Source organism: Lissotriton helveticus, chromosome 12 (genome assembly GCF_964261635.1).
Source record: "Lissotriton helveticus chromosome 12, aLisHel1.1, whole genome shotgun sequence".
Lineage (NCBI taxonomy): Eukaryota > Metazoa > Chordata > Amphibia > Caudata > Salamandridae > Lissotriton > Lissotriton helveticus.
In genome coordinates this window covers 11,849,380-11,993,558 of record NC_136073.1, presented here as the reverse complement: position 1 = coordinate 11,993,558, position 144,179 = coordinate 11,849,380, and the positions used below count along the sequence as shown (strand labels likewise).

Below are 144,179 nucleotides of genomic sequence, written 5' to 3'. Positions count from 1 at the left end.
CTATTCTGGTTAACAAGTTAACTAGCAGCCATCCCATGATGCAGAAACCGTTATCTGATTACGCCAGACCACGGCACAGGAGCGCGTTATCTGATTAGGTCATAACGCTTGCCATCTAATTAGGCAAAAGCAATATTCCTCCAGCCCCTGATAAGGCATACGGAGTTATCAAACCTATGACAACCTGGGAAAAACCCTGCGGCCATTGTTTTGATTTCACCGAGAACTTCAGTAAAAGAATGTGCTAATGACCATCTCGTATGACATCCTTATTGACGTATCTATGTCCATCCTTACGTCAATCTCGGCACCTTACAGGTATAAATATTACCGACATTGCCTTAAGCAAACACACGCGGTGGTGATGAGATCGGAGCAGTGAGACTTGCCGAAGCCCAGCAGAGAGCGAAGCCCACTGGCGCTGCCCCGCCTTCCTGACGCGCTGAGAACGAGAAGCTGCCTTTCTCTTGCCGAGAAATCCAGCTCCGGCGCTTCCGAGCAGCCCTTGCAGGCAGCTTGGAATATCGAGACCACAGACGAGAGATACCATCCCTCAACCATCCTAGATCTCAGGTACAGAGCTGAATAACCCCTTGCAGAGAATTCTTGAGTCAGTCACTTGGCAAAACAAACTTAACTTAAACTGCTACTTTCTATCCCCGCCCACGTATTAGGCTTAGGTCAGGTACACTGGGGTAGGCGTAGTTAGAAGCACCAGTTGAGTACTATTAGTCAAATGTATATATTCTGTCCATTTTAAATAACGTATGGCTTAGAAACCATATCAATGTTTTTACAGTATTTCATAATTCTGCTTTTATTGTATGCACTTTACTTAACCATAAGTATTGCAATAATATCGATCCATTTCTCTTGTACGAGAAAAGAGACTGATCAATAAATAACATCTTTTATTGAACACGCCCGTCTCTTCCTTTTCTCTACAATCTGGTGAAACTAAGAATGCACGTACTGACTGAGTAAAATAAGTTGTCTTTTGTTTTCACACGACTCTAGAGATACACTCTTGATTAGGGGAGAGCAAAGTTGTCATGTTCTATGGTTGTCAGAAACTAAATCCCTTCTTGTCTATCCAGGGAGGTTCAACTTCTCCTTGTCTATTCGAGAAAGTTTCTAGTGAACTCTGAGCTAGCTGGCAAACCCAAAACTTTAAGTCTAATATCGACAGTAGAAGACCTAGTTAACGTCTGGTCTAGGTCTATACTATTGGAGGTATTATTCCAATTGTGGTATATAAATAAATAATACCGGATCTAGGTTTGACTGGACATAGCAATAACAGATAGCTCAATAAATAAGAGTCAAGATTCGAGGTAGTAGGAGTTTGCAGGTTTAATACAGCATAAGGACAGGAACAGGACAACCTGCACGGGAATAGGATGGCAGCGCTGCCTGGGACAGGATTGGACTGGCGTAACATTTAATAACAGTACACAAGCATATATACTAAAACAGTTGCATTGCAATACATATGATAGGCGGAGCAGTGGGTGTGGTCAATAACAGTCGCGAAAGATAAGGGTGAAAGTGGGTGTAACAAGAGGCGTATACATGGACATGTGATGTAAACGTAACAGAATATGTCATAAATGGGGCGGAAACATGGAGGGGGCTACCTAAGGAGCCGGGACCTCTAACCTAAATGGTGCGCGCAAACTGACAATGACGTGTTACTATGAGAAGCTGGGGGCTATGAACTCTGCGCTAGGAGCAGAGACTGAAGTCTGGAGAGTCAGGGCGACATGTACCTAAACCCTATCTAGTATCTAATGTTTAGAGGACATGTTGATATAAACTAAGAGTCAGGAGGGGAGAGGCTAACAGACTCTAAGACTGGAGCATGCATTATTCTACATGTAGTGCGTGATGAAGAATATTAAATGACCATTAAATGCAGTATTTCCCTTACATGGAGACGTAAAGGCTAGACAATGACGGAAACTATTGATGCGATTCAGTAGCTTTAGGAATGCAGAAAAGGAGGGCTGGACTGATAACTAGAATCATAACATACTCTTGGCAGACTCGTAGGCAGAGCCAGGCTGAGCCGGGCACTGCGAGGCAGGAAGTAAGTGAAGGGTCGAGGATACAGGTGGGGGCTGTATCGCTCCTCAGCGAGGGCTCAGGAGACAGGAGCTGAATCTGGTGTCCGGGCCCTTTTGAGGCCTAGAAACGGGGACTGTACAATGAAATAACGTGCACACTGAGAAACGTGGCAACGTAACTTTACATAGGCCTGATATTCGTAGTATTCACGAGAACTGGGAACTGGCATACTAGAGATGGACACAACTGTAATCGCGTCTTTAATCGAACATGGGGGATACATATGCATATTAATCATGCACACATAGCATAAGATGGGGGACACGTAGGGACACAGAACATGGCAAAATTTACTTTTCCACATTCCCTCCTTGTCACTACGTTTCCATCAGGAAACATCAATATTCATGATACCATCTATCATTTCATACACTATCATTTGCTCGTCTCGAATTTTTTTTGGAACGGGATTTAGGACGGGACTTAGGACTAGGAATACAAGAGGTAGCACAAATGCCACAAATCGCAGGGCCACATTGTAAACAGAGGCAGCAACTGAATATGATCGCTACTGCAATACCTAGAAAGGACAATACTTTCCATCCCCAGGCGGAAATTATATTCCAGAACCAACCGGACCATGTCCAGGTGCCTGGATTCTGGTGTAACATATGGGCAATTTTATGGAGTCTGGTTATAGCTGAATAAACAGACGGTGCGTTATTAGGAATGAAAATGCAGCAACTAGATCCGATGACTCTACAAGCCCCGCCCCTATCGGCCAGTATGACGTCAAGGACGAGACGATTCTGGAGCACGACAATTCTCATAAAGGATTGCTCTTCGGTCAAGTTACCTAGAGCAGAAGTAGTCTCAATCACTACTGCTTCAAGGGTTCTGGTTAATCTACGTATCAGTTTACTATTCACAACAGTACCTAAATAAGGAAATACACCTTTATTGATATCTATATATTGTTCTAGAGCAGTTTCAGTATAATCGACAATCGGGAGGTCTCTCTTGTGTCTGATATGTACTAGGTGGGAATTCCTATGATAGTCAGGTGGGGCTAGAAAAACTGGTGGCAGTAGGAAGGCAATGTAACAGGTTCCCTCCCAATCGAGGGGCAGACGAACATATGCGGTCTGACCACAAACAAAATAAGAATGACGTGAAGCTTTGAAAATAGATTTCCTACTGTCACTATACTTGACAATAGTAGTACAATCACTATGTCCTACATGTACGGAACCATTATTTCGGACACATAATTCACCTTTGACTGGTAATACTGACATAGAGGGTAAGTCTGGAGTAGTATCAGACTGAACATTCAGGACCATAAAATTCGAAGAATAATTACCCAAATTATAAACTTAATTTTCTAGATCTAACCCTGTTCTGTGGGGAAGACCTTGCTTGTCTGGGAAACATGTACTGTTAAGAAAAGACATATCTGTTGAGGATGACGTTAACGTGGACCATGCTCCACACGAACCGTTATGTGAAAATGGATAAGGAAAGAGTGGCAGAACTCCCTTCGGTGTCTGGAAAGGGGGGAGTCGACCACACACCCAACAATTAGTGGCATTGCTGGTCTGGTGTGAATAATGTAACATGCGGATAAAGGAATTATTACGCATAGCAAGACGATATGAGAGTTCATGAGGAGGTAGATCACTAAACGTATGCTCTACTGTAGCATTAGCAGACTCATTTACATTAGAAACTGGAAAACACAAATAAAATGCATAACTTGTGCAGGTAGTCATAAGGCTGAAAAACAATATGAAACTCAGAAAAACGATACATCGGATTGAGTTTTGACTAACTCTCTCACTATGGGGGTCTATTTTATACATGTCAGAAACCGGTCTAACCGTTTCACCTAGGGGAGGACTTAGACAATCAAACTGGCTGACTTATTTTACTAGACCTTAATTTTAGCTTATACTCCTGTTGCGGAGTTTTCTCTAACAGGGAGGAATCTGTATCATTGTCTTTTGCGGGACAGTCCTTGAGAATAGTACTTTGGCAATCCTTAAAATCCTCGGAAATGTTCTTTGAAACAGTCTTTAGTCCGTAAAATCTTTTCACATGAGACCGGTGGACCCAGCCCTTCCTGCCTTCCAGCTTGACGGCAGTACGGGTGGCCAGGAGGACCTGCTTGGGCTCCTTCCAGCGGGGCTCCAGCGGACTTGAACGATCAAAATTCCGGACAAGAACCATGCATCCGGGAACGATTTCATGCGGTGCCACCTCGGTATTGTCTGGAAATGCGGCGGCAACCTGTGAACGACAAGAGTGTAGGGCAGACATCAAGGAAGCTAGGTAATCTGTCAGCATATTACTTGAAACATCGGTAATACTTCGGGGTCTAGGTGTACCCCACATATTAGGGGGGCAGCCGAATACGACCTCATACGGGGACAGACCTGATCTGGAATGTGCGACCATGCGCATATAAAACAAAGCGACTGGCAGAGCTACTAGCCAGTCCACACCTTTCTCTTTACATATTTTAGCAATGTGGATTTTCAGGGTCTGATTATGTCTCTCTACGAGACCGGCTGCTTCTGGATGGTGTACACAATGGAACTTCCACTGGTACCCTAACAAAAGGGAAACATGTTTCATGAGTTCAGATGAGAATGGCTGGCCGTTATCAGAATATACGACTCTAGGGAGTCCGTAGCGGGGGAAGAATTCACGAACCAACTGCTTGGCAGTGGTCGCGGCTGTGTAATCTGGAACTGGATATGCCTCTGTCCACCTGGACAAAGCGCATAAAACTACAAGGACATACTTGAAACCTCGACATCGCTCCATCTGAATATAATCCATTTGGAGGACTTCAAAAGGGTGGTCAGGGGGCTGGAATCCACCTTGTTCCACCGGGACACTTTTACCTGGATTAAACTGGCAACATATCATACAGGTACGGACTTTCTGCTTGGCTGCAGCTCGTAAATGCTTGTTGAACCAAATGTTCTGGATACTGTCTAACATAGCTTTTTCTCCTAAAGTGCTGGACTATGTGCGGTATTGATAATGACTTGAACCATAGAGTCGGGGAGAAACCATGTGGCTTTTCCCTTCGTTACCCATCCCTGATCTGTCTGGACCGCTCCTTGTTCGGACCATTTCTTGATTTCATCGGGAGTAGCATGTAACTGGATATCTATGACATCTTGAGTAGGGTCCTTAACTGTCATACAAGTAGTCTGTTCTAGAGTGGATGTCGGTGTCTTGTTAACTGGTATGTCTGGTGTCTGTGCTGTAAGCTTGGCTGTGCGATCTGCTAGATCGTTACCTTGGGAAATAATGTCAGTAACTTTTGTATGTGCTTTGCATTTCATGATGGCAATAGATGTCGGTAAGTGTATGGCATCTAACAGAGCTTGAATAAGGAGACCATGCTGAATCTTGGTTCCATGAGAAGTCATGAAACCTCTCTCCTGCCAGAGCACTCCAAAGTCGTGTACAACTCCAAATGCGTAACGTGAATCTGTGTAAACATTAACTTTCAGGTTCTTGGCATGTATGCAGGCTTGTGTCAGAGCAACTAGCTCTGCTGCTTGAGCAGACAGGGTGTCAATACGGTGTGTTTCTATAACTTCAGTGTCAGTAGTCACTGCATACGCGGCTACTAGTTCTCCTGTACTTGTTCTCATACATGAACCATCCACATAAAGTGTCAGGTCGGGATCTGGTAATGGAATATCTGTCAGATCTTGTCTTGGCTTAGTCATAGTGTTAACTACTTCCACACAGTCGTGTGTGGCAGGATTCGAAACTGACGGTAACAGTGTAGCAGGATTTAGAACGTTGCAGCGTCTGATTTCTATGTGTGGCTGGAACAGTGTCAGTTCATAACCTGTTAAACGTGCAATTGTCAAGTGCTGAGTCTGTGTTCGGTTTAAAAGAACTTCCACGGAGTGTGGAACTTGTACTGTCAAGGAGTGTCCTAATACTATGGAATCACTTTGTCTGATAGCTAGTGCTGTGGCTGCAACTGACTTGAGGCACGCAGGCAGAGCCTGGGCTACAGAATCTAGTGTGCTCGAAAAATAAGCACATGGCTTGTATTGTCCTGCTTGATCTTGTGTGAGAACAGATAATGCTGTACCTTCACGTTCAGTGACGAAAAGTGTAAAAGGCTTACTGTAGTTCGGTGTAGCTAGAACTGGAGCTTGGCATAAAGCTTTCTTCAACTCATTGAAACTAAGTGTATGTTCAGATGTCCAAGGGAGGACAGTCGATACGGCTGCCTCCTGTGTCGTTAACTGTATCAGTGGTTTGGCTAGGAATGCATACTGAGGAATCCATTGTCTGCAGTAAGAAGTGAGGCCGATAAAAGCACGTACCTCCTTCTGGGTCTTGGGCTGAGGAAGACTCGCTATTAGCTGGATACGGTCTGGTGTCAACTGCCTACCCCTCTTGGACAGTAAGTGGCCTAAATAGATCACTTGCTGGACACAGAATTGAAGCTTCGAAGGGGACACCTTGTGCCCCATCTCGGCAAGGAAATACAGGACTGTAAGTGATGCTCGCTCGCAAGCACGTTCAGAACGGGCTGTGATCAGTAGATCATCGACATACTGGAGCAGGGCAGTGTCAGTTGGCATGTGAATATTGTCTAGTTGTCTCTTAAGTGCTTGACTGTAAATACTAGGACTTTCTGTGAAACCTTGAGGAGCTCGTGTAAATTGGTAGCTCCTTCCATTTAAACAAAATCCGAAAAGAAACTGGCTGTCTGGATGAATGGGGACACTGAAAAACGCGTTCTTGAGGTCTATGACTGTAAAAAATGAGGCTTCGGAATCAATGGCTGTCAATAGGGAAGAGATATCTGGGACAACTGGGTACTGGGGAATAATACATTTATTGAGTTCTCGAAGGTCAATCACTAATCGATATACTGGGGGTGCATTTGGATCAGTACGTTTCATGACTGGAATGATCGGAGAATTACATACATTGGAGTCAGTTTCTACAACTACTCCTTGAGCGAGGAGCTCGTCAATAATTTTGGATAAGGCTGCTACAGCCTCAGGTGGTAATCTGTACTGTCTGATTCGTGGTAACACTACACCTGGTTTGAGAGTCACACGATGGGGTGTGATTTGCATGAAGCCAACATCAGTTGGACCTTGCGCCCATAGATGCTGCGGAACATTAGACAATCTCGGATCAAAATCTCGTAATACATAGTGACCCTTGAAGTCACGTAGAAACAGTCGTATTCCCTCTGGGGAGCAGCAAATGACTGCACCTAATTCTTTCAGTGTCTTAATACCTAACAGATTTTCTGGACACGACTTCGTAAGTAACAGATCAGTAGTGCGGGACAATGGACCTACTTCTAGAGTAACTGGCTTAGATATCTCGTTTACAATAGGCTTTCCTGAAAATCCAAGGGAAACATTTCTAGAGCCTGAGAGCGGAGCCCCTGGAACTTCGGCGTGACTGATAGTCGTCCTACTTGCCCCTGTATCAATCAGAAACTTTCTGTCTTTCCCTAGTACTTGACTATGAACATAGGGACCTTCTTGATCCACAGGTATCTCGATGAGAGGCAAGCCTACCTCCCTCTCTAGGCTGTTTCATGAATATGGCTGATACTCTGGATACTCGGACTGTGCATACTGGTACATCTGCTGTGTAACATGCTGTGTTGCAGCAATAGGCTGCGGTGCTGGAACTGTCTGTTGTGCATTCTGTGGCTGAGAAGTCTGCGAAACTTGTTCTTGTCTAGGCGGACGTGGTCTTTCTTTAGTCTTACCAGTAGCTATATTGTGTTTCAGAACTGCACACTCGTTTATAAAATGACCTGGCTGTTTACAATAATTGCAGGTCCCTTTAACGGGAGCTGCCGGATGACTGGCTTGATTCGGACCCCTCTTCTGACTGTCTTGAGGAACAGATTGTGCAACTAGTACTTTCATTTTTGTGTCTTTCATACGTTTCCTTTCATGATCTTGCTCTTCTCTGATTCTATTCTGGTGATACTGGAGCATCTGTAACATTTGGGACGGGGTATTAGCTTGCCAGGTACTTTCGACTTTCAAAACTCGATTCTTAACTTGTGGACTTGAATTCTCGACTAATTTAGTAACAAAAAGATGAGGGTATGACTCGCTACTTGTCTTGAGGCCACTGTTAATACTAAAGCATTTCTCAAATCTAGAATAAAAATCACTAGTGTCTTCGTCTTGTTTCTGTTTACAGGCTGAGATTGCATCCCAGTCTTCCTTTTTAGTGGCTAATAATCTTGGCAAAACTTGTATCAATAATTCAGGTAATTCTTTACATTTCTCTCCAAGACCGGTACCTGGTACTCGTATCTTATCTTCAGCTTCTAGAACTGCCCAATCGATCTTTTTCTCTCCCACCTCCCATTCTTTTTCCTTGAGTTTTTCATATACCCCTGCGGGCAACAGGACTTTTAACATTTTAATTATATCTGGATACGTGTATTCTCCCATACGGAGCATGTCTTTTAATTCTCGGTGGAACCCTGCTGGATCTTTGTCATGACAGGGAATTAATTTCTTCATCTCTAAGAGTTCCATCTTTGTAATCGGAGTGTAAACAAACACTCGTTGCATTTCACCATCTGCTGTCCTAACTGGGTGTACTTCTCGTAACGGATTCTGTCTGTCTATATAAAACGGTTTACTTTCTGGAGGTGAGACATGAACAAAATGCGGGTTCAGGAACGTTCTATATTTATGGCGCTGTTCTAGAATGACACTAATTAAATCGGTACCTAGACCTTTCCATCTATACTGGAGTAACTCGTTCAGGACATCGTGTAACGGACCTGGATCAGAGTGTTGACCCTCATACAATGTAATGAGGTGCTGGATCATATACATACCCACCAGTCGCTGCTCGGCTGGGGGCAATTTCAGAAACATGTGTGCCACTATTTCATCTGGAAAAGTGGTAGAATCAGTAGTCCATCGGACTGCTGATCGGGCTAGTTCTTGTTCATGCATAGTACTTAATTCACTGTAACCGATTCGTGATTTCAGGATTTGATCGGTAGCTTGAAATACTTGTTCTAGAGAACCTTGTTCTGGTGCTGGAAGATGAACAGTTTTCTTGTAGTCTAGACGTGAATGTCGGTCGGAAAGTCTAGTTCTACCTACATACGCTATTCTGGCGGGATTCTCGTCCTCTACCTCTTCCGTAGGAGAGTCATTCTCTTTCTCGCTTACTTGTGCTGCTTTACGTTGTTCGTGTAACCTTATTATTTCTTTACGGATTTTCTTGTACATACTCTCTATACTACTGATAGTTCTGTGCTTACCCTCGGCTATATTATCACTCCACCTTGTCAGGATTCTCATTTCACTCGGATTTTTGGACGGGTAATCTTGTTCTCTTATTAAACAATTAATCAGAAACTTTAATAACATGAGCTGGATCTCAGCTTTCCTTTGAGACATGGCTTCGCCAATACTTTCTGGATCATCCCCTGTACGGATGAAACGATATATTCTGTCTAGATCTTCTTTCATATTCGGTAGGGTGTCCAAATACCCGGTCACCCGTCTTACACGGATGGAATATATAACTGTACTATCATCACCTGCAACTGGATCATAGCGGCATTCAGTAAGGGCTCGTCGGATATCTGCAACGGACTTCTATTTGGGCGTACGCTGTAACGCACATTCATGTAACTCGACTAACGTTAAACGTTGGTGTGGTGGCGGGGTACCAGGAGGACCTCCTCCTGCGGCCCCTATACTGGAATTGTCGACTGATACTCTTCGTGCTGGCGCGGCGGGAAATTGTAATGTAGGCTGGACCGGGGGTACCGTAGCAGGTACTGCAAAGGGTGCCCCGGTGTCTGGAGGAGCAGGAATTGCCTGATTTACAGGGACTGGCGGAACGGGATTTGCATATTCTGGGACTGTGTCGTCCAAATAGGACGAAATAAAAATATCAGCTGCGGTCGGTTTGTGACGTAGCTTGGTCGGAACTAATGGTGGCGGAAAATTACTGGATGCCTCCGGGGTCGCTTTTGGCAAGCCCTCGGCAAGAAGAGGATACATACCCTTAATGAGGGCATGCCTCTGTCTGTCTGACTGTTCGGTTTTAACTCGTTCACCTATCTCGATTAATTCCCTTTCGTGGGCTCTTTCTAAGGATTCTCTACTTAATTCTGACTTTCTGATTTCTTTTTCGGTTCTTTTATGAGATTCTTTGCGCCATAACTCGATGGCATCTTTCTGTGACTGTCTGGCTTTCTTTTTCCATAATGCTTCCTCTACTCGCATGATGCACTCGGCATCCCATGTACCCGATACGGGCCATCTATACTTTTCTTCTAACTGTTTGGTATACTCTACCCATAAATCTAGATATAATATGGCACTTATGCCATGCTTCTGATACATAAAGTGACCTGGACTGTCCCTAGGCGGGACAGGAACTGCTGCTTCTAGCAGACCTTTTCTGGTTTTTAACTGACGTAGTTTAGAAAATAAGGGCATGACTGAACTGTAATCTAGACACAATACGTAATTACAATACACAATGAACACGATAATTACTCCACATTCATACCACGACATTAAAAATACATAAAAAACATTTAAAATAACAGTTCGAACAGAACACTACCTGGAATACGGAAAACAGAATACATGAATCTTCTCGAGAACAGAACTGACTAGAACAGAAACTAGATGCACTGCTAAAACAGTACGAAACTTACCGGTCTCATAAAGAGACACGTCAGGACCCGCATCCACCGAAGTGGACACTTCGTTTTGGGATCTGTGTACCACCAAATCCCACGGACCAGAGACAATTAGATTGACCCTGTCTAGATACTACCCCAGCAACGGTACTCACCGGGCAGCAAGAACGGAAGGCCTCGGACTGGACTGGACTGCTTCGACGCCGGACGGACGAACTTCGGACTTCTGTTACGGGTGGGCCTCCGGATACCTCGGACTCTCGGCTTGGGCTCTGGTCGGGACTCGCCGCGTTCCTCCACCGCCTCGTCTGGATGCTGGACCGCAACCTCCGTCTCCTCCGTGGGCCTGAGGGATACTTGAAGCAGAAATATCTGCACGTGCACGGTATGGTTCCGTCACGGCTGCAGAGGATCAGGGGGCATACGTGGCTTCACCGGCGCGTGGGGAAAGGGCAAGTCCCTATACGGGCGCCATTATGTGGTATATAAATAAATAATACCGGATCTAGGTTTGACTGGACATAGCAATAACAGATAGCTCAATAAATAAGAGTCAAGATTCGAGGTAGTAGGAGTTTGCAGGTTTAATACAGCATAAGGACAGGAACAGGACAACCTGCACGGGAATAGGATGGCAGCGCTGCCTGGGACAGGATTGGACTGGCGTAACATTTAATAACAGTACACAAGCATATATACTAAAACAGTTGCATTGCAATACATATGATAGGCGGAGCAGTGGGTGTGGTCAATAACAGTCGCGAAAGATAAGGGTGAAAGTGGGTGTAACAAGAGGCGTATACATGGACATGTGATGTAAACGTAACAGAATATGTCATAAATGGGGCGGAAACATGGAGGGGGCTACCTAAGGAGCCGGGACCTCTAACCTAAATGGTGCGCGCAAACTGACAATGACGTGTTACTATGAGAAGCTGGGGGCTATGACCTCTGCGCTAGGAGCAGAGACTGAAGTCTGGAGAGTCAGGGCGACATGTACCTAAACCCTATCTAGTATCTAATGTTTAGAGGACATGTTGATATAAACTAAGAGTCAGGAGGGGAGAGGCTAACAGACTCTAAGACTGGAGCATGCATTATTCTACATGTAGTGCGTGATGAAGAATATTAAATGACCATTAAATGCAGTATTTCCCTTACATGGAGACGTAAAGGCTAGACAATGACGGAAACTATTGATGCGATTCAGTAGCTTTAGGAATGCAGAAAAGGAGGGCTGGACTGATAACTAGAATCATAACATACTCTTGGCAGACTCGTAGGCAGAGCCAGGCCGAGCCGGGCACTGCGAGGCAGGAAGTAAGTGAAGGGTCGAGGATACAGGTGGGGGCTGTATCGCTCCTCAGCGAGGGCTCAGGAGACAGGAGCTGAATCTGGTGTCCGGGCCCTTTTGAGGCCTAGAAACGGGGACTGTACAATGAAATAACGTGCACACTGAGAAACGTGGCAACGTAACTTTACATAGGCCTGATATTCGTAGTATTCACGAGAACTGGGAACTGGCATACTAGAGATGGACACAACTGTAATCGCGTCTTTAATCGAACATGGGGGATACATATGCATATTAATCATGCACACATAGCATAAGATGGGGGACACGTAGGGACACAGAACATGGCAAAATTTACTTTTCCACACAATGCGCAGAGCCTATTGGGATAATAGGAACTACACTACACTACCTCTCCAGCAGAGTCCAAATTGCACCGGATGTATGACATTACAACGCATGCTTTTACCACGCATGCTGTTACAACGCATAGCGCTTTGGGGTGCTGGATAGTGAATAGTTTAATTTACTATTCCAACTCCAGTCCCCGTGGATAGTAGGGAAGGTGTTGGATAGTAATTTAAAACTATTCCCTATCCTAGAGCGCCCCCCAGTGCAATGCGTTGTAATGGTTTTTGTTGTAAAACCTGCGTGGTAAAAGCACTGCGTTGTAAAAGTTTTGTTGTTAAGGATGTTTCCCATGTACACCCTTCTGCGCAGTTCAGTTCACAGGTAAGAGCGATGTCCTCCGGTGTCAGCACTTGCTCCTCTCCTATGGCACACTTGCCTATCGCCATTTTCTGGCATTATCCGCTCTTTCAATCTCAGCTAGTAGAACTGTGCTGAGGAGTCTTGGGTCATTTTAAAACTTATAAAACCCCTAGACCTTAAGATCATGTGCCCAGCACCGCACTGTTTGCAATAGAGGAATGAATCCGCTGCAGGACATAACCTGATTAAAAGCCCCTGTTGAGTGGTCATAGACTCTAACCCCTCACTCGCAACTTAAGTTAACAAAGTGACCAGAGATGGTTTGTACTCTGCCAGTTATCTCCCCTTATGTACAGGATTCATGCATCAAAAGATCTAGTGTGGTCCTAGCTGGACCATACCTAGGACGGTCAAAGAAAAATAACAGGCAAGATACAAGAATCCAACATGTACTGGCTAGACAGGTCCTAAGCTTGAGCAGGCGGGATCACACTACTGCTGCCCTCAAGGCCCTGCACACCTACAGAGCAATACCAAAGGGGATGATGGACGGAGTGTCGAACAATGCAAGCACTAACCCCAGTCAACTGATCCAGCCCTAACTGCCAAGCCAAGGCTTCCCTGGACCGGAAACAAGCATTCTAATGAGACGTCATCAGCCTGGCTAGCTTGAATCCAGTGGCAAAGTGAGCAAGGGACCCACGGCTGGTGAATGTTTTGACTTGTTCTGCATTCTGTCCATCAATTGTGTATCTGTTGCTTTCTCGCCCTAAGTGCGCCAGGCATGCCCAGATGTGGGTCCTGGGCTCACTGTGCCACTGGAAATCAATCTATCCTGGCTGAAGAAGGGTGAAACTGGCCCTAGAATGCTGGTTTCCGTTCCAGGGGGGACCTGGTTTGGCAGTTCTTGCTGGACTATTCCCATGAGACACAGGGGCAAGACTCATTTGCATATGGCTGGGTCTAAACTGGGGTGGCATGGTGAGCAAAAGAATGATGGATTTAACCCAGATCTCTTGACTGGGGGTGAATGTTTTGATTTTGTTCTGCATTCTGTCCATCATTTGTGTCCCTTTTGCTTCCTGCACACCTACAGAGCACGCTACATCCATGGACCAAAACCCATCTTCCTACTGTTGAAACCCAGTCAGTGCAGTCAAAGCGGAATCCTCCCATTGAGAATGGCCCCACCCGGATTGGCCACTCGATGGCAAGATTATACACTTAAGGAGAATCTGCCACAGATTTTAAAGTAGAAAGCGCACTGACATAGTAAAAAGGTTTCACAGCGAAACCTATTTGTTCTGTCAATGCTTTTTTTGCTGCCTGCTGCAAAGGCACAACCTTTAAATAAAAAAAAGGGCAGGAGAGAAAGGGAAGGCAACACAGAGAATGTTTGCATCCACTCCCATTTCTTTTTGCTAAGTACTCAAGACAATTCATATGCCTTCTTTTGATCAAGAACACTCTCTTTATGATCCCTGCCAGTCCATCTTTAGATCAAGGAGAAGCCTCTTTGTGTACCCAGCCGATCATCCTCCCATCTTTAGATCGAGAAGAGTAGTCTGTTTATGTACCCAACCAATCCTCCTCCCATCTTTAGATGGAGAAAAGGTCTCTTTATGTACTCGGCCAATCCTCCCATCTTTAGATCGAGAAAAAGCCTCTCTATGTATCCGGCCAATCCTCCTCCCATCTTTAGATCGAGAAAAAGCCTCTTTATGTACTCAGCCAATCCAACCTCCCATCTTTAGATCAAGAAGAAGCCTCTTTATGTACCCGGCCAATCCTCCCATCTTTAGATCGAGAAAAAGCCTCTCTATGTATCCGGCTAATCCTCCTCCCATCTTTAGATCGAGAAAAGGCCTCTTTATCTACTCGGCCAATCCTCCCATCTTTAGATCAAGAAGAAGCCTCTTTATGTACCCGGCCAATCCTCCCATCTTTAGATCGAGAAAAAGCCTCTCTATGTACCCGGCCAATCCTCCTCCCATCTTTAGATCGAGAAAAAGCCTGTTTATGTACTCAGCCAATCTTCCTCCCATCTTTAGAACAAGAACACTCACTTTATGTACCCAACCAACCACCCCCCCCCCCGCCTTGCACCAAGCTGCTTCTCTGGTATCTATACACAACAATAACACAGAACATACATTTAAGCATACCATCAGATGTTATAGGTTCATCTGACACAATTTCAACCACTCTATAAGCCATACCCATTAAACCTCTAAGAAACACGTTTGTTGGGCATAATGCAATGCAGCGGACCACGCTGCCAGAGAGCTCATTTGACAAACATGTGCCGGTCTCCTTCACATACCTTTCCATCCAAATGCTTCCATTCTAGGCATGAAATCAGCATCCAGGAATACATTACCGCTTTCTATTTCCTATACCCTATTTCTGTGGATCTGAAACTTCATGTTCTCCCTTGAAAAGAGAAACCCTTCCTAAGATCTTGACCTTTCCACCTCACTCTCCTCTTAAAGACTTACACAAGCTCCTGGGGTGTGACCCCACTAAAGTTGGCCAGGATAAATATTCACTTTTGTTGGTTTACCCCTGGATTTATCAATTTGGTCCTTGACCATAACGACGCGTTCTTCTGTCTTCTTAAATTGAACATTCGTCCAACACCATGGAGCTCTCAACCACAGTGGAAACAACCATGTAATAACTGGAAAGTGGGGCAACCTGTGAACGGGATATAATGTCGTTCAGTTTCGTATCAGCGCCTTCCTCCAGCGTGTCCCATTACTCCTTGTCAGTTTAACTGTATCCTTGAAACCTTGTTTATTCGCTCCACTTGTCCGATGGCTTCCGGATGGAAAGTCGACATCCTCTTGTGAACATCTAGATATTGAAGGTTCTGCTTCATATGGGATCTCACTGTCAAATCCTGGGCTCCCTGTTAACCCCTCAATAGAAAAAAACATTATCTAGGAGCTAAGATGGTATCAGAATTTACTTTGTCCAACATGCTGACCTCTGGTCATTTTGAAAATGAATAGATCTCCTCAACTCCATATCTCCCTCTGAGAAAGCATGGAAAATGACCAGATGGCCACTATTCTCAGCTGCCGCTGGGGGGCTTTCAGCACATCCACTGGTTTGGACTTTACCCTGCAGGATTTAGTTACTTTGGACTGTTCACACACACATCCGAGCGATTGTGTACCCATTCTTCAATAGCCAGCCACAGATGCATTTCTCTGGCACCACTTTTGTGGCAAACATGCTAAAATAGCCCTCATGGCATTTCTCAAAAATCCAGGTTCCAACTCAAATGGAGGATATTAAAGTCTGCCCGTGATACAATACTATTGGTAACACCCTGTTCATCCTGTGGTGTAAGATGTGCTTTCACTTGTCTTCTCACCTTCTGGTGTGATGTTATTCAACACCTTCTTAAGTCCTGCTTCCATCTCTTAATTTTGAATCTTTTCCAATTATGCATATTTTTGTTCTAAGGTCATTCATCTCCAAATCAGCTACAGGGAAAACTACCCATTCCACTCCTACCACCCCCCCCCCCCCGCCTGAGGTTCTGTGAAGTCACCAAGTGGTCTTCAGATGCAACCCATTCCAGTCCCCCTCCTGTGGTTCCATGAAGTCACCAAGAGGGCTTCAGATGCAACCCATTCCCCTCCCCCTCCTGAGGTTCTGCGTAGTCACCAAGAGGTCTTAAGATGCAACCCATTCCCCTCCACCTCCTGCAGTTCTGTGAAGTCACCAAGTGGTCTTCCGATGCAACCCATTCCACTCCCCCCCCCCCCCCCCATGAGGTTCCGTGAAGTCACCAATTGGTCTTCAGGTGCAACCAATTCCCCTCCCCAGGTTCTGTGAAGTCACCAAGTAGTCTTCAGATGAAACCCATTCCACTCCCCCTCATGAGGTTCTGGGATGTCACCAAGAGGTCTTCAGATGCAACCCGTTCCCCTCCTGAGGTTCTGTGAAGTCACCAAGTGGTGTTCAGACGCAACCCATTCCCCTCCCCCCCCAGAGGTTCTGTGAAGTCATCAAGAGGTCTTCAGATGCAATCTAGACCACTCCCCCCACCTGAGGTTCCGTGAAGTCACCAAGAGGTCTTCAGATGCAACCCGTTCCCCTCCTGAGGTTCTGTGAAGTCACCAAGTGGTGTTCAGACGCAACCCATTCCCCTCCCCCCCCGAGGTTCTGTGAAGTCATCAAGAGGTCTACAGATGCAATCCAAACCACTCCCCCTCCTGAGGTTCTGTGAAGTCACGAAGTGGTCTTCAGATGCAACCCATTCCCCTCCACCCCCCCCCCCCCTGAGGTTCTGTGAAGACACCGTGGTCTTCAGATGTAACCCGTTCCACTCCCCCTTCCCCTCCACCCTGAGGTTCCCTGAAGTCACCAAGTGGTCTTCAGATGCAACCCATTCCCCCCCCTGAGGTTCTGTGAAGTCACGAAGTGGTCTTCAGATGCAACCCATTCCACTCCCCCTCCCCCCACCCTGAGGTTACCTGAAGTCACCAAGTGGTCTTCAGATGCAACCCATTCCCCTCCCCCTCCCCCCCCCCACCCTGAGGTTCCCTGAAGTCACCAAGTGGTCTTCAGATGCAACCCATTCCCCCCCCTGAGGTTCTGTGAAGTCACGAAGTGGTCTTCGGATGCAACCCATTCCCCCCCCCCCGGTTCTGTGAAGTCACCAAGTGGTCTTCAAATGCAATCCATTCCACTCCCCCCCTGCCCCCCTGAGGTTCTGTGAAGTCACCAAGTGGTCTTCAGATGCAACCCCCCCCCCCCCCAGGTTCTGTGAAGTCACCAAGTGGTCTTCAAATGCAATCCATTCCACTCCCCTTCCTGAGGTTCTGTGAAGTCACCAAGAGGTCTTCAGATGCAACCCATTCCAGTCCCCCTTCTGAGGTTCTGTGAAGTCACCAAGTGGTCTTCAGATGCAACCCCCCCCCCCCCACCCTGAGGTTACGTGAAGTCACCAAGTGGTCTTCAGATGCAACCCATTCCCCCCCCCCCCGAGGTTCTGTGAAGTCACCAAGTGGTCTTCAGATGCAACCCATTCCACTCCCCTTCCTGAAGTTCTGTGTAGTCACCAAGAGGTCTTCAAATGCAACCCATTCCAGTCCCCCTCCTGAGGTTCTGTGAAGTCACCAAGTGGTCTTCAGATGCAACCCGTTCCACTCCCCCTTCCCCCCCCCCTGAGGTTCTCTGAAGTCACCAAGTGGTCTTCAGATGCAACCCATTCCCCCCCCCCCGAGGTTCTGTGAAGTCACCAAGTGGTCTTCAGATGCAACCCATTCCCCCCCCCCCGAGGTTCTGTGAAGTCACCAAGAGGTCTTGAGATGCAACCCATTCCCCCCCACCCTGAGGTTCTCTGAAGTTACCAAGTGGTCTTCAGATGCAACCCATTCACCCCCCCGAGGTTCTGTGAAGTCACCAAGAGGTCTTCAGATGCAACCCCCCCTCCCCCTGAGGTTCTGTGATGTCACCAAGTGGTCTTCAGATGCAACCCCCCCTCCTCCTGAGGTTCTGTGAAGTCACCAAGAGGTCTTCAGATGCAACCCCCCCTCCCCCTGAGGTTCTCTGAAGTCACCAAGTGGTCTTCAAATGCAACCCATTCCACTCCCCCTCCTGAGGTTCTGTGAAGTCACCAAGTGGTCTTTAGATGCACCCCCACCCTGAGGTTCTGTGAAGTCACCAAGTGGTCTTCAAATGCAACCCATTCCAGTCCCCCTCCTGAGGTTCTGTGAAGTCACCAAGTGGTCTTCAAATGCAACCCATTCCACTCCCCCCACCTGAGGTTCCGTGAAGTCACCAAGTGGTCTTCAGATGCAAACCATCCCCCCCCCTGAGGTTCTGTGAAGTCACCAAGTGGTCTTCAGATGCAACCCATCCCCCCCCCCTGAGGTTCTGTGAAGTCACCAAGTGGTCTTCAGATGCAGCCCATTCCACTCCCCCTCCCCCCCCACCCTGAGGTTCTGTGAAGTCACCAAGAGGTCTTCAGATGTAACCCATTCCCCCCCCCCCCGAGGTTCCGTGAAGTCACCAAGAGGTCTTCAGATGTAACCCATTCCCCTCCCCCCCCCGAGGTTCCGTGAAGTCACCAAGTGGTCTTCAGATGTAACCCATTCCACTCCCCTCCTGAGGTTCTGTGAAGTCACCAAGAGGTCTTCAGATGTAACCCATTCCCCTCCCCCCCCGAGGTTCCGTGAAGTCACCAAGAGGTCTTCAGATGTAACCCATTCCCCCCCCCCCCCCCCGAGGTTCCGTGAAGTCACCAAGTGGTCTTCAGATGTAACCCATTCCACTCCCCTCCTGAGGTTCTGTGAAGTCACCAAGTGGTCTTAAGATGCAACCCATTCCCCCCCCCACCCTGAGGTTCCGTGAAGTCACCGAGTGGTCTTCAGATGCAACCCATTCCACTCCCCCTCCTGAGGTTCTCTGAAGTCACCGAGTGGTCTTCAGATGCAACCCATTCCACTCCCCCTCCTGAGGTTCTGTGAAGTCACCGAGTGGTCTTCAGATGCAACCCATTCCCCCCCCCCCTGAGGTTCTGTGAAGTCACCAAGTGGTCTTCAGATGCAACCCATTCCCCTCTACCTCCTGCAGTTCTGTGAAGTCACCAAGTGGTCTTCAGATGCAACCCATTCCACTCCCCCTCATGAGGTTCTGTGAAGTCACCAAGTGGTCTTCAGATGCAGCCCATTCCCCCCCCCTGAGGTTCTGTGAAGTCACCAAGTGGTCTTCAGATGCAACCCATTCCCCCCCCCACCCTGAGGTTCTGTGAAGTCACCAAGAGGTCTTCAGATGTAACCCATTCCAGTCCCCCCCCGAGGTTCTGTGAAGTCACCAAGTGGTCTTCAGATGCAACCCATTCTCCCCCCCCCCCTGAGGTTCTGTGAAGTCACCAAGTGGTCTTCAGATGCAACCCATTCCCCCCCCCACCCTGAGGTTCCGTGAAGTCACCAAGAGGTCTTCAGATGTAACCCATTCCCCTCTACCTCCTGCAGTTCTGTGAAGTCACGAAGTGGTCTTCAGATGCAACCCATTCCCCCCCTGAGGTTCTGTGAAGTCACCAAGTGGTCTTCAGATGCAACCCCCCCCAGGTTCTGTGAAGTCACCAATTGGTCTTAAAATGCAATCCATTCCACTCACCCTTCCCCCCCACCCTGAGGTTCTCTGAAGTCACCAAGTGGTCTTCAGATGTAACCTGTTCCACTCCCCCTTCCCCTCCACCCTGAGGTTCCCTGAAGTCACCAAGTGGTCTTCAGATGCAACCCATTCCCCCCCCGAGGTTCTGTGAAGTCACCAAGTGGTCTTCAGATGCAACCCATTCCACTCCCCCTCCACCCTGAGGTTCCGTGAAGTCACCAAGTGGTCTTCAGATGCAACCTATTCCCCCCTCGAGGTTCTGTGAAGTCACCAAGTGGTCTTCAGATGCAACCCATTCCCCCCCGAGGTTCTGTGAAGTCACCAAGTGGTCTTCAGATGCAGCCCATTCCACTCCCCCTCCCACCCTGAGGTTCCGTGAAGTCACCAAGTGGTCTTCAGATGCAACCCATTCCCCCCCCCTGAGGTTCCATGAAGTCACCAAGTGGTCTTCAGATGGAACCCATTCCACCCCCCCCCGAGGTTCTGTGAAGTCACCAAGTGGTCTTCAGATGCAACCCATTCCACTCCCCCTCCCACCCTGAGGTTCCGTGAAGTCACCAAGTGGTCTTCAGATGTAACCCATTCCCCTCCTGAGGTTCTGTGAAGTCACCGAGTGGTCTTCAGATGCAACCCATTCCACTCCCCCTCCTGAGGTTCTCTGAAGTCACCGAGTGGTCTTCAGATGCAACCCATTCCACTCCCCCTCCTGAGGTTCTGTGAAGTCACTGAGTGGTCTTCAGGTGCAACCCATTCCACTCCCCCTCCTGAGGTTCTGTGAAGTCACCAAGTGGTCTTCAGATGCAACCCATTCCACTCCCCCTCCACCCTGAGGTTCCGTGAAGTCACCAAGTGGTCTTCAGATGCAACCCATTCCCCCCCCTGAGGTTCTGTGAAGTCACCAAGTGGTCTTCAGATGCAGCCCATTCCACTCCCCCTCCCACCCTGAGGTTCCGTGAAGTCACCAAGTGGTCTTCAGATGCAACCCATTCCCCCCCCCCCTCCCTGAGGTTCCGTGAAGTCACCAAGTGGTCTTCAGATGCAACCCATTCCACCCCCGAGGTTCTGTGAAGTCACCAAGTGGTCTTCAGATGCAACCCATTCCACTCCCCCTCCCACCCTGAGGTTCCGTGAAGTCACCAAGTGGTCTTCAGATGCAACCCATTCCCCCCCGAGGTTCTGTGAAGTCACCAAGTGGTCTTCAGATGCAACCCATTCCCCCCCCCCCGAGGTTCTGTGAAGTCACCAAGTGGTCTTCAGATGCAACCCATTCCCCCCCCCCCTGAGGTTCCGTGAAGTCACCAAGTGGTCTTCAGATGCAACCCATTCCCCCCCCCCCGAGGTTCTGTGAAGTCACCAAGTGGTCTTCAGATGCAACCCATTCTCCCCCCCCCCCTGAGGTTCCGTGAAGTCACCAAGTGGTCTTCAGATGCAACCCATTCCACCCCCCCCCCCGAGGTTCTGTGAAGTCACCAAGTGGTCTTCAGATGCAACCCATTCCACTCCCCCTCCCACCCTGAGGTTCCGTGAAGTCACCAAGTGGTCTTCAGATGTAACCCATTCCCCTCCTGAGGTTCTGTGAAGTCACCAAGTGGTCTTCAGATGTAACCTGTTCCACTCCCCCTTCCCCTCCACCCTGAGGTTCCCTGAAGTCACCAAGTGGTCTTCAGATGCAACCCATTCCCCCCCCCCCGAGGTTCTGTGAAGTCACCAAGTGGTCTTCAGATGCAACCCATTCCACTCCCCCTCCATCCTGAGGTTCCGTGAAGTCACCAAGTGGTCTTCAGATGCAACCCATTACCCCCTCGAGGTTCTGTGAAGTCACCAAGTGGTCTTCAGATGCAACCCATTCCCCCCCCGAGGTTCTGTGAAGTCACCAAGTGGTCTTCAGATGCAGCCCATTCCACTCCCCCTCCCACCCTGAGGTTCCGTGAAGTCACCAAGTGGTCTTCAGATGCAACCCATTCCCCCCCCCCCTGAGGTTCCATGAAGTCACCAAGTGGTCTTCAGATGGAACCCATTCCACCCCCCCCCGAGGTTCTGTGAAGTCACCAAGTGGTCTTCAGATGCAACCCATTCCACTCCCCTCCTGAGGTTCTGTGAAGTCAACGAGTGGTCTTCAGATGCAACCCATTCCACTCCCCCTTCTGAGGTTCTCTGAAGTCACCGAGTGGTCTTCAGATGCAACCCATTCCACTCCCCCTCCTGAGGTTCTGTGAAGTCACTGAGTGGTCTTCAGGTGCAACCCATCCCACTCCCCCTCCTGAGGTTCTGTGAAGTCACCAAGTGGTCTTCAGATGCAACCCATTCCACTCCCCCTCCACCCTGAGGTTCCGTGAAGTCACCAAGTGGTCTTCAGATGCAACCCATTCCCCCCCCCTGAGGTTCTGTGAAGTCACCAAGTGGTCTTCAGATGCAACCCATTCCCCTCTACCTCCTGCAGTTCTGTGAAGTCACCAAGTGGTCTTCAGATGCAACCCATTCCACTCCCCCTCCTGAGGTTCTGTGAAGTCACCGAGTGGTCTTCAGATGCAACCCATTCCCCCCCCCGAGGTTCTGTGAAGTCACCAAGTGGTCTTCAGATGCAACCCATTCCACTCCCCCTCCCACCCTGAGGTTCCGTGAAGTCACCAAGTGGTCTTCAGATGTAACCCATTCCCCCCCCCACCCTGAGGTTCCGTGAAGTCACCAAGAGGTCTTCAGATGTAACCCATTCCAGTCCCCCTCCTGAGGTTCTGTGAAGTCACCAAGAGGTCTTCAGATGTAACCCATTCCCCTCTACCTCCTGCAGTTCTGTGTAGTCACGAAGTGGTCTTCAGATGCAACCCATTCCCCCCTGAGGTTCTGTGAAGTCACCAAGTGGTCTTCAGATGCAACCCCCCCCCCAGGTTCTGTGAAGTCACCAAGTGGTCTTCAGATGCAACCCATTCCCCCCCCGAGGTTCTGTGAAGTCACCAAGTGGTCTTCAGATGCAACCCATTCCCCCCCCCCGAGGTTCTGTGAAGTCACCAAGTGGTCTTCAGATGCAACCCATTCCCCCCCCCCCCCTGAGGTTCCGTGAAGTCACCAAGTGGTCTTCAGATGCAACCCATTCCCCCCCCCCCCGAGGTTCTGTGAAGTCACCAAGTGGTCTTCAGATGCAACCCATTCCCCCCCCCCCCGAGGTTCTGTGAAGTCACCAAGTGGTCTTCAGATGCAGCCCATTCCACTCCCCCTCCCACCCTGAGGTTCCGTGAAGTCACCAAGTGGTCTTCAGATGCAACCCATTCCCCCCCCCCCCCCTGAGGTTCCGTGAAGTCACCAAGTGGTCTTCAGATGCAACCCATTCCACCCCCCCCCGAGGTTCTGTGAAGTCACCAAGTGGTCTTCAGATGCAACCCATTCCACTCCCCCTCCCACCCTGAGGTTCCGTGAAGTCACCAAGTGGTCTTCAGATGTAACCCATACCCCTCCTGAGGTTCTGTGAAGTCACCAAGTGGTGTTCAGACGCAACCCATTCCACTCCCCCCACCCCCCGCCCCCCCACCCCGAGGTTCCGTGAAGTCACCAAGAGGTCTTCAGATGTAACCCATTCTACTCCCCCCCCCCCCCCATCTGAGGTTCTGTGAAGTCACCAAGTGGTCTTCAGATGTAACCCATTCCACTCCCCCTCCTGAGGTTCCAAGAAGTCAACAAACGGGTCTTCAGATTTTTTTTTTTTAACAGATTTTTATTGAGTTTTGGTCAAACATCGTACAGCCATGCATCATAAACGGGTCTTCAGCACCGTAGCCCTTGCCAGGATAAAATCAACATTAGCCCGCATCCCCTGTACCTTAACAATTCTCCCTCAACAAATGGGTCTTCAGATACGGCCTGCACTCGCTGTTCCCAGACCGGAGCGGACCTTTTACACATGCTCTGGCACTGTCCTACCCTTCAACAGTATTGGGACGGGGTGACAATGCTACTGACGCAATGTACTGACGAACGAGTGCCGAGAACGTGGGAGGCCTGTATACTGGGACTGTACAAACGTACACGACTGAACAAAGTCCAGGCCCGATATTGGGATCTTGGGCTCATCACGGCCAAGCGACTGCTCACCAAACGGTGGAAAGCCGACACGCCTCCACACATCCGGCACTGGAGCCTATCGTTGGTAAACTGGGCCCGGGCGGAGAGCACAGCGCTACGACGTGAGGAAACGGCAGGCCTAAGAAAATTCCAGATTGCTCAACACTGGGACGCTATCCTCCAATTCTTTCAACGGAAATGTGTAGAGCAGGGGATCACATGACGAAAGGTAGACCATCCCTGCTCCCCCGCGCAGCGATGAGCGTCCCACACTGTGATCACATCTGGCGAGTCTTCTCCATGTCCCTTCCCCCCCCCCCTCCCTGGTCCTGCTGTGATATTGAAACGTGGCTGCTGCTGCACTGCCTGCTGCCTCCAGGTCCCCCGGGTCTTAGCCACTGTGTGCTGCGTACCCGACTGTTTGGTGTTGACGGTTATGCAGTCTTTCCCACACCCATGTCCCCACACACACTACCATAGCTAGGGGTCTTACTGCTGACTACGTCCGGAACAATACTATCCTGGTACAATTGCCATACTCCCACGCTGGGAGCCCCCCCTTATGAGCCTGACACGCATACAAACCCCCTCCTGCACACCCCGAGCTACCCCGCCCGCTACTTAGCTACCGACTTATGGATGACACATCCCCCCCACCACATGGCTACCTCCATCCCACTCCCCCCCTCTTCCTTTCATGTGCATTTCCCAAGTTGCTGTTATAAATGTTATTGACCTCTTGGTCCCCCACACCCCTGGACCACATTCTTCCCTGCTGCTTCTCATGCGCGCTGCGTCTTGGTGTCTTAGAGAATACCTGTCAGGGCTGAGGTAATTCTACCCAGCTACGACTATGGATGCCGGACATCCCCAACAAGTTGACCATGTTATATACACCCCAAGGACTGCCACACTTGCGGTACTATGCAACATCATCCCTCATTAATGCTATCCCGCGCCCTTCTAGGGAACGGGCTATCTTATTACCCTTTCTGTGCCTTACAAGTGTTATGGCGGGCCATGGCTTATAGACTGTCCCTGATGAGTACTACCATAGCACTAAGTTTTTCTTTGAGTTTGATTATGAGCGTATAAGAGAAAATGAAGACCTACAGACTTAGTCGTTCTTTTCACGTTGTATTATTGCATTGCTGAATGTTCACCAGATTACGAACTTCAGAGTCAATCATTTAAACGCCGCCGGACCCCCGGGTTGTCGGCCCTGTGGCTGTGTTCCTTCAATGCATGTGCTGCGATTTTACTGATGTGCGGCTGACCCGGATGGGTTGTCAGCAGAACGCTGTGTACTGTATACTTCCAACAATAAAGGTCTTTTAAAAAAACAAACAAACGGGTCTTCAGATGACACCTATTCCACTCATCCCCCAGCCCCTTTGAGGTTCCGTGAAGTCACCAAGAGGTCTTCAGATGCAGATGTCTTCAGATGAACCTGCAGGCCCTGCTCCTGGCATCTGCAAGCTAACAGGAAGCCTTCGTGTCGGCTAACGTCGCCATCTTGGCCCTCCTCTAGGCGACAAGATGTTAACCAGGGGTTTGTGTTCAGTTCTGATTGTGAACTTGAAACTCCACACAGACATCCGGGCAGCTCCAGTACCTACACGGGTTGCATCCACGGAAATGGTGCACTATTTATTGTCCAACCAACTAGAAGCAGGTCTGTGCTGCTGAGAGCTTCTGAGTTCAAGGCATTTGTGGCATTTGTGGCATCAGCAGCACCAGGGTTCCAGAACTGGGAGCAGGTCTGTGCTGCTGAGAGCTTCTGAGTTCAAGGCATTTGTGGCATCAGCAGCACCAGGGTTCCAGAACTGGGAGCAGGTCTGTGATGTCTGAGGTGCTGCTGAGACCCCCTGTGTTCTTGGACTTTGTGACATCAGCAGCACCGGGGCTATAGGACTGGGAGGAGGTCTCTCATGCCTGGAGTGCTGCTGGGACCCTCTTGTGTTCTAGGCCTCTCTGGAATCAGCAGCAGTTTCTAGAACTGGGAGGTCTGTGTTTTCTGAGGTGCTGCTGGGACCCCCCTGTGTTCTAGGCGCCTCTGGCATCAGCAGCATGAAGGTTCTGGAACTGGGAGGTCGTCTGTGATGTCTGCGGTGCTGCTGGGTCCCTCCCACTCCAGTGCTGCCGGCCGCCATGCCTCGCCCTCCAGCTCCCCTCTGCTGTGAGATCAGAAATGAAAGTCGCACCTCTGTGGTGAAGGCCCCTCCGCCTGCCCTGCACCCCTCGCCCCCGCCGCTGACGAGCCCGCCCTGCTGCCAGGAACCCAAGGCAGGCGCGGGGAGGGCCCCCCTCGAGCAGAAGACGAGGCGCTGCGTGCTGTGACCTGAGCAGAAGGCGCTTGATCCAGCGTGAAGACGAGCTGAACCCTGGGCTCCAACATGATGTGGCTGTGGCTGGCGCTGGCCCACCTCTGCGTCCATTGGCCTCCAGCAGGTGAGTCTGTGTGTGGCGTTGGGTGAGCCTGTGTGTGGTGTTGGGTGAGCCTGTGTGGGGCGTTGGGTGAGCCTGTGTGGGTGGCGTTGGGTGAGCCTGTGTGGGTGGCGTTGGGTGAGCCTGTGTGGGTGGCGTTGGGTGAGCCTGTGTGGGTGGCGTTGGGTGAGCCTGTGTGTGGCGTTGGATGAGCCTGTGTGTGGCGTTGGGTGAGCCTGTGTGTGGCGTTGGATGAGCCTGTGTGTGGCGTTGGGTGAGTCTGTGTGAGGCGTTGGCCTCCAGTGGGTGAGTCTGTGTGTGGCGTTGGCCTCCAGTGGGTGAGTGTAAAGTCAAGACACTGCTAATTTAAAAAGTAATAGGTTTATTACAGGAACACAGGAGCAAGGTAGGTCGCAGCCTACACAGGTCTTCTCCCACAGCAACTGCCCTCCAACATCCCACATAGAATGTTCAGAGCAAGAGCATAGAGACAGAAGCTTGAAAGGAAACAATTCTACTGAGCAACCAAACATGAGAACATAAGACAACACATCTTCCCCCTTTCAAAAATAAAAAAAAACAAATAGGTCTGATAGAGATCGCAGGTCACCCGACCAAGAATTTCACCATATAGTTTTCGGGCCCATAAAATTTCAGATCAACATATACATTAGTCAGATGACCTTACAATTCTACCATCAGTAACCCTGATTCCTTCCTATTGGTTCCAGTGTACCCGACTTACCATCCACCGGTACGGGTACCTATGACTACGATAGATCAGGGAGCTAGCTGTGAAGAAAGGCAGGCAAAATGCAAAATACCAACTCACTTTATATTTATTGAAATGACCACGGACAACTGAGAAGTTTTAAAAGTTTTATCTAGATTTCGTTTTCTGAGAGCATTAGGCTTACAGTTAAAAGGCAGTCAATAATCAGGATAACGAAAAGCATATAACCATAAAGAAACAAGGTAAGGGCAATCATTTAGACTTTCTAAAATAATAGTTAGACAGGGAACATACTATGTAGATTAATTTGAAAATGTAAGATTGGACATCTATAAATGGGCAAACCTATGCACATATAAGATTTACTCTATTTGGACGTACTTAATGAGTGAGAATCTAGAAAACCCTATACAACCTATGAAGGGGTAGAAAAGTGAATCACGCTATAGTTTTAGTATTATTACTTCAATTCAGGATTTAGAAAAATATAAACCACATCAATTAATTCATAAACAGTATGGAGAAATTATGTTCTAAAAGGTAGGGAAACATAGGAACATGCTATGGAAATAATGTAATGAGTTTTTCATATAGTAGATATGCGGAAAGCATGGAAATTTAACGTATGCAAAGGTACGTCTTTATTGAAGCAAAGACAGAAAATAGAAAGGTGCAGTTTAGGGTTTCGCTCTTATAATTACCTAGACTGGTGTGAAAACCAACCCTGGCCACGGGTCAGTCAAAAACAGGAAAACCCTCAAGGAAGGATAACCCTCGATGGGACAGCAGGTGCAGAATGGACACCCCAGGACAGGACAGGAAAACCAGATTTGGATCAGGACAGGACCACCAGGAGACAACCAGCACCCGCAGTTTGGAAGCAACGCCTGCGCTCCACCCTCTCTGCAGATATCAGTCGGAACCCCGATTGGGTTAGCGAATTCCCCAACAAAGTGCTCCGCCAGCACTTAAGGTTTAGTAAAACCTTTAAAAGTCTATGGTCAAATTCGGACCGAGTGCTTCGCAGCACCTCTGTATCAAGTCACCTATTGAGTGCGATGGGTCAGTGACAGGTCAGCTATTCGGACAAGTCGGACAATTTCTCTAGCTGAACCAAGGCTAGATATACTGTTTTCGGGTCAGTGTACCACCCCCCAATGTTGCAAAGTGTCAGAATCCCCAATTTCGATTGGTCCTAAAGTAGGATAGGTTAACACACCAATCAGAACAGACTTCTGTAAGCCTAAATTTACATTCTAGGGATCCGCCTAGCAAGTTTGGGGTTCCCACGGAAAAGTAGCACAGAATACAATAAAACATTACAAATGTTACAAATAGAGAACAACTTCTACTCCATCCTCCTGGGTCAGAGGTGGCTTTCGCAGGAGCATCTTGACTGTGGCTGCCAGCTGGCTGAGTTCCACTTCTCAAGGCTACATCTCTCCCTGGCTGCACGATTCTGCGCAGAAGGGACCTTCAAAATGGTTTTTGTCTCATTCAGACCCCCCAGTTATCGCGGTACATGAAAAGTAAGCGAAAACAAATTAAAACATAGAAATAAATGAATGTACTACATCTTATATGTGGGTACTTTATATTTTACCTTATAAAAATATACTATGCAAGTATTGATTAGTGCAATACACAATAACACGAGAGCATCTGCACGAGCTTCACCACATTAATACAAATGAGTAGCCATCTTAGCTGCATTACGCATGCGCACCCTTTCCCTCCAAGACTCCAACTACGTCACGTGAGTGTGACTAACTCATGCGCAGAAGCAAATTCAAAAGCAGCGGCCATTTTTAAAGACAAGAGTTAATGGGATTAGTAAAACACATAGGCAAGCGTCTCTAAGATACACGTATATCCAAAAATACATGAAATTAGTAAAACGAACAATTTGGGTTTACCTGGTTATAACAGTTTTGAGGTTCATGACTCGAGCAAGTCGCGTAATATGCACATTCTTGCTCTATCAATCCCCTCTTTGATGATATTTACTATCATCACAAACAAAATGGAACCAGATGCCAACTTCTCTCATACTTTGTACATCTCAATCTCTTCCAACAGGCGATTCATTTTCTCTTTCACTTCCTTATCAGGGTGAGAATTTTTCACCTTTTTGTAAATCTGATTATTCAAGTCCTCCAATTCGAGTTCATCCACACTTCGTTTCACACCTCTTCTATTCATAGTTTATTTCTTCGGGTGTTTGCGATATTTGCAACAAATGAATATTAGGAAAATGATGAAGCCTATCACTCCAATTGGCATCAGTACCTTGAACAATAAACCTTTACCTAAATTAGCAAACCAATGACCTACATTTGAGAGACCATCAACCAGCCTCTTCCAGGCACTATCAACCTCGAGTGGTTTGAGTTCCTTTTCCAAATTAGTAATGTTTTTCACATATCTTTTGATCTGTACACTTTTGTCCGGTATGTAAGTGCAACAATGTTGCGCCTTCAGCATAAGGCAGACTCCGCCCTCTTTTGCTAATAAGGTGTCAAGCGCAAGTCTGTTCTGCAAAACCATTGATCTGATCGCAACCATTTCGGTATTGACCAATAGAAATCCATGAGCTGTGTCAGTAGACAGCACATCCACTATTGTGGATAATTTGCAAATTCTGTGCGTGTTCAGAACCACTCCCACTCCAGGTATCAGTGCACTAAAAATACTACCCATTATTTCACCTACGCTTTCTCTTTTACTACGCACTATGCCATTAGTGTTTTCATTGCTTTCAGCAATTTTATTCACATGTTATATTTTCGGGAAGACAATGCCAAAGTAGCAGCTTCCATACCAGTGATCCGGCAATTTGAAATAAGCCTTGTTTCCACATATATAATAAATTCCAGGAAACACAGTTTCTGACCCATTTTTGAAACCCCAACCTCCAATTACCTTGTAATTGTGCTCACATTGACTGGAACCAATGAAAATGTTATTATAATAACTAGTCCGTTCGCGGTGAAGACAAAGTTTCCCTTTTCTTTCGAAATCCAGCAACAACGCAGGACCAGCCCCACCATTTGAGGTGCTTTCCATATTTTCAGCCCATTTAGGAGTTTTCTGTCTCTTGTCATTTGCCTTTCTTTGGAAACTCTCCCTTCTTTTCTCTGCCATGTTTAGAAATATTTTCTCTTGTTCATGTAAAGAACAGGTCAAGTTGTCTCTGTGTGCTTCATTTAAGTCTATGGTACCTATAGTCAGAAAGTATTCACCCATATAACGTGTAACGTCACTTTTAGTGTGTACAGGATTCCGATTTCCACGTATAGGGAGTTCAGAAAATATCACGTCTGCGTTAGAGTAGTAGTACTGTAACGGTCCTCTTTTGTAAAATAAGCTTGCTAAAATACTACAGGAAATTCCATAAGTCAGGGGAAGGTGATGATAAGTCACACCTTCAGCCACGGAAGTAGGTAGCTTCATGCAGACATAGCAGTCTTCTATCTCCATAGTTTCTACATAATGCACTAGCAGGTTTTCGAAAACATTTAAATTAGTTTGGTTCTTAACTCCGTGGTAATGTAGTCCTTCCTCATCTGATGCTTCTAAGTCTCTCTTTGTTTGTCTGAGTGCCTTTTCACGTCTTTCTACACTACGTGTTGTCAGTTCTTCAGTGTCAGTAGTCACAGTCTGTGTAGAGTTAATGTCAGTACTTTTGCTTATCATAAAAGGAATGAAAACTGTTAGTCCTATCCATTTTATTATCACTATGGCTATACTACAGATACATACTTTGCAGCATGTTTTGCAACAACTGCGTTTAGGCCTTCCATTCACTCTTGAATCAGACATTTTTCTCAGAAGAAATTTCTCAACCTCTCTTTGTAACTTTACACAGGTAGCTTACTCTGCGTAATTTCAGGTGAGTTCGTCTTCTTCGGCAGATAGATCAGCAATCTGTTCTTCGTCACTTTCCTCAGTTATATCAAGATCCTCAAACTCTTCCAAGATTAGGTATGTCCACTCAGGATCTTGGTACTTCTCGTTCAGTCTTTTTATTCGATCACTCCTTCTTTTGGAGCTTTCTCCAGCTTGCCCTGTAATTCGTGGACTTTTCCTTCTTTCTGCAAGTTTTTCTTCTACTGTTTTTATTCTCAGTCTCAGTTTCTTAATATATCCTGGTTCAATATTTTTCCTTTTCTTGAGTCTTTTAGCTGGCACTGTGATTTGGCTTTCTTCTAATGCTCTTTTGTTTTCATTTGTTTGTGGCACTTCTGCTTCTGTCTCTTCCCTTCCTGTCTGACTAGTCCCAGGTCTTGTATCTATTTCTTCTGCCTGGTTACTAAGCTGGCCTGGTTCAGGTGAATTTTGATTTTGGGTTTCAAATGTCTCTGTTTCTGTGTCCTGAACACGTTCTTCTAATTCTGTCTGATCCTGTTCAAGCACTTCGATCTCTTGATTTTCTTCTGCTCGAACTTTTGGACTAGCTCTAGTCTGTCCCTTTTCAGTTTCAGGAGTTTGTGGAGGTGTATCAATCACCTGCTCTGTCCCTGTCTGACCTTCCTCTTCGTCCTCAGATTTGACGTGAATCTCAATGATCTGAGGGTCTTCGCCTGTGCCTAACTCGTCCTCTCTATTCCACTCTCTATCTTCGTAGGTTTGCTCTCTTGTTCTGATTGGGTCTTCAGTAAGGTCGTTTATTGGTATCCAATCATCTTGACTGGTGCTCGGTTGTTAGTCATCAGCTACTTCAGGACCAACGTCTGCAGACCCCTCAGCTGGACAACCTTCAGCGCCCTTTTCCCCGTCTGGAGTCACCTTCTTTGTATGGCTGGCGTGGATCCACTTGGGAACGCCTGCACACTTCACCGCTGTCATGGTCACCAGTATGATTTGGCGTTTTTCTCCCCACCTCGGTGCAAGGCAACTTGAACGAGTATGTTTCTTGATTCTGACCCAGTCACCAGGGACCAATTTGTGAACTGGAGTCGTTGGATTGGCAACGGCGTCTTCCCCAATCTGGCGAGAGATAGAACGCACTTGGTCACCTAGTTGCTTGCAGTACTCAAGTACCAAATCATCAGAAATGCTTAACAGTTTGTATCCTGGTACCCATGCTTGTCTCATCACTCTTCCCATCAGGATCTCATGGGGGCTCAGGCCTGTTTTTCGGTCTGGAATACTTCTCAGTCCCATCAGAACAAGAGGCAAGGCATTTATCCAGTTCATGCCAGTAGAGTCACACATTTTTGCTAATCTTGTTTTGATCGTGCCATTTATTTGCTCTACCACTCCAGAAGCCTCTGGACGATATGCACAGTGCAGCTTTTGTGTGATTCTAAATGCTTTACAGAGCTGATCGATTACCTCATTATGAAAATGTTTGCCTCTATCTGATTCAATTGTGACTGGAACCCCGAACCTAGGTATCAATTCTGTAAGTAACAATTTGGCTACAGTAATGGCGTCACTCTGTCTGGCAGGGTAGTCTTCCACCCATTTTGAAAACAGACAGACAATGACAAGGACATTTCTTTTTCCCTCACAACGAGGCATGGTGATGAAATCAATCTGTACTCTCACAAAGGGACCCCCTGATTTTCCAATTTTCCCCAGTTCAACTACTGTTCTTTTCCCAGCGTTAAACTGCTGACATGTCAAGCACCTCTGGCAGAGTGATTCTGCCACCTTCCTTAATTTCGGATTGTACCATGTTTGTTGGAAAACCAGAACCATGGCGTCCCTACCAGTGTGTGAATTCCCATGTATCAATCTTGCCATAGAGGAGAGCAGGTGTCTAGGTAACACAGGCATACCATTTGGGCCCACAATGACACCATCCTCACTCCTTGGTCGACAACCAAGTTCCTTCCACTTCTCTTTCTCTTCCCAGGGCACAGCATGCTGCCATTCTCTCACTTCATCCCAGGTAGGCACTTCTTCAAACACCATAAGTTGGCAGCTGTTTCCAGTCCCTCCCAGTTTAATATTTATTGACATGCGGTCTCTAGCACATTGTTTTGCCACTTCATCAGCAAAATGATTTCCCAAAGATACAGCGTCAAGGCCCTTCTTATGGGCAACACATTTGACCACTGCTAATTCTTTTGGTAATTGGATTGCCTCTAATAGATCTTGTACAACCCTTCCATTCCAAATAGGGGTACCTGATGAAGTCAGGAATTCTCTTTCACAACTGGCCAAAGTCATGCACAACCCCATAACAGTACTGACTGTCAGTATACACTGTTATTCTTTTGTCCTTCCCCAATTTGCAAGCTCTTATTAATTCTACCAATTCGGCTACTTGTGCAGACTTTACTCCAAATAAACAGGATGCTTCTTTAATGCTATCCAAAGCGACTACAGCATAAGCAGCACTTAGGCCCACTAGTTCGTGTCTCATGCATGAGCCATCTACAAACCATTCCTCATCATGTACAGGCAAAGGTGTTTCTTTAATGTCTGGGCGGGGTTTTGTACTGCACTCTGTCAGGTCAATGCAGTCATGCTCGTTCTCTCCTTCATCTTCCATAATCATTGAGTCGGGGAGCAAAGTGGCTGGATTCAAGATATTACACCGAGTAATGTCTACATTTGCAGCACCCACGAGAATCCTCTCGTATTTAGTCAGCCGACTAGGGGTGAGATACTGGGTCTTAGTTCGGGTCAGTAAAATTACAACTGCATGTGGAACATACACAGTTACAGGATGTCCCATCACAATGGATTCACTCTGTTCTAAACTCGTGCAAGTTGCAGCTACTGCTTTCAGACATCCAGGTAATCCAGCAGCCACTGGATCCAAAGTGGCAGAGAAATGTGCCACTGGACGTCTAGTCAAACCATGCTCTTGAGTTAGAACTGACAATGCACAATTATCTCGTGTGTCACAGAATAGGGCAAACTCCTTGGAATAGTCGGGTATCCCTAAAGCAGGGGCTGTACACAGGCAATCTCGCAATTTAGTGAATGCTGTTAAGCTTTCATCATCCCATTCCACTGGGTCCTTTGCTCCTTTCTTTGTCATATTTATCAAAGGCTTTGCCAGGACTGCAAATCCCACAATCCATTGCCTGCAGTAACCTACCACCCCAAGGAACATTCTGATCTCTTTCTGAGTACGGGGCAACTGCATCTTTTGAATTATTCTGACTCTCTCTGAGGTGACTTTTCTGATGCCTTTTTCTATCTGGTGCCCCAGATATTTCACCGACTTTGAACAGAACTGCAATTTTTCAGGGGCCACTTTATGTCCCCTTTCACCTAGGTGATTCAGCAAGGCAATAGTGTCAATTACACAATCTCTATGACTTTTAGACGCCACCAAGAGGTCGTCTATATATTGCACCAACACAGACTTCCCAGGTAAGACTAAAGTTTCAAGGCACTTTTTTAAGATCTGATTAAAGATAGAGGGGCTTTCTGTGTACCCCTGGGGGACACGGTTCCAAACATACACGTGACTGTTGAAAGCAAATGAGAAAATAAACTTGCTGTCTGGATGCAATGGGATCGAAAAGAATGCGTGACATAGGTCTATCACAGTGAACCACTCGGCGTCCCAGGGAATCTGATACAGGATCACAGCTGGGTTCGGGACAATAGGACAGCAAGGAACAACTATTTTGTTTACCTTTCTCAGGTCCTGCACTACTCTGTACTTGCCACTAGGTTTCTTGATTCCAATTATGGGAGAGTTACATGGGCTACTCATTACTTCCTGTATGATGTTGGCTTCTAGCAACTTCTGTATTTCAATGGCAACTCCTGCTCTCACTTCTGCACTCATTCTGTATGGTTTAGTATTGGGGTAAACTGCATTTTCTTTCATCGTTATTTGTATGGGATCTACATTTGCCATTAATCCTACATCTTTTCCAGTAAAGTCCCATACCTCTGGTTTCACTGTCTGTTGGAGTTCTTTAGGTAAGTCTTGTATAGTCATTCGTTTAATTTCTGAGTCAGGTCTGATTAACATTAACTTATAGATGCCATCTTCGTCTGGAGTTTGAATTTCGACGCCCTTTGGTGAGCAAAAGATGGTGCAGTTCATTTTGCACAACAAATCGCGTCCCAGTAAGTTCACTGGACTGGTATCACAGACGGCAAATCTGTGCATTTCTTTGAAATTCCCTATTGTGATCTCCATGGGCTCGGTAACGGGGGTACTAATCAATTGATTAGATACGCCCACTACTTGGATTGCTTCTCCCGAGAGGGGTAGGTTTGGAACGTCCGCTGTTCTCACAGTAGAACGGGTAGCACCAGTGTCCAACAGAAAGGTGACATCATTTCCATCAACCTTTCCTTCAATGTATGGCCCTGACTGATCTACCGGCAAAGAGGCGCCAAGTACACACTCCTCGTCCTCCCCTTTCAGGCCCCGTCAGTACTGGTCATCACAGAAAAAAGTGTCATTTAACAAATACTGCGAAGTTGCTGCATTTCTGTTCTCATTGCCTCCCCAGATTTCTATGTCGTCACCCTGCGGTGATTTTCCCTTAATATTTGGTTTTGGCGCTCGGGGAACTTGAATTGTTTTTACCTGCTGCTGAGTCTTTCTTGGTTTTTCATTCTGCGTCTGTGGAATTAAATCAGGGGATTGGGTATTATCATGCTGTAAGTATGGACACTCGTCTCGCCAATGTCCAATTTCCCCGCACTGGTGACAGGGGAATTTCTTTTTAGCTTCTTCTCTGCTCATTTTTACTTTGGGCTTTCCCCCACCCCCAGAGCCTTGATTTTGGGTATTCTTACTTATTTTACTTAATTGCCTTTCCTGCTGTTCTGCGAGCTTTACTTGTGCCCACATGACTTTCTCCTTTAGAGCCTTTCGCTTTTCTGCCATCTCATCCTCACAGTACTTTGCGTACCGGAGGACCTCATCCATTTTCTTCGACTGCCAACAAATTTTATTATCTTATATCCACTGGCAAATTTCGGGTCTTAAACCGTTTACAAACCTGTAAATGAAGTGGGTCATGTCCTTCATCTCGATGTTATCTATACCACTGTAGGTCTTAAACACCTGTAATAGTCTTTCATAAAAAGAGTGTACAGTCTCATCCCTTTCCTGCGTGGTTCTATCTATTTTGGTCCAATCAGTTTCCTTTGCGGGCACCTTTTGCTTCAGATGTTGAATTACCTGATCATATTTCCTCATCACTTCATCAGAGGGTGCTCCTGTGTTAGGGTCCCTCGTGTATTCCTCAGTAGGCCAACTTATGGCAATCTTACACTCAGTCCATAAATCTACAGGGACCACAATATCGAAGAACCCATCCAAGTCTTTCCACAGGCATTTCTGTACCTTTACAAACCTTTCCACCTGCCTGTACCAATCCACAGGTTTCTCTCGTAATCTTGGAAAGTCATTTGTAAAGGACACAATATCCTGTCTGGACCATGGAACATGCACGTATTTTCCACCTGGCACTTCGCGCATAGGATATAACTGCTCTGGTTTGTCAGCTTCTTTTAAAACGAATTCGGGAGTCGCCTGTTTGGATCTAGCTTCCTCTTTCTTTTTGGCCCACCTGGCTTTCCATCTGTCCACATCTCCCCATTTCTGCAAAACTGTCAATAATTCTTTAACCTGTACCTTTTTCCCGCACACATTCAGGTTATCTAAATCTTTGTCCGAGAAATCTGCTCTATACGGTTTCTGCAAGGGTTTCGATTTTGAGATGTCTATTCCCATGCTAGCAGCAGTGTCTGTTAATTTTTCATGAAGTACTCAGACATTTCGGGTGAGACTTTTACAAATAAACAGCAGCTCCTCCTCAGAGTAGGTATTTAGTCTGTCTAATCCTACATTTCCGGCCAATAGTTCTTCTATTTCTACTCTTAGTTTGTAGAGGTCTAAAGGTTTCGACTGAGGAACTTGGTTTTCTAAGTCTCGACTCCATCTCTCAATTTCTTCCGGAGTCACTACTGTGACGCTCTTAGTACCTGATGCTGATTCCATTTGAATCTCTCTCGTATTGAAAGGATTATGTCTTTTCTGCATCCTTTTTCCTGTTTCCCTAATGGGCAGATCCATTAGCGAAACTTCAGACTCACATTCACTTGTTAAGTCATCTACAATTAAGGGCTCTGGTCTCGGCTGGGCTACAACTGGGGTAATAACTGGAGTTTTTGGACTTCCCTGTCGGTCCCCATACAATGGAACCACGGGTCCAATAGTAACCGGGATTGTTAAGGACTCAGGACTTGCATTTAACTGGGAGAGTTTCTGAATTACTTCAGCTCTCTGCTTGGCTAGAGCTTCTCGTTCCCTGTCCTCCAATATCCTTTCGACTGAATTGTCATGTAATACTTGTGGGGTCAAAATTGGAACACAACTCGGGGCAGTGGGATGTGTCTCTCTCGGTCCCTCACCATAATTAGGTTTTGGAAACAAACTTCCTGTGCATAGGGATCTTGGTTCTTCCTCATAAAGAGGGTTTAAGATCGGCATTCCTGAACTTGATGGTCTTGCCTCACTTTCATAGAGAGGTCTAGGGAAACAATCTCTTTCACGTGAGTATCTCGATACTCCACTAGCGGGTATTCTTGGATAAATATCTCTAGGATCTATGGGTCCTAGACTCTCAGTATAGGGAGGTATATGACAACTCCCTCCTACACTTGCGGATCTGGCCTCTTCCTGAGGCGGAGGTCTTCGAGAATTATCCCCTTCACTAGAAGGTCGGTGTCCTTCATTATAAGGAGGTGGACTTCTCATAAACATGTCATCTAACAACTCGTCATCCGATTCCCCAATGGGCACCCAATGTTTGCATTTCTCTGTTTTCTTTTCCCCCCCAGGAGGACCACCCGCTGGCATCATTGGAAACAGTCCCTCTACAATCATATTCTGTCTCCATTGTTTCATCTTTTTGTCTCGGGTTTCCTGTTTCAATTTCGGATAAAATTTAGTTAACCCTTTATCCATTCGGGGCTTGTCCCTTTCCAAAGCCTCGATTTCCCATTCCTCTAGTGCTTCGTACTGCGTTAATCTAGGTCTGGGATGTAAATCATTCATTCGGGTTCTCAAATTTAATAGAATCCTGCCATTAAATGTACCTTCTAACGGAAAGGCCAATATTCCGTCATCCTTTGTGTATTCCGCCCAGTTTTCCAACCATACACATGAGTGGTACCCTTTATCAAACATCATGAAAGATGCTGGAGTATTGGGTGGCGGAATGACAACACCTTCTCTCGTTCTAATCGGTTTGTCTTTTTTGAAATAATTCTTTACTTTATTTACAAGTGACAACTTTCTCTTATTTCCATACATAATGCTAGTGTTATGACCCTTCCACTGATCGTTTTCAAACCCCAAATGTCTTGGATCTGGTCTAGTATGCGGTCTGTACGTATGCCACATATAATTTCCCTCAAGCGACTTTTGTTTACAAAATCACTTCCAATCTAAATGCGTTTCTTATTTTCGTGCGACCAATGAAATGCACGAATTCAAAATAGTTTCGACCAATGGGTGCGCGGCCTTTTCGCGAGACAGTTCTCACGCTTCGGCACTCACCCCGCCTTTACAATTTCAGCTCCGCTACACACCCGCTGCGTCTACCAATCCCAGCGCGGCACAGAGTGACGTCAGAGCAGCTTCGCGACTGACTCCCTCCTTCACAAGGTAACGGAAACTTTCTTTCTTTCTAAAGTGCTAGTGCTTGGTTATTTCACAACGAATACACATTCGCCACTGTACTCAAGTGTCTAGACAGGAAAGAATTTGTTTCACTGCAAGTAAACTACTTCCATTTACTTTTCATACGCTACGGATAGATCTCTTCCGCCTACCCTTCACTCAAGCATTAGGGAACCTGTTACTTCCTTCAGACTCATCCACTTTCTGGGATATTTACTAAGTCCAAAAGTTTCACCCGCGAACCACTTTGCTATCACCCAAGCTCCGACGAACCTGCTTCTCCTTCGGATGTGACCCTTAATAGGTTGTATCACGCTAGACGTTTTGCCAGCGATCTCGTTGCTAACTTTTATTCAAACATGCATTCAGAAAGAACCCTAGTTAGTGCTTCCAGTTCTACCTAACCTGCACCAACTTTCCTTAGCCAGTGACCTCACAGCAAGTGGATTCTCTTCACCACTCGCTATTTCAATTCCCCGGGGATTCACAACAAAACATAAAAACGCTTAACTTACAAATGTGTTAATACATATATCAGTACAATAATAGAAAAACCAATTTAAAACATTTCATAATTTTCAAAGAAAACCTTTCACGCGAGTGATCAATTCGCATGAACTGTTTCACCTTTTTCTTAGCAGCATAAACACGAAAAAATAAACCCTTTTAGCAGCATCCAACTTATCTAGCTTAACTAGTCCTACCTGACTTTAACTAGTCCCTAACCATCCTCTGCTACCAGAAAATTACTGATAGAGATCGCAGGTCACCCGACCAAGAATTTCACCATATAGTTTTCGGACCCATAAAATTTCAGATCAACATATACATTAGTCAGATGACCTTACAATTCTACCATCAGTAACCCTGATTCCTTCCTATTGGTTCCAGTGTACCCGACTTACCATCCACTGGTACGGGTACCTATGACTACGATAGATCAGGGAGCTAGCTGTGAAGAAAGGCAGGCAAAATGCAAAATACCAACTCACTTTATATTTATTGAAATGACCACGGACAACTGAGAAGTTTTAAAAGTTTTATCTAGATTTCGTTTTCTGAGAGCATTAGGCTTACAGTTAAAAGGCAGTCAATAATCAGGATAACGAAAAGCATATAACCATAAAGAAACAAGGTAAGGGCAATCATTTAGACTTTCTAAAATAATAGTTAGACAGGGAACATACTAAGTAGATTAATTTGAAAATGTAAGATTGGACATCTATAAATGGGCAAACCTATGCACATATAAGATTTACTCTATTTGGACGTACTTAATGAGGGAGAATCTAGAAAACCCTATGCAACCTATGAAGGGGTAGAAAAGTGAATCACGCTATAGTTTTAGTATTATTACTTCAATTCAGGATTTAGAAAAATATAAACCACATCAATTAATTCATAAACAGTATGGAGAAATTATGTTCTAAAAGGTAGGGAAACATAGGAACATGCTATGGAAATAATGTAATGAGTTTTTCATATAGTAGATATGCGGAAAGCATGGAAATTTAACGTATGCAAAGGTACGTCTTTATTGAAGCAAAGACAGAAAATAGAAAGGTGCAGTTTAGGGTTTCGCTCTTATAATTACCTAGACTGGTGTGAAAACCAACCCTGGCCACGGGTCAGTCAAAGACAGGAAAACCCTCAAGGAAGGATAACCCTCAATGGGACAGCAGGTGCAGAATGGACACCCCAGGACAGGACAGGAAAACCAGATTTGGATCAGGACAGGACCACCAGGAGACGACCAGCACCCGTAGTTTGGAAGCAACGCCTGCGCTCCACCCTCTCTGCAGATATCAGTTGGAACCCCGATTGGGTTAGTGAATTCCCCAACAAAGTGCTCCGCCAGCACTTAAGGTTTAGTAAAACCTTTAAAAGTCTATGGTCAAATTCGGACAGAGTGCTTCGCAGCACCTCTGTATCAAGTCACCTATTGAGTGCGATGGGTCAGTGACAGGTCAGCTATTCGGACAAGTCGGACAATTTCTCTAGCTGAACCAAGGCTAGATATACTGTTTTCGGGTCAGTGTACCACCCCCCAATGTTGCAAAGTGTCAGAATCCCCAAATTCGATTGGTCCTAAAGTAGGATAGGTTAACACACCAATCAGAACAGACTTCTGTAAGCCTAAATTTACATTCTAGGGATCCGCCAAGCAAGTTTGGGGATCCCACGGAAAAGTAGCACAGAATACAATAAAACATTACAAATGTTACAAATAGAGAACAACTTCTACTCCATCCTCTTGGGTCAGAGGTGGCTTTCGCAGGAGCATCTTGACTGTGGCTGCCAGCTGGCTGAGTTCCACTTCTCAAGGCTACATCTCTCCCTGGCTGCACGATTCTGCGCAGAAGGGACCTTCAAAATGGTTTTTGTCTCATTCAGACCCCCCAGTTATCGCGGTACATGAAAAGTAGGCGAAAACAAATTAAAACATAGAAATAAATGAATGTACTACATCTTATATGTGGGTACTTTATATTTTACCTTATAAAAATATACTATGCAAGTATTGATTAGTGCAATACACAATAACACGAGAGCATCTGCACGAGCTTCACCACATTAATACAAATGAGTAGCCATCTTAGCTGCATTACGCATGCGCACCCTTTCCCTCCAAGACTCCAACTACGTCACGTCACGTGAGTGTGACTAACTCATGCGCAGAAGCAAATTCAAAAGCAGCGGCCATTTTTAAAGACAAGAGTTAATGGGATTAGTAAAACACATAGGCAAGCGTCTCTAAGATACACGTATATCCAAAAATACATGAAATTAGTAAAACAAACAATTTGGGTTTACCAGGTTATAACAGATTCGAGGTTCATGACTCGAGCAAGTCGCGTAATATGCAAATTCTTGCTCTATCAGGTCCAAGAAAATATAAATAACAAATCAACAAACAAAATCTGCCAACCATTTAGGTTTAGATACAACTAGTTTCTTAGACGCAGAATGCAAAACAGGCGTTGCAGAATCAACAACAGAATTATCTATATTGTTGGACGCTTCAGGTGAAATAAAAGTTTCATTAACACCCACATTTTCAGAAGTAACATTTTCAGATATATCAGAAGAAATTCCAGGTGTACTTTCAGAAGAAATTCCAGGTGTACTTTCGGAAGAACGAGATGTAATCACATCACCTTGTCCCTCCTCAACAAAATCATCAAATTTACCTGTATCCTCCCTACTTGAAGATACAGGAACAGTATTTTTACCTTTGTAAATAGCAATCCTTCTAATGTTCCACACCTTACCATCACTTAAAAGAACCGCATTGCGTAAAACGTTTTAAATTTTAAGTGGTTGAAAAAATTGAGATTCTACCTTACGAACCTTCCAAGGTTTTTTAACTTTTACCCACATTCCAGCTTTAACATCAACCAAACCTCCTCCAAACTTGTTATCAAAAGTACATTTATACTGTAAGTGTTTCTCAAGAACATTGTTTTTAACTGAATTCATACAAATGTCATGACATGCACTTTTATGCAACCAATCAGGATTACACTTAGTTCTAGCTGTACGTCCTCTCACGATATCAAAAGGAGACATTTTCAAAGCTTCATGAACATTAGTGCTGTACGTCCACACCGCCTTAAATACTTGAAGTTCCCAATTACCACTTTTAACTCCGGCAATCTGGATTGCACTTTTGAGAACCTTATTAAATCTCTCACACATGCCATTACCACTAGGGTGATATAAAGAAGTGGTTCTGTGTTTAACACCAATTCTCTCAAAGTACGACTTAGCCAATTTTGATACAAATTCTACCCCATTATCACTGATAACTTGTACATATACAGGAAGACCCTCCTCAATAAAAACACGATCCAAAAATTGTAAAACCGTGGCGGAATCAACCTTGTCAACAATGGTGATACATGGCCATCTAGAGAAAATATCAATAATTGATATAATAAACTTTGAATTGGGGCCAATAGGACCCATGGTGTCTATAGCAAGTGTGCCAAGGTCCATCCGGAATAATTGGTTCACACATATAAGGTCTCAAAGTTATAAGAGCCTTATCTGAATTTGCACATACCATACAATCTCTCACCATTCTTTCAGCATTGATGTGCATACCTGGCCACCAATACAATTTCTTTACATTCTGCTTAGTCTTGACTGCCACAATGATCCTCATGACACAATTCTATAATAGAATTTCTTAAGGATGAAGGAGGAACTGCCTTATCTCCCCTGAAAACAGTGTCCTCTACTACAGAAAGCTCATTTTTAACTTCCCAAAAGGCCTTAAGATCAGGGATTACTTTAGATTTTTCTGGCCAACCATTCCGAATAAAAGAAATAAGTGAAACTAAATTGTTTTACTTAAGATACTCTTCACACCATTTTTCTTTTTCAATACAAAATTGAATATCATCATGAATTAAAGCCACTTGTAACGAATCCCATTCATTAAACTCACAATCTTGTAATTCCAGTGGCATGTGAGATAAAAAGTCTGCTAAAACATTACTTTTCCCAGGAACATACTCAATTTTGTAAATGAATTCCTGTAATCGCATGGACATCCTAGCAATCCTAGCTGATGCTTTAAATAAACCTTCAGTAGTTAAAAGCTTTACCGATGGTTTATGCTCAGACCTAACTGTACCATTCCTTACCCCAAACAAAGCTTCTAAAATGTTCCAAAACCCAAACTACTGCTAAAGTTTCTTTCTCAATGACCGAAAACTTGCACTCTGAAGGAGTAAGGGCTCTAGATGCATAAGCAATCACGCATTCTCTACCACACTCATCAATCGGAGAGAGAACACCGCCGAAACCTTTATTACTAGCATCAACTGTAACAATAGATTTCCTATCCAAATCTAAAGGAAATAGGACAGGAGCATGGATAATGGCTTCTTTAATGGAGTTAAACTCATTTTCACACTCCTCAGACCATGAGAACCTAACATTGGACTTAAGAAGTTGTCTGATATTGAACACTTTACTTGAGAAACCCTGGACAAATTTAGAATAAAATTCCGCCATCCCTAGAAAAGATCTAATTTCATCTTTGTTAGATGGAGGAGGAGCATTCTTGATAGCCTCAACCAATTTAGGTTTGGTCGCTACACCATCAGCACACAAAACATGACCAAGATAAGTAACAGACTTAACAGCAAACCTACACATGGAATGTTCCACAGTCAAACCCTTCTCTTCCAAAGTGCTTAACACCTCATTTAAAACAGAATCATGCTCACACTATTCTTTACCAAAAATGAGGATATCATCTTGGAAAAATCTTACTTTAGGGTGCTTGCCAAAAAGTTGATGCATGATGCGCTGAAAAATGGCAGCGGCAGATGCCAACCCAAAAGGCATTCTTTGAAACTGAAAACACCCCATAGGTGTAATAAAAGCAGTAAGATGTTTGCTCTCATCCTCTAAAGAAATCTGATGATAAGCCAATGACAAATCAATTGTAGAAAAGAATTTGGCATCTTTAACTAGGGACAACATTTCAGCAATTTTCGGTAAGGGAAATTTATCAATAATATTTTCATTTAAGTGACGAAGGTCTATGCATAAGCGGATTTTACCATTAGAACGTCTTGCCACAACTACTGGTGAAATCCACTCGGATGACTCAATAAGTTCTATTATATCTTGTTTGACCAGTTTATCCAATTCATTTTCCACCTTCTTGCATAATATTATGGGAATATTTCTAACTCTGTGAACTTTAGGGTTAGCTTTTTCCTTTAACACAATGCGATGAGAAAAACCCTTGAAATTACCAATTTGTCCACTAAACACTTTGCTAAATTTGGAAAGCATGGAGTCCCCAATACCACTTCTGTCCTCAATAACCATGACAGGGTCAGGGCTATTGGGATTCAAAATGATGTCAAGATGTCCTCGGTCCTTCCATCCAAGGACAGAAGGTCCTTTTTTTAGGAACATACAACTTTCCTAAGGATTCTCTTCCTTTTAAACCTAAAGTTCAGAAGTCTAAAACCAATCATATTAAATTTTCTCCCCAAGATAACTTACAGGGGAAATATCAGGAGTATAAAGGGTATTCCCCCAAAATTTGGAAAATTTGGAATTCCACACCTCTTTGCTGATAATAGTGTACGGGGATCCCGAATCAGCATATATATCAATGGATATACCGCCAAATGACATATTACAAATAGGTTTCTTAATTAAACTTTTGTTTGTAGGGTCTCTAATGTTGAATAACAACTGGTTTCCTCCTGCAAATTTTCTTCATCTTCAATAGAACAATGTAAAATTTTCTTAACAATGAATTCATCCTCACTAGAGCTGGAATCACAAACTGTTTTAACTTTCTTATTCTTCTTCCTAAAGTAAAGTAAAGTCCACATTTGTAAAGCGCACAATCACCCGTAAGGGTCTCTAGGCGCTGGGGGGCCGTCGGGAAGATTAAGCGAGCTATTGCCCAGAGTCACATGGTGCTGAGCTGACCTGCTGCCGGAGCCGGGGATCGAACCGTGGTCCCCAGATTCCAGCGTCAGTCGCCCTGGCCGCGGCGCCACACCTCTTCCTAATACAAGCCTTAGTAAAATGTCCTATTAGACCACAATTTAAACATTTTTCCTTAACAGCTGGGCACAGTTTACTATTAGCCAAATGTGACGCACTACCACATCTGAAACATTTTAGAACTGAATCTTTTTTAACTGTACTTGATTTGTTCTTAAATTATCGTTTCAGTTTTTGGATGTGTTTCTCCTGAATCTTGGAGACGACTTGTTCCAAAATTTCCTTATTCTCCTTTTTAATAGCTTTGGCGCTGCAGCCTGAATGATCGGCTTTCTTAACAATAGCAAGGACATCCTTCAAATCAGCATCACCATTGATCCATAGTCTATCTTGAATTGCTGGATCATTGGCATGTATAACCACCTGGTCTCTAATAAATTGTTCTTGAAGATGATCAAATTTACAATCTTCCGCAATTTTTTTTAATTCGGCAACATAAACATCAATAGTCTCACCTGGATGTTGTTTCCTGTGAAACAAAATTGTACCTTGTGATGCCTAAGCAAACCTTAGGAGAAAATTGGTTATCAAAGTCTTTTAAAATATCACAAAAAACATTAGAATCACCCCCACCAGAAGTCTTGACCACGTCATCATACACTTTTAAACCACCAGCTCCAATAGAATGTAAAAATAATTTCTTTTTCCTCTCTGATTTCATTTTATTCTCCTCATCAATTGTTTCAATAAAGTTAAAAAAATATGCCTTCCACTGTAACCATTTCATACTAGGTTCCGGGCCAGAAGGCCAAAATGCTTGAGGAAATTGAATGGTAAAATTTTGTGTGGCCATAATGAGTCAGAAATGTGTAAGTCTATTGTGCTTTAAACAAAATGAGAAAGATTTCCTGTTAAAGTGCACACACTTCGAAATTCAGTTGATGTCTTTTCCTTTTAAATATAAATATTTCCACTCACTAAAAATCAATGCTCAAAGGAAAAGGTCACCGATTCCAGTTAAAAATTCAATGAAGGTATACTCTTTTTTTTTTTTATGTAAATGTTTCCACTCACTAGAGATCGAAGCTCAAGGGCTATGGTTGTTCCTTGAAACAAATCGCAATAAAGAATTTAAAAAAAATGGTTCCCAACGTGGTACATCAGCACGTTACGCCCAATACGACGTGCTTGCATAGGATGTCACGGTACAAGCGTAAGCTGATGGAGACACACGAAGAATCGAGACTCTTGTCGTCCCGTGCTGACACTTCATGCCGGTGAAGCCTGTTCTGTGACGTTGCCCCTCACGATGAAAAACTCCATGAAGGTAAAGGAATTGTTTACCCTTAAACGCGCTGCTTTTAAATTGCTTCGTGCGATTAACCAAACACCTCTGGAAACGCTGTACACTTTAAAGCGATGTCCTTGAATTTTCCTGGCAGTAATATAAAAGGGTAGTATTCATCAAAATGTACAGTTGCCTCGCGCGATTAATTGAATAAATATGTAAACGTTTAACAGAGTACGGTTTACATAATCTGTGCAGACAAGTTCAGTTTAATATCCAAACGCGCTACAGATCACTTTGCGCACATTCCGAAGACAGATATGCAGCTTCCTTTAAACTTCAGATGCTCAAAAAGGCTTCAAAAATGAACATCATTAGAAAGTGTTACTGCCAATTAGAAGCTTCCAAGGTAAAAAAAAAAAATCCTTCGAGGCGATTAAAAATGAAAATCTAGTATTTCCAAGCAAAAACAGATCATAGTAGTTCTTGAAAATAAACGCTTGAATGAAGAAGGTACTCACATGAAGATTATCAAAAGATAACAGGATTCTTTCCAGTTCAAGGAAATTCACGTTGAAGCCAATTCCAATCAAAATAATAAATATAAACTGGTTCAGTGTGTTAGTGTTCGCTGCAGAGTCCTCGTCGCCAATTGTAAAGTCAAGACGCTGATTATTTAAAAAGTAATAGGTTTATTACAGGAACAGTGTAGGTCGCAGCCTACACAGGTCTTCTCCCACAGCAACTGCCCTCCAGCATCCCACATAGAATGTTCAGATCAAGAGCATAGAGACAGAAGCTTGAAAGGAAACAATTCTACAGAGCAACAAAACATGCGAACATAACACAACAGTGAGTCTGTGTGTGGTGTTGGCCACAAGTGGGTGAGTCTGTGTGTGGCGTTGGGCGAGTCTGTGTGTGGCGTTGGCCTCCAGTGGGTGAGTCTGTGTGTGGCATTGGGTGAGTCTGTGTGTGGCGTTGGGTGAGCCTGTGTGTGGCGTTGGGTGATTGTGTGTGGCGTTGGCCTCCAGTGAGTGAGTCTGTGTATGGCGTTGGGTGAGTCTGTGTGTGGCGTTGGGTGAGCCTGTGTGTGGCGTTGGGTGAGCCTGTGTGTGGCGTTGGGTGAGCCTGTGTGTGGCGTTGGGTGAGCCTGTGTGTGGCGTTGGGTGAGCCTGTGTGTGGCGTTGGGTGAGCCTGTGTGTGGCGTTGGGTGAGCCTGTGTGTGGCGTTGGCCTCCAGTGGGTGAGTCTGTGTGTGGCGTTGGCCTCCAGTGGGTGAGTCTGTGTGTGGCGTGGGCCTCCAGTGGGTGAGTCTGTGTGTGGCATTGGGTGAGTCTGTGTGTGGCGTTGGGTGAGCCTGTGTGTGGCATTGGGTGAGTCTGTGTGTGGCGTTGGCCGAGTCTGTGTGTGGCGTTGGCCTCCAGTGGGTGAGTCTGTGTATGGCGTTGGCCGAGTCTGTGTGTGGCGTTGGGTGAGCCTGTGTGTGGCGTTGGGTGAGCCTGTGTGTGGCGTTGGGTGAGCCTGTGTGTGGCGTTGGCCTCCAGTGGGTGAGTCTGTGTGTGGCGTTGGCCTCCAGTGGGTGAGTCTGTGTATGGCGTTGGGTGAGTCTGTGTGTGGCGTTGGGTGAGCCTGTGTGTGGCGTTGGGTGAGCCTGTGTGTGGCGTTGGGTGAGCCTGTGTGTGGCGTTGGCCTCCAGTGGGTGAGTCTGTGTGTGGCGTTGGCCTCCAGTGGGTGAGTCTGTGTGTGGCGTGGGCCTCCAGTGGGTGAGTCTGTGTGTGGCATTGGGTGAGTCTGTGTGTGGCGTTGGGTGAGCCTGTGTGTGGCATTGGGTGAGTCTGTGTGTGGCGTTGGCCGAGTCTGTGTGTGGCGTTGGCCTCCAGTGGGTGAGTCTGTGTGTGGCGTTGGCCGAGTCTGTGTGTGGCGTTGGCCTCCAGTGGGTGAGTCTGTGTGTGGCGTTGGCCTCCAGTGGGTGAGTCTGTGTGTGGCGTTGGGTGAGTCTCTGTGTTGCGTTGGGTGAGTCTGTGTGGGGCGTTGGCCTCCAGTGGGTGCGTCTGTGTGTGGCGTTGGGTGAGTCTGTGTGTGGCGTTGGCCTCCAGTGGGTGAGTCTGTGTGTGGCGTTGGGTGAGTCTGTGTGTGGCGTTGGGTGAATCTGTGTGTGGCGTTGGGTGAGCCTGTGTGTGGCGTTGGGTGAGTCTGTGTGTGGCGTTGGCCTCCAGTGGGTGCGTCTGTGTGTGGCGTTGGGTGAGTCTGTGTGTGGCTTTGGCCTTTAGCGGGTGAGTCTGGCATTGGGTGAGTCTGTGTGTGGCTTTGGCCTCCAGTGGGTGAGTCTGTGTGTGGCGTTGGGTGAGTCTGTGTGTGGCGTTGGGTGAGTCTGTGTGTGGCGTTGGCCTCCAGTGGGTGAGTCTGTGTGTGGCGTTGGCCTCCAGTGTGTAAGTCTGTGTGTGGCGTTGGGTGAGTCTGTGTGTGGCGTTGGCCTCCAGTGGGTGAGTCTGTGTGTGGTGTTGGGTGAGTCTGTGTGTGGCGTTGGGTGAGTCTGTGTGTGGCGTTGGCCTCCTTTGGGTGCGTCTGTGTGTGGCGTTGGGTGAGTGTGTTTGGCGTTGGGTGAGTCTGTGTGTGGCTTTGGCCTCCAGTGGGTGAGTCTGTGTGTGGCACTGGGTGAGCCTGTGTGTGGCGTTGGGTGAGCCTGTGTGTGGCTTTGGCCTTTAGCGGGTGAGTCTGTGTGTGGCGTTGGGTGAGCCTGTGTGTGGCGTTGGGTGAGTCTGTGTGTGGCGTTGGCCTCCAGTGGGTGCGTCTGTGTGTGGCGTTGGGTGAGTCTGTGTGTGGCTTTGGCCTTTAGCGGGTGAGTCTGGCATTGGGTGAGTCTGTGTGTGGCTTTGGCCTCCAGTGGGTGAGTCTGTGTGTGGCGTTGGGTGAGTCTGTGTGTGGCGTTGGGTGAGTCTGTGTGTGGCGTTGGGTGAGTCTGTGTGTGGCGTTGGCCTCCAGTGGGTGAGTCTGTGTGTGGCGTTGGCCTCCAGTGTGTAAGTCTGTGTGTGGCGTTGGGTGAGTCTGTGTGTGGCGTTGGGTGAGTCTGTGTGTGGCGTTGGCCTCCAGTGGGTGAGTCTGTGTGTGGCGTTGGGTGAGTCTGTGTGTGGCGTTGGGTGAGTCTGTGTGTGGCGTTGGCCTCCAGTGGGTGAGTCTGTGTGTGGCGTTGGGTGAGTCTGTGTGTGGCGTTGGGTGAGTCTGTGTGTGGCGTTGGCCTCCTTTGGGTGCGTCTGTGTGTGGCTTTGGCCTCCAGTGGGTGAGTCTGTGTGTGGCACTGGGTGAGCCTGTGTGTGGCGTTGGGTGAGCCTGTGTGTGGCGTTGGGTGAGCCTGTGTGTGGCTTTGGCCTTTAGCGGGTGAGTCTGTGTGTGGCGTTGGGTGAGTTTGTACCTGGTGGGGCTGGGAGAGGGAGAGGTTTGTACCTGGTGGGGCTGGGAGAGGGAGAGGTTTGTACCTGGTGGGGCTGGGAGAGGGAGAGGTTTGTACCTGGTGGGGCTGGCACAGAGGATGCTGCAGTGGAGCTGAAGGCCTGAGTGTGGGGGATGGACATAGGTTGCCGCTGCCCCATCTAGGCATCTCTCGGTGTGCCCACAGGCCTTTCTGAGGAAGGCAGAGAGGCCTGCTGGCGCAGCCGCAGGGTGCAGGGGGCAGAGAGACCTGCTGGTACAGCCACGGGGTGCAGGGGGCAGAGCGGCCTGCTGGTACAGCCACGGGGTGCAGGGGGCAGAGAGGCCTGCTGGTACAGCCACGGGGTGCAGGGGGCAGAGAGGCCTGCTGGTGCAGCCACAGGGTGCACGGGGGATCCTCAGGGGGCAGAGTGGTCTGCTGGTGCAGCCACAGGGTGCAGGGGGGAGCCATAGGGTGCAGGGGGCAGAGAGGCCTGCTGGTGCAGCCACAGGGTGCAGGAGGGAGCCACAGGGTGCAGGTAGCAGAGAGGCCTGCTGGTGCAGCCACAGGGTGCAGGGGGGAGCCACAGGGTGCAGGTAGCAGAGAGGCCTGCTGGTGCAGCCACAGGGTGCAGGGGGAGCCACAGGGTGCAGGGGCAGAGAGGCCTGCTGGTGGAGCCACAGGGTGCAGCGGTTAGAGAGGCCTGCTGGTGGAGCCACAGGGTGCAGGGGGCAGAGAGGCCTGCTGGTACAGCCACACGGTGCAGGGGACAGAGAGGCCTGCTGGTGGAGCCACAGGGTGCAGGGGGGAGCCACAGGGTGCAGCGGTTAGAGAGGCCTGCTGGTGGAGCCAAAGGGTGCAGGGGGGAGCCACAGGGTGCTGCGGTTAGAGAGGCCTGCTGGTGGAGCCACAGGGTGCAGGGGGGAGCCACAGGGTGCAGGGGGGAGCCACTGGGTGCAGGGGGGAGCCACAGGGTGCAGCGGTTAGAGAGGCCTGCTGGTGGAGCCACAGGGTGCAGGGGGGAGCCACAGGGTGCAGCGGTTAGAGAGGCCTGCTGGTGGAGCCACTGGGTGCAGGGGGGAGCCACTGGGTGCAGGGGGCAGAGAGGCCTGCTGGTGGAGCCACAGTGTGCGGGGGGCAGAGAGGCCTGCTGGTGGAGCCACAGGGTGCAGGGGGGAGCCACTGGGTGCAGGGGGGAGCCACAGGGTGCAGGGGGCAAAGAGGCCTGCTGGTGCAGCCACACGGTGCAGGGGACAGAGAGGCCTGCTGGTGCAGCCACACGGTGCAGGGGACAGAGAGGCCTGCTGGTGCAGCCGCAGGGTGCAGGGGGCAGAGAGGCCTGCTGGTGCAGCCACACGGTGCAGGGGACAGAGAGGCCTGCTGGTGCAGCCGCAGGGTGCAGGGGGCAGAGAGGCCTGCTGGTGCAGCCACAGGGTGCAGGGGACAGAGAGGCCTGCTGGTGGAGCCACAGGGTGCAGGGGGAGCCACAGGGTGCAGGGGTTAGAGAGGCCTGCTGGTGCAGCCACAGGGTGCAGGGGGAGCCACAGGGTGCAGGGGTTAGAGAGGCCTGCTGGTGGAGCCACAGGGTGCAGGGGGAGCCACTGGGTGCAGGGGGGAGCCACTGGGTGCAGGGGGAGCCACAGGGTGCAGGGGGCAGAGAGGCCTGCTGGTGCAGCCACAGGGTGCAGGGGGGAGCCGCAGGGGGGAGCCACTGGGTGCAGGGGGGAGCCACTGGGTGCAGGTGGCAGAGAGGCCTGCTGGTGCAGCCACACGGTGCAGGGGGCAGAGAGGCCTGCTGGTGCAGCCACAGGGTGCAGGGGGCAGAGAGGCCTGCTGGTACAGCCTCAGGGTGCAGGCAGCAGAGCGGCCTGCTGGTGCAGCCCCATGGTGCAGGGAGCAGAGAGGCCTGCTGGTACAGCCACAGGGGGCAGAGAGGCCTGATGGTACTGCCACAGGGTGCAGGGGGCAGAGAGGCCTGCTGGTGCAGTCACAGGGTGCAGGGGGCAGAGAGGACTGCTGGTACAGCCACAGGGGGCAGAGAGGCCTGCTGGTGCAGCCACAGGGGGCAGAGAGGCCTGCCGATACAGCCACAGGGTGCAGAGAGGCCTGCTGGTGCAGTCACAGGGTGCAGGGTGCAGGGGGCAGAGAGGCCTGCTGGTACAGCCACAGGGGGCAGAGAGGCCTGCTGGTACAGCCACAGGGTGCAGGGGGCAGAGAGGCCTGCTGGTGCAGTCACAGGGTGCAGGGGGCAGAGAGGCCTGCTGGTGCAGCCACAGGGGGCAGAGAGGCCTGCTGGTACAGTCACAGGGTGCAGGGGGAGCCTCAGGGGGCAGAAAGGCCCGCTGGTGCAGCCACAGGGTGCAGGGGACAGAGAGGCCTGCTGGTGCAGCCACAGGGTGCAGGGGGGAGCCACAGGGTGCAGCGGTTAGAGAGGCCTGCTGGTGGAGCCACAGGGTGCAGGGGGAGCCACAGGGTGCAGCGGTTAGAGAGGCCTGCTGGTGGAGCCACTGGGTGCAGGGGGGAGCCACTGGGTGCAGGGGGCAGAGAGGCCTGCTGGTGGAGCCACAGTGTGCGGGGGGCAGAGAGGCCTGCTGGTGCAGCCGCAGGGTGCAGGGGGTAGAGAGGCCTGCTGGTGCAGCCGCAGGGTGCAGGGGGGAGAGAGGCCTGCTGGTGCAGCCGCAGGGTGCAGGGGGTAGAGAGGCCTGCTGGTGGAGCCACAGGGTGCAGGGGCAGCCACAGGGTGCAGGGGGCAGAGAGGCCTGCTGGTACAGCCACATGGTGCAGGGGGGAGAGAGGCCTGCTGGTGGAGCCACAGGGTGAAGGGGGGAGCCACAGGGTGCAGGGGATAGAGAGGCCTGCTGGTGCAGCCGCAGGGTGCAGGGGGTAGAGAGGCCTGCTGGTGGAGCCACAGGGTGCAGGGGCAGCCACAGGGTGCAGGGGGCAGAGAGGCCTGCTGGTACAGCCACATGGTGCAGGGGGGAGAGAGGCCTGCTGGTGCAGCCACAGGGTGCAGGGGGTAGAGAGGCCTGCTGGTGCAGCCACAGGGTGCAGCGGTTAGAGAGGCCTGCTGGTACAGCCACAGGGTGCAGGGGGCAGAGAGGCCTGCTGGTACAGCCACAGGGTGCAGGGGGTAGAGAGGCCTGCTGGTGGAGCCACAGGGTGCAGGGGATAGAGAGGCCTGCTGGTGGAGCCACAGGGTGCAGGGGATAGAGAGGCCTGCTGGTGGAGCCACAGGGTGCAGGGGATAGAGAGGCCTGCTGGTGCAGCCACAGGGTGCAGCGGTTAGAGAGGCCTGCTGGTGGAGCCACAGGGTGCAGGGGGAGCCACAGGGTGCAGCGGTTAGAGAGGCCTGCTGGTGGAGCCACTGGGTGCAGGGGGGAGCCACTGGGTGCAGGGGGCAGAGAGGCCTGCTGGTGGAGCCACAGGGTGCAGGGGATAGAGAGGCCTGCTGGTGGAGCCACAGGGTGCAGGGGATAGAGAGGCCTGCTGGTGCAGCCACAGGGTGCAGCGGTTAGAGAGGCCTGCTGGTGCAGCCACAGGGTGCAGGGGGTAGAGAGGCCTGCTGGTGCAGCCACAGGGTGCAGCGGTTAGAGAGGCCTGCTGGTACAGCCACAGGGTGCAGGGGGCAGAGAGGCCTGCTGGTACAGCCACAGGGTGCAGGGGATAGAGAGGCCTGCTGGTGGAGCCACAGGGTGCAGGGGATAGAGAGGCCTGCTGGTGGAGCCACAGGGTGCAGGGGATAGAGAGGCCTGCTGGTGGAGCCACAGGGTGCAGGGGATAGAGAGGCCTGCTGGTGCAGCCACAGGGTGCAGCGGTTAGAGAGGCCTGCTGGTGGAGCCACAGGGTGCAGGGGATAGAGAGGCCTGCTGGTGCAGCCGCAGGGTGCAGGGGGTAGAGAGGCCTGCTGGTGGAGCCACAGGGTGCAGGGGCAGCCACAGGGTGCAGGGGGCAGAGAGGCCTGCTGGTGCAGCCACAGGGTGCAGGGGGTAGAGAGGCCTGCTGGTGCAGCCACAGGGTGCAGGGGGTAGAGAGGCCTGCTGGTGCAGCCACAGGGTGCAGCGGTTAGAGAGGCCTGCTGGTACAGCCACAGGGTGCAGGGGGCAGAGAGGCCTGCTGGTACAGCCACAGGGTGCAGGGGATAGAGAGGCCTGCTGGTGGAGCCACAGGGTGCAGGGGATAGAGAGGCCTGCTGGTGGAGCCACAGGGTGCAGGGGATAGAGAGGCCTGCTGGTGGAGCCACAGGGTGCAGGGGATAGAGAGGCCTGCTGGTGCAGCCACAGGGTGCAGCGGTTAGAGAGGCCTGCTGGTGGAGCCACAGGGTGCAGGGGATAGAGAGGCCTGCTGGTGCAGCCGCAGGGTGCAGGGGGTAGAGAGGCCTGCTGGTGGAGCCACAGGGTGCAGGGGCAGCCACAGGGTGCAGCGGTTAGAGAGGCCTGCTGGTGCAGCCACAGGGTGCAGGGGGTAGAGAGGCCTGCTGGTGCAGCCACAGGGTGCAGCGGTTAGAGAGGCCTGCTGGTACAGCCACAGGGTGCAGGGGGCAGAGAGGCCTGCTGGTACAGCCACAGGGTGCAGGGGATAGAGAGGCCTGCTGGTGGAGCCACAGGGTGCAGGGGATAGAGAGGCCTGCTGGTGGAGCCACAGGGTGCAGGGGATAGAGAGGCCTGCTGGTACAGCCACATGGTGCAGGGGGGAGAGAGGCCTGCTGGTGCAGCCACATGGTGCAGGGGGGAGAGAGGCCTGCTGGTACAGCCACAGGGTGCAGGGGGGAGAGAGGCCTGCTGGTGCAGCCACAGGGTACAGGGGGGAGAGAGGCCTGCTGGTGCAGCCACAGGGTGCAGCCAGGCCTGCTGGTGCAGCCACAGGGTGCAGGGGGGAGAGAGGCCTGCTGGTGCAGCCACAGGGTACAGGGGGGAGAGAGGCCTGCTGGTGCAGCCACAGGGTGCAGGGGGGAGAGAGGCCTGCTGATACAGCCACAGGGTGCAGGGGGCAGAGAGGCCTGCTGGTGCAGCTGCAGGGTGCAGGGGGCAGAGAGGCCTGCTGGTGCAGCCGCAGGGTGCAGGGGGCAGAGAGGCCTGCTGGTGCAGCCACAGGGTGCAGGGGGCAGAGAGGCCTGCTGGTGCAGCTGCAGGGTGCAGGGGGGAGAGAGGCCTGCTGGTGCAGCCACAGGGTGCAGGGGGGAGAGAGGCCTGCTGGTGCAGCCACAGGGTGCAGGGGGCAGAGAGGCCTGCTGGTGCAGCCACAGGGTGCAGGGGGCAGAGAGGCCTGCTGGTGGAGCCACAGGGTGCAGGGGATAGAGAGGCCTGCTGATACAGCCACAGGGTGCAGGGGACAGAGAGGCCTGCTGGTGCAGCCACAGGGTGCAGCCAGGCCTGCTGGTGCAGCCACAGGGTGCAGGGGGGAGAGAGGCCTGCTGGTGCAGCTGCAGGGTGCAGGGGGGAGAGAGGCCTGCTGGTGCAGCCACAGGGTGCAGGGGGGAGAGAGGCCTGCTGATACAGCCACAGGGTGCAGGGGGGAGAGAGGCCTGCTGGTGCAGCTGCAGGGTGCAGGGGGCAGAGAGGCCTGCTGGTGCAGCCGCAGGGTGCAGGGGGCAGAGAGGCCTGCTGGTGCAGCCACAGGGTGCAGGGGGCAGAGAGGCCTGCTGGTGCAGCCACAGGGTGCAGGGGGGAGAGAGGCCTGCTGGTGCAGCCACAGGGTACAGGGGGGAGAGAGGCCTGCTGGTGCAGCCACAGGGTGCAGCCAGGCCTGCTGGTGCAGCCACAGGGTGCAGGGGGGAGAGAGGCCTGCTGGTGCAGCTGCAGGGTGCAGGGGGGAGAGAGGCCTGCTGGTGCAGCCACAGGGTGCAGGGGGGATAGAGGCCTGCTGGTGCAGCTGCAGGGTGCAGGGGGGAGAGAGGCCTGCTGGTGCAGCCACAGGGTGCAGGGGGCAGAGAGGCCTGCTGGTGCAGCTGCAGGGTGCAGGGGGCAGAGAGGCCTGCTGGTGCAGCCGCAGGGTGCAGGGGGCAGAGAGGCCTGCTGGTGCAGCCACAGGGTGCAGGGGGCAGAGAGGCCTGCTGGTGCAGCCACAGGGTGCAGGGGGGAGAGAGGCCTGCTGGTGCAGCCACAGGGTACAGGGGGGAGAGAGGCCTGCTGGTGCAGCCACAGGGTGCAGCCAGGCCTGCTGGTGCAGCCACAGGGTGCAGGGGGGAGAGAGGCCTGCTGGTGCAGCTGCAGGGTGCAGGGGGGAGAGAGGCCTGCTGGTGCAGCCACAGGGTGCAGGGGGGAGAGAGGCCTGCTGGTGCAGCTGCAGGGTGCAGGGGGGAGAGAGGCCTGCTGGTGCAGCCACAGGGTGCAGGGGGGAGAGAGGCCTGCTGGTGCAGCCACAGGGTGCAGGGGGGAGAGAGGCCTGCTGGTACAGCCACAGGGTGCAGGGGGGAGAGAGGCCTGCTGGTGCAGCCACAGGGTGCAGCCAGGCCTGCTGGTGCAGCCACAGGGTGCAGGGGGGAGAGAGGCCTGCTGGTGCAGCTGCAGGGTGCAGGGGGGAGAGAGGCCTGCTGGTGCAGCCACAGGGTGCAGGGGGGAGGGAGGCCTGCTGGTGCAGCTGCAGGGTGCAGGGGGGAGAGAGGCCTGCTGGTGCAGCCACAGGGTGCAGGGGGGAGAGAGGCCTGCTGGTGCAGCCACAGGGTGCAGGGGGCAGAGAGGCCTGCTGGTGCAGCCACAGGGTGCAGGGGGGAGAGAGGCCTGCTGGTACAGCCACAGGGTGCAGGGGGGAGAGAGGCCTGCTGGTGCAGCCACAGGGTGCAGGGGATAGAGAGGCCTGCTGGTGGAGCCACAGGGTGCAGGGGGGAGAGAGGCCTGCTGGTGCAGCCACAGGGTGCAGGGGGGAGAGAGGCCTGCTGGTACAGCCACAGGGTGCAGGGGGGAGAGAGGCCTGCTGGTGCAGCCACAGGGTGCAGGGGATAGAGAGGCCTGCTGGTGGAGCCACAGGGTGCAGGGGGGAGAGAGGCCTGCTGGTGCAGCCACAGGGTGCAGGGGGGAGAGAGGCCTGCTGGTGCAGCCACAGGGTGCAGGGGGGAGAGAGGCCTGCTGGTGCAGCCACAGGGTGCAGGGGGGAGAGAGGCCTGCTGGTGCAGCCACAGGGTGCAGGGGATAGAGAGGCCTGCTGGTGCAGCCGCAGGGTGCAGGGGACAGAGAGGCCTGCTGGTGCAGCCGCAGGGTGCAGGGGACAGAGAGGCCTGCTGGTGCAGCCACAGGGTGCAGGGGGGAGAGAGGCCTGCTGGTGCAGCCACAGGGTGCAGGGGATAGAGAGGCCTGCTGGTGCAGCCGCAGGGTGCAGGGGACAGAGAGGCCTGCTGGTGCAGCCACAGGGTGCAGGGGGGAGAGAGGCCTGCTGGTGCAGCCGCAGGGTGCAGGGGGGAGAGAGGCCTGCTGGTGCAGTCACAGGGTGCAGGGGACAGAGAGGCCTGCTGGTGCAGCCACAGGGGGCAGAGAGGCCTGCTGGTACAGTCACAGGGTGCAGGGGGAGCCTCAGGGGGCAGAAAGGCCTGCTGGTGCAGCCACAGGGTGCAGGGGGCAGAGAGGCCTGCTGGTACAGCCACAGGGTGCAGGGGGTAGAGAGGCCTGCTGGTGCAGCCGCAGGGTGCAGGGGGCAGAGAGGCCTGCTGGTACAGCCACAGGGTACAGGGGGGAGAGAGGCCTGCTGGTGCAGCCACAGGGTACAGGGGGGAGAGAGGCAGGGGGAGAGAGGCCTGCTGGTGCAGCCACAGGGTACAGGGGGGAGAGAGGCCTGCTGGTGCAGCCACAGGGTGCAGGGTGCAGAGAGGCCTGGGTAGGGTGAGCTGAGAGTGGCAGGGATTGGGTAGGGCACACATGCTGGCAGTACAGAGACTCAACATTGGGTCTGGGGGGAGGGGGTGGGGGCTCTGTTGGCCTCAATGACCCCCACCCATGTCTTTCCTCTTGCAGGCTCCAAGTCAGAGGCTGAGATCATCGGGGGGCGCGAGGCGAGGCCGCACTCCAGACCCTACATGGTGTCCTTCCAGGCCGGGGGGGTGCACAAGTGTGGGGGCGCCCTGGTGGACCCGCAGTGGGTGCTGACGGCGGCGCACTGCTTCCCCAACATGTAGGTGCAAGAGCTGCTGTCTGTCTGTCTGTCTGTCTGTCTGCAGGGCCGCGACTCTCCCCTCCCTCTGGGCCCGAGTGATGCTGTGACAGGTGGATGTGGGGTGACGAGAGCCTGTCTCTGCCTGCCCCCCCCCCCTGAGATCCCCCCCCTCCCGCAGCCTTTCATACCTGCCCCCTGAGCCTGACTGAGCTGTGGGAGAAAGGTGTGAACTGTGTGTGGTTCACGTGTTGCCTTTGCAAATGTGTGATCTTCGGCACACCATGAACTCTCACTCGATGCAGCCCCTGTGTGCAGCCTGGGGGGGGAAAGGGGTCGGGGGTCGGTCAGATCACGAGGAAATCCTCTGATGTTGGGGTTCGAGAGGCCACACCACTGCACCTGCCCCATCTCCAAAGTCAGACACTGTTTTTTTTCGTTTACCCTTCTTGCCAGACTCCGCCTCTTCTGCCCCCTTTGCACCTGCACACAGTGCTTCTTGCCACCCTTCCTGCACTGCCACGGCTGTGCTGGGCCCCTCTTTGAAGTGCTGTGCTTTCCCCTGCAGGGGGGCATTGAGTGTACCCCTTCATCCCCCGAGCACTGCCGTCCCTGCCCTGGGTGGCATCATTCTGGGTTTTTGGGGGTGGATAGTGGGGCCAGACCTTTGTAGCTGGGTCCCTGAGTGGTGGCCGACAGGTCTCTCCTGTGTCAAGTTCGGCTGTTATGTTTAAATGTATCTTTTCACTTGCCTGTTAAAATCCGTCAGGCTGTCCTCATAATGCACTTTTGAACCCTAGTGCACACTTTCATTTCAGAACACCTTGTTTCCTTAATTAAAAGTGAGGAATTCTTGATAAGTTTGATTTTGTGGTATCTGGCTGAATTGGGGGTGTTAGAAATGGGACCCCCGGCTGGCCAGGGCTTGTGCCAAAGTCAGTCAGAGACCACCACTCCCAAGTCAGGGCAAGGGAGTTACATGCCAAGATAACCCCTGCTCACCCTCTAGGTAACGTGGCGCGAGCAGCACGGCTAAACTTGGAGGCGATGTGAGTTAAGTGTTTGCGCACGCACCCCAGCAACAACACCCAAGGCCCACCACAAAGGAAACTCCACACAAGGTTATATATAAAAATAGCCTTTGTATTACACCAAAACACATTAGAGAAAAACACACACTTTACAATGTGCCAGAGGCACGGGCAGAATTTACAGGGGATATGTACAAGACAGGGCCACCTGGACCACTGTCAGGAATCAGCTCTTTTAGAACTAGAAATACTGTTAGAAATAGCACGTTGTAGATCATAGAATAATCACTTTAGCACACAACCAGTAACTACTGGTACCAGGTAAGTACCACCTACGCAACCCTAACCACCTTAGGAGAATATTACGCAGGGAACTAGGACCTCACAGGGAACACCTGTACTAGGAGAAAACAACCACCTAAGTATCACAATACATTTAGGGGTATAGGCATGGGAACAAAACACATGATGCATAAACATACATTCAGCGGTGTAAGAACAAGGCACATGACGCATCAAAACACATTCAGAGGTGCAGCACAGGAGAACAATTCGCAGAAATTACATTAGCACAGAACTTACATCAAAGTCCAGGTTGCGCCACTGCGCCAAAACCTAAACGTAGCAGCTGCCCACTACTTGCTGGGCAGCTGAGGGACAAGACAGGGCCTAAACGCTGCAGCTGGCACTAAGTGCTGCGCAGCTGGGGAAGGCCAAGGAAGGGACGAAGGAAGGCGACTCACTCCTAAATCCAGAACATGTCCCTAGGAAGGAAAAACCTAAACGGTGCAGCTGCCCACTACTTGCTGGGCAGCTGGGAAGCAAATCTGCGACAGGGAATCCTCACTGGCCCCTCAAGAACAAAACAGCATCAACTGTGGGAGCCCTCTGGCTCTAGGAAACCACTACGCCCATTGGAACACTCTTGCTCCTAAGATAACTATCTAGCCCTCAGGCTCGGGAGACACCTGTGGCTAACGCTGGAGCCTCACGGGGCTCGGGAGGGGGGCAATGGTGGGGCCTGGAACTGCCACCGGGCCACTCTGGCCCCCCTTTTTGAAATACATGCCCCCATCGGTGGAGCGGCCCGCTGACAGACGGGGCCGCTCTAACTCCAACTCCATCCGCTCCCTCGGGGAGCGTAAACCAAAATGCCCCCAAACCCCTCACGGGGGCTTTTAAACAATTACGAGCCATCGCCCTGGGGGACACGGGCCCCCAGAACAACAAAAGAACCATTGGTGGAGTGGCCCGCTGCCATCTGGGGTCGCTCGAAAGAAGGGCACCACTCTGGTGCCTGGAGAGCATATGTGGTCATCCCCCCCCCCCCCCACCCCCCGTCTCAGCCGTCTCAACTTACCGGCTCTCGGCGGGAGAAGGCTTTCTCTGTGTTAGGCGGAGGTAGCGCGTGGCGGGGCTCTCTCTCCTCATGGGAGCCCCGCCTTCAGAAGGCGCCCGCTTCGCCCAGTCTTGGCCCGGTCCCCCATCTCGGGACCGGGGCTTCGTCTCCTAGCAACCGCGGGCCTCTCCCTAGAGCATGGGAGCCCCGCGCCATAGCTACGCCAGCCTCTTCCGGCTTAGGTGCAGGCCCCGCCTCCGTCCCGGCGGGCCTGCCTGACTTCCGGTTTTCGCGGACGGTCGCAGCGGTGATCTCGTCTTGGCAAAAGAGGGGTGGGCACTGGGCACCCTCAAAAAGTAACCACAAACCAGCGGCAAGGTCCCTGGCGGGGTGGGCACCCGCCAGGGGACTCAAGAGGCCAGAACACGGCCACAAGCGGCGCGGGCAGCCGCAAATGTGAAAATGAAGCGCTCGGAGCGCTAGGGGCTCAATAAAGCGCTTCCAGGTGCTAGGGCCTCAAAAGTAGAAGCGCTCCCAGCGCTAATGGCAAGATAAAGCGCTCCCAAGCGCTAGAGCAAAGAAAAAGCACTTCCAGGCGCTTAGAGAAGGAATCAAGCGCCCCCAGGCGCTAGAGGAAAAAAAGTCCAGCAACAAGAGTCCTTCAGTAGTCCAGGACATCAGCAGTCCAGGGGCTGGGCAGGGCCCAGGGAGGCAAGCCTTCCCCTGGGCCCCAGCAGCAGCACGCCCCTGGTAGATTCAAGTAGGCACACAAGAACATTTTGTAAGGAAACACAGCCCCTTTTTATGGTGATGCACACTTACAACGCAACTTTTACGTCGTAATGCTGTTTCAACGCAGCTATTACAACGCAGGATCCATTACATCGGATGCCATTACAACGCATGGCATTACATCGCATATGCTATTACAACGCATACCATTACATCGTAAGTATTGGTAAGTATATACATTTTTTTTATTTTATTTAATATTATATAATTGATTTAATTATTATTAATTATAAATAAAAATAAATAAAAATATTTATTTATGTTTTTAAATATTATAAATTAAATTTATTAATTTAAGTAATTTTTTAAATAAGTATGAGTATAGGAGTATATGTTTTGGTGTACTGAGGTATATGTTTTGGGGTGTTTGGGTATTTTTTGGTTTTAGGGCAGGATTTGGGTTTTGGGGTACAGGGGTGTTTTTAGGTTTCAGGGCTGGTTTTGGGGTACAGGGGTGTTTTTAGGTTACAGGGTAGGGTTTGGGTTTTGGGGTACAAGGGTGTTTTTAGGTTTCAGGGTAGGGTTTGGGTTTTGGGGTACAGGGGTGTTTTAGGTTTCAGGGTAGGGTTTGGGTTTTGGGGTAAAGGGGTGTTTTTAGGTTTCAGGGTAGGGTTTGGGTTTTGAGGTACAGGGGTGTTTTTAGGTTTCAGGGTAGGGTTTGGGTTTTGGGATACAGGGGTGTTTTTAGGTTTCAGGGTAGGGTTTGGGTTTTGGGGTACAGGGGTGTTTTTAGGTTTCAGGGTAGGGTTTGGGTTTTGGGGTACAGGGGTGTTTTTAGGTTTCAGGGTAGGGGTTGGGTTTGGGGTACAGGGGTGTTTTTAGGTTTCAGGGTAGGGTTTGGGTTTTGGGGTACAGGGGTGTTTTTAGGTTTCAGGGTAGGGTTTGGGTTTTGGGGTACAAGGGTGTTTTTAGGTTTCAGGGTAGGGTTTGGGTTTTGGGGTACAGGGGTGTTTTTAGGGTTCAGGGTTGGGTTTGTGATTAGGGCTAAATAAATTATAGTTACCATTTATAAATTAATTAAAATATATTTATTAAATTAAATTAATTATATTATATTAATTACATTTTAATTAAATTAATTAAATTAAAAAAATTATTTTAATTAATTTAATTTCATTACAATTTTAAACATATTTAAATTAAAATAATTTCATTATATTAATTAATTAAAATTAATTACAATTTTTATTAAAATTAAATTAAATAAATAGATTTAAATTTATTAAACTAAATTAATTACTATTTTAAAATGTATTTTAATTAAATTAAATAAATTAAATTAATTAAATTAAATTAATTACATTTTTTTTTAAAAGTATACTTACCTATACTTACGATGTAATGCCATGCGTTGTAATAGCATCTGCGATGTAATGCCATGCGTTGTAATGGCATCCGATGTAATAGATCCTGCGTTGTAAAAATTCCGATGTAACGGAATGCGTTGTAATAATCCGCGATATAGTGACACCAATCCTTTATGGTGATGCACACTTACAACGCCATAGGGGATTGGTGTCACAGGTGGGGGAAAAACCAGGCGCAGCTGGTTTGGGAGCACTCTTGATGTGCTCAGCCCCTCACTCTATTCACTGGCAGGGTTAGGGACATTAGACGCACCACAGGGGGCGGAGCCAGCATTGTGTGGGGAAAGCCCAGCCCTATTCAGGACCCAGGTGCACCACTCCCTCACATCACACATGCTAATCTCAACACTCACCACCGGGCAGACCCATCATGACTCATGGAGCCTGGCACCCCGGCCAGCTCCAGCCAATCACACGCCAGCACACTCACTACACAGACAGGCACACTTCTAGAAGTGGCACTTCCATATTATGGGAGGGCAGGCCTATCTCACCACACGCACTCAGAGTGCGCACGCACTTTCCACTGGGACTCAGTGAAAGTGCGCAGAAACCAAGAATCACTAATACCATGTCACAATTAAAAGCAAAAAGTTCAGGGGTGAACCTGCCAGAAGGGCCAAGTCCAACAAGGGGGGTTCCCAAAAAGAGGGGGGGGGTCCATTCAGACCTGTGTGGTATTTACTTCCTTTATTTCTCCATTGCAGAACCCTGGGACCGATCAGAGCCGTTCTGGGTCTCCATCGGCTCGATAGTCGACTCCCCGAGAACCAGGAGATCCCAGTCAGGGCCTACTACCCTCACGCTGAGTTTGACGACTTCTCGAAAGAGAATGACATCATGCTGCTCCAGGTAAGGCAGCTCCAAGCCGCCTCCGGCTCAGGGAGGGATACGAAGCGGTTCATGGAGAGGCCTGAAAGTAGGACCAACCATACTTTGATCCCGCCATCATCTGCTTTGCAGCCGCTCTATCAAGTGTAGTCTTTGGAAGAAGTCCATGTTGAGGGCAGGATGCTGAGAATGTCAGTTAGGTGTCCTCGACTGCATGAGGAGAGGGCGAGTCCTCTCAGTGGCCACTGGGACACCTTCTGTTTAATGTACATGTGAAAAGTTTCGATAGTCTCCTTAGGGTCACTAGTCGGGGGAGGGGGGACAAGGGTGAAAAGTTTCCTTGACAATCGTAAAGTTCTTCATTACCGATGAAGAGTAATGCAACAGTAGACGAGCAATGTCCAAGCTCTCCCTGACTTCAAGGAAATGGAAGAGACGGGAAAGAAATCCAAAAGAAAATCCAGGTGGCAATCTAGCTGCAAAAATTAAAAATCTGAGATAAAAATTTGAGCAGGGTATCGAAGAACGCAACAAAATAAGGGAAGATATGCATTGTGACATCTTATTTGCTTTTTAATGCCTTCTTTATGTCTGATTCAAATAAGAACTACCATCATTGGAAAACACTCAACTTCATCTTAGATGGGGAACCCCAGACACAATAGTCTGTTCAGGCCGCCATCTTGGAAGGTACAGTTCATAAGATTTACCTACACTCTGTTCCAATAGCTGACGGTGTCGACTTAGTACGAAAACAAAACACCCAAGATTGATATTTCTTGAAAAGTGCCGAACTCCACTATCCGGTTGGTACCCCTCCTGTCGGACTCTTCCTTGTTCGTGGTAGAGCACCACTCCATGTCTATGTAAGTTCCAGCACGGCCATGGGCTGAACATTGCATTCTTCTGCATATCTTATGAATTTGTGGTAAGCGCAGTCAAGTGGCACATAGCATTATGCCTCTGAACGCTGGTAACCTCTAGGAAGGTCTTGGGATATATGTGACGCTAAGGGTCTTTCCTCAGGCTCCAGACTTAAAAGAATGCCATCTGAAGAACTGTCAAGCTATTAAGCGACCATACACAGCTGAAGTAGTTTCTCAAGAATGCTCACCAGTTTGGGTAATTTTTCAAGTGACCTAAGAACTCAAGATTACCTTAAAACATCAGTGAGACCCAGGTTTCTTGACCCTCATGTTCTGTTTGCCATTCTACCATGATTGGTGGTGGTTCAGGTGAAGGCTGAGGTCCAGGAAAAGGACTTCAACTGAGAATAATAAACAAACTGGATTAATCTACAAAGTGTGTGGCAACATCAGACGAAAATCCCAGGATGAATCTAAGGAGAAATGACATCTAGGCCAAAGAATAGTCATTGAAATTTGACTGTCCGTGCATGAAGAGGATGGAAACAAGAAGATTGCCCATTTTAACTCTAAGTGAAAAAATATGAAGAATTTTATCTTCGTTTGTTTATTGTGTTCTTACTTCATGATCTTGGTGTGGTGTAAGCTTTCAAAAATAAGTTGTCTCTGTTTATGTAACTAATTCAGATGATCAGTAGCTGCAGGTACCATCGGATGAATACGAGGGGGAAATTGAAAAATTCTTGTAAACAAGGTGAAACCTTATTAGTACTACGACTAACATGGTTATTAGAATGTCACAACTGGTACGTAGGAAGCCCAAATGTCTTGGGTGGTATTATAGTAGCATCGTAGATATTGTTTCAGAATTTGATTAGTTCCCTCTGTTTGGACATCTGATTGGCGATGATTACAAGAAGGTAAGAGTTGTTCAGTTCCCAATGTTTTACACAAAGCTTTCTACTATATGATAAATATTTGGATACCTGTATCAAAAAGAAAGTTCTGAGTTAATGTATTAAGACAAAAACTATCTGTCAAAAACTTTAGGTCATCTCTCTTCTACTGCATGTAACTTAGAGGAAAATAAACAGTGGGTCACTAAAAAGATTGTACAACTAAATCCTACAATGCCCTCTATGACCAGAGATAGGGGAGTCTTGACACATTCTCATTACAGCCAACTGTAACTCAAGAATAGCTTGGTGCCTGAAATAAAAAACATTTTTAAACAAACTTAGTCTTAAGATGACGATCTGCTACTTCTTTTGGACCCATGTATTTTTGATCAATTTTGCTTTGCTCCGTAGAAGACTGAAAAGTTCCAGTCAAGAAATGAGAATGGATTACAGGCTTGTCATAATTACGTTATTAGTCGGGATAAAAAAGAGATAGAGCACTAGACACATTAGTATGACGTCACACTTCTCTGTCAATAAGACCTAGGGAGTGTATTGTGCTGCTGTTGTCTGCAGACAACATTGTACACTTGTCTGGGAGGTGAACGGAAAGACTGCAGAGAAACAAAAAACAAATCACCTTTAAACAGAGGAAGAGTTGAGCAACTAGGAAAAGCTGGCTGGCTAATATACACAAAGTTTCAGTCTAAAGTGCTGGTGGTAGTTGGAGGGTACCAGTGGGAAAAATACTTGCTCGTTTTGGACAGAATAAAATTCCTTGTTCCCAAAGAACTGACCATGACCACATTTATCAGCATTGTTTGATGCCAAATAATAGCTGCAACACAGGTTTTTTTTACCTTATATTGAGTAAAAAGACCTTCACCTCTATGTGTCTCATAATGTCAGAAGCATATATGGATTATAAAGATAAAGGTCGCTTCCTGTATGTGACTGGGGCATTACAGGAGATGTTCAGTTACACTCTTACCAGTAACTGGGGTAAACAGAGAAGCAGCCTCTCAATAATAATGTATGTCTACCTTTTATCCAGTGAATTTCTTTTTTTATATACACATGCCACACCTTGGGAGGATTTTTAACAGTTGCTACAAAACCATAATATTTTGTACACTTTATAAGCACTTACTAAAGAGGGGTTTAATTATATCCTCAGGACCTCCTGCTCATTCTCAGGCTTACCATATATTTTTCTTTTCTGTGGGAAATATTTTGTGAGAAATGTACACTTACACACAAAACATTTTTCCCTTGTTCAGTTTTACAAAAAACATTCGCAAACGGCAAAGCCAAACATTAGCACACAATTGTAGAATATTGGCTTTGCCGCAGCCTGTTATGTTTTTGTGCTAATAATGCTAAAGGGCTCTTAAACCATCATGCTTCTCTTCCTGTTGAGTGTACCATTTTTTTATCAACTGTGGAGGATGCTGGGCAGGAAGTTTGATACACGTAGGGCAGGAAACGCAAAGCATGTTTTTTTAGGACATTAAAGACATGATGATCACCGGGCCTGCACAGAATTACTGCACCCCATAATAATTGAAAAGAGACTTGGAGGTTGTGCAGATAGGGACATCTGGGGTATGTCATAGAAATGCATCTCATTTTGATACATATAACTTTGTTCATTATATTTTGTGTAGCCCAATGTCTAATTTATGCTCTATTTTTAAAGATGTAAATATTTTTTTCAACAAACAACTTTAATATTACACTTCTCTGCTTTACAATCTAAAATGATGTTGCTGAATTCTTGTCAAAACAGATTGAAAAATTCAAGGATATCATCTGAGTAGAGCAATACAAACTGATTCAAAACATCAGGAACTGTTGAGTCCATTAAATGCCGAAAGAGTGGCAGATGCGTTGCACAACCCCAACTGGCATTCAGAAAGCCACTATGCAGTCCTTGCTCTCCATTATATGGACAAAATGATTATCACCTAACACATCAAGCGTGGTGAAGGCTCATTCTCCTTGAATAGACTGCAAATGATCCTGTATGAGGTACAGAAGATAATAAACTAAAATCGTAATTTTATGTAAACCTCTGTAGTCAATACAGAGGCAAAGATCTTTCTCTTTCCTTGGTGCAAAAAACAAAGGTGCTCCAGCTGGTACAGAAGTTGGTATTATGAACCCACTTTGCAGAATCTGCTGCTTTTTTGGATAAAGAATACATAATTCCAAAAGGAACAACTAGTGTCAGATTCAGTTCATATGGCCCAGTTGTATTCCTTATGTGGGGAAAGTGAGTCAATCTTGGTCTTGACAAAACATGGTACTGAAGTGGATCCAAATAAAGATTAGCCACAATTAACTTCAATGTGAAATTCTTCATCTCATCATTAGGTGACAAGTAACCTACTGAAGCTTAACAATGATCATGTCAAAATTGTGATGGCAAAGATACTATTCTAGTAATCCAATTCACATACAGATTATGGCTTTTAAAGCAACAAATTAGATAATATTACAACATAAGTGGGTGAGGAAGTAATATCAATTGATAATATTTCAGTATGGTCTCCAAAATAGACCTAAAATCCTGTATCGAATTGAAGGAGCTTCCTTAAAGGTTGAATATCAAAGGAGCAATGAGGGAGCTTTGGGGGGGCCCAACATTTCTTTATTTTTTGTATTAAACTTTTCAGTGACCTAATGAGGAACACAGCCAGAACTGTTAACAATTAATTTACGCTGTACTTAATTTTTTGCAAGCCACCAACATTTCAGTTTGCCCCAGGAGTCTTCTCAACTTTCTGAATGATATCATTCTTAATGGCCCAGTCTAGATCAAAGAATATCCCAAAGGCACCACTATCCAGCGATGCAGAGGCAAATGTAGTCTTCCCTTCTTCCATTATCACTACAGTCAGTGATGTGCACCTTGAATATCGAACCATAATATAAATGGGACAGAATATTGATCATAAAATATCGCCAGGTAAGTACGTCAAGATTTTCTCTCGCTAACTCCACATGTATATATCTATATCTTCAAGGTGCATAGATGTGGAGTTAGGAACAGTAAATCTGCACTTTCCTTTCAGATTTTGCCCCTTTATAATCTGCTATCTTGATATTGTTGGTGTTGATAGCCAGTGTACGATCCAATCTGTAAGATGCAACAAATGACAGGGAGCCCAACACACAATAATGTTCTTCTCTTTCTCAGCAAATAGTTGTATTCTTCCTGCCTTTTATTATGCGGCCATTTAGCCCAAGTCTGAATCTTTCACCACAATATACAATGGTGCTTTGAAGGGGTCCTCTACATGTGACACTTTACACCCCTCCCTGCACCCCAAGGAGGTGTGCATGTTCAATACAGACCAGAGTGGTGATTTTAGGGGGTTCTCTGCTTGTAGCGCTATAAACCCCTCTTATACGGACCAAGAAGGTATGTGTATGCATATCTGCCACAGACTAGGGTGATGATTTCAGGGCCCTCTCTGGATATTACACTCTAAACCCCTACTTCTCTGTCCCTCTGCAGCTGAGCAGGAAGGCACAGCTGAATGAGAATGTGACTGTTCTCCAGCTTCCAGAGAGAGACAGACCTGTGGCCCCTGGTGTAGTGTGCAGCGTGGCCGGCTGGGGCTCCTTGAAGTATAATGGGCCAACATCTAAAGCTCTGCAGGAGATGACGCTGAAGGTAATCGACGGCCGTGTGTGCAACAGCAGCCGGGCCTGGAATGGAGAAATCTCTGATTCCATGATGTGCCTCCAGGGAGTGAAGGAGGGCATCTTCCCTTGCCAGGTGAGACCTCGCAAGCAAAACGTGCATTATAATGTATGTGTCGTACTGACTTCTGAGTTCCAGCTCTTCGGTACACAACCACTCTTAATGTAACATAAGGCTGGATTTCAACAAGCGTATTTTTCTACATTGCCAAGATCAGAGTTTCTGGATCCTATGAGCTGTTAATATCCTGCACAGGCTTGGGCTTGTGTGTCAATGCACTTGATTGATTTTAGTGCCTGTGGGAAGGCTCAAGCAGAAGTCTGGAAATCATGTCCTGTCACAACAGGGCTGCTATAGTGCTCCTGACACCTCAGAACACTTAAAGTGCTGTGGTGAAGAGGCGGGGGATGCGAAGAAGAGTGAAGATGGTTTTATGGTAGGCGGTTGTATGGTTAGAGCTGATCAAGATGAACTTAAAGCCCTGATTCGGGAGCCACAAAGCAAAGGGAGGAGCAGGAGATGGGAACAGAATAGTGGCAGTGGAGGAGAAGAAGAGACTAGGAGAGTGAAGAGAGGTGCGGGAGAGAGTAACTGAATGGTGGTAAAGCTGAGAGCGAAGAAAAGACCATACTGTTTTGACTCGAGCTGCGCAAGTCATCTTCATATTGGGAAGAACAAGCCACCCCTTGCGTTCTGGGTGTCCTGTTCTTAGGCCTCACTTGTGTTCTTGAATGAATGAATTAATGCATATACCCTTTAAAGTGAACTAGCTCAAGGGCTATTCAGAAGAGGAGAAGGTGGCCACCCTGACTGTTGAGTTCTTTAAAAGTGGCTGTGAATTTAAGATGCTTTGTATGTCACAGAGGAGAGTTGCAGAATTTTGACCACAGTATGGAGCAGGGTCATGACTGATTGGGGAACAGCCTTTACAACGCGGGTATTACCACGCGCTACCATTACAACGCTGCTATTACAACGCAGGTCGTTACAACGACTTGCGCTGGAGGGCCCTGTTGGATAGGGAATAGTTTCATTTTCTATTCCAACACCTTCCCTACTGTAACGTGGGATGAAGTTGGAATAGAAAATTAAACTATTCCACGATCCAGCGCTTACAGCGCAAGTCGTTGTAACGACTTGCGTTGTAAAAACAGCATTGTAATGGCACGCGTGGTAAAAGCCCGCGTTGTAATGCCATACAACCGACTGATTTGCATATGGCTCCGTCTGAACTGGGGTGGTGAAGTGAGCTAAAGAACGATGATGGATTCAACCCAGATCTGTGACTGGGGTGAGTGTCTGAAAAGATTCAGCGCTCCGTCCATCATCTCCTTGTGTTTGCAGTATGGAGCTGAACTGCCTCCAAAGGCAGAAAGCCAAGGGTAACAATCTCTTAATAAGCTGTGACAGGGTGTTAATAACTGGGGGTGGCCTGGCTGTCCTGGCCACAAGGCCTTGCTTCCACTGGAGGCCAGTGAGTATCACTAAGGCCTTTCAACATGCAGTCCGTGTTCCAGCCCCAGGGGGAGGCGTGTTTGCATTCTTACAGTACGACTCGCCCTTCCTTCGATAAACCAGGTCAGGTGAGGCCCAGGCACTTCTGTCATTAACCAACTGATGTCACATGGACAAAGACTACATCTTCCGGATAGAATTGGTTCCAAGTTGCTCCTGCCTTTGCCTTTCAAGGACAGGCGGGTCAATGGGGACACTAGGGGGAGATTTACTAGGATATTACGCGCTGCTTCTGTCATAAAAGTGACGCAAATTGTGGCTAAATATTTTATTTCGATTTACTTTCCAGTGCTAAACTTGTTTAACGCTGGAAATAACATGAAAGTAACACAAAGCAGCGCATAGCTTTGTATTACTTAGAGCCAAAGGGGGCATAACATGGATGGAGCAAGCGTGTTCCCATGCAAGCACCCAAGGTTTCTGATGCTAAACCCAATTTACTAAATAAAATAGATGGAGTTTAGCGTGGAAAAACTGCGTCCTTTTTAACTAGACGCAAGGAAGGAGAAATGCTTTCATTTCTCCTTCCTTTTCCGGCTTTGTTTTTTTTTTATTTATTTTTATTGAATTTTCAAATGCAAAACATAAAAGTAAAGACTAAAATTAATACATATCTGAAAAGAATAGACAAGACAATAAACAATAGAAAACAAATGCATATCGCTAGTATCACAATCCTTGGATCAAATAAACAATACTTATAAAGAGGGGATTGGGGCAATGAGCACGCAGGCAAGGAAAAGCGCCTTAGGTGATGCAGCGACTCAAGGGGTGAGAAGGCAATATAGCACATGTTTTTTAGCAGGGTGTAGACCCCTTACAGCAAGAAAGGGGGGATTCGCATCAACGGCCAACACACATCCTTTTCCGGCTTTGTACATGTGCTGCACTGTACAGCACACATCCAAAGAGGAAAAATGGTTTCATTTAGTCTAAGCATGGTATATTATACTGGAAAGGTTACCTTCCAGCACAAACCTGTGCTAGACTCACGGCGACACCCTTGCACTATGGTGCAAAGGTGTCTCCTTGGCGCACGGCAGGTGATTTCAGCGCCGGCGCTAGGGAAAGGGGCGGAGAGTGCCATATTTCAGTAAATTTGGGGTTCTCCCCCTATCTACTTTTCAAGCAGTGTAGCATTTGCGGCTGCTGCACTGGGCTGCGTGAAAAAGTGGTGATTCTGCCCCTAAGTGACTTATCATTAGTTGAGAGGATGCTATCGGGTAGCACGCCCTTTAGCCAGTTTTCAAGCTGATTTTGGGATTGAACTTTAGTGAAGTGGGTGGCATCTGTTGGACAAAGCAAAGGCAGTGTTCCAAGTGCAGTATGTAAGTGGTAGAAAAAAGTTTCAGATACAGGTCGATGTTGTTTACTTATTAATGGCGTGAGATGTCTTTTATTTGTCAGATTTATATAGCGTTCCCTTACGCAAGGCATTGAGGCTCTACACAGAGAGCTAAAATTTACAATTCACCACTGAAAACAAAAGTGAATAGAATTAAACAACAATATTAAACAGGTAGATGTGTCTTGGAAACATTCATGTTGGAAAGGTTGGACCTATTAACAATCTGCATTTTGAGGAGGAGCTTGGCGGGCATCCGAGATGGCCGCTTGAGCACAGCGCTCTCCGGACCCTCGCCGCTCCCGGCATTTTATCCTGGCTGAATCCTGATTTCTTGCAAGAATTCGTGTAGGGGACGTTTGGCTGATTACCCTGGCACCTTTCAGAAATCGATTTGGATCTCGTATTCCTGAGATATGGTGCTCTGAACTTTTGGGCTCCGCCCTTGAGGTGCGCCCGGGACGGGGTGCGGTTCTGTAGCCGTCCTGCAATTGAACAACAACGGCAGGAGATCTGGCCTTGTGGGTCCCCCCTTCCTAAGTTTCGGTTTCGATTCCGTTCCGACTTGGGCCACGGAGGTGGATGTCGTGTTGCGACTGAGACTTGGAGGCAGATCGGCTGTTGGGCTTTCATGTGACCTATTTGCTGGCTTGGCGACCTCTACCCGAGTTGTGCCCCCTTTTTCATGTACTTTTGATCCTGTACTTTGAGTGTCGGGCCCGTCGAACCTGGTGGCTTGTCCTGTGACGCATCTTCAAAATGGCGGGCAGAGGGGACAGAGAGACGCGCAAGACGAAAACACCTCTGCGCGGAGCTCCAGTTCAATAAAATGTCATGGACCGTTATACCCATTCTAAGGGGTCCCCCGGAGCTGCCCTGCCTGGTTCTAGTATAGCGTCCGAACGAGTTTTGGAAGAGTCGGCGGAGCCCTCCCTACAGGATATCATGGGCGCCATCTCGGGTGTGAGGGAATCCATCGGCCTACAGTACGAGGCCTTGGCCCACAAACTTGACACCGTGGCTATTGAGGTGAATCTGATTCGTGCTGATCTCTGCAAGACGAATGAGAGGGTACAATCACTAGATATTAAATCTTCTAGCCTTACGAATGACGTCTCGGAGCTCCAAACAGAGATTGGCAATCTCCGTCGGGGGAACGACTTCATGACCCGTCGCCTGGAGGACTTTGAAAATAGGGCGCGTCGCTGCAATGTTCGCCTGGTTGGTGTACCGGAGAACCCTGAACCCCACTCGGTGGATCTCCTGGTTGAGGATCTGGTCTTGAACCATCTGGCCCCTTCTGGTCTCACAAAATTTTTCACGGTGGAACGCGCACATCGTGTTCCAGGGGGCAAAGTCAAGCCGGGAGCCCCGCCGAGACCCATTGTAGCGAAGCTTTTTCATTATAGAGACCGGGACGCTATCCTGCAGGCCTCGCGGGTGAAGGGCCCGGTGGCCTTTGAGAATGCTACGGTGAACTTTTACCCGGACTTTTCCCAACAGGTTCAGAGACAACGTATGGAGTTTCGTGGTGCCAAGAAACGTCTTCGGGATCGGGGCCTACGTTACGCCATGCTCTTTCCCACCAGACTCCGGGTCGAATACAATGAGCGTACCCTTTTTTTTGATCGGCCTGATGCTGTTAATGACTGGCTGGACTCATTGCCTGACCGTCCTCCTGAGACGGACTCCGCCGCTCACCCTGGTGGTGCCGAAGGTGGTGTGGAGATCTAACTGTTCGGCTCTTATGTCTTATTTTGAATACGTTCTCAGGAGTGTTGGCCGGCGTCCCTCTACATTGTGATCATTCTGTGTTTTGTTTGTTATTTTTGTTCTTGCTGAGGTCGGGGGGAGGGTGGAACGGAGACCTTTCCTCCTCCGGGGTCTTTGTGTAGAATAGGGGTTCTTGGGCGACAGGCACACTGCAGGTTGGGGTGGCTCTTTAGCTTTTTGCAGGGGTGCAGGGTGGGGGGTGTTTCTCTTCAGTTTGGGGGAGGGGGGTTGGGAAGTTTTTTCTTTTCTGTGTGTTGTTTTCAAGGCGAGTTGCTCCTGTGTTTGCTGCTGTTTCTGATGTCTAGCTCATGGACGGGGGGTCTTGGCTCGGGCGGCTGGGATGGGGGGTAGAGGGTTGAAATTTCTTTCCTGGAATGTTAATGGCCTGGGAGATCGTATTAAGCGCAGTGTGGTCTTAAAATGTATACGACGTTTGTCACCGGACATTGTTTTCATGCAAGAAACCCATTTGATTGGTAATGTTTGTTATGCAATGAATAGATGGGGCTACCGCCTTGTGGCGCACTCGGGGTTTACCTCCGGATCTAGGGGTGTGGGTATTCTTGTTCGAACCTCCCTCCCCCTGGCGATCGATGAGGTGATTCATGATGACCGTGGGAGATATACTGTCCTGGTGGGTAGGTATGAAGGCCGCAGCCTATCTCTCTTCAATGTTTATGTTCCCCCGGGTTTGCAGGCCTCTACTTTTACTGACTTGGGCCGTGTTTTGTTAGATCTCCCTGATAGCACTCTCTTTCTGGCCGGTGATTTTAATTCGGTGCTTTCCGGCCTTCACGATCGCCATCCCCCTAGAGATACCCCGCAGGCTCAGCAGTGGTTGGGTGGGTTTTTAGATACCTTTGGCCTTGTGGACTGCTGGCGATTGTTGCATCCTACTCAGCTCCAATACACTTTCCATTCTGGGGCTCATGGCAGTCTGTCTCGGCTGGATTATTTCCTGATGCCCGCAGCCCAATCGTCGGCGGTTCGTGAGATTTTACATTTGCCGAGGGGTATTTCTGATCACTCGCCGCTCTGGCTTCGTTTCGAGGTTGGGGTAGAGGCGGCGGGCCGAGTGGCTCCCATTAACCCTTGGTATCTTTCCTCCCCTGAGACTCGTACCCTCTTGCTCAAGTCCATGGATGCATATTTCCTGGAAAACGAGGGGTCGGTCTCTTCGGCTGTGTCCCTGTGGGAAGCCTTTAAAACTGTGATTCGTGGACAGGCCCTTTCCTTGATTGTTGAAGCTAAGAGGGCTGGGAGGAGGGAGGTGGTGGACCTTGAGGGGGAGATATCTGCTTTGGAGGACGAGTTGGAATCTGGTGTCACGCCTGAGAAACTCCATGCCCTGGGTCTAAAACAGTTTGCATATAAATCTCTGGTCACTGACGCTGCAAAGGTGATGTTTCGTGAGCAGCAGGGCAGATTGTACGATGTGGGTGACAAGGCGGGCAAACTCCTAGCGTGGTTGGACAAGAAAGAAAGAGTTAATCGTGTGGTGCCCGTGATTCAGTCTGCGAGTGGTGAGAATGTGATTGATCCGACCGCCATTGTTGATCGTTTTGCGGAATATTTCCGTGTGGTATATGCTCCTATGTCTGTGAGGGATGTTGCCAACTCCCGCCTCCTTCTGCGTGATATCACTTTGCCCTGTGTCACCGACTTGGACCGTATTGCTTTGGACTCCCCTTTTACGAATGATGAGATAGCCAATGCAGTTCGATCGCTCCGTTCGGGCAAAGCATTGGGCCCGAACGGTTTGCCTATTGAGTTGTACAAATTACGCCCCGATAAGGTGGCGCCGTATCTCCGCGCCATGTTTCTGGAATCTCGTGAGCGAAACATACTTCCTTATGATCAGCGTCTGGCGACAATCGTCGTCATTCCCAAAGAGGGTAAACCACGTGACCTCTGTTCCTCGTATAGGCCCATATCCCTATTAAATGTTGAACCTAAGGTGTTGGCTAAACTTTTGGCGACCCGTCTCCTTTCGGTTCTTGGGGAGTTGGTCCATCCGGATCAATCTGGCTTTATCCCGCATCGCAACACTGCTCTGAATTTACGTCGCCTCCACGGCGCGCTGGCGAGGGCGGGGCTTTTGACTGAACCGGCCATTTTGGCGTCCCTGGATGCCTCCATGGCCTTTGATACTGTGGAGTGGCCCTATTTGTGGGCGACACTTGAGAAATTTGGATTCGGGTGCGAGTTTATTAGCTGGGTTAGGCTGTTGTACGCGGAACCTCTGGCGCAAGTTGTAGTGAACGGTAGAGTGTCGGCCCCCTTCTCCTTGGGCAGGGGTACCCGTCAGGGTTGCCCCTTGTCCCCTCTGTTGTTCGCGCTCGCTCTTGAACCGTTGGCGGCCTGGCTCCGTTGGGAACCGTCCCTTAAAGGTATTCGTTGGGCCCCGGATTTCGAAGACCGCGTCTCGCTTTATGCGGACGACATCCTCTTGTATCTTACTTCTCCTCGCAAGTCTTTATCTGTTTTATTTGACGTTCTTGCGTCCTTTGGCGCTAACTCAGGCCTCGTCATCAACTGGTCTAAATCCTGTGTATACGTTTTATCTGGTATCTTGCCTCCGTTGCCGAGTAGACTTCCTCTTCAGGTGGTCCGGGATGGTTTCAAATACTTGGGGGTCTTTGTTACCTTGGATCCGTCCCTTCGTTTTGATCGTAATCTCCTTCCCCCGTTGCTTAGGCTCCGTTTGGACGTTGCCCGTTGGCGCAAACTTCCCCTGTCTCCACTGGGTCGGGCGGCCCTGTTTAAGATGATGTCACTACCGCGGTTTCTCTACGCTCTCCAGAATTATTATGATCCTATCCCCAAGACCTATTTTCGGGAGATTGAGAGCCTTCAGAGGCAACTTATTTGGGATGGGCGACCGCGCATTGCTCTCGCGAAACTTTCCATCCCGTGGTACGATGGGGGCATGGCGCTCCCCGATATTAAGAGATACTACTGGGCTTCCCATCTGTCCGCTATTAATCACGCTATGTTCTCGCCGGGTCGCAATCCGGCGTTTGAGATGGATAAACTTCAGCTTCCGGGAGGTGACTTTAACAGAGTGCTCTATTCTCGCTCCGCTGGGCGCCATCTTGTGGGACCTACTTTGACTGCTTTGACGGTGTGGCGTGCTGCGAATGTGAGCCTGGGCTGGGAGGATCGCTTGACGTTGGCGACGCCGCTTTATGCTTCAGAACGTCTGGGCGGTCTTTGGTCTTCCAAGGGTTTTGACCGTTGGGACTTGATTGGGATCTCTAAAGTGGGGGATGTATACTCTAAGGGTTCTGTGCGCCCGTTTCAGGCCCTCCAGGCTGACTACGGCCTGAGTAGTCGGGAATTCTTTCGTTATTTACAGATCAGGCACGCTTTGGTTTCGGTGTTTGCTCCTGGTGAGATTCCGCCTGACTCTTCCCCACTTGAAGACCGTATCCTTGACGAACATCTTCCTGATAGCACTATCTCCCTGATCTATAAAAAGTTGATTAACAATCGGACTGACTTATTGGCCCGACTTCGGGAACAGTGGATGGGAGATGGGTTGGAACTTGATGATGAGGATTGGCAATCGGCCCTCTCCTCTCCGAAGGAGGTGGCTATACCGGCTCGACTCCGTCTGGTCCAATTGAAGATCCTTCATCGGGTGTACGTGACGGGACCGCGACTGATGGTGATGGGCTTTTCCTCCGATGGACTGTGTAAGCGTGGATGTGGTTTGCGTGCTACTTTCCTGCATATTCTTTGGGAGTGCCCGATGGTGGCTGCTTATTGGGTGGCTGTGCTTGATCTGATGACTGTGGTGACAGGGATATCCTTGCGTCCGGAACCTCGTCGCTGTCTTTTGAATGTTTGGGAGCCCACGGACTGTTCGGTGGCACAGACTAGATGGGCCACCCTGGGCTATATGATTGCGAAGCGAGATATTGCGCAACTCTGGGGGGCCTCCAAGCCCCCTGCCCTCTCGCAATGGGAGGATAACATGGATTGGTCCATGTTCCGTGAGAAAACTGTCTATGTGGCCAGGGGCAGACCCAGGGCATGGGTGAAGGTGTGGGGTCAATGGAACGAATACCGTGGCGACATTTGTACTCCTCCCCTTGTGGACACTATCGAGATTACCCTGTCTCCTTAGGCTAGCGTTCCCGGAATCTTCATACAGGGACTGAGCTGGTGTCTCCGGCTCTCCCCCCTTCTTCTTCCTGATCTCTGCGCCCCTCCCCCCCCCCCCCCCACTCCGAACTCCTTAGTGCTTAGGATATTGCTACTGCACTTCCGCTGCTGTCCCCCCCGTTCGTCCCTTGGGCTGACCTTCAGTGATACACTCTCGCCTTTTTGTATGTTTGTTCTTTCATATATATAAAACCTGTTTTTTGACCTGTATATAATGTGGAGTATTGCATTGTTGATTGACGGTTACCTCTGCGGGCATATATGATATGTGTCTACTCCTTTTTAGCGGCTGGCCCGTGTGGTTGTAGGCCCATCCTTGTACCTTTTTGCTTGCTCAAATAAAGGTTTTTAAAAAAAAAAAAAAAAAAAAAAAAAAACAATCTGCATTTTGTCGTACTACAAAACGCTATTCACAAACCTGTGTGCAAGCTTACACCTCGGCCTCTTCCGTCTTTTTCTGTGCTGAGGTCTTCATCCTGAGTGCTGAGTCTCCGTACAAGCAGGTATACGTTTTGGTGGTGAATGTGGGCAGGATAGAGGGGAGTGGCTGGAAAATGAAGATAACTTACTACTGAAGTGGAGGGGTTAAGGGTGTGGAGTAAGGAGGGGTTAAGGGAGGGGTTTAGGAAGGGATGTCTACTCACCCACAGAAGAATAAGCCCATTCCTATTCACAAATTGCACTTCTAAAGTTAATGCAACCAAAAAGGGACCCAAAATGGTACTAAACTACTCCAATTCAGACCTGGAGTAAGTCCAGCACCACACACTGCCACCCACTGGTACCCCCCACTTCCCCCCACCCCATAGAACTCAATTGAGTTAGGGACTTAAGATAAAACCCATAGAAAATAATGGAAAATTAAATTATATTAATGTAAGTAATTAAAAATGTAAATAAATATAATTTAATGCCGTCAGGGTGGAGATCTTTGCATAGTAAAATGTGGGAACACATTTTTTTAACATACAAAAAAGTTGTTCAAGTATGTTCAACATTAATGTACATTTTTATATATATTTATTTTAAATGTATAACTAACGAAAAAATGATACAGCACTTTTAGCTAAATTTTTAAATAAAAATTAAATTATTTAAAATATTTTAAATTACATTACAATTCTTCTTCTCATGGTTGAATTAAAAGAAAACAAATTCCCGCCTACAGTTAAAAAATATTTATTTTTATTATGCAATAATAAATATTAAAAGTGATCAATTGAGATGTTTTCAGTAATTTGTCTATATTTAATAACATTTGTCACATTAATTTCTAAATACAAATAAGTTATTAAATGTTTTATATTAAATTACAAATATTTACTGTTTTTATATTTTTACTGTGAAATTATGTGTATTTCTATTTTTAAATATTTAAATGAATCTAATTTACATTACCTTTATTACCTATGGGTTTTACAATTAAGTCCCTGCTTCCATTATTTATTTATTTATTTATTTATAAAGTTTTATATAGCGCAAACTTGATCCCGAAGGATATCAGAGCGCTTCACAATTTGAGGCAAAGTGAATAGCCCAGTGGTGTCATATCATTCTTTCAAATCTACTGTCTTAAATATTATATGTGCTGTGTTCTCTGTGGAAGAGACGTGGTGCAGCGGCCAGGGTGCCTGACTCTGGACCACAGGGTTCACGGTTCGATCCCCAGACCCCGGTGGCAGGGGTCTGCCCCAGCACCATGCGACTCTGGGCAATAGCTCGCTTAATCGGCCCGACGGCTCCCACAGGGTTCACGGTTCGATCCCCGGCTCCAGTGGCAGGTTAGCTCAGCACCATGTGACTCTGGGCAATAGCTCGCTAATCGTCCCGACGGCCCCCAGCGCCGGGACACCTCTCCCGAGGTAGCTGTGCGCTTTACAAATGCTGGTATTTTCTTTAATTTCCTGTGTGTGTGCTTAGCTCTGCAGTGACCAGTAGGTGGCACTAAAGCGCCGTAGAAAACACCTAAATAAATACTTGGATTTTATACAGTATTTGAGATGTCTGGAATGGTGAGAGGTAACAGAAGGAGGGAGCTTCCTTGATTAGGTTGAATGTCGAGGGGGCAATGAGCAGGGAAACTTGTCTGTTTCTTTTCTATTAAACTTTTCAGTGACTTACAGAGAAACAAAGCCAAAACTCTTAATAATTTACACTGTACTCACATTTTGCTTCTTATTTACGAAACATTGCCGCTCACCCTGTGATTAACAAACAGGAGAACATTAAAGAATTGCATATAGTGTTCACTCCCATGTTTGTTCCAGCTCTCCTAGCCATGTAAGGAGTGTGAGAGGTGTGTACCAGCATACCTGACGCTGCTGTGGTGTCTCGGGCATTCCTGTTGTACGGGCGGGCGACCCTTTACTGTTGGCTGGTGCAGGTATGCCCTTACTGGGCTCCATATGTCCTAGGGCTTAGATGTGTGTGTCTGTAGTGGCACTTGTATCTCCGGTCTATTGTTGTATGTGACCAGATCTTTACATCAGACTTATTTTTGGGTATAGTGCTCCGGCAGCAATGCATAGCGAGCCTGCGGTATAGGGCTCCGGCAGCAATTTATTTTATTTTTTATTTTAATTTGAGGAGTTTTATATAGCGCTGACCTGACCGGTGGGTATCGGAGCGCTTTACATCAGTTACAGAGCATGTTACACACAAAATGCAATGATGCGGACAATCCCGTAATACAAATATTGATAGGCCACAATGCCAGAGAGTTCAGGTTTGAGGTTGATCGCGAGTCTGCGCTTCTCCGACACCAGAACTAATGCTGTGAATCGTCTAGTCCCTCCGGGATCGGTCTACCGAAGCCCAATGGAGACATCAGTGGCTTCAGCTCATCACGACTCCCAGCCACACTGGAGATGGTTCAGGTAATCGTGTGCTAATCATCAATAACCAGGGTGCAGGGCCAGACGAAATGGAACAATCCCTCACGGAGCACGGATAGTAATGTGATCCAGAGGAATCTCTTCTCCTCAGGGCCACCTCATCGCTCGACAGCACGACTCATCCTGGACATCCCCCGACGCAGCCACATCTCCGGACACCTGAGAGATCTGCACTGGCTCCCGGTCAACAAGAGAATCACCTTCCGTCTCCTCACCCACGCACACAAAGCCCTACACAACCAAGGCCCAGGATACCTCAACAGCCGCCTCAACTTCTACGCTCCCACACGCCAGCTACGATCGACCGGCCACGCCCTCGCCTCCATCCCCCGCATCCGAAGAGCCACCACAGGAGGAAGGTCCTTCTCCTACCTGGCCGCCAAGACTTGGAACTCCCTCCCGACCCACCTCCGCCTGACCCAGGACCACCTTGCCTTCAGGAAGCAGCTCAAGACCTGGCTGTTCGAGCAGTAGCGGACCCCCCCTCCCCTAGCGCCTTGAGACCCTCCGGGTGAGTAGTGCGCTATATAAATGCTGTGATTGATTGATCGCTCCAGCATTTCAGGAAAGGGCTCAAGTCCTGGCTGTTCAAATGAACAGATCACCACGAAGCAGCTAGCAACCCCAGCGTCCTGAGACCCTCACGGGTGATTTGCCGCGCTTTAGAAAGCCCTCATTGGTAGATTCTGTGCTGTTTCTTGGGGTGAAATATGCTCGGTCCAGAAACTTAAAATATAGTCGCTTATTTTCATAATTCTTGAAAACCTTCTTTGTCTGAGTGCAGCAATATGTCTTCTTTTCGTCTGTTAGCTCGTCCCTGATTTCTGATTCTCAGGTCTGTCTGCCACGTGGGCATAGAGCTGTTTTCAAAGCGACATACACACACACCCAGTGGAATCTGTAGGTCTGGTCAGCTGGGTTAGTGTAGGGTGACCAGACGTCCCTGTTTTCCCCAGACGGTCTCGGTTTTTGGAGCAGTGTCCCGGCGTTCCGACACTTTGATCCAAATTAAAGAAATGTCCCGGTTTTTGTGCAGTGCCCGGGTTAAACAGAGAAATGTCCTGGTTTTTAAATAGTGTCTTGGTGCACCTGCTTACTTTGCACAGGTGCGGAGATGGATTTCTATTGGTCTCTCCCTTTTTGTCCTTAGGGTGAAAAAAAATCTTACCGCAGCAGCAGTACCACCCTTCACTGCTTTCGAAGAGACCCGTTATAGTTATTTCACCGTCTCATCATTCTAGAACTGAAGCATTTTCAATGATATGTGCAACAAAGCCACAGTTGCTGCTTATTTACCTTATGCAGCTAATAATTGACAACGCTAATCGTCATGGCTTGTTGTAGGTGTTTTGTTACTTGTTTTATTTTTCTGGTTAGAGTGACAGAAGCAGCACTTTTTTCAGGTGGGACACTCTGCTAACACAGATTTTTTTTACCTTGTATGCTTTAAGAAACGCCCTTAATTCCATCGACCACGCCCCTTTGAGAGATCCCCCAGTTTTGTGCATCTCACTTAAAGCCTGGGTACTTCTGCTATGTCACCTGGTCTTTATAGAGCACTGTGTGGGCCTTCAGCGCGCTGCCTTGTTTCAGGGGCGGCCTTAGGCATGTGCAAGCTGTGCACCTGTACAGGGCAACCAAACCCCAGGGGCCTCCACGCCAATATATATCCTTAATATAATAATCCTCTGAGGATGGATGCATGTTTGCGTGGCGGCCCCTGGCAAAGATTTGGTGGCCTCCAGCTCTGTTCCACTTCCTAACACCCTGACCCCCCCTCCTGAGCTCCGGGGGAGGGGGGGCTCTGCCTCTTCCGGGGCCCCCTACCTATGCTCCCTGCCCAGGGCCATCATGAGCCTAGAGCCGCCCCCGCTTGTTTCAGAGCGCTGGGAGGGTACACAGTGCATGAGTGGTTGAAGGGAGTGTAGGGGGAATCATCGGGTGTCGCGTGCGAGTGGTGCTGTGGTCAAGTTACTGCAGCCTCCAAGCCTGCTCGGGTAGTATTTTTACTACATCTGAAGGCTCTGTGTGACGTAGAAGCGGTGAGACGTCTGTGGGTGCAGTTGTCTCTGTGGGACATGGTTGGGTGAGATACACAGGGTCAGAGGCGAGCTCTGCTTGCTGTGACCTACAACCCGTCAGTACTGTAGTACCCTACTCTGCACTACTCAGCCTTCCTGCCTAGGAGGAAACTGGATGGTTCTACCAGATGACCAGAAATGCTGGCTTGTAATTGGACAGTAACAGCCCCCTGAAGAAAGGCACTCCCTAAAATGCACTTGGGGAATGTTTTTAAGCACTATAGTGTCATGGGTTTTATCACAGCAAAGAATGGATGCCTAGAGATGTTTTTAAAGCTTCTCAACAGGAGAGACTTATGTACGACAGCAGCCTGCACAGAGCAGACATCGCCAGTAACATACTGCATTTGTTTTAGAGTTAGCCTTGTACCGGAGAAATGCCACAACCCCCCCCCCTCCTCATCTCAGAGGCACAGACAGGCCTATAGTCACCACCCATACCCCACCTCGGAGGCACAGACAGGCCTCCTCTCAGCCCTCCCCTCTTCCCTGAGGCACAAAAGTACTGCTCTCATCCCTCCCTTCATCTCTTTTTTTTAAATTTTTTTATTGGAGTTCATGGTGCAATAAGGAAATACATAAATAAATAGCCATAAGCAAGGTATAAGAACATCTGATACATATATGAGCAGTTAAAGAACACAATATTTTATGTGGGGATAAAAAATTATATAGAAGATCTGTCAATAAATATAGCAATACAGTACATTTAAAATTCTTACTCTATCGTCCAGCCATTTCTTGACCGGGGCCCATAATCGTCTTCCCATTTCTCGTTTTTTAACACCTTTAAATTCATAGAGGCCAGACTCAATATTATAAATGGCCAAGAATCTGGAGATCCACATCTGAAAAGACGGGGCTGTAACATCCTTCCATCCGGCCGAGATAATGATTCTGAGCACGGCGACCGACATAAAAACCAAAGCGGCCTCGTCATCTGTTAAAACCAATTTAGAATCTGAGCCAAATAACATTAGTGTTGGGGATAGATCGATCTTATGACCTAGCAGCCCCTCCCAGAATTTTATTATTCCATCCAAGGCGGGGGTCAGTCGTTCACAAGTAAAGAACATATGTAATAGGTCGGCTTGCCCCTTATTACATCTCGGGCAGCAATCATCATTCCTAACACCCCAAGCAAATAATTTAACCGGTGTATGGTACAGATTAAAAACTGTTTTAAAATGTTGTGCTCGTAAGTTGGACGCCCGAAAAATCTTTTTATTCAAGCTTAATGCTAGGTCCAAATCTACATCCGGGTTTCCCAATTTAATTGCCCAATCACTTTCTACTTTTCCTACATCATCCTGTAATCTGGAGACCAGCATGTTGTAGATATCTTTTATCTTCCTACACCTTCTTCTCATACCCTCAACCACAGGAAAGTCTACGAGGGGTTTGAGCTTTGGTCTACAAGCCTGTAAGATACCGGAGATTTGACCATATATAAGCCATTGATTTGAAGGGAGGCCATATCTCCTTTGCATGTCCTCAAACCCGCTTATCCTATCTCCTACCATTAGGTCTCCAATAGTCTTAACCCCTAAGCCCTTCCAGACTTGTAGGATCCCGTCATTGCTTAAGTGAGGAAAAAGGCTAGAATTTACCAAGAGGAGAGAAGGGTTGATTTTAGGAATATGAAAAGTTTTTAGGATTGATTTCCATACTTGCCATGCCCCTAGCAGGATCTTAAATCGTGCCTTTCTATAGAACCTATATTCCAGTTCCGTCAACAGTAGTCCAGTAGCTTTCTCCCCCATCAATAATTTGAAGATGGGAGGGGGACCCTGGTTGTCTGTAATAGTCGCATCAGTGTCGCATTGAAACAGGATTGACATCTGGATTAGGAGACAGGTCCAGTGATACAATCTCAGGTTCGGAAGTGCCATCCCACCCCTTTCCCACGGAAGGGAAATAAGGGTCGTTGAACGTCTAACCTTACCGTACTGCCATATGAACCTGATTGTCCCGGGTGCACCGGGAGGGGAGGGGCCTCGACCACTGGCTCTGTACTAACTAAGGGAGTCTGGGTGAACAGAAAGACAGGTGCCTTCAATAGGGGTTTCAACGATGGTTTTATTGGGATATAGGTCTTTTTCATCGGGACGGGGACTCAGTCTCTCAAAAAGGGATGTCCGGTTCAAATCCACAAGAGCGTCCTCCAGAGTAGTCGGGAACCGTGTGATCTGTGTCCTGGATGGGTGGTCTCTCAGCTCTCGCTTCTCTCCGGTACCCAAAACAGAAAGGAAACTCGGGTCAGCCTTCAGAGCCACACAAGATACCGTAGAAAGGGCCGGGGGTGAGGGAAAACCACTAGTGTGAAGTGCTCGGGTCAATAACTGGAGTGCGAGAAGTGCTTGTGCTCAGGCAGTCTTTAACAACTAGGACGGTACACTATTTACACCGGGGGCTGCCTCCTCCTCCCAATCCACCCCGTGACCCGGCCCCGTACCTCTTGAAGCCACGCCCCTCCCGTGGGTGCGTGGCGGGGCGGGGCGAAGCGTCCAACCGTGGGCCTCCTGGCTTGTCGACTTTGATCTCTCGTGTCTCTCTATACCGCCTTCCGTCATCCTCGTTCACCACCGCTACCAGGGAATCGCCGTTCGTCGTCGTTCCGCTACTTCCTCCTTTTGACGTCACGACGCTTGTAAGGGGCGGGGTCTCGTCCCTCGAAGACGTTTCCTTAAAGGAGCCGAACGTTGTGTAATCGTCCGGCCATCCGGACTCCGGTTCCTCGGTCCAGGCATCCGGTGGGAGCTGTGGGGAGAACGTGGAAGGTGAGAGGGGGGCGGCGGACCACCAGTCCAAGGGGGGAGTCCCTACCTGGCCGCCCGCCCCGTCACACTGATAAAGACAGACTCTAATTGCTTCAGAATTTTCTCCTCAATATATAGGGGAATGGCTCTAAATAGATATAGCACCCTTGGGAACATCGCCATTTTTACAACATTTACTCTCCCGACCAGCGAAAGATGAAGGGCATCCATCCTTTTCAGTTCTAACTCTATGGATTTAATGAGGGGGGGTAATTCTCTTCCACTATCTTACCCACTGTAGCATTTATCTTAACCCCTAAATATAAAGCAGAATCAACATACCTTGGGTCGGGTCTTGGTATGTTTCTAGAGCAGATTATCTGGGTTTTAGATTCATTCAGAAGATATCCAGAACCTTGACCAAAAAGTTTAGCCATCTGTACCAGTTCTGGGAGTGCCTGCTGCGGGTCTGTTGTAATAACCGCCAGGTCATCAGCGTAAGCTAAGATCTTGTTTTCATAGCTATTATAAATCACTGGAGATATTCTAGGGCACTCTAAAATCTTCTGAATGAGCGGATCGATGTATAGAGCGAATAGTATGGGGGAGCAGGGACAACCCTGCCGTGTCCCTCTACTTATCTTAAACTTATCTGATTTCTCTCCCATCGCCGTAATTGTCGCTTCTGGGTCTACATACATAGCTTTGATAGCCCTAACAATATTTGGACCAAAACCCCTCCCGGCCAAAATGCTCCAAAGGAATCTCCACTCCACCCGATCAAAAGCTTTTTCTTCGTCGAGCAGGATCATGGCCTTCCCTCCCCCCACGGCTTGCTCTAGATGTATGATCTGTCGTACCACGCCCAGGAAGAAAACCGTGTTGCCATGGAGAGACAAGACCGCCTATGATCCTGCCCAACCTCTTCGCCCAGATCCTTGAATATAGCTTGGTATCAGCATTTATTAAGGATATAGGTCGATATGACCCCGGATTCTCTGCTGGCTTGCCTTTCTTATGAAAGACTATAATGTTAGTTTCCTTCCATGAATCGGGGACCACCCCAGAGTGCAGTATCACATTAAAAAGATCTACTAAAAGAGGAGCGATCTCTTTTTCAATAGCTTTGTAAACCTCCGAGGGGAGACCATCAGGACCAGATGCTTTCCCTGGCGCTAATTCTCGCGGGGCAGATATGACTTCCTCAGACGTAATATCTTTATCAAGTGCTTTTCTTGTTGTATCATCCAAACATGGTCCTCTGTCAATACATCTATCCTCCTGATCATTATTAAAAGGATCCTTCTCATATAATTTCTGATAGTATTTTTTAAATACCACTAGGATATCTTTTATCTCTGTATATGTTATCCCTTCCTTTTCTACACATGGAATCGCATTCTTTGTTTTTTCCTGTCTAATCCGGAGTGCAAGTGCTCTACCAGCTTGCTCACCCGTTTCATACCTCTTTGCCCTTGATGCTTGGTACTCCCCTATTGCTTTATGTGTAACCTCCTTCTGCAGTGCCGCTTTTACTGCCAACAGAACTCCCTGACTAGCCTCGGTATTACTGCCTAAAGCGATATCCTTTATATGTTGTTCTTCCACCTCGACTAGTTTGACCATTAGTCTCTCTACTTCGCTTCTATCTTCCTTTCTAAGCCTGGCAGCACAACTGATTGTTTCTCCTCTTAGAGCGGCTTTGAAAGCCTCCCAGACCCCATTTCGCGATGTGCTATATCTATTTGCCGCAAAAAATTTGCCAGCCCATTTATTCAGATGATCCACGAATCTGCTATCTGCTAACAGCCTTCTTTCAAAGGTCCAGTTTGTTTTAGACCGTTCTAGCCCTCCCATATCGTAGTTCAGCAGCAAAGGGTTGTGATCTGAAATAACCCTTGGGAGTCTACTTATCTTAACTTTCTCAGATTCCAAAGCCGAAACAAAAAAGTAATCCAATCTTGAATATCTCTGGGCTGGATTTGAAAAGTAAGCATAACCTAGATTTGAAGGTTCTTTAGCTCTCCATAGGTCCTGAAGCCCATGAGAAGCTAACATAGATTGAACCGCCTTAAAGACTCTAGGTTTTCTTCCCTGATACGATGTACCCATCCCCCATTCAGATGAGATATTTAAATCTCCCGTAAACACTAGAGGAGAGGGCCAATTTGCAAGCTCTATTTCTAGGAAGTCCTACATTTCGGGATTGTCCTCATTAGAACCATACACCGTACAGATAGTTAGGCCCAACTCCATCTCAATAATCACCCATCTTCCATTACTATCTGCTTTCACCTTTTTCGCTTTCCCTAAACTTTTTCTTCCTAGAATGGCAACCCCTCTGATCGTTGATGCTTGAGTTGTACAGGCTAATAGTTCAAATCCATTTATACAAAGCAAATTTCTCTTAGACCAAGGGAGGTGGGTCTCTTGTAAGCAGAGAAGATCTATTCTGTTATGTTTAACTAAATATACTAATTTCTGCCTTTTCCTCCAATACATTAATTGTACATATATTAATGCGTGTCATCACTTAGTGTTACAACCTGTATCAAAAATCCTTTCAAAAATCATTTTCCTTGCTTGCCTCCGTTGACCTTTACCTATTCTGCACCATTCCTTCCTTTTTCCATTTTTTTTTTGTTTTCTTCTCATCCACCCTTCCCCCTCCCTTCCCTCTCCCCCCTTCCCCCCTCCCCTCTCACACCTCCTCCCCCTAACCAGTCCCTGAGGCATCCTGGGACCAAGGGGGCCCCAGGTATGGACGATCGAGTGATCCGAGTATCACCGCCTGCTTGATCGCCTGAGTTTTTTTGTAATTTTCCCTTTTTTTTTTTTTTTTTAGCCATATAGCGTTTCAGATGGTGAGCTTTAGTACTTCCCCTCCCATTTTCTTAGTTCAGAGAGTTCATGCAAATAAGCTCCAGCTTGGATCTCGCTTGTGAAGTTCTTTGTCTTTCCTTTGTAGAGTACTCTCAGGCGCGCTGGATTCAGCAAAAAAACGGTTGCTCCAATTTTTCTCACTCCCTTCATCTCAGGGACACAAACAGGCCTACCTCCTCAGCCTTTCCACCATCATAGTGCCTTTTGTCTCCCTTTCTCGTCCTTCTTCCTCTTCCCCTTCTCGGCTTCTGGCAAGGGAGAAGCTTTTTAGCCATTTTTGCAAGTTAGTAGTTTTGAGGCTGTTCTTGGCATTGTTAAAGCGAACACCCCTTTATGGTCTGCCTCACACATCGGATTTGTTGTCTGTAATTCTTCATCTGTGTCTGTGGAGGCGGCGGCCGTCATTGCAGTCCTTTTTCTAAGTCTATGACAGTTGTCAAACAGTCCTACTTTATGTCGACAGTTACTGCAAACTGTAGTCCTATTTCTGTGTCTATGACCTGTCCCGGTTTTTTGTTTTGAGAATCTGGTCACCCTTACTTAGTGGCAGAAATTCAGGGGATGACCCCTCATTTCACTGGGTGCAAAGGGGTTCTGAGGAGGCCACATGGATGGATGTGCTGGTGTGTATTTGTAGGGCTGTGTGTGATGCGAGTGCTGAGAGGGCCAGCAGGAAGATGATGTTCGAGGGTGTGAAAGCCCTGGGGTAAGGAAGTTGTAGGAGACAGGGATGTGCCTTGTGTGTGCGATTCACCACCGGTGACAGATAGGGTTGCAGCCTCATTGCTGTGGTGGGTATGCAAAGCGCTGGGATGCTCCAGGGTAACCGTGCGCTGTACAAAACCGATTTAATAATAATAATAATAATAATATTGAGCCAGATTAGGGGGGGGTTCAGTAGCTCATGTGGGTCGGTGTGTAGTGACTACTGTGTTTGAGTTTCTTACCCAGGAGGGGAGGGGAGTGATAGAGTGGGACTTGGCAGGGGTCCTCTTTCCCTTTTGTTTGGGGGGGGTGTATTTGATCTTTTATCAGGTCTTCTGGGAGGTATCTGTTATGAATGGAAGTGTTAATGATGTCAGTGAAGGGAGAGACTGTGGTGATAATGGAAGAGGGATAAAAGGATCACATGGCGTTGTTCGTGTATCACGTGACACTGGAATGCAAGGAGATGTTGTCCTATTATCACGTGACACTGGAATGCAAAGAGATGTTGCCTGAGTATCATGTGACACTGGAATGCAAGGTGATGTTGCCTGAGTATCACGTGACACTGGAATGCAAAGAGATGTTGCCTGAGTATCATGTGACACTGGAATGCAAAGAGATGTTGCCTGAGTATCATGTGACACTGGAATGCAAGGAGATGTTGCCTGAGTATCATGTGACACTGGAATGCAAAGAGATGTTGCCTGAGTATCATGTGACACTGGAATGCAAGGAGATGTTGCCTGAGTATCACGTGACACTGGAATGCAAGGAGATGTTGCCCGAGTATCATGTGACACTGGATTGCAAGGAGATGTTGCCCGAGTATCATGTGACACTGGAATGCAAGGAGATGTTGCCTGAGTATCATGTGACACCGGAATGCAAGGAGATGTTGCCTGAGTATCATGTGACACTGGATTGCAAGGAGATGTTGCCGAGTATCATGTGACACTGGATTGCAAGGAGATGTTGCCCGAGTATCATGTGACACTGAATTGCAAGGAGATGTTGCCTGAGTATCATGTGACACTGGAATGCAAGGTGATGTTGCCTGAGTATCATGTGACACTGGAATGCAAGGTGATGTTGCCTGAGTATCATGTGACACTGGAATGCAAGGAGATGTTGTCCTATTATCACGTGACACTGGAATGCAAAGAGATGTTGCCTGAGTATCATGTGACACTGGAATGCAAGGTGATGTTGCCTGAGTATCACGTGACACTGGAATGCAAAGAGATGTTGCCTGAGTATCATGTGACACTGGAATGCAAAGAGATGTTGCCTGAGTATCATGTGACACTGGAATGCAAGGAGATGTTGCCTGAGTATCATGTGACACTGGAATGCAAGGTGATGTTTCCTGAGTATCATGTGACACTGGATTGCAAGGAGATGTTGCCGAGTATCATGTGACACTGGATTGCAAGGAGATGTTGCCCGAGTATCATGTGACACTGAATTGCAAGGAGATGTTGCCTGAGTATCATGTGACACTGGAATGCAAGGTGATGTTGCCTGAGTATCATGTGACACTGGAATGCAAGGTGATGTTGCCTGAGTATCATGTGACACTGGAATGCAAGGAGATGTTGTCCTATTATCACGTGACACTGGAATGCAAAGAGATGTTGCCTGAGTATCATGTGACACTGGAATGCAAGGTGATGTTGCCTGAGTATCACGTGACACTGGAATGCAAAGAGATGTTGCCTGAGTATCATGTGACACTGGAATGCAGAGATGTTGCCTGAGTATCATGTGACACTGGAATGCAAGGAGATGTTGCCTGAGTATCACGTGACACTGGAATGCAAGGAGATGTTGCCCGAGTATCATGTGACACTGGATTGCAAGGAGATGTTGCCCGAGTATCATGTGACACTGGAATGCAAGGAGATGTTGCCTGAGTATCATGTGACACCGGAATGCAAGGAGATGTTGCCTGAGTATCATGTGACACTGGATTGCAAGGAGATGTTGCCGAGTATCATGTGACACTGGATTGCAAGGAGATGTTGCCCGAGTATCATGTGACACTGAATTGCAAGGAGATGTTGCCTGAGTATCATGTGACACTGGAATGCAAGGTGATGTTGCCTGAGTATCATGTGACACTGGAATGCAAGGTGATGTTGCCTGAGTATCATGTGACACTGGAATGCAAGGTGATGTTTCCTGAGTATCACGTGACACTGGAATGCAAGGTGATGTTGCCTGAGTATCATGTGACACTGGAATGCAAGGTGATGTTGCCCGAGTATCACGTGACACTGGAATGCAAGGTGATGTTGCCGGAGTATCATGTGACACTGGAATGCAAGGTGATGTTGCCTGAGTATCATGTGACACTGGAATGCAAGGTGATGTTGCCTGAGTATCATGTGACACTGGAATGCAAGGTGATGTTTCCTGAGTATCACGTGACACTGGAATGCAAGGTGATGTTGCCTGAGTATCATGTGACACTGGAATGCAAGGTGATGTTGCCCGAGTATCACGTGACACTGGAATGCAAGGTGATGTTGCCGGAGTATCATGTGACACTGGAATGCAAGGTGATGTTGCCTGAGTATCATGTGACACTGGAATGCAAGGTGATGTTTCCTGAGTATCACGTGACACTGGAATGCAAGGTGATGTTTCCTGACTGTCATGGGACACTGGAATGCTAGGTAACAGACCAGGCTAATGGGGAAGTAAGGAGATCGCAGACATGCCAGGGCACTGGAGGGCAGGCAAAGCAGAAGAAGGGTCATTCTCTGTCAGATACATGTCTTTCATGACTAGGCCAGCGTCGGAGGCCTGGAAGAGGCACCAACCTATTCGGGGAAACATTCTGATTTCCTTTAATTTGGGGTATGCCCAATGTGCATAATTAGATTTTGTGCATTTCGTGAAATTTCTTGAAAATTATGCAAAATTAGACATAATTACACGAAATGCAAACCTTTCATATTTTACCATGGGCTGCATCTTCACATCAGTTTTAAGCCTGGGCGTAGTTCGCAGAGTTTTGCGACACGGAACTTTGCAAAGTTATAAAAAAACTGCGAAGTTCTGCATGTGGCGGAGTGTTGTGCGAACTGCTGTTTGCGCTGGTCTTTCTGCAGCTCGGTTAGACATTCTACCCGAGCTGCAGCTCGTGCTCATGAACTTACCATTCGCGAGTGCGAGCGGGGAAAAAACTCTGTTGCACTACGTGAAGCGGGGTTTTCTTGCACTCCACGAGCTCCGCGGAGTGCAGAAAACTCCACGAACGGAGCGGGGTTCAACGCCCAGGCCTAATCAGTTTCTGACATGAGCAAATTTTTCACAAAAAAATAGTGTGAGAAACACAATTGTTTTTCTTTCTGCCATCCCACACTATTCTTTTGTGACAAATAGCAGTGGATTTACAGAATGTGGCATAATTTAGGGAACTTCACACAACAACTGTAATGCAAAATTTCCCAGATTACATTTTAATTATGTCAGCTCCTGCCTGTGTGAAAGCTGTTCAAAGCCCTTCGAATCTGAAGCTTGAATGAGGCAGTGTCTTTAAACAGTCTACTGCAGAGGCAGCAGCGGCTGGCAAGTTGGCGGGGGGGGCAAATGTGTGGTTGGTGCGTGCATGCATGCAAGGTGAGTGGTGAGAGTAAATAAAAAGAAATAACCACTGTCCTGGCTTGTTGCACGATGTCCGACGTCCTCCTTGGTCCGGTCTGTGTTCTGCTCTGTCTCCAGCAAATTCCCCTAACCAGTCTTGGCGTTGCTCTCATACTGGTAACCAGCGTGAGTGAAGCGTCAGGATTGGAGGCAGCGGCCTCCTTCAGCGCTCTCAAGAGCACTAGAGACCTGTGCTTTCTATAACCCATCTGCCTAAGACAGCTAGGTTAGAGAAGTTTAAAATGTGCATGTCTGGCTGGCCGTCGCAAGGCAGCGGCCCAAGAAACAGACGCACTTTAAACTGAAGTGCACAGCTCTCTGCTGCCACTCAGCAGCAATGGTCCTGCGCCGTCCTGACACTCGGTTCAGGACGGGTGGATGAAAAATAAAATGGTAATAAATTAACTTAATTAACATTTTATTTTTTATCTCTGGGACCTTCCTGGGGGGGGAGGGGGGACACATCCTTTACCACGCAACTTTTACCGCGCAGCGCCTTTACAACGCAGGTTTTACAACGAAAACCATTACAACGCATTGCACTGGGGGGGCGCTATAGGATAGGGAATAGTTTTAATTTACTATCCAACACCTTCCCTACTATCCACGGGGACTGGAGTTGGAATAGTAAATTAAACTATTCACTATCCAGCGCCCCCAAAGCAATGCGTTGTAATGGCTTGCGTTGTAAAACTTGCGTTGTAACAGCATGCATGGTAAAAGCATGCGTTGTAACAACGTACATCCTCTGGGTGGCATTTTTGGCAGTGTGACAAAGCTTCTCTGTCCTAATGGAGAAGCCGCTCCTGTGCAGAGGACAATATCTGTAGCCGGGGCCCCCCAGGAAAGTTTCACTGCATCTTACAAGGCTTCTGATCCTCATCTAGATGTGTTGTGTGATCTGTTGCAGAAACAAAGGCATGAGGGGTGTTGGGTGATGTAAGGGTATTGGAAACTAGACTGTTTGCCTCATCAGCTTTGTGTCCTGTGTCCACAGGGAGATTCGGGTGACCCGGTGGTTTGCAACAACGGCGTGCTAGAAGGACTCATCTCATTCAGCTTCAGGGGGTGCAATGTAAAATCCAAGCCCCCCGTGGCAACTGCGGTTACCAAATTCCTTGACTGGATCAGGAAGAGGATGGCCTCACCTATAGAAGACGACAGCAGCGACAGTGAGAACAGCGACAACTAAAGGAACATTTACAAAAGCAGTCTGCAGAAACAGTGCCTGGAACAGCAGTCAACACCAAGATAACCACAGTTTACAGAAGCAACAACAAGAACTGTTGACAACAGAAGCAATGCCTACAGCTGTAATATATAGAAGTGTCTACAAAAGCAGGGCCTAGAACCACAGTCTACAGACACAAAGCCTAGCTTCCATCGCTGGTTACATCAGGGCTTACTAACCTAGTTGCCCCAGTTCCACTTCCTGTAGTTTTGCTTGCTAACCCCAAGCTAAGTTGTTCAGCTGCCTTAACTTCACTCTTTCTTGGTACAGGATATTTACATTTAGATTCACTCTTGATCTGTTCTGGCAGCACTGCCTCCTGTGGCTGGATAGTCTGTGTCTTCTCTTAAGTGTCTCTTTCACTATTTTTCTGGCCAAAATAAGAGTTTTCTGAGAGAATTCCTCTTCTATCTGGGACTTGTACAAGAACTCTGTAGTTGTGTTTCTCACTCTGTCACAGTTAGTTGTAAGAGGTCAATTCATCTACATACTCAACCGTAGAACTCCTGCACACTCAACGAAGTCTCTGGGTCTCGGTCACTTCCCTTTGCGGCACCAGTTCTGTTGTAATGGGTTCAAGTTATGTTACATTCCCTGCAGCTGGCTGGAGGAGGCCTCTAGCTCTCTCCTCCAGATCCTGCTGTGTACTCCACAGATTCAAAGAGGTCTTCCCAACTCTGTCACATTTCCATCAAAACTCCAGCTGGCTGGAAGAGGTCTCTGCATCTCTCCAGGCAGTGACCTCTGCTTCTTAGAAGATATGTCTGCCCCCTGCTGACTGTAATATGCCTGTTAAGCTCATTTTCGTGTCCTGCAGTACCCCTTGCTGGCTGGAAAAACTCACTGTGTTTGTCTTCATACCAGGAAGGCTACCAGATGTGTGTGGCCCCCTCCTGACAGTGGCGCAATACAGGCCCTCAAACCCCTGCGGTGCGGTGGGCCCCAAAGTTCCAGGGGCCCCCCTCAGCACAATCCATTGCCCAGAGAGCACGTACTTTGCAGGGGCCCGGAGACCTCCTGAATGAGTCCGGAGGGGGCCCCTCCACGTACCTTGCAGGCGGGCCTTCTCAAGTTGTGTTACGCCAGTGCCTGCTGAGTAGAATATGTCAGTTAATCTCATCGCTGTCTTCTGCAGTAGCCCCTTTTGGCAAAGAGGTCTGAGCATCTCTTTTACATTCCCTGCAGAGTCCCCTGCTGGCTGGAAGAGGTCTCCATATCTCTCTTCATTCCATGCAGTGGCCTTAGCTGACTAAAAGTTATGTCCACCCCTCCACTGACTGGAATAAGTCTGGTAATGTAGTCTTCTTTTCTTGCAGTGCCACCTAGTGGTGTAAGAGGTCTATGCAGCTCTACTCCAATCCCTGCACCCACTGCTGAATGGAAAAGGTCTCAGTATCTCTTTCCATTCATGCACTGACCTCTGCAGAGCAGAAGATATGTGTGCAACCCTTTATTATATGTCTGTTAATCTGGGCTCCATATCCTGCAGTGCCCCCTACTGGCTTAGGAGGTCTACGCAGTTCTCCTCCATTCGCTGCAGCGCCACCTGCTGACTGGAAGGGATCCCAGTATCTCTTTCAATGTATTACAGTGACCTCAGTTAATTAGAATATGTTTTTTAATCTTTTGCCATTTTCTTGCAATAATCCCCTGCTGGCTTCAAAAGTTCTGTTTATTTCCATTTGTCTCTGACGTACTGTCTTCTGAATGGAAGATGTATGTGTATCTCATGTTCATTCTTGGCAGACTCCCCTGCTGGCTGGAAGAGGTCACTGTATCTCTTCTCTAATCCCAGCATGCCCTAAATGACTGGAAGATAGCTCTATGTATGTCTCATTCATTGCTGCCCCCTGCTGGCCAGAAGAGGTCACTGTATCTCTTCTCTAATCCCAGCATGCCTTAGCTGACTGGAAGATAGCTCTATGTATGTCTCATTCATTGCTGCCCCCTGCTGGCCGGAAGAGGTCACTGTATCTCTTCTCTAATCCCTGCATGCCCTAGCTGACTTGAAGATATCTCTGTAAAGGTCTCATTCTTTGCTGCCCCCTGCTGGCTGGAAGACGTCAGTGTATCTCTTCTCTACTCCTAGCATTGCCTCCTGCTGCCTGGACTGAATGGATAGGGTCTCTGCATCAGTGCCCCGCTGCTGATTGACGGAAAGGGGTCTCTGATCATAGTTTCACCAGGACTATGCATCTCATGTCCATTTAAGAAAGTGACTCCTGCTGGCCAGAAAAAATATGTGCATATCTGTTCCATTCCATGCAGTGCTTTATTTTGCTGGAAAGAGGTCTATGCTTCTCTTTTTCATTTCCTTTAGTGCCCCCTGCAGGCTGGCAGAGACCTGTGGTTGTGCTCCCTCCCTGCTGTTCTGCTAAATGCTCCAGGTGCGAGTATCGCATTCTTTGTCCCAGATGCTTCACCTGCTCGTGGGAAGGAGTGTCTGCACCTGGCTCCCGCCCGCTTCTGCTCCCCTGATGGCAGTGGTAGAGATCTTGCTAGCTAGTGCTTTGCAGAAAGGTCTGCTTGCTATACAGTTTTTCATATAGATTCACATTGCAAAAACTTTGCTACCTAACTCGAGGTCAAGTTGACTCTCTTGGCTTTGTCACAGTTTCACAGCCATTGCCTGAATCTGAATATCTGACCTCTTTGAACAGCAATAAATCAGTTATTGTTATCGCTTATGCATGTTGTCTTCATTTGTGGCTGCATAGTGGGGTTTCTTGCTAATTCTTTGAAACAACAAGTACACTCAGATTTGCGGTTCAGTTGGCTGTATTGCTCCTCAGCACTTCAACAATAGTAATAAAGAGCATAGTATACCTGCTAATATGGGGCCTCATTTATGAGGCCGTGCGTGAGTTTTGCGCTTCCGATGCGTCACTTTTTGTGACGCATCGGCAGCGTAAAACATGCCTCCTGATGCGCACTATTTACAAAGTGACGCATCTAAGCAGATGCGTCACTTTGTAAACCCCTGCGCTACATTATACCTACGCCAGGTATAATGTATGAAGGGAGGGCGTTCCCCCGCAGAAAGCCTCGTAATAGTGACGCAGTGAAATCTATGAGATTTCACTGCGTCACTTTTAGGACGCTGTTGCGTCAAAATCTTGCGCCTGCCTCACAGCAGGCGTAAGACTGACGCAGGCCCTTCACATTAGGCTTGCCCCATGTGAAAGGAAGCATTGCTGGAGTTGCGTCACTTTTGTGACACACTCCAGCAATGCGCCACTTTTGCGCTTACAAATACGTCAAATACTGACGTATCTGTAACTCCTTGCGACATGATGCGTCATATTATAAATATGACGCATCAATCATGTCGCAGGGAGAGCGCAGTGAAAAGTGACGCATCGCTGTTTTCACGCAGCGATGCATCACTTTTCATAAATGAGGCCCCATTGTTTATACCATGATGTAGTTATTGATGCACAATAGTAATAAATAGAGCTATTTAACGATTACCAGAGCACAAATATGACAGTCAAGTAAAAGTGTAATAACTAGGCCCTATGCGTATGGCCCCAGCTTTCTTCTGTAAATGGGTTTGAGAATGGAATCGGTGAGGCATTATGCATTATTTTCTTAAATCAGTTACAAAGTATACTGTGGTAATACCATGGAATACGACTTTGTATAAAAGGAAGAATTGTGCGAATCTACGTTTATTATTACACGTGTTCTCTTGAGCCAGCGTGTTTGCCCTGGAATGGCATTACGATCTATGTTTTATCTTTTGTATTAAACAAAATGCATTGGTATAAAACCCTTTGTTCAAATAGACCTGCAAAATATAGAAGATATTTCATCGGTGCCATTGAAGTATGTAAAATATATCACAGATGTCTCTGAAATATGGGTTTCTTAAGCATAATGACAGCACGCAAACCACAACGCACATTAACCCCTTGTATGCTACTGACATACTAGACAAGTCAAGTCAAGTAAAACTTTATTCGGTCACGTTCTGGCCATAAAAGTACTTTTTACATAAAACACATACATTTTGATTTTAAAACTACACTGGGTTAAAATCTATTCACAATAAAAGAGACAAATTCTAACGACCCGGGTCATTATTGTGAACACACCAGATTATTTCTCTTACGAATTGCCCCTGATAAAAAGCGTTCGACCCCAAAGCGAACACGTGGGGACGAAAGCATTTGTAGTTGATCAATGCTGGCCTTACTCGTGCAAAATAGCAATCTCTTAAAAGTGGTGGGATGTATTTAGCTCGCAGCTCAGTATAAAAACCACAAAAGAACATAAAGTGCATTAAGCCTTGGTCAGAAAAATGATCACATCCTCATGTTTGCAAGAAGACTGACTTTGCAAAACCATTGGGCACAGTTCGGAGCCAGTGGATACAGTTAAACCTAAATCTAGATAAAAGATAGTGATGATGCAGATTTTTAACAAAAGTCCAAAAGTGTTGAGTTAAAATTCCAGGACTTATAATCCTAAAATATCCACATGTAGGTTTCTTAAGTTCATTTGCTTCGCGATCCAGCTGTCTCCCCATTAAGAATTGTGTTTTTAAAGTATGTAAAATATATCACATATCTCTCTGAAATATGAGTTTCTTAAGCATAATGACAGCACACAAACCACAATGCACATTAACCCCATGTATGCTACTGACATAGTAGACATGTCGTCCGCTCTACTGCTAGTGTTCCATGTTTATTTCCCACTGTTCCTAACACGGAGGCAGGTACTCTCTCTACTGTTACACTACAAGGCCTACCTCGGCTGAAGCGTCCCACCTCAGACTGATGTGGAAGAGATGCTCCCTCATCCCAAAGCTTTTTTTGTTTGCATGAAGATCAGTGTTTACAGTGCGCTGACGTCAAACTGAAAGTTCAAGCAGCGGTGACTGTCACCTTCGACTGTTTTCACAGTAATGTTGCATAGGTCCATTGTGGGCCGTGGGTTGGGACAGCCTAGGGCTTTGTGAGCCATGGAGCCTGTGGATCGTGTTGGTGGTCCTAAGATACTTCCTAGTAGTTATTTGTTACACTACTACTTGCACTGTTTTTATTAATTTAGGATTGAAGGGGTACAGAATAAATGTTTTTTTCCCCTGTCACTACCCAATCTTAACATAATCTTTCTTTATTGTTCACTGATTCACTTTCACTCTTTTCTTTGGCACTGCTACTCAGTCATCCACAGACACTTCTACCTTCCCTTATGATACGTTTTGGTATAGATTAGGCTTACAACATCTGCCAATCTATTGTGGATACTTGACCTTCTAAAAGTGAGGGTCCCCAGATGATGAAGGGCGGTCTCGTTAGTTGACTGATGGGAACTTGCACATTTGGATGAAGTTCCACAGGCAAGATTTCACTTTCTTCTTATATATATATATATATATATATCAAGGTTCACACACAGATACATACTTTAGTTAGTTGTGTTGACTTACTGCTATTTGTTGTTGGTGTCGTGTTGGTGGTCGCCATCAGGTTCAGTGGCAAGGTCTCCTCTATGCTAGACTGCAGCAGCTGTGCCCCAGAAGGGATGGCTTATTTCTTCCCCACGCTGTTGCACTCCCTGATGATGCCAGGGGTGTCGTTTGCATCTTGCCTCTGCATCTTTCAGTGGGCCCACCTTTGTTAGTATTGAAGGGTCTTCTTCAACAGAAAGGTGAAGAAGGCCTGGCCCGTGGTCTTCTCATGCTGAGACAAAAGGCAGAGAGTGCAGACTTGATGGTGGTTAGTCCAGATGTATTTTGAGTGACATTACGGGCTGTATTGGAAGGGTGTTTTTTCCATTGCTTATCTGGCATTGTCGACAAGTAGGCACGAGAGACGAGGGGGGGGGGATCCCCACTGTAGGGCATCATATGGAGCACAGGATCTTGGGATCATGGAGCGAAGATGAAGTGTGAGTATGGATCCGTGAAGATTGTTCCAGGACAATAGGAATGGAAGGAATGAAAAGGCCTGATGGAGGCACTCAGGCTCCTAACACGAAACCTGATATACGTAAAAATCCAAAGGTGGAAAAAAAACAATCTAACAATAGAGATGATGCCTATGCTCCTTGCTATCTAAAGGGAGCCGTACTTACCATTTTTTAAAAACCTCTTCAAAGAAAAACTAGTTGCAAACGTTTGTACCCGACATTAGATAGTAGAAGTGTCCCGTGCATTTGAATGGAAAGCACTATATGCTACGGACAAATGCTTACAATGTAATATATTCCTTCCTTTCTTCGTTTGGTCACATTTACTAACCTTTCTTACCCCTTGTGATAGTCCCATACAGACTTGGGTGTAACTGCTTTTTATTTTTTTTGAAGGGGTTGAATATGATGGCCACATGTATATCCTTTGAGAAGGCTATTGGTGGGCCTCTGTGCTCCAGTTTCCAAGCGCTGGGACATAGCAAGCAATCAATCAATCAAACATTTGTAAAGCGCCCTACTCCCGTGAGTGTCTCAAGGTGCTGGGGGGGTGGGGGGGCTCTGCTACTGGTCGAACAGCCAGGTCTTCAGAAGTCTCCTGAAGGTCAGCAGGTCCTGGGTCTGCCGCAGATGGATGGGGAGGGTGTTCCATGTCTTGGCGGTGAGGTGGGAGAATGATCTGCCGCCGCCGTTCGTTCTGTGGATGCATGGAATGGTGGTGAGGGCGATGTTAGCGGAGCATAGCTGGCGGTTCTGGGTGTAGAAGGTGAGTCGTTCGTTGAGGTATGCTGGTCCGATGTTGTAGAGTGCCTTGTGAGCGTGAGTGAGGAGCTTGAAGGTGATCCTTTTGTTGATGGGGCGCCAATGCAGGTCTTTCAGGTGGCCTATGATGTGGCGGAGGATGTCGCGGATGAGGCGTGCAGAGGCATTCTGCATGAGTTGTAGTCGATTCTGGAGTTTGGCCGTGGTTCCCGCATAGAGGGCATTGCCGTAGTCCAGTCTGCTGCTGTTGAGGGCCTGGGTGACCGTCTTTCTGGTTCTGGTGGGTATCCATCTGTAGATCTTGCGGAGGGTGTTGCAGGAGGAGGAGACGGCGATGACTTGCTGGGTCATTGATAGCGATGAGTCTAGGATGAACCCCAGGTTGCGTGCATGGTCTGTGGGTGTCGGTGCAGCTCCCAGTGTGGCCAGCCACCAGGAGTCATCCCTGGCGGAGGGGGTAGAGCTGAGGATGAGGACCTCCATCTTGTCCGAGTTCAGTTTCAGGCGGCTGTTCTTCATCCATTTGTCGACGGCTTTCATTCCTTCATGGAGGTTGGTTTTGGCAGTGGTGGGGGCCTTGGTGAGGGAGAGGATCAGCTGGGGATCGTCGGCATATGAGATGATGCTGAGGTCATGCGATCGTGCTATGTTGGCGAGCGGTGCCATGTAGACATTGAAGAGTGTCGGGCTGAGGGATGATCCTTGGGGTACGCCGCAGATGATCTTGGTGGCTTCAGATCGTAATGGAGGGAGGCGGACGCTCTGGTTTCTGCCAGTAAGGAAGGAGGTGGTCCAGTCCAGGGCTTTGTTGCGGATCCCTGCATTGTGGAGGCGTGTGCATAGGGTGTGGTGGCAGACAGTGTCAATGGCGGCCGAAAGGTCCAGGAAGATGAGAGCCGTGGTTTTGCCGTTGTCCAGCAGGGTCCTGATGTCGTTGGTGGCGGTAACGAGGGCAGTTTCGGTGCTGTGGTTGCTGCAGAATCCAGATTGGGATGGGTCCAGGGTGTTGTTCTCCTCGAGGAAGTGGGTCAGTTGCCTGTTGACCATCTTCTCGATGACTTTCGCCGGGAACGGGAGTAGGGAGATGGGCCGGACGTTCTTGAGGTCCCTATGGTGCGCCTTGGGTTTCTTGAGTAAGGCGTTGATCTTGGTGTGCTTCCAACTCTCCGGGAAGGTGGCGGTCTCGAAGGAGTTGTTGACGATCTTCCGGAGATGGGGTGCGATGGTGGAGCTTGCTTTGTTGAAGATGTGGTGTAGGCAGGGGTTGGATGGTGAGCCAGAGTGGATAATGTTCATGATTTTGACGGTGTCGTCGTCATTGACTTGGGTCCAGGAGCGAAGGAGGTCGGTGAGTCTGAGGTGTCGGTAGCTGTCAAGGGGGCCTGGTTGTTGAAGATGTCGTGGATGTCTGCGATCTTGCGGTGAAAGAAGGAGGCTAGGGAGTCGCAGAGGTCTTGCAACGGCAGGATGTCGTTGGAGTTGGAGAGTTCCTTCACGATGTTGAAGAGCTCTTTGCTGTTGTGCGCTTTGTTGACGATGCGTTTCTTGAAGGAGGTCCTTTTGGCGGTTCGGATGAGTTGGTGGTGTCTGCAGATTGCGTTCTTGTGGGTTGCATTGCTGTCCGGTGTCTGTTTGTGATGCCACTAGTTCTCGAGTCTTTGGCAGGTCTGTTTGGATGCCTGGAGGTCGGCAGTGAACCAAATGGCTTTTCTGTTGATGCGTCTGTTTGAGGGTTTTTTGATCGGGCGAGAGCGTTGGTGCAGTCGTCGATCCATTGTCTGCGGTTGCGGGCGGCAGTGTTGGTGTCGGCGGTGTCAGTTTGCGGTTTTCGTGCGAGGGTGGCAATTAGCTGGTCTTCAGTGACCTTGTTCCAGCTGTGGCGGGGGGGTCCATTGTGCGTGGTGGTTTGTGGTGGGTTTCTCGAAGGTGAAGTGGATGCAGCGGTGGTCGGTCTAGTGGAGTTCTGTGGTGTGGCTGAAGGTGACGTGGTTGCTGGCAGAGAAGATGGGGTCGAGTGTGTGTCCGGTGCAGTGGGTGGGAGTCGTGACGAGCTGTTTGAGTCTGAGGTTGTCGAGCGGGGTGGTGGAGTTGATGTTGTTGGTTTTTCTAGAGGTGGAATTTCATATGTCCTAGGAGGATGTAGTCCGTGGATGCAAGGGCGTGCGTGGTGACGAAGTCGGCAATGAACTGTGGCCGGGGTCCGGGGGGGGTCTGTAGATGAGAGTTCCTCTGAGGGTGTGTTGGGATCGATGTGGATCTGGAAATGCAGGTGTTCGGCGGCGCTCAGGGTATCATCGGTGCTGGTCGAGATTTTGAGGGTATTCCTGTGGACAATGGCGATTCCTCCACCTGCTCCGTTGGTGCGGTCCCTGCGGGTGATCTTGTAGCCGTCCAAGATGGGTATGGCGATATCAGGTGCCGAGGAGGGGTTCATCCAGGTCTCTGTCAGGAAGGCAATGTCTGGGGAGGATGAGTCGAGTCGAATCTGCACACACTTGGCGCCAAGCCATCAGGGGTAACAAGTGCTATATGAATGCAAATCTGTCTTCCCCTTTTATCCATCCACTATCCTTCTCACTCCAAGTAACAGACTAATATCCACCACTGAAATGACCTCATATTTCACCATATTAATTCACCACTAATCCTTTATAGGCTCCCTGAATAGCGTGCGTCAACAAGCGAGCGATAAATAAATACAAACCTTTGTCCTCCTCTATCCTTCTGCTATCATTCTAAATCCAAATAACTGACTAACCTATCCACCACTAAAAATTTACTTGCATGTTTCACTATATTAATTCAACACTAATCCTCTATGGGTCCCGGAGTAGCGTGCTACTCGCCGAAAAAGCGATTTGACGCCTCGTCAGGGGTAGTAAGGGCTATATAAATGCAATTATAATACAATACCAGACTGCTTAGCATACTTCTACAGATAATGGAACTATGGTGCAGGTACTGATTTATCGTCCACCTATAACTATGCCTATATTTCCAGTCTCTCTGTCGGAGCAATTGGCAAGCTTAGTTGTCGACTACGATAAAGTCATGCTGATAGGGGATTTATATTACTGGTACAACAACTCGGAAGCTGGACCCCATGCTACAGAACTCTTTGAGCTTCTCTCTAATTTGAACTTTTTTTCAATATGTCCTGACTCCCACCCATGAAAAAGGGCATATCTTGGACCAGATTTGGTCACGTAATGTCCCTATGTCTACCCCCACGACCTTGCCTTGCATATGGTCTGATCATCTTCTACTGCAATTCTCCATCACCTTTCACGGCCATTTAAAAATTCCTGCTCCCGTGGGGGGGCTAGTTAGGAAATGGAGCTCCTTAAACAATCAGGATTTTCTGGCCACCTTGGTTAATTCCCTTCCTACATCCTCCCCTGATATTAACCTGATGGACAAAGAACTTACCGAATGGCTTCTGGCTGCCTGCAATGCGCATGTTCCCTTAACTAGGTTCTCACGCGCTCGCCGCATGGACGCACATAGGTGGTTTACCACTGACCTTAAAAATCAAAAATTAGAACTGCGCCAACTGGAGAGGAAATGGAGACACGGGTACCTTGACAAAGATAGATTGTCATACAAGGCAGCCCGAAGGAAGTACAAGAGCTCCATTCTATTTGCTAAGGCAGTCTTCTTTTCAGAAAAAATTTCCAATGCCCAAAATAAATCTAGAGAAATTTTTAGAGTCGTAAACGAATTGTGTAACAATGCCAGAACCTCCCCCTCTCAACCCCCTACTCAAATGATGTGTAATCAGCTTAATGATTTCTTTAAGGAGAAGATTGCCATCATAAAGGATAGTATTCAAACCACCCCTACCACCGCGGATAATGTGGAAATTTGTAGAAACCCCTATGAACTTAAGGCTATCCCTTCTATAGATCAACCCAAGTTAGCAGAGCTGATGAACTGTGTAAAGTCCGGGTCCCCAAACGACCCCTGCCCCCCGCACATACTGAAGGAAGTTTATTCTACACTTCCTCAAGGAATACTCCCCCTTCTGAGTCCTTATCACAGGGAATAGTTCCCAAGTCATTTAAAAACGCCACGCTAGTCCTATTAATTAAGAAACCTGGTGTTGATTCCTCCAACCTATCGATCTATCATCCCATATCCCTCCTCCCTTACGGTGCTAAGATTCTTGAAGCCCATGTGGCTAGCTGTATTTCTAATTTTATAGAGACATCTGACTACCTGGAGCCCAACCAAGCCGGATTCCTCCAGGCACATTCTACTGAGGCGGTGATCCTCGCTGTCCAGGACACTTTGAGATCCAACGCGATAAGGGCATACATCAGGCTTTGGTGCTCCTGGACCTGTCGGCAGCGTTCGGCACGGTGGATCATACCATCTTATTACACCGTGTCGAACAAGCCGGCCTCTGCGGTTCGGCGCTTGGTTGGGTTAAGTCCTTCCTGATGGACCGTTCCCAGGCAGTCAAGCTTGAGAATTTTACGGCGCCCAAACTCTCAACTACCTGCGGCGTCCCGCAGGGTTCATCATTGTCCCCCCTCCTATTTAATCTGTATCTTAAACCGCTGCTGCACTCCTTGAAAAACAGGAAGGTCACAATTTACAATTACGCGGATGACCTGCAGTTGGTATTCCCGCTAAACTCAATGGATTCTGTCGAGGAATTCCAGATTACTATGCGGCACATTCAAGGGTGGATGGATCAGAACCATCTAAAACGTAACCCTGGAAAGACGGAGCTGGTACTCCCAGGCAATAGCGCAACCAGCTGGGGACCTCATTTTTGGCCGTCCTCAATGGGATCGCCCCCGTCTCCTTCTCTGTCGGTGAAGAGTCTCGGGGTCACCCTTAGCGCCGACCTCTCACTGAAAAGTCAGGTGGGAACGGTGATTTCTTCCAGCTTCTTCCAGTTACGAAAGATCAAGAAAATTGCTCATCTGCTCACACACTCTGCCCTTATCCAGTTGGTAATTGCCTTGGTTCTCTCCCGTTTAGATTTTTCGAATTCTATCTATTTAGGCCTTCCCCTGGCCCTCTCTAAACGCCTACAGATCGTACAAATTCAGGCGGCCAGATTAATATTTAAATGCAATGGTAGGAGTTCGGCGAAACCATTGCTAGCCACTCTTCATTGGCTTCCCCTTGCCCACCGGGTTACCTTCAAGGTGGGCTGACTGACCTTTAAAGCTCTTCATGGTATAAGTCCCAGGTTCATTAATCATCTGATAAACAAATACGAACCGACCCGCAATCTCCGCTCTGCCCACCTGTCTCTTCTTAACCTGCCTCTTTACAAAAAGAAACGACTAGGCGGATGCCGATTCGCTTATTTGGCACCTAAGATCTGGAACTCTTTCCCCCTGTCACTCCGGAGCTGCACTAAGTTGGCGGAATTCAGGGGTGCGCTGAAGACCTGGTTATTCAAGCAAGCGCACGGTTAGGGTACTGTTTACCATCTTTCTCACCTGTAGCGCCATGAAACCCCTGGGTGCCCGTGCGCTTGATACATTTTGAATAACATAACTTCAATGTGAAAATCAGAGAAGAGCCCCTTTATATGTTGGATACAAGTCACTGGGACACATAGGGATGTTTCATAAAAAAAAGTCAATTATAAATGGAATGATTACACTGTATATACAGGGTGCAATGAGTGTGCAGTGGTGTAGTTATTAAGGATGTCAGAGGCGTTGACTGTGTAGAGCAGCACTGAAGGAGCTGGTCAGGTGCTTTGTAGTTTCATTCGCAGGGGCTGCTGGGACATGTGGTTTTCTAATGTGTTTTTGTTTTGGCCTCTGTGGATTGACGGTACAGGAGGTCTGGCCCTCGCCTACGGTCCGGCCTCGGAGCCGGCCCGGGGCTCGGCGGCTCGTCCAGTGTTTCCTCGCCTCGGCCCCGGCCCGCGGACGCGCTTCTGGCGTCTTGTTTACATGGGAGCGCCGGGCACGCGCGGCTCAGTCATGGCCGCCGGGCTCCTTCCCTTCCCCAGAGCGGGCGCGCGCCGCCAGCCCTCGTCCGTCCTCGGTTTCAGTGGCAGGCGCGCGCAGCTCCATCGGGGCCCGCGGCGCTTGTCCTTCTTCTATTTCCCTGGCCCTGGGGTCTGCCCGCGGTCGGGTCGTGCTCAGCTGATTATGAGACCCGGGTCCTTGTCCCTCCTCTCTTTCCACGGCGGTGCGGGCGCGCGCTCGCTCGGTGCGTAGGGAGGGGCGCCCTGGTCCTTCTTCTGTTTCTACTGCGCGTATAGAAGGCGGAGCGGGGGCGCGCGCCGGCAAAAACAGACAGACGGACGCGAGACGAGAGAGACCAACCGACGGACCGAGCGCCGCCGCCATGGGGTCACCGCTGCCGCCGCTCACCGCCTGCCTCCTGCTGCTGCTCGGCGGCGGGGTCCGCGCCGACCTCTCCGGTGGGTGCGAGGAGGGAGGGGGGTGGCGCTCGAGCCTCTGCTCTGGGGGTCCAGGGGGCTGGTAATGTGGGGTGCCCCTCTCTCTGTGCCCCCGCGGCCTCCTCTGGTGGTAATAATCAGTCTTTCAATCTGTGCCGCAAGTCCTGGGTGGTGACTAATTTATTAGTCAATTAAAACAATAAACAAAATCACACAGTATAACGATGCATACAAAATGGATGAAATGGAGATCTGCCATATATTTAATACAGCACCAGGTGTCCATTTTGTATGTATCTATAAACTGTGATTCTTGTTTATGGTTTTAATTTATTAATAAATTACTTAAAATAAAAAAAGTCCTGGGGTGGGCACCGTGACCCCCGCGTGACCCGCAGGGTGGTGACCACACATTGGCTGTTCGTGGACCGGTCCCTGCAGGGGCAGCTGGTGTCTGCAGCACAGCCGACTAATGCAGGGGCCTGGGTTCGACCTCATGGTCACAGTTTCAAATCCCGGCGGGTCCACTCAGCTTCTCATCCTTCTAAGGTCGATAAAACGAGTACCATGGAGTTGGGTAACGATATACATCTGTTATTTCAGAGCCAAGATGCCCCGTTGGGGTGAACGTGCGCTTTACATGTTATGTTGTGATGGGTGTTGGCTGCAGAGTCACCTGCGCCAGGTGTGCGGCTGTACTGAGTCATGACACCTGATGATGATGATGAGATGCGCCTGGGCACAAGCTGCAGGGATCTCCCCTCATGGGCAGTGGTGCAAGAGACTGCTCTGGCGAGTTTTGTCTCCTGTTGGTGCTTTATTATTTACACACAGACTCTATTTTACCAAGCAAGCATTCTTAGCGGGGGTGTACTCACATGCCTTGCCCCAGGCCTCTCGGCAGATCAGGCGCCCAGACCCCGTGATCCAAAGAAGTCACTTATTGGGACTATCGGGGCTTCAGTCCCTGTTCTTTAAAAGTTGACCCATGTGCTGATACAAAGTTTAGAACATTTTGTACTTTGCTGTTTGTTCTCCTTGATTTCCTCCCTCCTCCTGTCCCTGGGGATCAGCTTTCTGCTGGTTTAATGAGTGTAATGTGTAACCAGGGTTCTGACTCCATGTGGTGGTCAAGAACAGGATTAAAGGTCAGGAGGCTCCAGTAAGATTTTAGGTAATTGTGACATCCGAGTTTGCAACTCATGGGTCAAAGGGCACTTGTAGCGGACCATCCTGACCACTCCACCAGGAAGATTATTTTACTAGACTGTGCAATTTAATACTGGAAATTGAAGATTATTTTAACACCCCCCTTCCCCCAGGAACCTTTCCGTTTGAGTGTCATTTCGGCGATGTACAGAAAGTGAGCGGCCTAGTAGGAGTGCGTAGCTGTCTGCACCTACTGGATTTTCTTCAAATACTTTTAAGCAGGGCACAAGTCCTAAAATAAATGAAGTGAGGGGGGCTAACCTAGTTAATCAGTATGCAAGTGGTTTTTCAGCACGTGACATCGCGACACGTGACATCACAGGAATTGGCATCGCAAGAAGTGACATCAGATCTTAAGCCCTCACATACACATGTTTAGCAGGTGTATTGTGACTACATTTGAGCACATTTCAAGTATACTTGCAAACTCTGCTGATTTAGGCAGAAGATTCACACTTTTGTAAGTTACACATTTTTTTTCAGCGGAAAGCTGCCTCTAGCTATAGTGCTTTAAAAAAAAGTGATATTTAAATGATTAAAATGCTTCGTCAGGGGTAGTAAGCTCTTGTAAATGCTATTTTGTGCAAATACTGGTAAAGATCAACACATCTGACGTTCTTACAGTGAGTATATATCTCCTAAACACTAAACAGAACCTGAACAAAGTGAAAAGCTGCCTCTTTAAAGTATGTGTGAGTGCTAACAAGGTGTGAGCCTTTGCTTCCCCTCTGCTGCTTTTGCATCAGGTGTGAGGCTCCGGACTGCTGCCAGACAGGAGACTCCAACAAAAGGAGGCCTGATGACCCCTGAGATTCGGCCTTCAGAGTCAGAAATAAGAAAGCCCCGTCCCCGCCTGCACTTTGTTGTGATCCAAAGCAGCCAACGTGCAGGCGCTGCTGAAACTGTCCCGGTGTTTGGAAATTACACCAGGACGAATTCAGCATATTTTTCAGTGGGGCCCAACTTCTTGGCAGGGTGGATGACGTCCACCCTGTGAAAAAATTGGGGGGATGCCGTACACCCGTGTACCCCTGACTCGTGCCCTACTTTTACGGCAGGAAGACTCTGAACATAATTTCAAGATTTGCTTGTGACCCAGCTTAAAACAAAGGACTGGTTGCACATAGCTGTAAGAACATTACAGGTCTCTGGGGCACAGGAAGGCAAACATGCTGGTAAGTGCTTAAGCTTTTTACACTAAATTTAACTTGGAACAAATGTTTTAGACCTTTAATACTCAGGAGCAGCCCCGGGAGCAGATTTTTTTGGCGTTCACTAGACAATACCTTTTCCCCCCAGCTATGCTAGATTCAACTTCTGCCTCAATGGTCGGGTGAAATTATAGCAACCCACCTTTCTACTGCATCATAAATGCATCATTTGTATGCCAATGCCTTGAATTTTATGCCACTTGTGGAGCGCAGGAGATGAAACAAATTTTGTATAGTCCGCTCTTCAGTCACACCTGTTAAAGTGTACTTGTAGTGGTACTTTTACAGATGTGTCGAATCTGGAGCAGAACAAGAGTTAAGTGCAGGAATGTTAGGGACGAAGGAGTGCATGGGGATGACAGCAAGAAAGCATGTTCCCTTTTCCATATAGTAATCAAAAGAATGTATGGTGTAAGCCATTGAAGGATAAGTCATCCAATCAAAAAGGCAGTCAAATACTATTTTCCAGGGCAGGGACCAACACATGGATATGCAAACTCGTGTGTTGATCTCACTTCCTGGAAAGTTGTATTTCTCATTTCTGTTGATTTCCAACAGCTCATTGTGAAATAGTTGCGTGACGGTGCTTCCTCTTAAGGGATGCCCCACCAGTGAGGTGGTGATTGAGGTGTGGTTACACCACATTACATGGTCGGCTGTTGACCACATTACTTGCACTGGGCATATGTTGCAACAGTACATTTTTACGCACATACTCTTACAACTTTGCCAGCATTGCATTTTTCACTTTTGTGCTCGCGGGAATTGAGACCCAACTTATATTGGGCTAGTATTTGAAGCCTTTACGTGTCCAGGTAGTCTTCACAGCAGTTTGAGTATGAGGTGTAGTAGACTTTATTGCAAACTAGTAGCATGGGTGAATTTCAGTTTAATTGCATGCAGTCAAGATAGTTCGAATTGATGCTTTGCAATATGTTTTTTTAGACTTGTGACTGAGGCTACGGCGCATTGCTTCTCTTGTTCTTGGTTTCATTAGGTCGAGCCTGCGACAGTGCATGCGCTCCCACTTGTGAGGCACTATTGTTTAGCTGGGTCTGGTGGCTCAGTGGACTAAAGCAGCCACTGCAGGGGCCTGTGTTTGACCTCATGGTCACAGGTTCAAATTGCGGAGGGTCCACTCAGCCTTTCATCCATTTGAGGTCAATAAAATGAGTAACGGGGTGGGTTGGGTAACAATAAACATCTGTAATTCAGTGCCAGGACACCTTCGGGTAATCGTGTGCTTTACAAATACACCTGTTAAATAAACCCCTTCCGTGCGTTTGTCAGACAACAGCCATCGCGAGCACTACCTCTGTAGTGCTCCGCACGTCCGTTGGCTGACACGGCCTGCCCATGCCGCTAAACTGCAGCATCGCGGTGAAATTGCCACTGCAGTTAAGCGGTTATGTTACATTAAAGGGCTTGGAGCCTGCCTATTGTTTACCATTTCTTGGCTTCAATGTTACTCTTGTTTGTAGACCACTAATTGGCCTGAGCAGGCCAAGGGTCATTTCTTTTACTTTCTGTGGAGCATGGACCAATCACAGATTGATTACTTAATTAGTGCCCGTCCGCTGCTCCCAAAGATTGAGGTGGTATTTCTTCTCTAATCTCCCCCACACCACTTCTCTGCCTGCATCTGGTACTCCCTCTTCCCCATTCAGCGCTTATTTTATTTTCCCTATACCGCCTGTCATGTTGTTGCTGCTTCCTCTGCCTGCCCCTTGTGTTGCTGTTGCAACATGTGTTAAAAATCATGACAGTCTATAATGTCGCACAGACGAGACCTTTTTACTTTGCTAGTGCTTGTTTTGCTAGTTTGCTTTTTAAGATTGCTTCTTCCACTTCTGATTGAGACTGGAATGGATTGTAACCTTTATGCTTGATCAGCTGTGCGCTTTGGCAGTCCTTGCTCACAAGCCATGTAAGGTCATCTCCTTGACCTTCCGTCACCTTGTGGCACCTGCTCCGTGTATCTCATGATACTTTTCTCTGGTGACCCCATGCTCTGACGTCCATTTGGAAGATGGGTGTCAGCGGGAAGTTCTATATTCCTGACTCTATTCCGGTTCATTCCACTGGGCCACGTTGGCTCGGAGTTGCACACAATTAATAACTTATTGCAATATATGTTCTGCACCATTTCATGCCTTTTTTAATGTTCATGTACGTTTATCACACAAGCAAATTGAGACAGGAGATGGTATTTGTCCTGTAATGCAGCTTTATTCCATCTTGCACCTTTACTGCAGACCTTTGTTCTGAGGGCTGGGCAGAGCATGCTCTGCGAGGCATGTTGTTTGGGTAGGGAATTGAAGCTCCGCCCATCTTTTCAATTGGCTCCTGTAACGGTCCTTTCTAAATTGCTTTTTATTTGTGAAAAGGCTTAGTAGCCCCTCCTTGGTGTCGCCTGCTCTGTATTTGTAACCTCCCATATGTAAATGTCGGAATTTGTAAAGCGCACAGCTACCTCCACCAAAGGTGTCCCGGCGCTGTCCGTATACCGCTTAGGAACCCTTCCTGGCTTTCCTGGGAAATGTCCACTCCTGGGCACCCCCCAGGTGCAGCCAGGCATCCCAGCGCTTTTGGGGCTGTTGTGGAGACTAAGCAAGCTATTGCCCAGAGTTGCAGCGTGGGACCCATGATCAGATCAGGCACTGAGGCGAGAATATCCAGTCAGGGGAATTAATGAGCTGGAGACCCGCCGAGGCGGGAATCGAACCCTGGTCCCTGGCCAAAGCTCTGCATCAAGGTCTGTCTGCTCTAACCATTGAACCACACTTCTCCACAATGTCCTGCACATTTTACTTGTTACAGGGTCTCCAATATGTAGTCGGTGAGTACTATTTTCTTCAACTATTGCACGCAGGACATGCTTTACTGCAACATCGTCTCTTCGTGGTGACGCAGGTGCTACCCCTTTGTCTTACACGCCTCTTCACATTGAGCCCCCCCATCCTCCGGTATTTCTTTTGCATGCTGGGGCAGAGCCCACCCTTCCTCTCGATATAGGTGCTTTGACTTTATCAGTGTCGCAGTACAACAAAGGCAGGATGTCGTGGAAATCTACTCCTGGGCACAGCCCTCGCAAGCAACCTGCCCCAGGAACAGTAGTACACGTTACCCAAAACTGTAACCCAAATAACCGTATCTGCACAATCAGAGCACTGGACTTTATAAGAGAGCAGCGGTGTGATGTGTGCTTACACAGCATGGCGCCAAGCTGCCCATTGTCGTCTTCTGTATTGCACAGCACCAGCAGCTAACTCCCCTTACTCTTATCTGTGCATCTATGTATATATTTTCGTTTTTTTAATTGCATAAAAGTCCCAGGGGGTATTTACAACATGGGCGCCGCTCTTTATGTTGAAAGCGGTACAAAAGGGGGTGGTGATGGACGGAGCATCTGAACCAATCAAACACTCACACCGTCAACAGATCTGGGTTTAATCCATCACCGTTCTTTAGCCCACTCTGCCACCCCAGTTCAGACATGGCCATATGCAAATCAGTCTGACCCTGTGCCTCATGGGAACAGTCCAGCCCGAACTGCCAAGCCATGCCTTCCCTGGACCGGAAACAAGCTCTTTATGTTGAAGCATGGCAGCTTCTATATTTACAAAGACAATAGGTGAAAGTGTCGCTAATATGTATTGCATTGTCAAAGACTCGTTTGGGTGCTGCAAGGTGATGCACTTTTACAGTTCATTTATTGCTGCAGTCATAGGGTTAAAGTCTCCTTGGGCACATAGTAGTCGCACTGATTGGTTTGAACATTAGTCTGCTCAATGCCATTTTACACCAAAGCCTGTAGAAATTAATTTGTTTCCTCAGTTGGGCAGATCGACTGCACCTAGAGACCTTTCTGATGTGTTCGTTCTTATAGCATGACGGCTATATACAGTGCAAACCGTCTCATATGTTTGTTTCCCACAAGGACCGCAACTCGAGTGTTTAATGAGTGCAGTAGTTACTAGCACCTCGGGTCAGACTTTCTGCAGCACGGTTCGTTGTCGGAAACAATTGCAACATATTTGCATCTTACCACTGCTGCCATACTTGTGCTTTGTCATTCTTTGTTCCAGATGTTTGGCTCCACAGGATCCAAGCACGAACATAAGCGGTCACTCAGAAATTGCCTAAAGTTGAGTGTTTACCATGTGAATGTGCATCTTCTTTTGAAGGCAGCCCTGAGGGCCCAAACTGAGGGTGATTCAGAGGGTCCCACCATTTCTTAACCTAGGCACACTCTCCCGTTAGGTTTCAGTTTGGGCTTTGCGTATATCAAAAGCAACACCGGACGCCCGTCAGCCACCTCCTTATCCTGATGGCCTAAGCTCATCCTGCCTTTCCACCTGCTGTCACCTAACAGGAATTGCCATGTTAATGGTCATTAAAATGGATTGACCCCTCCAGCTGAAGCCGCCGGACTCCGTGTTCCAAGGCCGTGGATGTGCATGTTCAGACATGTACCGACACGCGTTCATTGAGGTATGGCCTCACAAGATTTCATCCGTACTGCTGACTGTGCAAGATGCTATCGTTGATGGAGGTTCCATTCTGGTACTGTTCATGCACTTTGGGTTGGACCGCTAGACTGCCTATAGGGCAATCTGGCAGCGCCCAGTTGGCTGGTCAAATAGGTCCGTATGTGAGCCGGGTATTTGAGGTTTGTGGCCTGGTTTTCTGGTCCGGTGGATTTATACTTTTTTTTTACATATCCCTGCTATTACCACAGACATTGCCTGTAGCAAGCATAAATGTATGCAGGCTTTAATACCTTGCCAAGCCCCTATACAAGTGCAAACATACCCTATTTGCGAAAGCCTGGTTTGGTAATAGAGGCCAATTTTATTTGATGCCTGGCCTATTTTTTATCCAATCTAATCCTGCATGTACAGTATCATTTCTCTTCATATTACCTTACGGTTCCAGTTCATGTGAGGGGGCAGATATCCTTCACACACCAAACCACTGGACATGAGGGATGATTATCGGCAAAGCCTTTCCATATGCAGCAATAAGCACACAGCGTTCCCTTTGTCAAGAGACGTGTAGAGCCCAGACATATTTCTACATGTGCCTGTTTGGTATTTAGGTCGAGTCTGGGCACCGAATGCACAGCTCTGCGAGGCATGCTGTATTCGGGTATGGACTTGAAGCTCCGACCATATTTTTTATTGGCTTGTATCCTTGTCCTTTGAGAACTGTAGCTTTTCTTTAGTCAATAAGCTTATTCGTCCCTCCTTAATGCAACGTCTCGTTTTGTTAACCTCCCATGGCGACACCCCCTGTTGCATGTGTTACTAGGTAGGCTATAATTACAGCCTCCGAGCACTATTTCCTTACATTGTTTTGCGCAGTTGCAGGCAGGCCATGCTCGCTCCTAACACATTTCTTTTTAATAGTGCGGCCCGCCACAGTGGCGGCTGTGCTCTTGGTTTATTTGTGGTACCGAATGTTGCTGCATATTTTTTTTCCTATTTTTAATTTTTTTTATAAATCGCCTCTACCCTGCTTTCACTTGAATAGCGGGCGTCCCCCTTTCGTTAGATGAGCTGCGTCTAAAGAAAGGGCTGTGGCCGTTATTAAAATGAAAGCTGGGCACGGGTCATTTTTACAAAAAATTACGTCAATCTAATTGATTTCTCATTTGCCTGCGTTTAATCTATTGTCATTTACAGTGCAGGCAGTTCTAAAGCCACAGCGAGCTTCGATTCGGTCTATTTCAGTTCTTTCACTGCTGGGGGAATGGGATCATGTTTTTGAACCTGTGACCATTCTGGCTGTTGCATTGAGAGTAGTTCTAAGGGGTCCAAGGTGGGATTTTGCGGTGCCTGTGAGGGTGGCGTTCCCATAGTCCAGTCTTGACCACACCATTGCTTGTTTGGCAGTTTTTAGGTTGCACTGAGGTAGATAGGGTTTGATTTTGTTCAGAAGTTGCAAGTTGTAGAATGCTCTCTTTACACTGTTCTTTATATGATCTTTCATGTTCACTTTGGGGTTTGTGATTCTGAGAGATTTGGAGGAGTTGGCTATGGTAAGATTGCCGTTAAGAATGCCTATGGAGTATAGCCATTCTCGTATTTGGTGGAATTGCTCTGACTTAGATATGAATAGGATTTCGGTCTTCTAGTGGTTGGGTTTTAGGTGGCTGAGAGATAGTCAGTGTTGTACTTCTTTGAGTGCGGCATTTGTCTGGGTTCTTCTAGTGAGGAAATTTTCAAATGGAGCATCTGTCTTCTGCATATAGGTGTAAGGGGGTGTTTGCTTGGTTGAGAATGTTGGTGATGGGCTCCTTGTGTATATTGAAAAGTGTAGACAAGAGGTCAGAGCCTTGGGGACACCCCAGGTGATGGCATAGTCCCAGAGGTCAGACTGTTTATTTGTATTTGTTAGTGGTTTTGTATTAATGTGAACCTGCGAAGGGCCACCCTTCTGTGCCAATCCTCTTTTGTAGGACATCCCATAGAAGCTTGTGGTCGACCATGTCGAAGGCTGCTGATATATGTAGGCTTATGAGGAGGCAGCATTGGTGTGTGACCAGGGACTTCTGTAGGTCATCCACTTTGTTCGGAATGGCTGTCTCTGTGCTGCAGCCCTTTCTGAAGGCCAATTGAGGAGTGTCTAGGAGACTGTAGTTGTCTGTGTTGGTTTTATTGCGTGATAACACATCACTCTAGGATTTTGGCTGGGAAGGGGAGATTTGAGACTGGTCTGAAGCTGATGTTGTTTGTGCCTGCTCCCAGTTTGTTTTTGAAGAGTGGCGTGACTTGGCCGAGTTTGAGACGTTCTGGCATCACTCCAGTCATCAGTACTGTAACTGCAGGCCCAGTTACCGGGTTCTGCGGGAGGTCTCTGATCTGACATCTTGTTTGGAGGCGACGCCTTGTGTGCGGATTTCTCTGCTTGTTTTGGTACTTTAGTTGGTGGTGCCGCTGTGTTTATAGTAGCCTGCTCCTTCCTGCCTTTCTTGGGTATCCTTTGAAGTTGTTTATGTAGGTTGTAGCAGGGGCTGCCCTTGTGCACCGCGCAGTGCCTCTGCCTTGGGCTGATAACGGTATGTGCAGACCCACGCTGTGTCTGCCGCTCTCCAGTGCTCTGAACCTTGACACACTGGGCTGAAGGTGATCTTTCTACTACTCTTTGAAGACCTGATGTTTACTCTGCCTCTTTTCTGGTAGCACTGGGTAGCTGTAGACCTCTTTCTACTGGCAGTTTGTTTCTGGAGGTCTGATGTTTGCCTCTTTCCCTGATCGCCCTGGGTTGCAGCAAAGTCTTTTTCTGCCCCACTGACTCTGGGAATACTGGTTGTGGCCCTTTCCTGCCCTGGTCACATGGGACACCAGCTCTTTTTCACATGTGCTGAAGGCCTGGTGTTGCCTCTTTATTTATTTATTTATTTATGCATTTTTATATAGCGTGGACTTTACCCGAAGGTGTCAGAGCGCTTCACAATAGGAACAGAAATGAAACATAATGAGAAACATTACACATTAAAGATTACAAAAGCATACGTTATGTTACATAAGGTAATAGTGACAATTGTGAGCAAACAAAATACATGAGGTAGTAAAAATTGTGAGCAACCAAAAATACATGAGGTAGTGAAAAGTGCACAAGAGGAAAAAGTGACAAGTGTGCGGTTACAAGAGAAAACAAAGTATCATTTGAGGTATAATACTGCAAAAGGTGCTAGACACTCATGCACAAAAAGCGTTACGTAGGCAAAGGTGGCACTTGTGCAGGTAACAAAGGTAGAACATGTGAGAGGTAGCAAACCGTGTGTTACCAGGGCAAAGTGGTGTGTGCATGTTACAAAAGGGCACCAAACACAAGTACATGGAGAACACTACAAACAGGCAGCCACACCAACCACAAGAATACACTGGGAAGGCACTTCCATGGTCATGTGAGGTAGAAATTTTCAGTAGTGGAAAGTCTTCTTCCAAATAACGAGGACGTGAATTACTTTTGGAGGTGTCTCTGGAGGAGGAGAACTTTGATGTCCCTTTTGAAGGCCTGGGAGGAGGCGGTGGTCCGGAGCTGAGGCAGATAAGAGTACCAGATTCTCACTGCGTTGCCTGAAAAGGATTGGGCCATTGTTCTGCAGTAGAATTGATGTGGGGAGTTAGAATGAGTTTTTTGTCGAGAATGACACCAAGGGATTTTGCGCTGTCGACAATGAGGGGTTTATTGTTTAGTAGATTCATCTCATCCATCCATGATTGAACCGGGGGAGGAGAAGAGGAGGAATTCAGTTTTGGAGGGATTCAGAATCAATTGATGAGTTGACATCCAGTTTTGGATGGAGTCGAGAGTGGAGCTTAGGATGGAGAGATCATGAGTGGAGGTAACCTTGAGGTAGAGTTGGGTGTCGTCTGCATATAGATGATAGTGAATCCCGGATTTGCTTAGGAGGTTTCCCAGTGGTTCTAAGTAGAGATTGAACAATATGGGTGCAAGTATAGAGCCTTGGGGAACACCTTGACCCACCGCCACAGGAGAAGAGACTATTCGCTATTTTGATCATTTGAGATCTGTCAGAGAGGAAGGATGCAAACCATTTGAGCACAGTGCCCTCCGTGCCCATTCTCTGTTGAAGGATGTTGAGGAGGGTGTTGTGATTGAGTGTCAAAGGCTGCAGAAAGGTCAAGGAGAATTAGCAGACAGGACCCCCCTGAGTCGAGTATCCTCAGTGCATCAACAACTTGCAGCAGGGCTGTTTCAGTGCTGCAGTTTTGGATGAAGCCGGACTGACAATTGTCAAGAAGATCATTGTCCTTGATATGAGAGAGTTGTTTTGCTGCACATCTTTCTGTGATCTTCGCAAGAAAGGGAAGGTTAGTGATGGGGCGGAAGTTGTTCTTTCCCTGGTCCTTCTGAGTAGCTGCAGGCCATCTCTTCCCTGCCCCTTTTCAGGAAACCCCCGGTTTACCTCTGCCCCGACCACACTGCAGAAGATTCTTCTCTCTTGCCTGTCTCTGGGGAACTGCAGCGTGCCACTGCCTAGTCCCGATGACACTGCACAGCAGATAACATTGCCATGCTTGTACGTCTCTCGGTTCTCTCGTCACACCGGGTGACTGTAGGCTGCCTGTCTCTGGAGCCCTGCTGTCTTTTCACTCCGGGTGGCTGTAGACTGCCTGTCTCTGGAGCCCTGCTGTCTCTGGAGTCCTGCGGTTTGTTTGCCTCTCTCTCGTCACTCCGGGCGGTTGTAGACGGTCTCTGAGCGCTGCTGCTCTCCGAGCGGACAGTCACGTCCTCCCTGGGCGGGTCCGGCCTCCACCCGGCCTGCTGCCTCTGATTACAGCTCAGCTGCTCCCAGGCCCTGCCCGGCTGCCAAGGTGACTTTACCCCGCAGGGTTTGTAGGTCATGCGCTTCCGGTGGGGGCCGTGATTCACAGCAGGGACTGGCTGCCTGCGAGGCCCAGGGCACGCCCGGGCACTGGTGAATGCACCAGTGAACAGAGGGACTGTCTGCCTGCGAGGCCCAGGGCACGCCCGGGCACTGGTGAATGCACCAGTGAACAGAGGGACTGGCTGCCTGCGAGGCCCAGGGCACGCCCGGGCACTGGTGAATGCACCAGTGAACAGAGGGACTGTCTGCCTGCGAGGCCCAGGGCACGCCCGGGCACTGGTGAATGCACCAGTGAACAGAGGGACTGGCTGCCTGCGAGGCCCAGGGCACGCCCGGGCACTGGTGAATGCACCAGTGAACAGAGGGACTGGCTGCCTGCGAGGCCCAGGGCACGCCCGGGCACTGGTGAATGCACCAGTGAACAGAGGGACTGTCTGCCTGCGAGGCCCAGGGCACGCCTGGACGCTGGTGAATGCACCAGTGAACAGAGGGACTGGCTGCCTGCGAGGCCCAGGGCACGCCTGGACGCTGGTGAATGCACCAGTGAACAGAGGGACTGGACTGTCTGCCTGCGAGGCCCAGGGCACGCCTGGACGCTGGTGAATGCACCAGTGAACAGAGGGACTGGCTGCCTGCGAGGCCCAGGGCACGCCCGGGCACTGGTGAATGCACCAGTGAACAGAGGGACTGTCTGCCTGCGAGGCCCAGGGCACGCCCGGGCACTGGTGAATGCACCAGTGAACAGAGGGACTGGCTGCCTGCGAGGCCCAGGGCACGCCCGGGCACTGGTGAATGCACCAGTGAACAGAGGGACTGTCTGCCTGCGAGGCCCAGGGCACGCCTGGGCGCTGGTGAATGCACCAGTGAACAGAGGGACTGTCTGCCTGCGAGGCACAGGGCACGCCCGGGCACTGGTGAATGCACCAGTGAACAGAGGGACTGGCTGCCTGCGAGGCCCAGGGCACGCCCGGGCACTGGTGAATGCACCAGTGAACAGAGGGACTGGCTGCCTGCGAGGCCCAGGGCACGCCCGGGCACTGGTGAATGCACCAGTGAACAGAGGGACTGGCTGCCTGCGAGGCCCAGGGCACGCCCGGGCACTGGTGAATGCACCAGTGAACAGAGGGACTGTCTGCCTGCGAGGCACAGGGCACGCCTGGGCGCTGGTGAATGCACCAGTGAACAGAGGGACTGTCTGCCTGCGAGGCACAGGGCACGCCCGGGCACTGGTGAATGCACCAGTGAACAGAGGGACTGTCTGCCTGCGAGGCACAGGGCACGCCTGGGCGCTGGTGAATGCACCAGTGAACAGTGCCAGCTCTCCATGCAGGTTGACAGGGCAGTGGTCCTTTCACGAGGCTTCCAGTGTCAATCTACCTGTTCCACATTTAGGTGCACACAAAAATTGTCCCGCCCTGTACATGCAGCTCTTTCAGACTTGTATAGCGCCCAGTATTGACACCACAAAACACAGCACGCTATAACAATATACAAACGAAACAAACCCTGCCTGCTAATCGAAAACAAACTAGGTAAAGGTTAATGTACCAAAATAAGCAGCCTGCCATTACAGCCCACCAAATATAAAGAAGTTTCCTTTTTAGACAAAGACCGTAAACAAAACATCCAAATATATATATACATTACTATGTGATGAGATGTCTAGAAACCCCCCAAAAACATACAACTCGCAACCTCACTCAAAACTCACACTTGGGCAGAACAATCATACAGTCAATCCCTCACTTCAATCATCAGTCATAGAATAATAAAAAAACACAAATATACTACTTTGTCTACCAGGAGAGAAAATTGTAAAAAAACATAGCCTTATTTAACATGTTCCAAGGGTACAAACTATATATAACCGTGTTACTTCATCCAAAAGTACTCCACACATAGATGTCCTGGTCTAAATGGTTGAGTCGCACAATATAACATCACAACTTAATCTTGCAACAACATAAACGGCTGATACCCTAAAGACTCTCCACATCCAACACACCATCTTGTGACACGCCCTCCGTGCAAACAGCACAATCCCACACATACATCAATGAACCAACACTTAATGGCATACGTATCGTAACACCGTTGCACTCTTGCTCCGTACCATACATCGTCACACCAGTCGCACATCCACCTGAACAACACGCCACCTAACCCCACCACACTTTGCTCACCCGAAGCCTTTCCTCAAAACCCAGACTTATCAGCACATTTGTCACTGCTTTAGGGCCCCCCACCACCCATAAACACAGTCTTGTATCTCGCTATCCAATCTGTGTCTTATAGGACTGTGTGGCCCTTGGATCCAAGGCTGCATTCCTTGGTATTCTAGTAGCTTCAGGCACTGCCTGGTCCCTAGGAGAGTAGGAAATGGACAGCGGGCACAGATGGTGGTCTTCTGTGACCCATTCATTCTGTGCGTTCCTTTCTACCTGTGCTGCAGCAACACATGATGGACGTAATGCTGATTGCATAACATTCATCCCCAGTCATGAGATCTTGGTTTCATCCATCCGTTTGCTCACCACGCCACCCCAGTTTGGACCCAGACAGATTCATGTCCGTCTTGACCCTGCTCCTCATGGAACCAGTCCAGCATGAACTGCCAGGCCGGATCCATCCTGGCCCAGATCTCTGTACTGGGAGGAATGTTTGACATTGTTCTGCATTCCGTCCATCAATTGTTTTTGCTTTCCTTTCTACCTGGGCAGTGCCTGAGACTGCAGAGGGGAGCAGGCTCAGAGAGGGACACTCTGGTCTTGAAGGCTGCTGGATTCCTTTCTTTCCCTTGGTCTTCCTAGAGGCACATTCGCCCTCTCCTGCAGTGATGTGCAGCTTGCCTCTTTGCATCTGGAGTTTGTCAGAGTAATTATAGATTGTCTGTCGAATAAGCTGTGTGTTTTTTCTTCCAAATAACTCTGCATTTCTTGCCTGTCCCTGAAAGTGTAGAATTATCCACAAATGTTGAAAGGGGTTACTCTTAGACTCATTTGAGAGTACTGGTTCAGAGCCACGGCTGCACAGCACTGCCCGGCACATCTGCAACAGCTGGCCCCTCGCACCGCCTGATGTCTCAGATGGAGTCTGAAGATGTGACCTCGGTGGGCCGCTCAAGCAGTGCTTTCACAATCCGCTCTGTCTGTTGTATCGACCTGCTTCTGCAGATCTGTGGTGTTTGAAAGCAGTTCTGTGGTTGGTAACTGTTGGCTTTGATTTGACTAGTGTGTCTGACCTCTAACCATTCTGGTTGTCTCACTCTTGCTCTTCTACTAACCTTTTTTGCACTAACACTTTCCGCCTCCCTAGCTGGTTTCATAAAGTCGCCGCTGTCCCAGGTGAAGCTGAGCGGCGACAGTGTGGAGCTGCACTGCGAAGCTGTGGGCCGGCCCATCCCTGAAATCCAGTGGTGGTTTGAAGCAGATGAACCCAATGCCACGTTTTCTCATCTCTGGCAAGGTGCCCGTGAAGACCGCGTCCAGATCCATGTCACCTACAATGTCCACGCCGCCAGTGTGATCCACATTACAGCCCTTCTCGTGGAAGACACCGGCACGTACGAGTGCCGTGCCAGCAATGATCCAGACCGCAACCACCTCCGGAAGACTCCAAAAGTCAAGTGGATCCGCTCACAGGCAAACGTTATCGTGCTAGAATGTGAGTGGCCAACTGGACTGTGGCGGCGTCCAGTCCACCTGGATGCCTACGTCTACCGTGCTTTCCCCTTTGTTGTGGCACCTATGAAGACTCCTTCCTGAACCACCTTGTGTAGAACCACGAGACTCCCTCCCTTGTGAACCCTGCTCCTGCAAGCCTACCGCCACAGACCTGCCTAGGCGGGACTGCACCGATCTGTCTCATCTGTTGACCTCCAAACACTGTAACCCTCCCTACCTTGATCCAAGGTATCCAGTGCTGTTTCCAAGCTCTAAAGTCAGCCTTCACTGCTGTGATGAGGCAGACCCTCCGTTTGTATGCTACGTCTTCCTTCCTCCTGCTCCCTGACTGTGGTGCTGTGCAGTAGACGTCTGTTCCTCACATAGAGGTTTCTGTTTTATAGGTGCACAAGACTGTTATTTATTTTTATTTTTTTGCAAAAAGTGAACCTGGCTAGGTGATAGTGGGTGTCCTCCAGCCAGGGCTAGGTAGGCTGGGATGTTCAATTTTTAGAAGCCACATCAGGACACCTCTTGCCTCGAACCCTCCTTGCCATGCTAGCTCACTAATCTACTTTAGTTTATTTTTTTAGCGTATTTTTTTAACTATAGTACTTTGTGTCAACATTTAAAAGTGCTTCATTTTCTCACTGATTGAAGTTTTCTAGGTTTTTCTTGTCCAGTCATGAATATGCTTCTCTTTCTAGTTTGTGCACAGTCGAAGTTTTAAAACCGTCCTTTATAGAGAGGGCGAGGAGGGCCGGTTTGTGACTGAGGCTGGTGGACAAGTCGTTGGCTGTTCTTTCGTTTGCAGTCACTAGGGACAGGACTTGGCGCTCTTCGGTCTGGTATATTTATGCTGGTTTCTCTTCTGTCCCTCAGATCCTGTTTTGTTCACCAGCCCTTCAGAGTTCACTTTCGGCAGCAGTGCTGTTCTCTTCTGCAACGTCACGTTGTTTCCATCGAACATCACCGGCCACAAATGGATGAAGGGTGACAAGGTTCTCCGGGAGGATGACTCCAACGACATTAGCACCGCTTACAAGTAAGTGCAGAGTGCAAAGCATTGTGATGTGCCGGGTACTGGCAGCCATGCTGCCCTGACGTCTTCCTCTGCTCTAATTTTTGGACAGTGATGTTAGCCCTTTCTCCACATCTCACTGTCCAGTGACCTTTCTGAAATCTGTCCACAGATATGCTCTGCTCTCCCCATATATGCACTGCATCACATGTCGTCTTTTTCCAGAGCTTTTCTCTGCCCTGTAACCCAAGGGAACATACTCTGGTCCGCTAACCTCTCCTGTAGCTCACCAACCCCCAAGCATCCCTGCCAAGGAGCCGGTTTTTAATCACTGCAACCTCTCCTGATGAAACACTTCTCCGGAAACTACCAACGGCGCATTACATCGTTATTAAATTCACCCCTCGCCCACCTACAGTTCACCTCGTTGCAGTATAGGGACTGCTTTGTCGCCACTCCCCCAGAATGCTTGAGCTGCCAGACTTCAGCCGACTTGTCAAGTCTGTAAAATGACTGCCCTTCCGGATCTTGCTTTTAGGCTCTTGACATTCAGTGCTGTTCTTTGTCGCACTTCGACGTTTGTCATGCATGCCCCCTGCAGTTGATCCTTTCCACTTTTGTTTGATGTATTCTTTTTGGGGCCCTCCCACCATATATTGAAGAGTTTCATTCTACCAAAGCCTCTCAGGCTCAGCACTAAAGTGATCTCTGCCTTCCTGGTGGCTCAGTGTCCTCGTGCTCCTTCCACACAGCGACTCTGCTAACTACAAAAGCCACCTCATTCCAGCCCAGGTTTTCCTCGGGTCCATTCTTCACCCCACCTGCCTTGACTCCCAGCTCTACAGGGGAGGGAGCATTAGTATTTCCACTTCCAATCTGCTGGTGTTAGGGATGTGGGATACTGCACCTCTTGGCATAACATGGGTGAAACCATAATCGACACAATCACGGTGGCCTAGTCCATGCCAGATTTGGAAGATGGCTACATTGATCTCCATGGGGATATGCTACAACTCTAGCATGGGTCTGGCCCTCCAGGACTGACTTTGTAGAACCCTGGCCTAGGACTGATGGGTTATGGACGAACGATGAAATGATTGGCACATACTTAGCATTCGCCCTAATTTGCCTCTTTATCTGCAGAGGTGCTTATAAAATGTAGGGCCTGTGATAACTCTCTATGTAGACATGTACTGAACATTAAACGAACAAACCATTTTCAAATACTACTTGTGGTGTGCGTGTATCAGTTGAAAGTGTAACGCTAGACTCTACTTTACCATCGCCTACAGATGCGTTTCTCGACAGCCTTGTCTGACTCCTACCACTCTTCGTCTAACGGAGCATAGCTCTCGGCAGGAGGAGCGAAACACCTGCTACTTATTCCTTTCTCTGAAAAATACTACTCCTTTTGGGGCTGGGGGATCTGCCCGGAGCGAGTCCAGTAATGTTGGGGTGACTATGACAGAACCATCTCCCTAGTTTGGCACCACCCCAGCCGTACCAATCTAAGCTGCCACCTTCTCCACTATTATATCAAGCAGATATTTGTCTGGCAAGAATAGGGCCACATTCATACCCTTGAAGCTTGTTAAGATAATCCACTACATGTCCTGTTAATACTGATATTGCCACCCTGCTCCTCTTCTTGCTGTGTCTGAGCTACAGCGCGCTTCATTGCGTTTCGGTACCTTCACCGTAGCCTTCCTTGTGCCTTCATCTGAGTCCCACCCCTTGGAATTTTGGAGGTTCTGTAATAAAAATTGCTTTTGGTTCACTTGCCACCCATCGTTTGCCTCCTCTAAAAGATTCCAGCATTGCTGTTCACTCCACCGGTTTACCAGCATGCACCTTTTATCTGCATATAAAAACCAAGAAATACAAGTCCATTTTGCTGCGTTCTCTGCCTAATTGTGCTGTAGAAGTGACTCTTGTTTTTAAGTTTGTTCTCACACTGATCCCTGCTTGGAGAGCTAGTCAGCTGGAAAGAGGAGCAGCCTGAGAACAGTGGACCCTTTCTCTACCGAAGTAGTTTAATCCTTTGTGGAATGGGCGCCGGAGCGGTGCCGCGGCCACGGTCCACCAGCCTGTCGCTCCCAGTTAATCCTGCGGCTTCAGATGGCAGAGCCTGGCAGAGGGAACAGGGCGGACGCCAGAAACATTCCTTCAAAGGGGCTCCGCTTCTGACTTCCGCTCGGCTTGCAGAACGACTATCTATGTGTGGAGCCAAATAGATCACAGGATCCCAATTAGTTAAATAACATGTACAGGCTTTCTTTTAGCAGAAACGAGCAAGATTGTTCGTTGGAAGTTAGTGAGTAATAGAAATATAAAGGCATCGAAGTGTCTGGATCTTCTATTCTCCATCGATCTGTATGCCCGCTTGATCTGTTGTCGTCGGTGCTACCACAGAGCTTACTAGCTGGCAGCAGGGTGATGGGCTTGTTAAAAAAAAGTGGCATCGCAGAAGCCCGGTGTTGCGGCACTGTCAGGCGCCCCACAAGACTCACCTGGGCTTGTGAAGCGATTCCGCAGAGACGACACGAACCACCGCCCTTGTTCCCAACTAACCCCCGCGGGGAGCAACACCCGACAAGGATCAGATGGATCCAGGGATGGGGGCCAAATAAGCAAGAGGAGTGGCCTTTGGTGGAAGGGACGTAGGGTAGGGTCTTGGCACAGCTGAGGGAACAAGAAAAGACCCGGTTAGGATGTGGTACTACTCCTGCAGCATAACACCCCACAACACACATGCAGGAAGGAGCCACCGGCTCCGGTACTCACCAAGACACACTGTTCGTGCAGAACCAAGGAAGAGGTCAGCAACTTAGCGTCCAGGTGCCTTGGTGAGGAAATGAAATAAAGCGCTCCTGCGCAAGAACCACCAAAGTACAAAAAAAAAGATGGTGCTCCTGCGCGTAAGGATACAATACCAGGACTCCAGGGTAAGCGCTATAGCGCGGCCCAGTGCATGTTTGTTCAACGCTCCTGCGCCACATGCAATAGTTCAACAGTGCTCCTACGCTTCACGCGCAAGGCAACTAGCAGTAGCGCTCCTGCGCAACTGCCAAAATAAAGAACACAAGCAAGGAAATGCAGCAGCGCTCCTGCGCGGCTGCCAAGGAAAGGGTTAATCCTGGTCCCAACAAAAAGAATCACAGCGCTCAGCCAATTGGTGCAAGTAGCAGCGCTCCCGCGCTGCTGTCTGAGAAAGTGGCTCAGGGGAGAAATGGCCAGCGCACAACACGAAGTCGAAGAATCAATAAAAGCGGCAAGGAAAAGTCACGTAACGCGTAATGGCACAGGGAAGCCGTTACCGTGACTCGTAGTGCAGCGGAACCTCTAGGAGTCTTGAGGAGCAGGAGGACAGTCCTCTGACGTCTGCTGGGCTCCGTACTATACTTCAGAATCAGAAGCACCGATCCGGGGGTGCTTCACGCATTTAAGCGTAGCCCCCTGGAAGTGCTAGTGAGGCGGAGGACTAGACCGGGACACCACTTCCGGGCAGAAGTGAGTATTCCCGATGCCTGCATGTGTCCTGTGACGTCCGGAACGGCAGAAAGCCGCCACATGACAGGCACTTCCATGGTTGACTGTACATAGCACAGCTGATTTGTTAGCCACGTTACTGCAGTGTAAGGATGACTGTGCTGGCCTTTATCTCAATGACCAGGTCTTCGCGACCTTCAAGGGGGGGGGGGGGGGTGGCGGTGGGCCAATTCCCCTTTGCCTGAGCACATGAACCGCTTAAAAATAGCTTTTTTTTTTGCATAGCAAGTTTGCTCCTAACTGCAACTGTTTCTCTTCCTAGTGTGTCTCAGGTGAATTCAGACACTTCTGGTGTGTACACTTGCCACTTCAAGACGGACCCACCCGTGTCTGGAACCATCGAGGTTGCAGGTAAGATATGGCGGACCCCTATGCTTGGACCCCTCTTTAGATGGCCACACAGGATGGGGGGTTTTCCAGACAAACTTTTTTTTCCAGTGCTTTTTTTTAATGGATTGTTGAATGAACAGGTGACGGGCGCAGGATATCGAGCTTAAGAAAGCACTGCCTAAGCAGACTGAGGGTGGTGGGAGTCTGGAGGGGTCTGAAACTGCTTTGAGATCCAAGCCTTACCCCTGTGCCTGCTCTGCAGTGTTCATTGCTGTGAACCTAATAACAGATGGGTGATGGCTCTTAGGACATACATACAAGTGTTGTATCGTGCAAAGCATGGCGTCCACTTCAAAGTACTAAATAAATATTGCTCCCGCTTGAGCGGTCTCTGTGGTGCCAACATTCTGGACCATGACTCTGTAGACTGCTACCATGTTCGATCCTGCCGGGCACATGCACCACAGCCTTCTCTCCTCCTCACCCTGTTCTACAGGTTTTGGGCCAATGTCTGTAGTGAAATGGAATATTGCTGATTAATTCCTTAGCCAGGCTGGCTCGTGACCTGTGTGCACTCTTTCCATTCTCCTAGTTTCACCCCACGTGGTTGCATACAAGCCAAGTGAGCATGGCAATGAAGGTGACGTCGGGGTCATGACCTGTAAGAGCAAATCTTACCCCCCAGTGGAGAACTGGAACTGGTACAAGGTGATGGACGGCGTCAACGAGGTTTGTCACATGTTCAGTGTTAATAGGGGGTGTGGCGGGTGGATTTGCACTTGAAGAATTGCTTTAGGGAACGCGACCTAGGATGGGGATTCTATACTGTAAGATCACAAAGTAGAGCTTTTGTCACAAAGTGTTGTGGTTTCCTAATAGATGTCACTTCGTCTGTATAGTTTAGAGGCTTGCATATGACTATATCTTAATGCTTCTGAGAGGCGTGGACATGTGCTTTCAGTGCTTGCACGTGAGGTGCCCACATGACATAATCTTTTCAGTGTTCGGTTGAGAGGCATAGCCTTAAACTTCTCTTTTCAATGCTTGTATCAGGTCTGCTCGTGTCAGCTCCTTCCTTAGTGTTTTAAAAGAGATGTTAAGTTGGGTTCATTTAAAACCAGTGCTAGTTCACTTGTATTGAAGCTAGACCTTTGTGAACTTGTTCTCTACCTTTGTAGAGTTCTAGAACCTATTGGCCATGACAAACAGTCGAGTTGCCTGCAATGGCAGCTGCAAGAATGATGTATTTTTTATATTTTTTAAGACCCCTAAAACCATTAGTACACTGCCTTCTTAATCTTCTACGTTGTCTTGATGAACTTCCAAGTCTGTTCACTCGTGTGTGCGGCTTGTCATTTATTGTTCACTCCGGCATTTACTCAAGGGGTTTCGTGTTTGATGCTGATTATGTAAAGACCCCCCCCCATGCAACTTTTTGTGGTGGGTCTCTACATGGCGGCTGAATTGGTCAAGAAGTAAAGGAGCATCAGATCGCTTTTGTTACTTTTGTTTTCTGCTGCCTGTGTTGCTACTGTGTCCAAGCAATGTTGGCAGTGCTTTAATGCATGACAGTGCTATACTTGTGCTGGTAATAAAAGGATGAGAGTGCAGCATTTTTTACCCTTGGTGCTGACACACGTAAAGAAGTTGGTATGAATTAGAATCCCTCTAATAAGCTCTGTTCTTTCAGCCTGTATTGAACGGCACCGGTGATCGCTATCACATCAAATCCAATGGCACGAAATCAGAACTGCGGATCAGCGCCCTCAGCATGGAGACCGACCCAGGCACCTACATCTGCAACGGCACCAACCTGCTCGGCAGCGGAGGCGCCACCGTCTCCCTGCGGGTGCGCAGCCGCCTCGCTGCCCTCTGGCCCTTCCTGGGGATTGTGGTCGAGGTGCTGGTTCTGGTGACCATCATCTTCATCTATGAGAAGAGGCGAAAGCCAGACGAGGTTCCAGATGGTGAGAACTTGTGAACTTCACTGATGCGATGAAGGGTTTGCGGATGTGGCAGTCTAGCTGCGTGTGGGCTTGGACCGACGTGGGAGGAGTGCTTTGTGTAAATCACATAATCTGCAATTTATAAGTAGAGGACACTGCTGATACTTATTTTTGGGAGCCCCAGCACTCGTAAACTCAATATTCTATTTAGTATTTTATTTGTCTCTGAGAAGAGCCTTGGATTACAACTCAGTGGTCATTATGTCCATAATTCCGGAAAACCTCAGGCTCCTGTATCTTGAGGCGCTTAGCGCTATGCACTCTTTCAGGCAGCCTTTACTCATCCACCCCAGATTAGGAACCAGTCCTATTGTTAAAATGCCCATTGCGAGGTTTACTGAGGTATTAAATGTCATATCTTTTTCACCACATTAATAAACCTTTTCTCTTTAGTCTAACCAGTAGAATGAATGTGCAAAAAGTACAGGAAGGAGATTGAAATTTCTGGTAGATTATGAGAATATTTGATAAAGCCAAACTGAGCCTCTTCCCGTGGTCATTTACGTGCTCGATGACAGTGGCAGTTTTCCTCATTGCTAAAGTGTTTCCTGTACGTTTTTCTGCCAGCTTAACCTGGTCTTCACTTCCTTTAATAAATAGATTCACGTCGGCTAATCAGTAACTTGTTGGCTTTGGAAAAGTGCAGCTTGTGGTTCACCTGGTTCCTTTAGTTGCCTTTTAATTCCAGACCTCGATTTTAGACCAGATGTTAGGAATCTGAGCCTTCCTTTTACATCCAGCCGTGAGCCTAGACTCTCGCCCTGTCCGGTGCCCTCATTCTTCTGAGGTGGGGAGATGACGAACAGTGGACTTGTACTTCGATTCTCTCCAGCAAGTGCCACCCTGTCCTTGTCTTTCGTTCAGGTGGGGTTTCTACCTTGGATCTATCCCGCTTAGATCAGTCGCCTACTTAAATCTTGAAACATTCAATCTTCCTTCGACATTTTTTACCAATCTGAAGGGTTGATAAAGAAGCTTCTTGTAAGAGTGAAAGATTATGTGCACGTCGAAGATGTGAGCACTCCACAGGATTTGAAATGCTTTAGGTACCTGAACTGGCTGAAGATCAGAGCCCCTGGGCTGGGGCGGGTTTAGGGGTAAAGCGTAGCTCCCAGTTTCAGTGGTCACAGCAGGAAGTTGCCTGTTTCTCAGGAAGCTCAGACAGTTGAGGCAAGAGCTGAAATGAACCAGATTCACCTAATCTGTGTTTTGAGTCTGTAAAAAAAAGTCAGAGCCCTAGTTGGGAGACCTTGCACCACCCATTTCCCCTGCCAGTGCTTCCAATGATAGTACTTAAACAACCACTTACCGTCCCACTGCTACAAGTGTGACAATTCAGACTATTCCAGACACCCATCCCAACCTACAAGTATGGCTTGGGCTGCCCGTATATGTCATTTTTAATGTATATTGAATTAATAAACAACTGTTGTGCTCCACCATGTGGCAGACTAACATAAGTGCAGTTGTTGACAATTAAGTGCTGGTGCAGAGCTCCGGAAACCACCGCCTCAAATTGAGCACTGCCCTTAATCTTGGCAAGTTTATTTTGTTGGGCTTGGCATTGACCCTGTCCTTACAAGCATGATCTTTTCTTTTTTTTCATCTGCTTGCTTCTAGTTCGGTTTTGCTATGGTAAGTGAATAGGCGTGCCTATGTTCTGGAATCACGTGCTGGGCTCCATTTACTGCTGTTTGCTGTGTTGCACCTGACATGACATCCAAGTGCCAGCCTGAGTGCCCCGTGGCATGTTTTGGGCATGTGTTGGCCCTGCAAGTAATTTGCTTATGTCCACTCACCCGCAATACTGCCAGCAGGAGGAAGCTTTTGGGCTCTTTGCTTGGATTCGGTGATCGGTTTTTACTAGACTCCCTTCACAAGGCAGAGGGCACGGCGACTGTAGCAGTGGTCGGGGCTGGAGAGTTGGAGTGAGGGTATCTGCATACCGTTTGTTATGCAGTTATGTAAAGGGGAGTTCAGTGATGTAACAGGAGGCTGGACTGAGATTTATTTATAAATATCCAGGGTGGTGGACAATGCAGACGGATGGAATTAAAACCCGGCTCGTTGGCAGTGTCTTGAGTTAAATGACCAGAAGATGGAGGGAGGGACTTTACGCTTTAGCTAATTAGATGGGTGGGTGGACCTGTGTGTGTGTGTTGGACACGTGTGGGGTTGATGAAAGGTACCCACCCTACTGGAAGTACCCACAGGACCACTGAAATAGGCTTAGATCTGACTGGATGAGTTAGTGTGTACCTCAAGCAATGTCTGACATTTACTCTTCTCTTTCCGATGCGGCGTGTGAAGAAGACGATGGGGGAGCAGCACCTCTGTGAGTACCATCAGCTTATCCTGGACTTGTCACTTTTGGAGGCCGAATTCTGCCTTTAAACTCTTGACACTCTTTTTTTTTTAACTCTTGCAGTAAGAGCAACTCTGGCACAAACCATCAGGACAATGTGCGGCAAAGAAACTCTAACTGAGCGATGAGGTGAGTGTGCATGCTAGTTGTGTATGTAGGAAAGCAGTGGCGAAGCATGAGCCAGTAGTATGTGTGCGCACGTGTGCCCGTACTGAGCTGCACGTCTGTTTGCAGTACCAGTGCTTCTATGCTTGTGACTCAGCCAGGATGTTGTAGGCTACTGGTGTGTATACACCTGTGGTAGAGGTGGGTCCCCACTTATGATGTGGGATGTACAAATATATTTTAAGCTTGTTCACTAATATTGTAAGCTTGGAGTATCAGCCCGTGACTTACATTTTCATATCATTTTTATGAATTAGTCCTTTCCTATCCTATATAAAAGTTTGTTTATATCTAAATCTAGAGTGCATGTGCAAAGATCTTTGGAAAATGCCGGTCTGTGCAGTGAACAGTGCCAGTCGAGAGTGCAGCAGTCTTGTTGTTTCTAGTGCCCTATCTGAATCTACAGGTCCTCCTTTAATGGGGTCTCAATGCAGTCTGCATCTGCCAGCGCGCTCTTGGGGAGAGGGCATTGGTGAGAAGTTAAAGAACATAAAAAGTGAAGGGTTGACATCCAACAGTTCTATTCTACTTCCAGTTTTCTGAATATTGAAGGAAATCTCTTGCCTTTTCCTGGGATCACTGTAGACTTTTTCTTGCTCAGAAATAAATCTAGGTGTTTCTCATCTAGCCCAGAAAGAGCATCTTAGTAAATCTGCTGGAGATGGAAGGAATGTGTACTTAAGAGCCCCCAATGACGCCCTCAGTGTTTCTTTTTGATCAGTGCCATGAAGGTCACCCTCCGAATACGGCTACTCTGAAGGTTGGCATTTTCGTAATGAGTAAATCTTGATCTGGGTAGAATGAAGCCTGATGCCTTTAAAAGCAGAAGGCTGCTTTCACGCAGTAGTGCTGCACATTTTATTTTTAATCCAGCATTTCGCTTTTCACTTACAGTGGTCTACTTGCTGGAGTCAGTAACCATGACTCTTGTAACCCTCATAAAATCAAGGTAGTCTTGAATGCAATGGAAGATGAGCATTGGTCAACCCAGCAAATCTGGCTTGAATTTTGAGTTTTCCCTTAAAGTGCAAAACAAAACGTTTAAAGGCCTGCTGAAGTGGACAAAAAGCAAAATATTTTATACGAAGACTGCATTTCTGAAATGAATTTAATGTGGGATGATTCGCTGTATTCTGCGATGTAAAATAGTCCTTCGTGTAGTTCAATGCAAGCACTCCGGGAGGTGGAATGATGCAGTCAGTAGTAAGAGGTCAACAAAGGCAACTGGTGTGTGCAGGGCGAAATATACATACTATATGTATATTTTAATGAATTATAGGTGTTGCAGATGCTGTACCATCAAGCAAGTCCAGAAGGGTTGAAGGGGACATGGGCTGAGCACTGCTGAGGTCTGAACCAGAGCAGAGAAGGGGCTGAAGCCTCATTTCAGGAGGCAGCAGTTTTGCAAAACAATGCGCCGTTTTTACGCTGCTGTTTACACAATTTTGAATGTTAATTGCACTGAAAGAGGATGCATTCCTCGGAATTTTCTTTATAGTACATTTAAAATGCGTACTTATTTTATATTAGTTTCCTTGTGGTAGCGTCTTAACTTGTATGTTTCGTCTTTTCATGTTTTTATTCTGTTGTACTGTCGATGATGCAGGACTTTTTTCTGTAAAAGTCAACCGAAAGGGTTCTTGTTTTTAAGGCACAAAATGGACAAGGAGGTGGAGTAGGGGGATTTTAAGTAATTTCCAGAGAATTGTATAATATAGTCCAGTGAGTGAACTGCGATGAAAGTGAATGTGCAAGGCCTTCTCGTGGGGTCCTTGGTGGTGGATACTGTGCGTTATCGCGGATGTCTCAGGGTATCGATGCTTCCGTACTCCAGTAGGTGAACACTCCTTTACATCCTTGCCTCCTTTGTGTCAGTGAGGGCCCACAGTAATGGCTTACTGCAGGCATTGGTTGTGGGTTAAACACCGACTTGTCCCTGGTTTTTGTGGACTTGTGGTGTTGCTTGAACTTGAATTACCCGGTCTGACTAGTTTAGGCTGCTTAGGGTGTTTGATCTGAACCCCCACTTGTTAATTCACAGCCAGAAACACGAAAAAAGGCAATCTTGCTCTGCACTATGGAGAGATTGGAATCCCTCTCCACATGCCCCCCAAAAAGTCTCATCCCTGGGGCTTGGAGAGGTGCGAATGGAGGCTGTCCATTCTTCTCTGGGTGAAGGGAAGCCGGTTTAGTTAATCGCACCCATCCATGCGCAAAGTTGTGAAATGGGCACCACAGTTCTTTCTGTTACAGTGAAACAGATGAGGTTGACTGGACTGACCCCTAAACCAGAGCTGTTAGGCAGCCCCCTATTGTGTCCAGGTGAACAGGACTGCCCCTAAAACTAGAATTGTTTGCCACCACCACCACCTATGGGTTGGTGTGAGGGGGGCTGGTGTCCACGCTAATTTAGTTTGTGCATAGGGGGCTCCCATTGGGTGCTCCCTGTCAGTCGGGCTGTTTTTGAAAATACCTTAAAAGCTGGAGAGCCTCAGTGAACTTAAGTTTAGTTGACTTATAGATGCGGTTCACTGGAGCAAACTTTTGGTAAAAGTCAATAAAACTGTGACCAGTTCCCTGGCAGCGTGTCCAAGCCATGGTTTCATCAAAACCCAAGGTAGGACAGCAGTCACCACTCGGGCCTCCTAGATATGCCTGTCTGTGGCAAAAACAGATTTGCCAACTTGCGTTGCCCATTTTAAAATGGCAACTCTTAACTTTGAGGACCGATTTGTTCTTGTAGCGCTCTATTTAGCACAGTGGGTTGATATTTATTCCTTAAATCGGTCCTGTCTGAAAGACCAGACAGTCTGACCAAGTGCCAGTCATGTGTGAATATGCAGCCCATGGGGTCTTTTTATTTACTAGCCCTGTCCCTCTGCTTGCACTTCACTACTGATCGAGCGCACTCATCTCCTTGGCCCCATGTTTTGACGCTTTGTATAAGTGAGAACGAGTTCACCTTCTAGGACTGCCTCTTGATAAAGTTACTGCTCCCACCCGATAGGAGCATGCAACAGCTCAAGGAGATAAGTTGTTCCTGGGCAGCCACTGACTTCAGTCACTGGAGGTCTTCAGACTTCTTGTCCAAACTGCAGCAAGAAAAGACAAAGCCTAAAGATGTGTTCGCAAAGGATGCGAGAGACGCCTCTTGGTATGCTTTTAATCTTGTGAAGCGTGCTGTCGCTCACAGCTTTGGATATGCTGTACACGTACCTTCACTAATAGCCAATTTAATATTTCTCCGCAGAAGCAGAGTATTGTCACATTGACGTTTTCACCTTTCTAATTCTTGTTCTTCTCTCTCCAGGTGATTCAAGTCTGAAGAAAATCAAAAGGAAACGTCCCGTCGCTTTTAACATACCACCCGAAAAATCTGTTTGCTTTTTTAAATGACACTAACCTCCTTTTTAACAAACCAAATTGGTAGGCTTGTAATAGTAGCACACGACAAGTTGCCATCCGTGAATTCTGCTGCAGTTTTTAGCTGAAGGAAGGTTGTCTCGTCACATCTTGCATGATTTGGTGAGGGGCTCCCTGTCGCAGAACTCATCCCACCCATATCCTCCTTGTATGCATGCGTCCCACTCTAGACAGTGGGGCCAAGTCATTTGTCGTTGTTTGTGTTGCATAGTGATCACAGCAGTCCTTGCCTCAGTCCTAGTGTCTGTGGCCCTTGGTCCACCCCAGCAGAGGATCTGACACACCTGGCATGCGATGAAAGCTATGTCCAGTCTCCTCCAGAAGTGTCAACCCCTCAGTCCTACTGTTTGTGTGTATGTGGCCCATGGTGCGCCTCAGGACAGAAGCTGACAAACTCTGAAGTGGGTGCCCGCCACCATCCAGAGTGTCTTGGTGCAGAATCAGATGTTTGTGTATTCTTGTCAGTGAGATCCCTCTAAACTCTGCATCAGGCATAATGAAGTAATGGGCTGAGTCTAATTCAGTAAGTGTTGAATCTGTCAGATAAGTACAGTCTCTACCTTAAAGGCTGTTTGTAGTCTTGCACTTTCCCTTGCTTAAATGTCCTGTTTTGGCTAAAGACAAATTTTCTGAAGTCTGGTATGCTATAATATTGGTGTCTTTCTGCTGTTGTCAGCTTGGGCAAGGGGATAGGCATAGGCAAGTTGCAAAAATTAAAGGTTGGGGATAGTGAGTGGGAAGCTGAGCTGATAAAGGTGGGTGCAGTGTGCTCTGTGTAAAGGTCATTGACTTCTGTGGAAACCCGAATGGATACGTGTTTTTTGCACGCATGTTTTTTGCACTGTCTCTGGGTGAGTCATACCGTCTGTCCTTGTAATTTACATACAAATATCACTGTTGCAGAGTGGCACAATAAAGATTTATGGATGTAAGCTTTCTCTTGTCATTTTCTGTCTTGAAAGCAAAAAATTATAACCATGTACATCAATGTGAGGGGCAACTTATCAAATGTAAACCAATCTGAGGTCTTGTCACTATGCAGTACAGTGTGAAGATAGTTACTATGATGGTCACAGGCAACCGTAGTAAAGCAGTCACAGACAAACATCTTTCACATCACAGTATCAGACTTGTTAAGTACAAGACTGGAGTACTGGAAGCTTGATGCATTTCTCTTGATTAAAGTTTTACCTGGTTGGACTGCCCTTGCATTAATCTTGGTTTAAAGATGACAACCCCACGTGGTTTGCGTTGTGACACTCTTAATGTTATTGCATGGCGTTAGAAATGGAGGTATTTGGTTGGCAGAGGTATGCACCCTGTCCAAGTTGGGACCACCACTCTAGTGAAAGTAAGTTAGGTACACACTTTAAATTGGCCTGTGCTCATCCTTAGATAGCTTGGCGCAGAGCAGGCAGGCTTAACTTAAGAGGCAAAGTGTAAAGTATTTGTGCAACTCACTCACAGTAACGCAATGTAAAAGACTCCATACAGGTTTATAAAAATAGACCACTGCGTTATCTGCGTAGAACAAGACCAAACTGATAAAAATTGAAGCCAATAAGAATTTTTAAAGAATATATGTGAAAATAGTGCTTAAAAGGGGGCTGGTGCGAGTTCAGGCTGACTGCGATGGAGGTCAGGCCGGCCATAGGACCCAGACCGTTCCAGCTGAAGAATAACTTCTATGGAGCGAGTGTCTGTCAAGAGCCTACTGCCTTGTCCTCAAGCTGTGCAGGGAGAGGGGTAAAGGACCTTTCTCATCATTGAGCTGCACAGGCTGTGGATATGCTGTCAGACAGCCTCTGTCTCTGCATCAAGAAGAATTTCTCACGCAGTCTGGCAATGCATTCGATTTTGCAGAAATCCGCTGCAGAACCCACTTCGGAGGCCCAGGACTGGAGGGGCACCTCAGTTACGGATAAGACTCGGATGAGTCCAGTAGGTTTATTTTGCTTCCCTGAGACTTAAGAAAACAGGAGGCAAGCCAGCAAGTAGCACGGAAGGAGTATGCAGTTCCTGTAGGGTGGGGCAAGGAGGCTAGTTTGGTCAACAGCAGTGGAGTGTGGGTGTCTCCCAATTTGGGAAGTGGGGCCCTCACACACCTATTTGGGTGTCATGCTTCATCATAGGGCTTGCTCCTGGTCAGGCCGGCGCTGCAATGCCCGACGGGCACCCTATCAGGGGCTCTCAGTCAGATCTTTTTCCCAAGCCGTATAGGTGAGGTGCGTGTGAGGAGCCTAGTGGTGTAGATGTGAGGAGAAATAAAATGAGGGGAGGTGGTGCTCCAAAACGGATTTTAGTCTGCGAGCCTACTCATCTCAATCAAAAAACAGAATTGGGATGCAGCCAATCTATAATGTTCGGAGGTGTCTGTGTGTAGTCATGTTCAACATGTTTCTTGCCCTATATGTATAAATTACTTCAGGACCTATATTGATACACTGGTGTTTGGTTATGGAAAATGAACCAATCACTCTGACCTGTCAATGAGGTACCTTAGTTATACTAATCATGGGACCAACCTAGTGAGATTCAAGACCGAGAAAAACGGTACATGAATAAGGTATGCACATACAGTAATAATGCCTCCAAAATGTGATTTAAAAAAATGCCACAAACACGTGCACAAGTGGTTCGTGCAACTCTAGAGGTGCGTGGCCAGACAAACATAATAAGCAGACTTGTGGCACACATGACATACAAAACATACTGCAAACCCTTGCGTTCAAGTGAGATGGGTCCAGTCCTTGTCCTCAGCAGGGCAGAGATGAGCAGTCAGCATTTTAACTCTTCTCGGCCAAGTAGAGAAGCAGTTCCTCAGAACAGCCAGTCAACAGAGTGGCAATTCTTACAGCACAGCTGTCTTTATTCCAGCAGAGTTATTCCCAGGTCCATAGTGAAGTGATTTTTCAGGGCCAGAGCCCCATTATTTACACCCAAATGTGCCCTATTGATGGGGGGGGCGGGGGGGGGGTTCAAAGCAGCTTGTTGAAATGCGTAGGTTCCCCTTTTCATACCCGGCCTGCCGGGCTATCTGTTGGCAGGGGTGGTAGGTAATCAATCCTGTGTGGGGGGGATAGGACAAATCCTATTTAGATGAAAGTGTTAGCTCTCCCTGCCCAGGAAGGCTATCAGAATGAAGACGAGACCTGTCACTCCCATCTTTCCTGTGTACCAAAACTGTAATAAAATTGCAACACAAGACAAATCCCAACACCAAATTTGTGAATAGTAACATTTAATTAACAAAGTACCAAATTAAATAGGGTAAGCCAGATAAATGAATTTTTAAGTGGAAATAGTGACAGAAATCACAATGTCAATGGTCGTGGTGGAACAGGACCTAGGCTCAGATGGAGGCTGACCACGATGGAGCGCGGGTTGGATACACCAACTAGATTTGTTCTTATCCAAGATTTTACCTTCTGACTTTAGTCCTTTGAGTCCCAATGCACCATAGGATGATGATGCTAAAGCCCACTGGACCTCAGTGGAGGCACTTAAATGCTCACAGTATGTCGGGCAGACCGCAACATCAGGGTCCAGTTTGCACTGGTCAGACTAGTACTTCCAAGAAAAGGACTTACGGCTGCTCGTTTCCCTGTACATACACCGGTCAGCCAACTGACCTTGGAGCACACATTTGCCCAGTCCTCTTCTATTCTTTCTCCGGTCCAGCAATGTTCCTCAGTGAATGCCCCGAAGCCACAATTATTCCTGGAACCTGCCACTGGGGTGGAGCCGACTCTTGGGCTAGCCTCAACCAATGGGGTAAAAGTACCTGGGGCCAATCCTACTGACGTTATGCATTTTAATGATGGCAAGTCTTCTGCCGCACTCTGTTTGGAAGCTGGAGGGGGTGTGTGGGGGGATGTTCTCTGGTGATCCTAGCGTCACCCCATATATATAACACAAAAATCTAGTTTGAGGTGGATACTGTACCCATAACAAAGTCTGGTAAGACAGCCGCAGGATCCTTCAGGAACTGGACACTGGATACACAAGAATTGTCTTGGCATCCTGCGATCTCACTTTCAAGTGTACCCCAAGTGTTACATGTGCATTTAACATTCAGGCCCAAAGTACACTTCATACCATATACTGGACTTGCAGGTAAGTTAATATGCCAATTCGATCATCTGTAAACGGGGGCATGGGCACTTTACATCTGAACACTTTACCCCTGCTAACCCGCACTAAAGCCAGAAAAGGTGGATTTCCTACAGACTCGTTCCTTATTCATTCATGGACTGTCAAGTGCATCCTTTATCTTGGTGTTATGAAGGTGCACCGAGCAATCCCACAGAACTATAGATGGCTAGGTTGTGCGAGTTTGCGGCTTGGATAATCGAAGTGCTACCACCATGACAGGTTTGCTTGAAGTGGCAACTTAATAGCACAGTCCAGGGACCACATTTCCCTGGCTAAAGTGCTGACTGCTTGGCAGAAAACGGCTTCTGTTTTAATACGAAGCCTGATGGACAGATAATAGCAGCTTGTAGAGGTCTTACTTGGAGCAGCAAAACACCAGGAGATGGCTTGACCTTTACACCTTGCAGTTGCTCCAAGTGGTCAATAAAACCCTCCTGGAAAGAAGTGCAGGACCAGGCTATAGTTTGTGGGGGACTGGACTCTAAATCCAGAGTATTATGCAATCCATCTGGATGCAAAGCAGCGGTTGAAGGCACTTGGGCTTCTGGACACATTAAGAGTCCAATCCGGTGCAAATGCTGAACAGACCGAGGGTCTACCCTGAGGCAACCGAGCAGATGAACGGTACTTGGGTATACAACTCCAGCGTCCGCCCTTAAGCAAGTGCCGAACAGGCTGAGAGTTTATTTGTTCAGGGTCTGCCCACATGTTATGTTAGGGCATATTTATAAAGCGCACAGCTACTCTGGAGTGACCTGGCGCTGAAAACAGCCATACGTCACCTAACATAGAGCAAAACAGACCACTGTCGAACGTCTCACAGCAAGCCGGGCTGAAGACGGCTGGAATGCCAGAAACCGGTCCTCGGAAGCTTGTTTCCGGTCCAGGGAAGACATGGCTTGGCAGTTCGGGCTGGACTGTTCCCATGAGGCACATGGTCAAGACTGATTTGCATATAGCCATGTCTGAACTGGGGTGGCGGACCACTGTCTAACGTCTCACAGCTGGAAGACCCACGTTTTAAGACTTTCCCTGAGTCAGGAGGTCAGGGCTCTGTCTAAAAGGGAGAGGGAGGCTATTCCACAGCCGTGAAGCAACTACATGTAAAGCGACCAGTGAGTATTGACCCTACTAGACCTGTGTAGGGTCCACCTTTATACAGGGGTCTACCGAGCACCCCCTGTGGCCCTAGTGGGGCGGGGCTTCTTTCCAGAAAGGGTAGCCCCTCGGCTTGTCTGTCTAGTGTGGGTCTTTCTAAAGCAGCTGCAGTGTGTCGCCTACTTTGAGCGGACACATCCCTGACCCCCGACTGAAAAGAAACCAAATAACATGTTTCTCTGCAGTCCCAGCCTGCAGGTGCCTTTCCGGAGAGGGTGGGGCCGCTGAGAGCCCGCCACAGAGCACTGCACGTTTTAGAGGGAAGAGGCAGCAAAGATCTTACTGGAGTAGAGCGGTAGGTTGCTGCTTTTCCCAGTGACCAATGCCAGTCGCTCTTCACATTTTAAGATTCTGCAACGGTCCACGCACAATTGTTAAGTAAAACTTTATATGAAATAATCTGTATTCATTTTAACATGGCCGTTCTCTCTTCGTTTCCCTGAGTAATCACTCAGGGGGTCATTAGGACTTTTTTCCTGCCGTAACTTTTTAAGTATGTAGTTATCGGGGAAAAACATAACCGCGAGGACAGTAAACGTGAGTCCTTGCAGGTGAGTTCACAATGCTGCCATTAAAGGGTCTGATGGAAACCCAGAGCTTTTATTTCCCTCCATCCTGCTTTGAATAATGCGGCAGTCCAAAATTAAAAGCAATATCTAGTACAAATGGTTTAAAATAATTGAGAAGTATAATCCAATAAAAGTACTGCATTTAAACAACAAAATGGCCAGCTTTACTAAAATACTTACATTTGCTTCATGTATTTTTTTTGTATAAACCAAAGGAAAGCCTCTGTGTTGCATTAAAAATGGATTGAATGAAATATGTAGATGTTCATATAAAGCTGCAGGATTCTACAGCAGAGATCTCATCCTCTTGTCAGGTGTATCGTGTTTTTTAGACCTGGCTCTGGTCTTTCTTTTCCCATTATATACAGGACTGCAAGTACCCATAGCTACTTGCTGGAATGGAAAAACGTGCCGTCGTTGTGTACGGTCTAATGGATCATTTCTGGTACGCGTATGGAAGCCATTTTCTTACTTTGTTTTTACAAAGTCCGTTTGTGTTTTCATACTGGTAGGTCTCACTGCAGGAATGTGCCGCAGCGTTGGTTATTTTAGATTCCGAATTAAAATCCTTCCTCGTGTCTAACAAGGTACCAGAGATACCAAGAAAGTGTGGAAGGGGCCCAAACGCGTGATTTTATTGGGCAGGGGATGATGGTGACAGACTGCCGTAAGGGCTTTAGTGCTGAAAGGGGAGTCGTGTTATTGAGAGATGTCCAAAGGAAGTCCATTTGTGTTGCTTGGTAAAATTCCTGCCACAGTTAGGGTAAGTTATCCACAAAGGGTCCTTTAATGTGCATCAGGGAAAATTCCTGCTACGTGAGGCGTGAAATGTCGCACATTAACTGCTGTAAACCATGAAATGTCACACATGCTGCTGTAAACCATGAAATGTCACACATGCTGCTGTAAACCATGAAATGTCACACATAATCTTTCATGAACTTGGTAACCCTGTTTGGCATACTTAAATGAAGACATGGTGCCCCCTGCATCTGCAATAAATGAAAGGGAGGAGTGCTCTAGGGACATGTGATTTATTGTGATCCAAGGAGATAACATTGAAAAGGTGACTATTGCTTACACCAGTGGTATTAAACTTCTTAATGTTGCGTCCAGCGGTTATGTAGAAAAAGAAATAATTCTGGTGCCCCTCAATTTTCTCACAATTCTTCTAAATTGGCAATGTTTGAATATGTCTAAACAAATTTGAACATTGCAGTTAAGCTCTATCACCACTTTTTGCACACACTCACAACCAGGCTATCAATGACAACAGTTGTTAGTGATGGCCCATTACAAGGTGGCTGACTGCTGCTCATGTTTTTAACACTTCAAACAAAGCCTGATGTTTCTCTTGGCCAAAGACTAGGGTCACTTAATTCCCCGCCCCCCCTTGAAGGGGGGGGGGGGTTCACCCCAGTTGGAAGACCTCTATCTTACACTGAATGTGAACCCCTCTATCAGTATTTTTATATAAACCAGGGCTGCTGGAATTATGCAGTATGGAAGGACCAACTTATGTGGCAGGGTTGACTAACATATGTGGCAAGAAAGGGCAAATTATGTAAAATGTCACTTGGTTGACAGTATGACCTCATCATTTTGTCATTTTATTTTTTAACAAGTTAACATTGCCAGGGCAAAAGGTTGACCTAATCTGTACCAGTTTAACATAACAGCTATAGTAAAAAAACTGTGGCCGGTCATCTCCTTTCAATGCATGGCAACGTGTCACTTAGGGGCAGATTTACAAGCCTCTTGCGCCACTTTTGCGTCACTTTTCCCATGTTAAAAGTGACGCAAAAGTGGCGCACAGGTCTTGTAAATCTGCCCCTTAGATTTTAATAACTTTTGATCCGTTTGAGTTGGAATCAAATATTGTTTTGCTACAATCTGCAGCAGATCAGTTATGTAGCAAATGCATGATAATGTGGAAAACCACTTCAGTAGCAGAATCGCATAGTTCCAGTGGCCCCGTCTATTACATGAAACAGAAATTACCCTTATCTCCTTTAGGTCCTCTATGCTGTTTTATTCTATGCAATGTTTCAATTACCACTATCCAGACTATCATTGGTGTCCCTAGAAGTGACCTTCGGGGGGGGCTGCGCACATTAAGTCACAGAAACCTATGCTTCACCTTGAATAAAGCATTAAAGGAAAGGGGACCTGCCAGTCTTGTAATCAGAGCTTGGCGACTGTATGGTGGATTCACGCGAACTGCCAAAATAGAAATAACCTGCTTAATCTTCACTTTTTAAATTTGCATCTGTGACTTCCTTACAATTCTACACCCCTCTTTAGGCGTAAGTGAGGGGAACATTCACTCCGCCCCTAGAGTTGCATTTTGGTAATAAAAATATGAACTCAGCTTGGCTTCCAGTGTACAGCATGCTCATCCCACAAGGATAACTTTTTTCCTCTTTGGTGTTCATGTATCATGGAAACTCCTGCTGATGTCATCTGTATGAGGGCGGCAAAGGTGAAGCCCTTCTACAGGGTGGTTGGCGACTGCGAGGGATTGGCATTATAGCCCCCACTGCCCTTTCTTGTCGGGGCGGCTGCCATTGTTTTGTTATGCCCCTGCCTCGATGCAGTACAGCGGAGGGGAGTGTTACTCTGTATAACATGCAAGCGTCCACCCATAACTAAGGAGAGGTTGAGAGCATTCATTGTGCAGCATCTACTCACATGTAAAGCTAGCTGCGAGTACTGACCCTACTAGACCCCGTGTAGTGTCCGCCTCGATGCAGTACAGCGGAGGGGAGTGTTACTCTGTATAACATGCAAGCGTCTACCCATAACCAGGACAGGCTGAGAGCATTCATTGTGCAGCATCTACTCACATGTAAAGCTAGCTGCGAGTACTGACCCTACTAGACCCCGTGTAGTGTCCGCCTCGATGCAGTACAGCGGAGGGGAGTGTTACTCTGTATAACATGCAAGCGTCTACCCATAACCAGGACAGGCTGAGAGCATTCATTGTGCAGCATCTACTCACATGTAAAGCTAGCTGCGAGTACTGACCCTACTAGACCCCGTGTAGTGTCCGCC

The 144,179-nt window shown here is 48.2% G+C and overlaps 2 protein-coding genes across 2 annotated transcripts; both read left to right on the top strand.

Moving 5' to 3' along the window:
- The first annotated feature begins 26,315 nt into the window (after window positions 1-26,315).
- Window positions 26,316-95,735, top strand: GZMM (granzyme M). Its single transcript, XM_078670230.1, has 5 exons — window positions 26,316-26,432; window positions 57,890-58,046; window positions 63,262-63,406; window positions 68,674-68,937; window positions 93,639-95,735. Exons 1-5 carry the CDS (start codon window positions 26,378-26,380, stop codon window positions 93,831-93,833), a joined length of 816 nt encoding a protein of 271 aa, XP_078526356.1. The 5' UTR covers window positions 26,316-26,377; the 3' UTR covers window positions 93,834-95,735.
- An 11,148-nt stretch (window positions 95,736-106,883) lies between these two features.
- BSG (basigin (Ok blood group)) lies at window positions 106,884-136,175 on the top strand. The gene is made up of 9 exons (XM_078670551.1): window positions 106,884-106,959; window positions 122,038-122,385; window positions 123,267-123,429; window positions 127,217-127,305; window positions 127,877-128,013; window positions 128,975-129,251; window positions 131,601-131,625; window positions 131,719-131,784; window positions 135,131-136,175. The coding sequence occupies exons 1-8, from the start codon at window positions 106,884-106,886 to the stop codon at window positions 131,774-131,776; spliced, it is 1,173 nt and encodes a 390-aa protein (XP_078526677.1). The 3' UTR covers window positions 131,777-131,784; window positions 135,131-136,175.
- The last annotated feature ends 8,004 nt before the right edge of the window (window positions 136,176-144,179 follow it).

Coding starts and splice junctions, on each gene's coding strand:
- GZMM (XM_078670230.1), top strand. CDS start 26,378: ATGATGTGGCTGTGGCTGGCGCTGGCCCACCTCTGCGTCCATTGGCCT. Junction 58,047..63,261: donor GCGCACTGCTTCCCCAACAT/GTAGGTGCAAGA, acceptor TCTCCATTGCAG/AACCCTGGGACCGATCAGAG. Junction 63,407..68,673: donor ATGACATCATGCTGCTCCAG/GTAAGGCAGCTC, acceptor GTCCCTCTGCAG/CTGAGCAGGAAGGCACAGCT.
- BSG (XM_078670551.1), top strand. CDS start 106,884: ATGGGGTCACCGCTGCCGCCGCTCACCGCCTGCCTCCTGCTGCTGCTC. Junction 122,386..123,266: donor AAACGTTATCGTGCTAGAAT/GTGAGTGGCCAA, acceptor TCTGTCCCTCAG/ATCCTGTTTTGTTCACCAGC. Junction 127,306..127,876: donor TGGAACCATCGAGGTTGCAG/GTAAGATATGGC, acceptor CCATTCTCCTAG/TTTCACCCCACGTGGTTGCA.